Source organism: Eleutherodactylus coqui, chromosome 2, assembly GCF_035609145.1.
Source record: "Eleutherodactylus coqui strain aEleCoq1 chromosome 2, aEleCoq1.hap1, whole genome shotgun sequence".
Taxonomy (NCBI): Eukaryota; Metazoa; Chordata; class Amphibia; order Anura; family Eleutherodactylidae; genus Eleutherodactylus; species Eleutherodactylus coqui.
In genome coordinates this window covers 160,261,307-160,392,719 of record NC_089838.1, presented here as the reverse complement: position 1 = coordinate 160,392,719, position 131,413 = coordinate 160,261,307, and the positions used below count along the sequence as shown (strand labels likewise).

Below are 131,413 nucleotides of genomic sequence, written 5' to 3'. Positions count from 1 at the left end.
TTAAAATAAACAGGGTAATACAGATAAAGCTGCATGAACCGGTCACTAGCCAATATCTATAAATGTACAAATTTGAACTACATTAGGGTGTATAGGGAGTATTGTGATCACATTGTGAGGGAGAGTGTAGAAAAGGGATTAATGGGGAGTAGTTAGATTGGGAGATGTGATAGGCCTCCCTAAAGAGAACACAACCCAACAAGTTTGCAAGATTGGCAGATGAGGGGGATGGCATTACAGAGCCAGCACCGCTGCAGCACGACACGCCCTCTGAACGCCAGGGGGATGACTGCTCCAGTGAGATGGGGACAGGGAGCGTAGGGCAGGCTAGACAGGTCCTGGTGGTGGGGGACTCAATTATTAGGGGGACAGATAGGGCAATCTGCCATAAAGACTGGGATCGTCGAACGGTGTGTTGTCTTCCTGGAGCTCGAGTTCGACAAATCGCGGATCGGATTGACAGATTACTGGGAGGAGCTGGTGAGGATCCAGCGGTCATGGTGCATGTTGGCACCAATGAACAAATTAGAGGTCAAAAATGATTTCAGGGACCTAGGGTCCAAGCTTAGGGCGCGGACCTCCAGGGTAGTTTTCTCAGAAATACTACCTGCACCTAAAGCCACACTAGAAAAGCAGCAGGATCTTAGGGAGGTAAACAAGTGGCTCCGGAGTTGGTGTAAGAAGGAGGGATTTGGGTTCCTGGAGAACTGTGCTGACTTTGCTGTCAGCTACAGGCTCTACCGTAGGGACGGGCTGCATCTTAATGGGGAGGGTGCAGCTGTGCTGGGGGAGAAGATGGCTAGAAGGCTGGAGGAGTGTTTAAACTAGGGACTGGGGGGAGGGCAAAATGAGAAATAGTGGGGTAGCCAGTGTAGATAGCGACCTGGGTCAAAGAAATGGGAATGGGGGTCGAGCAGGGAGGGGGGTTAGTACAGTTAGAAATGTGAGGTCAGCCATTAGTACGAATAGCATCAAAACGAATTTAAAAAACAAAAATAACGATATCAATTGTATGACCACAAGTGCATGAAGTCTGATTGGTAAAGTGGGTGGGCTGGCAGCAAGAGTGACTGATGAGAGTTATGATATAGTTGGAATAATGGAAACATGGCTTGATGATAAGTGTGATTGGACGGCGAATTTACATAGGTACAATCTCTTCAGAAGAGACTGAAGGAACCAGAAAGGGGGAGGGGTATGTCTGTACGTCAAATCGAACTTAAATCCGAGACTACGTCAGGACATAGGGGTAGGAGAAGAACAGGTGGAATCTCTGTGGGTAGAAATACAGGGAAGAAAAAATAACAAAATCCTGATAGGGGTCTTCTATAGACCACCGAAAGCAACAGAAGAAACTGAAAATTTACTATTAAGGCAGATAGAAGAGGTGTCAAACCGCAATGAAGTAATTATAATGGGGGACTTTAATTATCCAGACATAATATGGGAAAATGAGACCTGCAAATCTTACAGGGGTGATAAGTTCTTGAGAGTAATTAAAGATAATTATCTGAACCAACTGGTGCAGGAACCAACAAGAGGGAGGGCCATTCTGGACCTAGTACTAACTAACAAGCCGGACCAAATAAAGGGGGTACAGGTTGAGGGGCACTTGGGGAACAGTGACCACAATATAATCAACTTCCAGCTGTCATTCAATAAGAAGCCTTATCAGGGAGCGACAAACAAACTAAACTTTAGTAAAGCAAAATTTGAGCAGCTTAGAACTACTATCGGTAACATTAAATGGGACAACATCCTCAAAAACGCCAGTACGGAGGACAAATGGGAAAAGTTCAAAAGGATCCTAATCACTTCATGTGAACAGTTCATTCCCTTTAAAAATAAAAGAATCTCAACTAAAAGGAAACCAATGTGGCTCGACAAGACGGTAAGAGGGGCAATAAACGAAAAAAAGAAAGAGTTCAAACTACTAAAGCAACAAGGCAGCAAAGAAGCGCTAAAATCGTACAGGGAAAAAAACAAAATATGCAAAGATACGATCAAAATTGCCAAGGAGGAGGCGGAAAGACTGATCGCCAAAGAGAGCAAAAACAACCCAAAACTATTTTTCAACTATATTAACAGCAAAAGGATTTGCAGGGAGAGCACTGGCCCTTTAACAAATAATGCAGGGAAAATCATTGAAGATGATGGAGGGAAGGCAAATCTATTAAATAGCTTCTTTTCAAGCGTATTCACAAACGAAAAGGAAATGCCACACGAGATACAGGGGAATAAAATAAACCCCTCGCAAAATATGTCATACCTAACGCAGGAGGAAGTGCGGAACAGGTTAAAGAAGATTAAAATCGATATATCGCCAGGCCCAGATGGAATACACCCAAGGATACTAAGGGAACTAAGTGATGAGTTAGCTAGGCCGCTACACCTAATATTTCTAGACACTATCAAGACCGGTACCATTGGATTGGCGCATTGCCAATGTGGTTCCAATTTATAAAAAGGGGACCAAAAGTGAGCCTGGCAACTACAGGCCGGTAAGTCTCACTTCAGTAATGGGAAAAATTTTCGAGGGGATTATGAGAGACGCCATCAATGAGCACCTCAAGGAGAACAAGGGAATAACTCCTCACCAGCATAAATTCATGAAGGGTCGCTCATGTCAGACAAATCTGATCAGTTTCTACAATGAAGGAAGCTCTAAGCTGGACCTGGGAGAGTCTATTGATCTCGTATATCTGGACGTCTCTAAAGCGTTTGACACCGTGCCACATAATAGGCTAATATAAAAAATGAGACAGCTTGGATTGGGTGAAAACGTGTGTAATTGGGTTAAAAATTGGCTCAATGATAGAAAGCAGAGGGTGGTAATAAATGACTCATACATACTCCGATTGGGCCACAGTCACTAGTGGGGTGCCACAAGGTTCAGTATTGGGCCCCATTCTGTTCAATATATTTATCAACGACCTGATAGAGGGGCTGCACAGCAAAATTTCAATATTTGCAGATGACACAAAATTATACAATATAATTAATTCAATGGAGGACAATGTGCGGCTACAAACTGACCTAGATAAGCTGGGGGCTTGGGCAGAAAAATGGCAAATGAAGTTCAATGTTGATAAATGTAAGGTTATGCACATGGGCAGCAAGAATGGATGTTACCAATATTCGCTTAATGGGGTACCGTTAGGGAAAAGTGATTTGGAAAAAGACATGGGCGGTACTAGTGGACTATAGACTAAACTGGAGTAACCAATACCAATCAGCTGCTGCAAAGGCAAATAAAGTTTTGGGATGCATTAAAAGAGGTATAGGGGCGAAGGACGAGAACATTATCCTTCCATTATATAAGGCACTTGTCAGGCCTCACATGGAATACTGCATACAGTTCTGGTCACCAGTGCTCAGGAAAGATGTTACGGTATTGGAGGGGGTTCAAAGAAGGGCAACTAAACTAATACATGGAATGACTGAACTGGAATACCCAGAGAGGCTATCCAAATTGGGACTATTTACTCTAGAAAAAAGAAGGTTAAGAGGCGACCAAATAACCATGTATAAGTACACGAGGGGACAATACAAGGATCTCTCCCAGGATCTGTTTATACCCAGGACTGCAACGGTAACAAGAGGGCATCCGCTATGTTTAGAGGAAAGCAGGTTTCATCACCAACATAGAAAGGGATTCTTTACTGTTAGAGCAGCTAGACTGTGGAACTCTCTGCCTGAGGACGTAGTGATGGCAAAATCCTTAGAGAAGTTTAAAAGGGGACTTGGTGTCTTTCTGGAGAGGAAGGATATTATAGGCTATAAATCTAAGATTATTTGTTAATCTGGGTATACAGGCAGGTAGGAACTATTAGGGGTTGATCCAGGGAACAGTCTGATTGCCATTAGGGAGTCGGGAAGGAATTTTTTCCCCAAAAGGGCTAATTGGCTTCTGCTCTTGGGGTTTTTTGCCTTCCTCTGGATCAACAAAACAGGAGGCTAGACAGGCTGGACTAGATGGACATTGTCTTCATTCAGCCTTACGAACTATGTTACTATGTTACACCTATAGCTGTGGGTATCGGGGATTAGAAACCAAAAAATATGGCAGCTTACCACCACTTGAGGATTCAGGCTTGTGAATGATCCAGATGGAGCACAGAAAAAAGCGAACGGTGATCTCAGGTAACAATCACAATGAGAAGTCGTCTCCAGCTCCAAGATGTAAAAGTCCAACTTTTATTAATTCATGTTAAAAAAGAAGAAATTGGGTGCACATTCCAGGTAAAGCAACAGCAAATGCATTTCAAGCATTCACAGCATACAAGATATATGAGGAAATGCCTAAGATATCTGCACCTGTGGAGTTGAGAAAACATGTAATGGACCAGAAATCTTGGCCAGATTTTACAAATCACATATGATCAGCAATTGTCAATAAATGTACATGGTGTTATTTTTAAAATTGAGTCTCAAAGGTAAAAGAGTGCCCATTTCCATTACTCAGAAAGTTTCCTGTGCCAATAACTTTCTCTGCCATGAACCGGACAACTAACCTCCTCAATACCGATTACATTTAGGGTCATTCAATGGCAATTGGACCAGTTTTAAAAATCGTATATATACATATATGTTTGAAATGAGGTTCTGTAAGAGTTTAGCTCCAGATATCATATACCTGGAGCACCACAGCCCGTTGCGTGGAGGTCCCACCAACCACATTGCCTCAACAGCAAAGATTTTGCAAAGTTTGACATCTGACCATTGCAGAATCATGGTAGCTGTAATGCTGAAATTCAACATATGAGCTCAACTTGTGCCTGTGAGCACGAAAAATGTACTATCAACACTCGCACAACAATATGTGACTCAATTTAACCTCAAAGTGGCTTCAAAATTACGTTATGTAATGCGCAGGCCAAATTTTGACACTGTACAACTCAAAAACAAAACCAGTTGGGTAGGTTCTGCTTTCCCAGTCCATTAACCACCTGCATGACAATATATGGCTGCAGAATCAGAACAAAGGCTGACATATTTGTGGAGATATTAACACACAAACATGGTGCGAAACTCTTCTAATTTCAAAGCCCAATATCTCAATGCGGGACCGCTTCAAATTTATTTCTTGTTATACCACTGAAAAGAGCATAATTTTTCCTACAAGAATCATCTTTTTCAATTTTGGTGTTTTTTGGTATAAAGAAGATCCCTTTGAACATGGTGCAATTTCTTTAGCAGAATCAACATCAATTACAGCATTTTACAGCTGGCCGAAAATCGCAACCATCTGAAGCATTGGATTCCAATGCATCAGTTCAGATAGGCGATTCCGGTGTGTAAAAACGGCTGTTTTGTGCCAGACAAAAAAGATAGGTCTGGACTAGAGATGAGTGAGCATACTCGCTAAGGACAATTGCTCGATTGAGCATTGTCCTTAGCGAGTATCTCCCCGCTCGGCAGAGAAGGTTCGGGTGCCGATGCGGGTGACAGGTGAGTTGCGGCAGTGAGCAGGAGGGAGCGAGGGGGAGAGAGGGAGAGAGAGATTTCCCCTCCGCCCCCCGCCTGCCGCCGGCAGCTGAATCTTTGCTTCCGACCGGGTAGGTACTCGCTAAGGGCAATGCTCGATTGAGCAATTGCCCTTAGCGAGTATGCTCGCTCATCTCTTGTCTGGACCTATCTTCCGGCTGGAAAATGCCACCCGGTCCCACAGATTCCTATGAAAGCTGCCGGAAAAGGGAGGTGGGAGGGAGTTTAGCAGCGGTTCTGATGGCTGTCTGCAAAGGGAAGGGGTGGGACAGGGAGAGAGATTAAAACACTAGCTCCCGCCCCCTTCCTTTGCAGGCAGCCGGCAAGGGCCGGAGAGGGGGCAGACCTAAACTCTCTCCCGGTTGGCCGTCTGAATGGGTGTTAAAACAGGAGATGCAGCTGTGACTTGGTCATGGCTGCCTCTCGCTCATGCGATTTTTGGCCGCGCTGCGGCCGGCCAAGAATCACTGCGTTCGTGTGAAGGAGCCCTAATAGTTGAACCTATATATTGCAAATTACACTCAATACAATGAATAATATAAACCATGTAAGTGGTAGAACAATTAATGAATGACAGCATGTTTAATGTTTTTTAGCAACATATGATGGATATGTTTTAGTATTGACCATTAATTTAGCCATCACAGTTTGTTCATTGTCAGAGTCGCTCAGATTCTTACTCCTTCACCACCATACATGCTAATACAGAGACAGTCATTACTCAAGAGTGAGGATCTGTGTGCTGCATTACCTTTCATTTGAAAAAAACTGCTGTAGATTTCTTCTGACCATGGTACATAGGTGACCTATATGTATACTGCCTTTTACTGGGCAACTATAAGTAATATATCTACTTTGACTCTTATGTACAATTAAATAGGGCTTCAACTTTGATATAAGTGAAGTTTAAACTCTATATAAATGCTACAAATCTTTTACATAGTTTGAGAGACATTTACTTAGACCAGGCATTATATGCATTAAATATATAAAGTGGCATGTATGTCCAGTGTGTGTGCCAGACTGTGAAATCTATGCCAGCTATGAGCTGGCATAGATTTACACTATAATTTACGTTGGTTCCTGATGTAAATTCTAGTACATACAATGGGCCACTGAGTGCATGCCCCCTTTTTATGGAGCCCCACCCTATTTTAGAAAAGTGGCGTGTGGGGTACACGAAGGCTAAAAAGTCACAATGGTATGTACATTTCTTGCTCTGTGTCTCCTTTGGCTGTCATCTCCTTTGGCTGTCATCATATTGGGACATCCTTGCGTACATCCAGAGGCTGAAAAACCTTACCACCCCACCCTGCTCACAGTTTAGGACTTGTTATAACTGTATTAGGCCTAGGCAGATCTCTGTGAATTAACAACTAATTTTCCGCCTGTACAATCTATCAATGTAGAATGTTCACAAAACATAACAGCATAAGTATGTAGCAAGCGCAGTAAGGAGCTGTTCACATTACAATTTTTATATATATTTTGTGTATGCGTATATGTAAGGCCGCCTGCACACGGACAGATTTGCATTGCGGAATTCACAGTGGCCTCCAGATTCTGCAGCAAATTCCGCACATAGCATGCTATGGTAAAGCGCAATTTCCTCTACACTAGTATAAATCGACTATGATTTTCTGCTCGTGGAGGAGAAATCGCAGCATTGAGTGATTCTGTGCGGCCTCCATACAGACAGCTTCCATTGAAGTCCATGGAAGCCATCTGCCTCGCGACCCTTCCACAATCATCATTCGGAATCTGCATCATCGCCTAGCGACGGTGTGGCATAATCTGTACTGCGCATGTTCACCAGCCGGCACATCCACAGCACAGATTAGAAGACAATGGACAGGTACACTGGGGTCACCGGCACACGGCGGGTCGGATTCTGCAGCAGGATCCTGCATGCGGAATCTGACCAAGCCATGTACAGGCGGTCTTAGATGTACATGAGAAACGATACAATTATATTCAATTTTCAGCATACGTAAACTTTTTTGTGTGCAATTTAAACGTATAACCATGCATTTGTGTCCATATTTATGTTTAAACATATGCTTTTTTACTGTACAGTCTTTCTTTTAATAAAGTTTCGTAGCTAAACACTTTTTTCTTCTTTTTAGGCATTTGAGAAAAAAAACATATGTTAAACATATGGAAATGTACAGCTTTATCTACATTGCCTATAATTTAAAATATACATTGAGCATACATTTTTTGTGTGACAGAAAAGTGTCCCAAAAAATATATATAAACAAATCTGAGTGGAGCCAAACGTAGTGAAAAGTGTGCGCTTTTGAAATGTGTTTGACCAATTATAGTCTATGAGTACATCAGGTAATAAGTTTTAATGTTTTGTTTTTTTTAATTATTAAAATATACACACTTGACGGATGGCTGAAATGTGATGTTAACAGCCCATTATCTGCATAGAAATAAGATTCCTCTTTAAATATAGCCTGTCACCACTCCTAACATGTCTGATTTGGTCAATATTTGTATTTTGAATAAGATAATAATTTTAGAAATATTTTCTTAACACTCTACATTGTGCTGTTCCTCTCTTATTTCTCCTAAATATTTATGAATACTGGGTGCTACCATTCCCCTTGTCAATAGGGTGTGTTCCTACATAACCTGGCATTGTCAGCACTGACTAGAGTAGTGGTGGCGAACTTATGGGTCTCAGGGGGCACTATCACTACTGGGGCTGATATAGGGGATACTATTAGCAATAGTGTCCCCTATATCAGCCCCAGTAGTAATAGCATTACCACTTGAGCCGCTGTGGGGGGGTCACTATTACCACTAAGGCCGCTGTGGGATGTCACTATTGCTACTGGGGCCACGGTGGGATGTCACTATAACTACTGGGGCCCATGTAGGATGTCACTATTACTGCTGGGGCCTTGTGTGATGTCACTATTACCACTATGGCCACTGTGAGATGTCACTACTACTGCTGGGGCTGCTGTGGGATATCACTATTACTACTGGGGCCGCTGTGAGATGTCACGATTACTACTGGGGCCGCTGTGGGGTATCACTATTACTGCTGGGGCTGCTGTGGGGGTCACTGTTACTACTGGGACCACTATGGGGTGTCACTATTACTACTGGGGCCGCTGTGGGGGGCACTATTACTACACGGGCCGCTGTGGGGGTCACTATTACCACTAGGGCCACTGTGAGATGTCACTATTACTACTGGGGCCGCTGTGGGATGTCACTATTATTACTGCGGCCACTGTGAGATGTCACTACTACTACTGGGGCTGCTGTGGGATATCACTATTATTGCTGGGGTCGCTCTGGGGGTCTCTATTACTGCTGGCGTATGTTTACTTGTGGCAGAAATGCTGCAGAATGTCCTCAACAGAAATTCCCGTGGCAAATTCTGCAGCATTTCCGTATCCAAAAAGCACTCAAACTCTGCACCCTATCTATTTTGAAACAGCCATGTTCTTTTTAGAATGACGGAGGTAAAATCATACGTCATGATAAGCCCCACCCCCTGACGTGTTGGCACTTTGACAAGGGGAATGATAACACCCAGCTGTCAATGTTTTCCGAAACGTCTAGTAGGCAAAGCACAAGTCAGAATTCTAAGAAAAGATACCCCATAATTGTTATGTCATGAAGAATAACAAGCGCTTACTAAAATGGACGCATGGAGAGCAGACAGTTCCTTTATAAAGCTTCATGCATACTTTGTACACGCAGGCAGAACATCATGTTTTATCCTCCATGTTACTGTACATTTCGAGGACACAATTATCTCAAATGGCTTAAAGTGGTTTAATAATACATTAAGACAACTGGCTGTTCTAGAAAAGGGTCTAATTTCTGGAAACTAATTTAACAATTTATAGAACCTTCCTGATATGATCACAGTGGTGTCGTTTACACAGAAATGGACCGAGAAATGCAGAAGAGCTAGCTTACAAATACCTTCCCATTGCAATTATTTATTAGGGTATCCTTCAGACCCCCCAATGAATTCACTGGGTTACAAAAAATGATTTTTATTTTTTCCAGACAAAAGTTTTGTGTTTCTTACAGAGTTTTAGGTACCGATTCTAAATTTGTGCTCAGATTTTGACGGTCAAGAACAGATTTACAGACAATAATCTTAACAGAGGAATAAAGAAGTCTACATATGATTGCAATTAAATGTTTTATAAATGTACTTGCAAACAGTAAACACTAGTTATAAGCATGACATAAGATCAGAGATGCTGGTACTCTTCAGCGACAAACTGTAAGTGAGATCCGCTCCAACCCGAATAATAAGTTAGCCTCTTTTAATATACGTTGAAGTAAGTAATGGATATAGAACTAAGTTAATGTGCACAGCATTAAGTAACCATAGAGTGAAACTCAACTAGTGGCAGCACCGCTGTATGGGTCTAAATGGTTGCCACCATTTTAAGCCATCTTACCAAATTTGATAGGCACAAGTTACTGCACACCGATGGTAGCCCACTTACGAAGTTTCATCTGACTGGATAATGTGAGTGTACAATTAGAAACAGAACTTGCACTGAAAACATTAGAGAGGTGTGCTAGAAGGCCTGTGCTCCTGCATCATAAAGTTGAGCACCAAGCTGTTTATAACCGAATATGAAGAAAAAAACAAAAAAGATCCAGCGCTCCAAAGCAGACCTTTTTAGCCTAATCAATGAAAGGCTCCTTACATATCAAAACATTTGGATACTTTTATTGAAAATATGTCCGACGCATTTCGTCGCATAACAGCGACTTTTTCAAGTGACATATAGAACAATTACCGACCTTATATACTATCATAAACCAGGTCTTACCTATGTGACAACTGTTGCTTATTCCATGATCAATAGCCCGGGCGGCCGTAACATAACTTCCGGTGCACGGGGGAACCTGTGGGGGACTTCCGGTTCATGTATAATACTTCCGGATTCAATCCCCACATTAGATTCCTAACAGTGTGACGTATCACTGTGTTGGTCATGTGACAACGCTAGTCACATGATCTCCCAGCGTCTTGATGTCATTCCGCCCGACGCAGGTCCTTCAACCCTTTACATGGAGGGTGCGTTACCATGGTAATGTAACGCTCTCCTCCAGGACCAAGCGGATATAGCATTATATGTCACACTTTTATGTGGCATATCTGTCAGGACAGTGTCCGGGATATGGGGGTGCCTGAGATATCCTGCAACCCCTGTCCCTGCCTACTTCCCTACCTGGGCTAACCCCCAGGGCGACAACTGGGTGGCGGTCCCTACCCTCACTAGGGAAGCGGGACACGGGAAGACAAACAGACACTGAAGACAAAGACGGTAGAGTGGTCAGACAATCCGGGTCGGCAACAGGAGGGTACGCAGTACAGAGGGGTCAGGCAAAAACGTAGTCAAGGTCCAAAAGCAGAGGTCAGGAAAGCTGGGGTCACAAAGAGCAGTCAGAATAAACGCGGGTGCAGCTGGAGAACCAAACTTACACTGGCAAGGGCTGGAAGGAAAACACACACTTTTAAATGCTGTCAGAGCTCCCGCCCCAGCAGCTGATTGGGGCGGGGAGCCTGACAGCAGCAGGGTAATCAAGGAGGTGCTGGGGACACGCCCCAGCCTTGCAGAACAGACCGTTACCAGGGAAGCCAGCTAGGTAGTCACGTAACTAGACAAGCACCTGCTGCCTCCCTAGCAACCCGGCGGTGACCAGTCTTACAGCGGCCCGGGGAGATTACTAGAACCGGGGCTCCCCTACGCCGCACTCCTGTAAGCTGGGTGGCATGACCGGTGGTGCGGGCACGGCGGCCGCGAGAATTGCTGGTTCTGACAGTACCCCCCCCTTCTACGGGGGGACACCGGACCCCCATGGCCAGGAGCGGGCTTGAGCGGGAAAGCCCTGTGGAATGATCGGACTAGGCGTGGCGCATGAACATCCCTGGCAGGGACCCACGTCCTATCCTCAGGGCCAAATCCTCTCCAGTGGACCAGGTATTGCAGCCCACTTCTAACCCGTCGGGCATCAACAAGCCTTTCTACTTCATACTCCAGTTCCCCCTGTACCAAGGAAGGAGGGGGCGGGTTCTGGGTGGGTAGAACTGGAGTCACGTACTTTTTAAGCAAGCTTTTATGAAAAACCTTGTGGACCTTCCAGGAGTCCGGAAGTGACAACTTATATGACACTGGGTTGATAACCTGCGACACAGTAAATGGGCCAATGAACCGAGGAGCAAGTTTCAGGGAGGGAACCTTAAGTCTCAGATTCTTGGATGACAATAAAACTTGCTCCCCGACCACAAAAGGTGCCGAGATAGTACATCTTTTCTTGGAGTATTTACGTAGTTTCTCTTGGGAACCCTGAAGGTTCTTACAAACCTGGGCCCAAACTGTGCACAGTTCCTCAGAGGATATGTCAGCGGCCGGATTGTTCGAGACAAAAAGGAGTAGAAAGCGAGAACCGGGGGTGGAACCCATAGTTACAAAATAAGGTGACAATTGGGACAACGAGTTAACATGGTTGTTAATAGCAAATTCGGCGAGAGGTAGGTAGTTGGCCCACTGAAACTGGTTATCAGAGACAAAAAGTCGCAGGTACTGGATAAGTTCTTGATTCATCCATTCCGTTTGTCCGTTACTCTCGGGATGGAAGGCGGAGGAAAAAGACAAATTAACATTTAGATTTTTACAAAAGGCTCGCCAGAAGCGAGCGACGAACTGTACCCCTCTATCAGACACAATATCCTCGGGGATCCCATGTAGCCGAACAATCTCCTTGATGAACATTTCAGACAGAAGTTTGGCGTTAGGCAACTTGCAAAGCAGAACGAAATGTGACATTTTAGAGAAGCAGTTAACTATGACCCAAATGACTGTATTCCCCAGCGAGGATGGCAGATCAGTAATAAAATCCATTGACAAATGGGACCATGGCCTAGACGGAATGGGCAAGGGAAGAAGAGGACCCTCAGGACGTTTCCTGAGATTCTTCCCCCTTGCGCAAACCGGGTACGCGGACACAAATAACCGTACATCCTTGGCCATATGCGGCCACCAATAGAGTCTGGATACTAACTCTAGAGTACCCCTGATACCGGGGTGTCCAGCTAGGACTGAAGCATGTGTCTCCTCTAACACATTCAATCTCAGTGACAACAAAAAATTTGCCTTCCAGAAGGGCTTCAGGGGCGGATTGTTGAGCGGCGTGTATGAGAGGTGAAAGGTCGGAGGAGACAGCAGCGAGCACCACCACAGGGGAGAGAATACTCTCAGGCTCAGACTCGGAAGGTTCCGGGGAACCAAAACTCCTAGACAGGGCGTCTGCCTTGACATTCTTAGAGCCAGGTCTATAGGTAACAACAAAATTGAACCGAGAGAAAAACAAGGCCCAGCGGGCTTGCCGAGCATTTAACCTCTTAGCAGAATCTAAATAGGTGAGGTTTTTATGGTCTGTGAGTACCGTGATCTGGTGACGAGCTCCTTCCAAAAAATGCCTCCACTCCTCGAAAGCCCACTTAATAGCCAGCAATTCCCGGTTGCCTATGTCGTAGTTCCGTTCGGTGGAAGAGAACTTTCTAGAAAAATAGGCACACGGTCTAAGGTTAGTGAGTGTGGAGGGACCTTGGGACAGTACCGCTCCCACACCAAACTCTGAGGCATCTACCTCCACAACAAACGGGCAGGACAGATCCGGCTGTACTAGGACGGGCGCTGAAGAGAACGCCGCCTTTAGGGTATCGAAGGCCCTAAGAGCATCAGAAGACCAGGTACTCACATCTGCTCCCTTTCTGGTGAGGTCCGTTAGAGGTTTAGCCACCACAGAGAAGTCTTTAATGAATTTGCGATAGTAATTGGCGAAGCCGAGGAAGCGTTGAAGAGCTTTCAAGGTACCTGGCCGGGCCCACTCCGTGATGGCTTTCACCTTGCCAGGATCCATCTGGAAGTCGCATGGCGTGATGATATACCCTAGGAATGATATCTTTTGTACCCCAAAAACGCATTTCTCGAGCTTAGCAAACAGCTTATTCCGAGTCGAGCTAGCACGGTCTGAACATGAGTACGGTGACTTGGCAAGTCAGAGGAAAAAATCAGAATGTCGTCTAGATATACAACAACGAACACCCCCATGATATCCTGAAACACAGAATTCATGTATCCCTGAAAAATGGCGGGGGAGTTACACAATCCAAAAGGCATTACTAGGTATTCAAAATGACCGAGAGGCGTATTGAAGGCGCTTTTCCACTCATCCCCCTCCCGAATGCGAATGAGGTTGTACGCTCCCCTGAGGTCAAGTTTAGAAAACCATTGGGCACCAGCGACCTGGTTGAGGAGGTCAGGAATGAGTGGAAGAGCATACTGGTTTCTGACTGTGATTTTATTTAGCTCTCTATAATCTATGCAGGGCCGGAGACCCCCATCCTTTTTCTCGACAAAGAAAAACCTGGCACCCACCGGGGATTCTGAGGGCCGTATGTGCCCCTTGGCAGAGCTGTCCTGGATATAGTCCCTCATGGATTCTCTCTCTGGAACCGTAACATTATAAATGCGGCCCTTGGGAAGTTTGCCCCCAGGAATCAAATCAATTTTACAGTCCCATTCTCTATGAGGGGGCAGGGCTTCAGATAATTGCTTGGAGAACACGTCCGAGAACTCGGAGAGGTAATCTGGTAGGGGAACCCCCTCGCAGGTGGAGATACCCACCTCCACCGGACATAGGTGGTTGGCACAGCGGGGACCCCACTTTACCAGTTCCAACGTGTCCCAATTTACTACCGGATTGTGCTCCCGAAGCCAGGGGAGACCTAGGATGACGTCCACAGACAAATCTCGCATCACCAGAAATGTGCAGGTTTCAACGTGTAGGGCTCCTATAGTAAACCTTACCTCAGGGGTAACCAGATTAACTACCCCTGCCTGCAATGGAGTGGAGTCTACTCCTGAAACAAAAATCGGAGTCTCTAAGCGTATCAAAACGCTGGACAGTTGAGCAACGAAATTAAAATTAACAAAATTTGCAGCAGCCCCAGAATCAACGAAGGCTTGCCCAGTACGGTGGAAAGAATGGAATTCTAGGGTGCAGGGCAATAACATCTTGGACAACACAGGGAGTACCTTGGCTTCTAGACAGTCCTCCCGACAACTGCCTAGGAGCGGATGTTTTTCCTGCCGTGGCTTCTTGGCACAGGTTGCAATGTGGTGACCCGGCTCCCCACAGTAGAAGCAGAGATTCTTCTTCAGGCGATATTCCCGTCGTTGCTTGGGGTTCATGGCTCCCAGCTCCATGGCCTCGGTGGTGGGAGGTGAAAAAGTCGGGTCAGTAGAAGAAGTGGGCGTGGGGAGTGGAGTGGTCCGAGCGGCGTGTCTGGCCCTCAAACGTCGGTCGGCCTGAATAGCCAGCGACATGGCTTGCTCCAGGGTTCTTGGCTCTGGGTGGGCCACAAGTAGGTCCTTAAGACCCTCAGACAGACCGGTCAAAAATAGGTCTTTTAGGGCGGCATCATTCCACCCGGATTCCGTACAATGTTGGCGGAATTGGGAACAGTAGTCCTCTGCCAACTTGCAACCCTGGCGCAGGGCCAGAAGCTTGGAGACTGCGTAGCCGGCCCAGTCGGGTTCATCATAAATGTGACCCAAAGCGGAAAAAAAGGCGTCAAGGGATAGTCGGGCGGGAGAGCCAGCTGGTAACGAGAAAGCCCAATTTTGGGGCTCTCCCCTCAGGCGGGTAATTACAATTCCCACTTTCTGGTATTCAGTACCAGAGGAGTGGGGGCAGAGATCAAAGTAGAGCTTGCAGCTCTCTCTAAATGCAAAAAACTGACCTCTCTCTCCGGAGAAGCAATCCGGAAGCGTGGCTCGAGGTTCTGACATTGTTCCTGGAGCGGAAGGGGGCTGCATGGGACCCGCAGCTGCCGCTTGTTCCTGTAGCTGCATGAGGGCGGTTAGGTCCTGGACAAGGTTTGTAAGGACCTGGACCTGGTTTGCTAAAGGCGCCACGGTCTCCATCGAGGGGTTCAAAGTTGCCGGGCGGATGCAAGGGTCTGACCTTCGTTGGGCCAGTGTTACTGTCAGGACAGTGTTCGGGATATGGGGGTCCCTGAGATATCCCGCAACCCCTGTCCCTGCCTACTTGCCCCCCTGGGCTAACCCCCAGGGCGACAACTGGGTGGTGGTCCCTACCCTCACTAGGGAAGCGGGACACGGGAAGACAAACAGACACTGAAGACAAACAAACGGTAGAGTGGTCAGACAATCCGGGTCGGCAACAGGAGGGTACGCAGTACAGAGGGGTCAGGCAAAAACGTAGTCAAGGTCCAAAAGCAGAGGTCAGGAAAGCCGGGGTCACAAAGAGCAGTCAGAATAAACGCGGGTGCAGCTGGAGAACCAAACTTACACTGGCTAGGGCTGGAAGGAAAACACACACTTTTAAATGCTGTCAGAGCTCCCACCCCAGCAACTGATTGGGGCGGGGAGCCTGACAGCAGCAAGGCAATCAAGGAGATGCTGGGGACACGCCCCCAGCCTTGCAGAACAGACCATTACCAGGGAAGCCAGCTAGGTAGTCAAGTGACTAGAGAAGCACCTGCTGCCTCCCTAGCAACCCGGCGGTGACCAGTCTTACAGCAGCCCGGGGAGATTACTAGAACCGGGGCTCCCCTACGCCGCACTCCGGTAAGCTTGGTGGCATGAGCGGTGGTGCGGGCACGGCGGCTGCAAGAATTGCTGGTTCTGACAATATCAATATATAAATCCTGCAATAAGTTAACAAAATTGTCCAACATTATTACAAGTGTTCATCTATAGAAATCTTTAAAAGGATTACATTACTATCACAATATTCTTCTAAAACGTATATACCACTCCAAAATTCATTATTATATCCTCTACCTCTGCTACATACTATACAACTTATTATTAATTATTGATTATTATTTATTGATTTTATATTTTTAATGAAGTTGTATAGTATGTAGCAGAGGTAGAGGATATAATAATGAATTTTGTAGTGGTATATACGTTTTAGAAGAATATTGTGATAGTAATGTAATCATCCTTTTAAAGATTTCTATAGATGAATACTTGTAATAATGTTGGACAATTTTGTTAACTTATTGCATGATTTATATATTGATATGCCACATAAAAGTGTGACATATAATGCTATATCCGCTCGGTCCTGGAGGAGAGCGTTACATTACCATGGTAACACACCCTCCATGTAAAGGGTTGAAGGACCTGCGTTGGGCGGAATGACGTCAAGACGCTGGGAGATCATGTGACTAGCGTTGTCACATGACCAACACAGCGATACGTTACACTGTTAGGAATCTAATGTGGGGATTGAATCCGGAAGTATTATACATGAACTTATGTTTATACATAAACTTATATTATACATGAGTTATGTTACGGCCGCCCGGGCTATTGATCATGGAATAAGCAACAGTTGTCACATAGGTAAGACCTGGTTTATGATAGTATATAAGGTCGGTAATTGTTCTATATGTCACTTGAAAAAGTCGCTGTTATGCGACGAAACGTGTCAGACATATTTTCAATAAAAGTATCCAAATGTTTTGATATGTAAGGAGCCTTTTATTGATTAGGCTAAAAAGGTCTGCTTTGGAGCGCTGGATCTTTTTTGTTTTTTTCTTCATATTCGTTTATACATAGTCGCATCCCCACCCAGGGGTGTGACAGATCCTTGCTTGCTCTCTGCACCATTTCCTTATTTCCGGACTGGAGAGAGGAGCCTCAGAAAACTTGGATTAAGCCTTCCAGGAATAACTGCATTATATATACAACGCCTACCAGGACGTGCAGGTGTTAGGTGGGGGGTCTCAGACGAGGTCCACCCACCTACGCCGGGTAAGTCCTGTTTCTTCATTTATTGCAGCATTATTGTATTGTAGTGGGTGGAGCGCCGTCTTACATCAGTTTCTATTTTCAAGCTGTTTATAACATCATTAAATTATTTGATAATATATAAAGAGCAACTGCTAGCGCTGGGAACCTTAGGGAATGGTTCCTCAGAGGTTTCAAAGAGAGGAAAAGGTCCTCCAAGAAGTATTAGCCAGTTTATAGACGAGAGAGCCCTCTAGGCTAGCTATGACGTGGCAAGTAGACCAGATTCTGAGAAATCAGTTAATATTGGACTGCGTAGCATCCCACAAGGTCGTGTTACAAGGAATACTGGCCAACCCTTCGCTAACCTTCCACCAAGTGCTAATAGAAGCTGTTGCCCAGAGCCAAGATTGGAGTTACGGCCCTAATGTCATTAGATGCAAGACTACTAAAGGCCACAGTGGGACCAAGAAATATGATTTGAGAACTCCAAAACACACTGAGCTCCATCACAGAAGAATTGGCCCAAGTGAAAGCACAAATGGGGAACCCCTGATTAAATGGCTGCGATATGAAGAACTCTAATACATATCTATGCCACTATCTGCAGTACCAAGTCGCAAACAGTAAAGGCAGACGCAGTGATGGGAGACAGTTGCAATGTTGGGGCCACTTCACCAGGGATTACTGGAGTGAAGTTGAACATGTCCCAGAACAGTTTGGAGAGTGCCCGAGATCCAGTGCTCTGAACAACCAACAGCTGATCCTAATGATGCAAGTCCAATGATGCAAGTAGACCTTGAAGGGATAGCAGTTAAGTGCTTGTTGGATATGGACTCACAAGTTACCATAATATCAGAAGCCTTTTTCAAGTAGCAGCTCTAGGCAATGGTCTGATTTGAACAGGAGACCACCATTAAACTCACTGCAGCAAACCAATTGCCAGTTTCCATATCAGGAGTTGCCTGGATGAATGTGCAAGTGAGTGGTAAAGATATTGGACAGAAGGCAGTCGTAACTGTATGAAAACTTGATAGAAATGATGTTTCTGTAATACTAGGTATGAACATTCTCTGAGAGCTGGACCAGCTTATATTGTCAGAAAAAATCAGGCTACTGGGAACTACAACTCTTAATAGGATAACTTGCAACAAACAATGGCCCTATCAGAGATGAATCAAATGTTGAAGTGGAGAATGCTAAAATCCAGTTGAGAGTCACTTCTGCCACTCCTATGGGTAATGTAAATGACGGGGCAAAGAAAATCAAGCCCCTCGAGCCCAAACCATGTCCCATGCCTCCAGTAGCACAGCCCAGTGTGTATGGGGGAAGTGCTGAACCCCCAAAGGCATCATTGGGAAGAAGTAATGCAGAATGGAGCAGAATCTAGAATGATGATTTGGAACTGGTACAAGTGATCGGCTGGGTAACCCAGGAGAAGAAACCAGGAAAAGCAGAAAGGGTTTGCTTAAGTCAGGAGATGCTATTGGTACTCAGCCAGTGGAACCAGCTGCATAACTAGAATGATGTCCTATACCAGAAAGTACATCTTCCTACGGACACAACTTGTGCTTCCTGGACAAGTGCCGAAGAAAATTGCTTGAGAGGCCAATGAGAGGACAGCACATGCGGGAGCAACAGAAATTTTCTAGTGGATGGCCACGGTTAGAACAAATTGTTTAAGAAGGATTTGTAAGCAGCCAGAAGTGTGATAGGACTGGAGACCTAGCATAACAGGCGCTCATGCAAATTGTAAAGGCAGTAATGAGGAAAAAGCGGCCAAGGAGAAGGCATCACGGTTGGCGAGAATTGAAGTGCAGCAGAATAGTGCCAGAGGCTTCTGTGAGTCCCAGAGATGCAGAAGCAGGAACCCAACTATCAGATTGTCCCCTGAAACTGAAGAAATGCCTACACCTGCGCAACTGCAGGGAAACAGTCAGACCCTGCAAAATTCTGTTGGGCCTAATATAAAGATTCCACCACAACACTGTGCTGCTAAAAAATTTATATGTCCAATACTAAATGTAAATATGTTGATATATAACCTGTTGTTTAAGACAGTTTTTGCAAAAAAAAAAAAAGGCAAGTTTAAAGTGGATGGGCATGTAAGGGGCCACCCAGAAGGGCTTAACACAGTGAACTCACAATCCCAGAGTCAGCCCCAAAGCATGGTGGATAGCGGAGAAAGCCATAAAAGAATCACTGCTGAAGTCTGTGAGTGAGTGAGCAGTCACGTGCACAATGAACAGCATGTGACCGCCTCCCGCTTCTTACAGGTTTTGTACAGCGGGCGCTTTGGCTTCAGCACTGGATAAGGAGCACCTGGGACAGTATTCAATTTTTATTGCTTTTAAGCCCTGTGAAGGTTTTTTTTTTAAGTCCCAAAAGACCCCATTAATCTATCTGATGAAAAGGCCTCTGTGCTCTGAAATCCTGAAGTATAATTTTTCTGATTAGCCAAAAACTGTATTACCTCTATAATTCTATTGGCTTTTTTCAAATACAAAAGTATATACCAATACAAAAAAACACAGCTATATGCATTAATTCAAATGAATGACAAGGACACGGTAGTAGTATACGGCCTCCTTCACATGTGGTGTAAAAGCTGCGGAATTTAAAGGACAAGCCATGTAGAAGGGACTTAAGAAATCTCCGTCACATAGTGCGGAAATTTTCCTTAATGAATCGGCAGCATTCTAAATCTGCAGCATGTCTATTTATGTTGCTGAATTCAATCCTTGAAATACATGGGTTAAATCCCGCAGCATTTCTGCAATTAAAAAACACAAATTTACAGCGTAATTGCTGTGGGTTTTCCACTGCAGAAAGTCCAAAGTGATTACACACATGTAAAATAAGCCCTGCCCTGTATTTTGGCTGTTTTTGGGGAGGCTTGAAAATAAGCCCTAGCTAGACTACATTAAAAAAGAAGAATAAATCACCCAACAGCTGCGGTCCAGGTCCCTTGCACTGGTCTCCGAGGTTCCGTAGCTCCGCCGCACGTCCTGCACTCCTCGGCCACCGACAGAACATCACTTGCTGGTTGTGGGATACATAAATCCTGCCTCCAGGAAATGATGGTTCTGATTGGTTCAGTGATCGCTGCTCTCAGCCTATTAGAGCCTTCGCAGAGGTTCAGGGAGCGCTGCATTGATTGGCTGAGGGCAGCGCTCACTGAACCGATCAGAGCTATCGTTTCCTGGAGGCAGGATTCATGAACCCCACGACCAGCAAGTGAAGTTCTGTTGGGGGCCTCAGAGTGCTGGACAAGCAGCGAAGCTACAGAACTTCGGTGACCACCAGGAGGGGCCCGGACCGCGCTGGCTAGGTAAGTCAAATAAGCCATTCCCCAAAAATAAGACCTAGTGCCTCTTTGGGGGCAAAAATTAATATAAGACAGGGTCTTATTATTTTCAGGGAAACACTATTTATCTATAGATGTATTTTAATTTATTGCACACTACATTTCTAACAGAAAATATGCTCAATGCTTCTAAATGTGTAGTAATTTATAAGGAAAGCAAACTGTTTAAGTTTTCAAAGATGCGTGCAATACAACTAAATTGATCTCAATCATAAATACAACAAATTTCATGACTAGTTGGAAAAGCCCAATTTACACAATGTACTAGGTCTCAGTTGAAATCTAATAATATGAGCTTTATAAAATAATTTTGTACACTACTGGGTAAACTGGAATAAATTAGCATACAGCTAAATCTGTAGCCCAAAACATAGATTGCTATATACATATACAAACAAGAGTGATTGAAGCGATACAGTGGCATGTGTCACCATAAGGTCTCATTGTAATACAGTGTATACCACTTGGTACACATTTTTTTACTGGACACCATTATATACAATAGTTTACTATACTATGCTATTCCATAGTTTTTTTTAGGAATCTGACATTTACCAGCCAATCAGAGGACAAAAGGACACTCTTTTGTAAGCTAAAGTAACCCTATGGACACATTTAGCTTGTACATCGGGAGCATTTCCAGCATACACACTAAACGTACATCACAAATGTGATGTGAACATAGCTTAGCTATACAGGGTCGAAACTATGCTAGGGTCTGAGGAGAGGGGCACCATGCTGGTCACTAACTGACTAAATAGCCTATAATCATCTCTCATGGATCCACACATTTCCAGTGATGGCAACTCCAAGTCTTCCCTATGATGTTATGTTTACAGGTTTCAGCAGCCTGTGGCATCCCATATACAGGCTGACTGCACCATGCAAATACAGAGCTGCATCGTGGGACAAGTGGGGAACCAGGAGAGGTGAGTATAAGCTTACTTATTACATTTTATAATAGGGAACAATTTTTGTTTTATATTATTTCAAACAACCCCTTTAAGTGTCCAAATGTAACCCCTTCCCATATAAATCATATTCTTTGTACAATAAATAGGACTTCAGGAGAGGAGGCAGTAGAACTTTCTTCACAGATGACAGGTTTTGTAATCTCTCCAACCCAAAAACTTTACGTAGTTTAAGTCGGCACAAATGCTTCAGTGAACGGGGGTTTCCTAAGAACAAATAGTATTTATAAGCAGGGAAATCAATTGAACTAAAAGATATTAAGCTATACAACAAATGGTTAAGCTAAACAATGAAGCATGGAAGCATGGAGTCATGCTGCAATCATCTCCATGACAAGAAACCACTGGGCATAATTTGCTATAGTGTAATATACCATGAGAATTGCCCCCTATTAGAGCATTTCATAGACCATTATATATCACACAACCTGTCTGATATATAATGTTCATCACACTGTTAGTTATTTAACACAATTTATAAACATAACATATAGTTGCATTACTTATCTGTGTGATTGTTGAGTTTGTAAAAATGGCACATTCTCTAATTTGAGGAATCTATTATATTTACTAACCCAGCCATGTAGCTAGATACACACCAGTCCTAAGCACGGATAAATGGAGAGGGGGGGAGAAAGCAATGGCAAACTATTCCACTATTTCTGCCAAAGTACTTTATGGATCACAGCCGGACAAGGATAGGAAAGCATGGAGAACGATGATCCATAAAGTGACCAAAAGTCGGCCTCGACTGAACGGATAATCACCGCCACATTATATTTACCACCAGCTAGAAATAATAAGTACATGCAGTGTCAGCTATAATAAAGTATTTTGTTATATACTTACTCTTCTAATTTAAAATATTTGTCTTCACAGAGGCAGAGCTGAAGAAGTATTATCAGCTCTCTGAGGGATCAGGTTACAGCTGCAGCCCATAGAAGTTTATGGAAAGGAAGGCAGGGGGAGGAGGGGACAACTGCAGAGAAAGTGATAGAGAGACAAAAACACTTCAGCTTCTAGTAAAGGCCCATTTACATGCAAAGATAATCTTTCAAACGATTGAAAGATTGAAAGTTTTAGCAATCTATTTGCATAAAGTTTTAGCGGTCACTGATGACCATTAACACTTTATCATTTTCATGTGCATGTAAAAGGGTCTCCAGTAGCTGTTTGCAGAGCCTAGCATATAATTAATCATATGCCCAGCTGTGCACACAGCTGCATTGTTCTCGTCCTGGGCGCCTGGAGAACACAATGTCAACTGCCAGCTCCCCATTGAGATAACAGCCTGTGGTCTACTGACAGATAAAGGTGTTTGCTTTATCTCCAGTAGCTAAAAGATGGATTTTAAGTTCACCTTAAAATCATAGTTCAAATGAAAAGTGCCCGATGACCGCGTTTACGTGTAATGATTATCGCTCAAATTCGGCTGTTTCAATTAATTTTGAGCGATGGTTGCTGTGTGTAAATGGGCCTTAAGTTTCCTGTCACATGAGTGCTGAGTAGCAACATTACTCATAACAGCTGTATAATGTCCTCCATGCTGCTGCTTTTGTGTGTGAAAGAGTGAAATAAAGCGGAACTCAGGGAAAACTGAGAATTATAATGTATTAGAATGCAATAGCAGCGCTCTGTTTCGGAGTTTTTAATAAGAGGGAACTGATCATTTTGCAGGTTTTCAAAACCACATCAAAGAAAGAAAATAAAGTAATGGGCTTCTGGGACAGTAACTATGCGATTAGGCCATTAATTTACATGGAGAAGATGGGAATGGCGTAATTTCTTTTTATGATCTATAGGAAGCACTATATATATGTGTCATACCTGACTAATCTATAAATATAAAGAAGGTGTCTCAAAAGTGAGGAAACACCCATATAAAATGAAAATGGTTTGCGGATGGTAATCCAATTTCAGATATGAGCTGTGGGGAAAGGAGGAAACCTGTTAAACCATGTCACCAACACAGTGGTCATGTTTTTTCAAGTAAGAAGGTAGGTGCGACATATCAAACTGGTAGAGAATTTCACCAAAAAACAACAGTGTGCTTTATGTTACCATAACGTTAGTCCTTCTCATGTTAAAACTGTGATTTTTCTTCTGTACTGTGCTGGTATGCCATCTTTGCAATGGATCATGGGGGCTGTAGTCTTTCTGCGTCTCACTCACAGTGACCACATCAGACTATTGACTGACAGTTGAATCCATTCTTGCCGCGCATGCACTGCCGAAAGGTATCTTTAATACATTGAAGATTGGGACCCTGCTTTTGGCTATGAGCAGCTCTGCGTGTGTGCGGTTGAACAACGGTGGCGCTTTTGGGTCAATTGTTTCCTCGAGTGATTACCGGTCCCGCGCATGCACAGTTCAACTGTGGGGACGCTGGGAGGCCATGATGGAGACGGACCTGCAGTCACAATGCCCGGATACTGCCCAAATGTTATACAACCGGTAGGCGTCATTACATGTGTATGTGTGTTTTTCCAGCTGTATTGCATTTTTTTATTAATTGGTAGTGGGTGGTGTATATGTTATATATAAGTTGTGTATGTTCTCTGTGTGACCAGCTTGAACAAGACCTATTGTGGGTTGAAACGTTGCTGCTGGCACTGCGACCATGGGTTAATAAATGTTTTTTTCATTTTTATTTACTTGCGCTTTATCTGGTGCTGCCTTTTTTCACATTACCTCCTTGGGTGCTGTTGGTTGAAATCTTCTACAGTGACACATGTGCCGTGTTCACCGGAAATGAGAGTGATCTCAACATGTTCTGCTTGGGATAACCAAGCCATCATTGACATTGGCTGTACAGAATAAAAATCACTGTCCTAACATGAGAACAAATAAAGTTTTGGTAACATGACGCACACCATAAGCACACATGTTTTCTGTTGAAATTCTCCACCAGTTTGATGTGTCACACACTTACCTTCAAATTAGAAAAAAAACTGACTTTGATGCCCATAGCAACCAATCCCAACACAGCTTTCATGTATTCTGCTCTTGAAAATGAAAGCTCCATTTTGATTGGCTGTTATGGTCAACAAGTCAGCTTTTCTTTTAGACAGTTTCATAAATGTGCCCCATAGTACATGTGTCACAGGAAGTACGAGCCGCAAGTCTAGGGTAAAAGTAATAAAAAACATTTTCATTTTCTCTCACAAAAAATTTGTTTGCGTTCTCCTGCGATGTTGCCATTTTTCTATAAACTGATTCTGCCGCAGGTCTCCTTTAATATAGTATGTTTTTCCGCGATCACGAGCGGGGACCTTTTGTTTACCACCGCAGTACTCCCGCAGCGTAAATCCGCAGGGGTATCCCGCTCCGTCCGTGGGCATGAGCCCTTATTCATACATTTTTTATTTTGTTTTTATTAATACTTTGGCAATCATCATGTATTATTAAGTGTTCTTACTAAGTGCTGCTCTTAATGTTATATTAGTGGTATTTTATAGTTTAGCAGTAACTCAGTCGTGTAATCATTTTTCTCTATAAATGTATCATTAACTATTATAATTGATTCTGCTTATATTAAACCTTAGGTATTAAGTAATTTATCAAGCATTTACCTATTAGTGCCATTCTCTGTTAATGATTTTTTCCACTTGGCGGCTACTTCCCTATTAGAGACTTTATTTCTTTATTAGCAGCTCATTTATTTTTTTGTTTACACGTTAATTTATCTGCTACATGTGCAATTATTTAATTAACATTATACGCTCAGGTTTGTTTATTTCTTCATCAATCTTTGACATTTTTTATTTATGAATCTTTTGTATATATGATGCATTCACTGAATACCAACTTCTTTTATGCATCTACTTAAATTAATTGGGCTGCAAGCAAAGTTTTCTTCCTAATTTTTAAACCTTTTGTTTCTACATTTATTATAATGTCTGTATAATGTACTGTGATTTATAATTATACCTTGTGATGTCACATGCTACTCAACACACGGCTTTTAAATGTCCTTTGTATCTTGTATGTTCTGTTAATGGCTGGATGAAGGTGCCAGTATGGCACTGAAATACGCTGCCTCAATAAAAGATTCCCCTGCTGCCTCGGGTCTTTCTCCTGTACAGTGCACCAATTATCCCCCTTTCTTTATTTGATTTGCAAAGAGAAGGTACTGTTTGATGCCTCCATTGTTGTTACAACTCTTGCAACTACAAGAGCATGCCTCGGTATCCCTTTCATTATTGCTGCCAATACAGAAGAATGAGGCCACAACAGAAAAAAACCAAAGAATTGACGTGCTGCAGCTGTCAATTCCACGCCACATCGCCAGTTCCGTCCAGCTTTGCCGCGACGGATTGGCCGCCCCGTGTGGACGAGATTTTTGCAAAATCTCGTCTGCATGGCTGGCTAATCCCGGGATTAGGAGCCGAGGCGGATTTGCTGCACCGAAATTTTGCACAGAATTTTGCCGACAAATCCGTCCCATGTGAACCCAGCCTGACAGTTCGATTGCTGCTCAGCTGCAAGGGGAGATGATATAATCAGTGGACTGGTCTGGTAAGGAGCAACCTGTTTAACAGTATCCATGCGTGGAGAGGGGGAGGGAAACTTATAGCTGCTAATGATGTTTTACACTGCATAAAGGCCCTTTTACACTGGGCGATTATCATTCAGAGTTGTTCAGATTCCCATGCTCCCGAGGGTATTTGAACGATAGTCGTCCCATGTAGATGCATTCAAAGACTGAACTATTGGATGAGTTTCTGCATGCTGAAACCGGAACGACTAGCTGTTCAGTGTAAACAGTAGTCGTTTACTTTTGAACGACTGCCAGTTTACAGTTAATGGAGGCGGGCAGGGGGAATAAACGCCGTCCGCCCCACCTCTATGCTGGCTGCGCTCTGAGCGATGCCAGCGATACTCACTCCTGTGTAACAGTACAGGAGCGAGCTTCACTGGGCAAGCTGTCTGGCATAATTTGCCTGACCACTCATGCCATGTAAGTGGGCCGTAAAAGGGCTATGAGCACCCTGTCATGAGGAGACTGAGACATATTAGTGTCCCAATCATCCTGCTATGGTGGGAGTGGGAGAGCTGTACTTACCTCCCCACTGCATGCACTTTGTGATGCAACCACTGCTCAGTGTGAAGAAGCTGGAATGAAGGGCTCTGCTTTTAACCTACGGTCTGCCACAGCCAACCCACTCTTTTGGCTGCCTGAAAAAAAGCATGGTAGTCCTCTCTGTGCCTCCTCTGGACTCTGGATACTGGCTGTGGAGATGCCCCCTCTCCTCCAAAGATCTCCGGAGCAGCTTTCAAGCTCCAAACTCGCTTGTTCTACAGCTTTATGTCGGGAGCTCCACAGGTCACCATTGCCAGGACACATACTCCCGCATGTTTTTTTTAGATTTTTTTTTTGCTGTGTTTCAGAAATGCACCAAAAATGCCAAGTGTAAACTCATCAAAGCAGTGTCGTCGTTGACTTATTCAGTTAGGATGCATGCTGTGCAGATATTTGCTCCATTTTTGTCTTGTTCTATCCGTCTGCTTTGTGGCCTGCATGCATGTAGTTTTGTTTGTTTTTAATCTGATGTCGCATATCTGAACTTCGTCCTATATCTGATCCACTCGTCCATTGGTACTTTGTTTGTTCTACCCGGCCGTTGGTGGGCAGATACTCCAGCCTTGTCCGGTTCTCCAGTTCCTCTCTGACTTTGGACTTTACTTTGCTCATGCAGTGAGGTTGTCCCTTTTGTGAGAGCTGCTCCGCTTTGAAGCGGGTCCAGTTCAAGGTGTTCCACTCAGATCTGTACCCCTTTGTTTGGTTCGCTCCGGTATCTAGCCACCATTAGTCTCATGTACAAACTCCTGTCCAGACTGCTCTAATACCTTGCTCATCATAATTTCGTCAGCAGTCTCAGACAGACATGACAATTATAGTTTGGATAATAAAGCCTCTTTCTTGGATCTTAGAAGCACCAAGACAATCTCCTCTCAACATTCCTTCAAGTACCTGGAATGTTGCACCATCTCCAAGTGTTCCTTTACTCTCTGTGCTGATGCTTTTAACCCGTTAATGATCAGACATTTTCCGTTTTTCATTACCATTTTTTGTTCCCATTTTTCCATTTTTGTGTTCCAAAAGCTATAACTTTTTTATTTTTCCATCAACAATGGCGTTTGAAGACTAAGTTTTTACAAGGTGAGTTGCATTCTCTAATAGTATAATTTAATATACTATGTCATGTATTGAAAACCTTTTAGAAAGTTCTAAGTGGAGTAAAATGGAAAAAGTGTAATTGTGTCTTCATTTTGGGGAGGTGTTGCTTTCATACAGTTCACGGTGCATTAAAAATGACATGTTATCTTTATTCTGCAGGTCAATATGATAACGGCAATGCCAAATTTATATAGTTTTTTATTAAGTTTTACTATTTTTAAAGAATATAAAACTTTTTTAAAAATTGCCTTTGTCACCACATTATGATCCCCATAACTTTATGTTTCCATCAGTTGGACTGTGTGAAGGCTTTTTTGCGGCATGAGCTGTAATTTTTATTGATACTATACCCATTGTCAAAAAAACATCAAGCACCTAGAAGGCGTTCCAAACGTCTTTTTCTAAACAGAGGCGGAGCAGAAGTATTACAGATAATTGCTATATACATAAATCAAACATACATGAACATGCGAGCTGAGTGATTGTGCGTGCTGTATTCTAAGTGTACTGTATCTAAAGTGTGTGATTTGAGATTACTGACTTTGGATTCAGGGACTCTGGAAGAGTAACTTTTATTTAATCACTGCTTATTTATTTGTTTTGCATATATTACCTTTATCTAATTTATTTGCACCATCTCTATTAAGAATGTGCTCCCTGATTGACAATGCCATCCAGTGGACATGTTCTGCCATGTATGTAGTCCTTGAACAGCCATTCAGAGTCAATTTACACCATGCAAAGGAGTTTGCTGCTCAGTGAGCAGGCAATCGCTGGAGCAGATATGGGGGTGGATAGTAGCATTGGACTGCAGGATGATCAGGCAGCTAGCTGGGAGACAGTTAGAAGGAGGGGTAGAGGGAAAAGATCTAGGGAGGCTAGTCTTCAACTGGCACACCCTAACAAGTTTGCAAAGTTGGCAGATGAGAGGGATGCCATTACAGAATTAGCCCTGCTGCAGCACGACATGCCCTCTTTTTGATCACTATTTATTCCATTTTTTTATTTAAAGGTAAGGTGATAAAAAAATACGGCATTGTGTATATTTATAATGGTGTTCACCATACATAATAAATAATGCAGTATTTTGGACTTTTATGGATGAAGCAATTTCAGGTATGTTTTTCTTATTATTTAGATTTTTTAGATATGAAAGCTGGGTATAGGGTTTTAATCATTTTTTCTACGGTAATATTTTCTTTTTGTATTAGGCATATTTGAACTTTTTTTTTAGTCCACATAGGGAACCTTATGGTCGGAGCGCAACATAAGCATTACTATATTATTGTATATTGTACTTTTACTGGACAGTCAATTAAGCCATGCCTTAGGCAGGTCTTAATAGCCTGAAATCCATGATACGCCTGATATTAATGACAACCCTGTGATCACATCACTGGGGGCGGGGCAAAATAGATACTGGAGGAGCCCCCGTCCGACTTGCTACTTAGATTACACACTGCTGACCTCGACATTTAAGCAGTTAAATTGAAGCTAGCTTTGACAGCAGCTTTGTGACGACTGTCAGCAACAGCTGACAGCCATTTTTAAAAGGAATCTGTCAGCTAGAACATACTGTCCTATCAGTATGCACAGTCATCAACAGATACAGTACATGTCAATCACTGATAGGACTGCCCACTGGGCCACTAAGCCCAGAATGAGCAGAGGTTTAAATGAATAAAATACAAGTTATACTGAATCTTTCTGGATAAATCTATATATCAATCTGCTCAGCTGCTCCTGATCTATAACAGGCTGTCTGCAGTTTGGACAGCATGTTCAAGCTGACAGATTCTCTAAAAGTAGACCTGCAGAACATCTGTCCCGCAGGCACATGTGGCTGGGCAGAAGATTTCTTGAGGCCAGCGGACTGTGACATGAACACAGCCATGTCACACTCCACAGCACTGTCATGCCACACTAGCGGCACCACTACCGCTGCCCTAAACTTTACTAGATGCTAGCGGTAAAGTTTAGGGCAGCAGTAGCGGCACTGCTGGCGTGATCTGACTGTACAAGCAGTGCTTTACTAAGGGACCTTCAGTGAATGACAGTCATGTGACCAGACTCGTTGCGCAGCGTGCAGCTGGTCATGTGACTATTATTATATTCAGAGAAGGCCCCGAGGCGCAGGCTCTTTATAGTAAGTACATCTTTATAGTGTCTTTATAGTAAGTATAAGTAGCTTCCTACAGCTATTTACTATAGCATTCAGAGAATGCCCCAGGAGTGGCGGTATGCAGAATATCTATAGTTATTATATATAAACATTCTGCACACCGCCACTCCCGGGGTCTTCTCTGAATTGAATGCTGCACAATGATAAAAGTTGTTCCAGAGGCCTAACTTTACTGCTGTAGTAAGATACTTATACTTATTATATAAGCATATATAAGTAGCCAGAGGCATAACTTGAAGCTCATGGGCCCCAATGCAAAACCTGTAACAGGACCCCCAACTATAATGCTTTATTGATTGTACTGGGCTCCCGGGCTCCCTATATGGAGAAGAGAGGCATTATGGGCCCCCTAAGGCTCCTGGGCCCAGGTGCAACTGCATCCCCTGCATCCCCTATAGTTACACCAGTGTAAGTAGCTTACTACAGCTACTTACTACATCAGTGAGGTTAGGCCTCCAGAACCTCCTTTATCATTGAACAGCATTCAATTCAGAGACGGCCCTGGGACCGGAGGTGCGCAGACTTTTTATACTTATTATATATAAAGATTCAGCGCACTGCCACTCTTGGGGCCTTCACTGAATTAAAGAAGTGTAATACGTCCTATTAACTACATGTAAGCGGTAAGAAAACTTACAATATCAGTTTAAAAACATGTACCCTTATGAAAGCAGTTTGCAAAGTAGTTTAATGATTGAACTACGGCCTAATGCACACAGGCGTATTTGCACTGCAGGATCCGAGACTCTGTATCCAGCAGCAAATACAGCCCATAGGACATGCATTGAAAAATGCATTTCCATTCCCACAAGCTGAAATCAACTGTGATATTCCGCTTGCGGGGTGGAAGTCGTAGCATGTCCTATTTCAGTGCGAGCACTGCACAGGTTTGCACGGCCGCATCATCGCTGACACGCTGGCTCTGCACTGCACATGTGTGGCTGTGCGCCAGCTGGCACATCCACAGGGCAGAGTGAAGACACTGGACAGTTAAGCTGGAGGTCACTGCAGGAGAACAGGGTTGCATCCCGCTGCGGGGATCTCGCAGTCGGAATCCGACCCGGCCGTCTACATTTTGCCTATAGAGTAGATGGGTTTTTAGCTGCTTACTTACGAAGTGAACCACTAAAAACCTATCTGTGGCCCCAAGAGGTTTACCAATTTTAATTTTGCCCTTACCTATAGCCAAGCTGTGCAGGCCTGTTTTAAAGGATTAAGAAGACAAGCACAATTTATATCAACTAATTTGTAGCCTGTGGTACTTTAAAAACATTGATAAACAATAACATATATAATAAGGACTCATTCACACAGGCATATGCATAAAAGGCTGTGTGGTTCACTCAGCGTTTAACCACCCTCAGAGCTGGTGGTGAGCCGCCTATCAACACATATGGCAGTGATAGTGCATTGCATATAACAGGATATCTCCTGAACGCTGTCATGCCCAGTGTGACTTGTTTCCTTTTTTTCTTTTTCCTTTCCCGCTCTGTCTTACAGCGGCGTTGCATATTTTATTGCGTATGGACACCGTTGAATAGGCTACCCATAACAGGGTTTTTTGTGCGTGATACGCGGTGAAGAGAACATGCTGCGATCTTTTTTACTCGCATGTCCACACACAATATATACAATTTAATGTTAGTGCATCAATGAAAATCAGTGTACTTTCATGGACTCCATTCACCACGTACTATGTGGGTGTACACTGCATGCGCAGAAAAATCGTGTCCGTGTGAATGAGCCCTAAAGCTGCATTCAGACGAACGTATATCGGCTCGGTTTTCACGCCAAGCCGATATACGTTGTCCTCGTGTGCAGGGGGGGGGGGAAGATGGAAGAGCCAGGAGCAGGAACTCAGCTCCCGCCCCCTCTCTACCTCCTCTCCGCCCCTCTGCACTATTTGCAATGGGGAGAGGCGGGCCGGGGGCAGGGCTAATTCGTGGAATTTAGCCCCGCCCTGCCTCCTTTCATTGCAAATAGTGCAGAGGGGCGGAGAGGAGGTAGAGAGGGGGCGGGAGCTCAGTTCCTGCTCCTGGCTCTTTCATCCTCCCCCCTCTGCACACGAGGTCAATGTATATCGGCTCGGAAAACCGAGCCGATATACGTTCGTCTGAATGCAGCCTAAAGGTGATAAAAGTTCATTTACCAATAATCTCCTGGATCTCTGCCCATTCCTTTTGTACTTCAAGAATAGATTTCAGTTTTATACAAATTGGAACATAATCCATGTAATCCACTAACACCCGAATAACTCTTCCAACCAAATGCTTCATCCACGGCACTGTGATGAAATCACAAAACTAAAAGAAAGAAAACCAGGAAAAGTCAGCAATAATTATTACAATTACTGTTCTTATTTATGTAAGAGAAACATATTAAATTCCTTTAAAATCTAACTGTTTTCCCTGTTAACAAACTTGTGCATTTTAGTAAAGGATATTATAGGGATTCTCCAGGACTTAAAGGAAACCTGTCATCCTTTATGAGCACTATAGACTAAATTTTGCTGCTAATCGGGCAGGTCCCAAAGAGTCCGGGGATGTACTTTATATACTCATTCAACTCCCTGTTCCTGCGCTGTCATCCATGGAAGTCATTGTGCGGACAGTGCATCAGACTCATCTTTGCACCATAACTTAGTCTACGGTGCTTATAGGTGAGGACAGTTTCCCTTCAATATCAGATTGGTGGGGTTCGACTCCTGTTACCCTGCTGATCGGTGGTTTGAAGAGACCAAAGTGCTTGGGTGAGCACTGCGTCCTCTATTTCGGGCTGTGATGTCACTTTATTTCATTGGTCACATGGTCTTTCTGCAACTAAGTCCCATTCAAGTAAATTGGACTGAGCTACAGTACCAGGCTACACACTGTATAGTACTGGGTCTTGTATACAAGAAATTGCAGCTGTCCCCCAAGTGCTGTGGCCTCTTCCAGCTAATCAGCTGCAAGGGAGTTGGAACTTCCCTGATCTTTCAGTCCTGGAATAACCATCTAAACAATAGTGATTAATTAACATTTAAAAGTTTACAAGCCAATCCTAACAGGTTACATCTATCACTATCATGGTAGATTAAAAATAACAGATGCGAACACAAGGAATTTTGAAGGAATTTTTGAGTGACTACATCAAATCATTTTATTTTAATTAGATTTGTCATGGGCTAATGCACGCTCCATAGCTAGAGTAAAATACGACAGTAAAAAATTAGGAACAGATAGATGCTTCAATATGTCCCTTGAAACAGACAATTTTCCTATATGTCCGTTAGATTGCTACAGTTTCTCCCCGGGTCCCCGGCACTGGTCATCTTCTTCTCTTCTGGCCGGGGAGTGAATAATCCCTGCCTCCTGGAAGCGCTGGCTGTGATTGGCTCATCAAGCGCTGGCTGTGATTGGCTAAGCGTCAGCCAATCAGTGCCAACGATTCCAGGAGGCAGGGATTTTTCAATTCCTGGCCAGAAGATGATGAAGAGAAACAGCGCAGGGACTCGGGGAGAAGATGTGGCCGTCTGACAGCGCTTCTAAGGTGATGTACTGTATATTGTTTTGCTTAATTTTTTCCCTGCAGCCAAGACTTAGATTATAGCTTTGACAGTAGGATTTCCTACTGTCAAAGTTGCATCGCACGGCACGAAAACCGCGTTTTCGTGAGATGTGATACAACAGTGATGATGGCTCCATAGGTAAACATGGGCTACAAAATCTCACGAGTCGCGTGCATATCACCAGAGCCGCAAGGTTTTTGTGTAATTTTGTTGCATGCTACAAAACATTGCATGTGTGAAGTAATCCCATAGGAAAACATGGGCTTCACATACATGCGATTTGTAGCATTGTAGCAACACAACTTTGTCGCCCGTGTGTACGAAGCCTAAGGGCTACTTCACACTAGCATATGTGCAGTTGCGCACACCTCTGCCCTGTGTTTTTGTACAAGGAATTATACTTTTTTGTGCACATAATGATGTATTTTACTGCACTTTTTCTGCACACAGGGCATGATCATTTGTGTGCGGCAAACAAGATACAGCGCTTGAAATGGCTAATGAGTTACACGTGTTTTTTTTTGCAGCATATTATGCATCTCCTTGTGTACTGCGCATGCATTTTCGCACCCCACATTGACCCCTAGCACATTTCCAGCAGTGAATCAATCGTGGTTTGTTACAAGACTGAGGCTGTCCTAGGAGTTATCCTCCCCTACCCATTGACATAGCCAATCTGAATGTAGACTTCTTAGTGGGTTTACAACTAAAAGCTGACCATTACTCATTTTACAGCTCAACCTTCTCTTTTTGCTGTGTAGCTATTATGATGCTCTTAAATTATAAAATCACAAAACTAGTAGGAACAAAAAACTGAAAATGTCATCAAAAATTGCTACAATTGCTGTTCTAATTTAAATAATAGAAGGATGGTAGACACAAATCTGTTAGATTTTACAAATTACCTTGCAATATATTCTGTGCATTCCATGTTAATCCTAGCTGATGTTGTCCCAGAAATATACATTGTATTGCTCACCATTATTTATTTACCTTTTACTTGGACTGGCATAACTGCAGACATATCCTCACCAGCAAACAGTACCAATGCGGATGGCATCATATTAGTGTCAAATTGCACAATAAGATGTTTTCGGCAAATGCTTGCAATTTCACTATTTCTGTTTCACTTAAGCCCCCTGCACACGGGCGGAAATTCTGCAGCAGGATTTCTCGCAGAATTTCCGCCTGTGGAAGCTGCCATAGGATTGCATTAAAAAACGCAATCCAATCTCGATGTCTACCTTCACCAACCAATATAGACCACCCCCACAAGAATGGCGGAGAAAAACCCAGGTCTTCCACTACTGGTCCTCTATTTTACCCAGACAGGAATGACTCAGATGGAGGCAATGTGTAAATTCTGCCCCACACACCCAGGCATTCTCTTCCACTTCTATAACATGCTGAATAAATCACTACAAGACTCTAAACTCCCCTTCATGTTACAGTGGGAATCTGATCTACACTCACCCCTATCAATAGAAAGATGGCACCACTGCTGTGAGAGCATAAGTAAGAACAGCTGGCAAGTCTCCCTGACAGAGACATCCTTGAAGGTTCTGCACAAAGCATACCTAGTACCAGAAAGAATAAACTCAATCTACCCGGAGACACCCAGCCAGTGCTTCCAGGGATGTAATGAGGTAGGCTCACGGCTCCACATGTGGTGAAAATGCCCAGTGGCGCAAGCCTTCTGGAAAAGCGTCTCCCACCTTATAGCCACAGTGAGCGGCACCTTCTTTAGACCCAATCCTTTTGTGCTACTGCTGGGAGACAAGCCAGCTGGAATGCGGAACGCCCCCTTTAAGCTTCTACAATATATCACAATGGCAGTACAAATCCTTATAGCGCAACAGTGGCGCAAACGACACTTCCTTACGAACGGCTAGAAAACCGCATCAACAAAACCCTCTTAAACGAGAGGCTCATCGCCATACGTCAGGACATGGTCGAGCAATTTGAAAAGGTGTGGAAACCATGGTTAACATACATTAACCCTTTCCAATCCAATTATTTTGAATAATTGGGTGCAACACACATCATGCAACCAAAGATTTCACTATTGCATCCTAATTCAAGTGAATGCGGTTGCACTGCGACTGACCATCAGATTTGACTTTCCTGTTCCAATACGAATCATTTAAATGTAGAGAGCAATAGTGTGATCTTTGGATGTGAGATGTGTTTCACGGCCAAAGTAACCATATAGCCATAGCCTAAAAGTTATCATTTTTGAGTTGAATGTGGCTTGCGAGCATCACTCAAAGTGGAACATGAATCATAAGGTAGAAAAGGTAGGAGACCTCTGTTTTATTGCCTGATGTTGATTATGCTTGGTTGTGCTAAAAGTTCACTGAGGAAAGCAAACTGTACTACCACGTTTTGTTTACAGACTGTATCCATTTCAGATATTTTACTGTAAATGGATATTACATTTCAATGGAATTTAAAAATCTGGGTTGACCTCCACTAGAGTTATTGATACTAGAGTGCACAAATGAAGGGCCATAACGAAGAACAGCATATCTTCTTACACTAAAATCCATGTGCTAAAAATATCCATGAAAAGCCAGCAGAAGTACTGCAATTGTCAAATAGTTATGTAGTATTAGTGCATGTAGTATGTATGCAACCGTTGCAAGAAAAAGTAAGTGAACCCTTTGAATTACCTTAATTTTTGCCTCAATGCAAATTATTTATTATTAATATAAAGTGGTCTGTTTATGATCTAAATCACAATTGTAGACAAATACAATCTAACTAATAACACACAAATGTGTTCAATGAAAAACATGAAAGGAACAACTGTTTGAGTAAACATCGACAGTGCAGGGAGAAAAGCAAAATGAACCCTTGAATTAGATAACCTGTAAATCCTCCTTCAGCGACAATCACCTCCACTAAATGCTTCATGTAGCTGCAAATAAGATTTGCACAATGTTACAGAGGAATTGTGTACCATACCTTCCTGCAAATGTTCATCAATATTTCTGGGATGTTTTTTTTTTTTACAGCCATCTTCTTCAGGTCTAGCCACAGCATTCTAATAGGGTTAAGGTCAAAACTATGATTTGGCCATTTCAAAATACAAATCTTTTTAAACCATTCTATAGTTGATCTACTTGTGTACTTTGGGTCATTCTGCTGTTGCATCCCCTAATGCTTTTTTACCCTTGTTGTGGCCAAAAAAAAATTACGGTCATGGACTGCTGCCTTTATATTCTCGGGTAAAATGTTTTGATATACCTTAGAATTCATTACATGAACACCTCCTTGTTCAGTGTTTTTCTAATAGAGGACACAGGGGCAATGGTTTGGGGAGTTTGTGGAGTCTTCTGTGAGTCTTTTTCTGTTACCCTTGGGTTCTTACTCACCTCTTTCAGAATTGCGTGTTGCGTTCTTTCAATGATCTTAATAGGACAACCAGTCCTAGGGAGAGTAGCAGCAATCTTGAATTTTCTGTATTTATAGATAATTTGTCCAACCATGAATGGATGTAAAATCACAGAGGTGAGAGAAAAAAAACATACAAAGACATAACTCACAGAAAAAGAAGCCAAATACGCACCACCTGATAAACTGCAGGGCAGGCTCCATCACCATATACCCTAGTAGCATGTAGAAAGCCAGATTGCAAAGTGGTGGAGCAAAATATTCATGTGCAGACTAATGTGCAGTCACTCAACTCAACCCAGATTAGGGGAGGGGTGACTGCAGACAACATAGTGTATACTTGTGAACTGATACCAAGGATGCCAGCCACTGATAAGTGCGCCACACCATACAGGAATACAACCCCTACTGGCAAAGCAGTAGATTGCCTTGTATCACCACAGTGAGCCACACTGACAGAACATCCCGCAGCATCTATAGCACACTTCATGCAAAAAAACACTGATAACTGTGGGTGTTACTTTGCATTTTGGTCAAAACACGTAAACTGACAGGCCACGGCAAGGCCATCAAGCGTATATCAGAACCTATGCTATCTCACTAATAGCTAAATAAAATCACAGAGATGAGAGAAAATGAATGTAGGTACACCCAGGTCTATAGCAATGCTTTTGTGCCTTTTTCAGCCTCATTTGTCTCTATACCGCATCTTCTAAAACCTTCTGAAAGTTGTTTGCATCAGAGCATTGATCACACCAACCAATTTTTCTTGAGAACAGATTTGTCAGTAATCAGGCTTTATATGCCTTCATTTAATGGACAAAGCACCTATGAAATCCACACTTCCAATTTCATCTCTTTCATTAAAATACTTTTGCCAATTAGCTCTTAGAGAAGTCATTAACACAGAAGTTCACTTACTTTTTCTCCCAGCACTGTGGACGTTTACTCAATGTGCTCAATTAAAGATATGTACAGTACAATTGTTTGTGTGTTAGAAGTTTAATTAGATTGAGTTTGTCTATAATTGTGATTTAAACAAGCGTCAGGCCACATTTTATTGGTAATAAAAGCCAAAATTCAGATAATTTCAAAGAATTCACTTACCTTTTCTTGCAACTGATTGTAGTACAGCCAGAGATGCTATGTCTAATGTGCATATTTTAGGTCTTTTTCCCTACCTACTGGTTTCTGTAAATGTAAACTTTCTCTCTCCATTCTTTCTGAGTACATGGACTCTTTCTAGTATGATGTCAGAGCTGTGATATCTGCTCTGAGCTGATCAGATGCCTCCTCTTCTTCTTCTGCTCCCCCTCAATTCCTCATGTGGTTTTACTGAAACATCAAGTGAGAAGCTGCAGCTACATTTCCCTCTTCCCTCTCTTCTTTAGATTTGATATAATGAGAGGTACAATTTAAGAACAAAACTTTATCTTTATCTTCTAAAGAGAAATAGTTTATAAAGACAAGCACATACAGTAAATTAGAACATTACATTAAAACGACACTACAGGACTGGACAAACAAAGACGGCAGCACCAGCTTCTCTGATTACCTGATGCCTCTGTGTATTAAGGTCCATTTAAACGGGACGAATGTCGGGCAAACGATGCTCGACACTCGTTCACGTGTGTCCTGTCTCCCGTGCTATTGGACGGGAGCTAGTGTCGTTGGCTCGCTCACAAAGCGGCCAGCATAGGGTCAGGGAGGTTGCAAGAGATTTCTCTCCTCGCGCTCCCCTACCCCTCTCCATTGACTTAACATAGCGGCTGTTCAGTACTGAACAGCTGCTATTTGCACTGAGCAATCAACTTATCATCCATTGTTTATGCAGCATAAACGATGGACTATGAGCCGAACACTGATCGTTCAGTATAAATAGCAGACGATCAGTACTGAACGACCGCTATGGTATGTCAATGGAAAGGGGCAGGGAAGCGTGAGAAATCTCCTGCAGCCTCCCCGCTGTGAGCCAGCTATACTAGCTGCTGTGCAGCAGCAAGAGATCGAGTATGTGCAGGGACAAGTGTCGGGCATCACTTGCCCGACATTTGTCGAATCTAAATGGGCCTTTAGTATGCATTGTTATTCTTACACACTACACCTGCTTTAATTGACCAGTGCTACCCAGGTGAGCAGCACTGGCCAGTAGGAGTAACATGAATTGTCTTAGATTACCAATGCATACCATACTAATGCACAATGTCAGAGAAGCCATTCAGCCATATTTGTTTGTCCGGGCCCAGAGTTTAAATATCAATAATTTCACCAAATAAAAGTACTCACAAAGGTGTCTGTCATGACACATGATGTCCAACCAGGCAGCAGTTCTTCAGAGGTTGTCCATACAAATGATCCTCCATACATGTTCCCATGCATACAGTCAAAGCACCTTTCAACTTCATATCCATTATTTAACAACATCCGTAGCATGATTTCATCATTGAGGGCATATTGTATTGCACTTGGAAAATGCGTGTCGTTCACAAGCATGAAGTAGCAGTTGACATTCGCATTATGAACCAGGAGAAGTCTAACAATCTCATGGCTACCAGATCGTGCAGCCACTAAGAGACAGTTCAGTGGGTCTAAATTTGGATTAGCACCAGTTTTTAATAGTGTCTCTGTACATGAAACATCTTTATTGGATACTGCAAAAAACAATGCAGTCATTCTTTTATCATCATAATTTTCAGATAAATGTTCAGCTAACAGGTCGTTGACATCAAAGCCATTCTCAAGGAGTAGTTCGAGGCACTGCACACTTTGACCATCCACTGCAGAATGGATAGGACTTAATCCACTTCTTTTTATTGCATGTCGTGATGTTACAGGAACAAGATACTTTAGTGCACTAAAAGGAAACATAAAATAGAAATAATCATACTTTCCATATTATTTTGTAAGTTAGTGTATCACTGCCATTCTCAGAAGCACAAAGGATGGTCTATAATGCTTCCACAAATGTTATTGGTGCATGGACTAGTAACCCTTTGTGCAGTATTGATGGCTTCTAATGAGTAGCTGCACTTATTTACAGTATATCTGCAGGAATTTCGCTTTAATGGAAATCTGTCACCAAATGCAATGGGTTATGACTAGAGATGAGCGAACCTACTCGTTTCGAGTAATTACTCGATCGAGCACCGCGATTTTCGAGTACTTCACTACTCGGGTGAAAAGATTCGGGGGGTGCCGGGGGGCGGGGGGAGGCGTGGCGGAGCGGGGGGTAGCAGCGGGTAACAGCCCCCCGAATCTTTTCGCCCGAGTACGGAAGTACTCGAAAATCGCGGTGCTCGGGCGAAAAAGGGGCGTGGCCGAGTAGGTTCGCTCATCTCTAGTTATGACAGGGTACCTATTAGATACTTTTTCTATTTCACATCATGGGGTGTGCTATTTCAAAGTGTGCATTGTATGCATGTATGCAACTGGAGGCACCTCTTGGCCTTATTGACAAAGAGGTACCCTGTGATTGCAGACACTATATTTTAGTGACAAAACCAGACTCTTTAGCAAAATAGCAGAAAATACATTTATTGTGCTCAATGCTAACCTGACAAGTGTCACAGAAATGCTCCTCAATACAAGAAAAAAGTATTGACCAGGATCTATTGTTCAGGCTGCTGTTTCAAAGTACGCATTGTATGCAAAAAATGCACTTTTTGTCAGATCGACTGAGATACACCACAATGTTGCAGCTGAAAGCAGGCAAGGAGGTATGATTGCAACCATGTGGTATCTCTTGCCCAATAAGATAGAAAGATGCCTTCAACCAAGCAAATGGATAGATATTAGAGATGAGCGAGCACCAAAATGCTCGGGTGCTCGTTACTCGGGAAGAAATTATCGCGATGCTCGAGGATTCGTTTCGAGTAACGAACCCCATTGAAGTCAATGGGCGACCCGAGCATTTTTGTATATCGCCGATGCTCGCTAAGGTTTCCATTTGTGAAAATCGGGGCAATTCAAAAAAGTGATGGGAATGACACAGCAACGGATAGGGCAGGCGAGGGGCTACATGTTGGGCTGCATCTCAAGTTCCCAGGTCCCACTATTAAGCCACAATAGCGGCAAGAGTGGGCCCCCCCCAACAACTTTTACTTCTGAAAAGCCCTCATTAGCAATGCATACCTTAGCTAAGCACCACACTACCTCCAACAAAGCACAATCACTGCCTGCATGACACTCCGCTGCCACTTCTCCTGGGTTACATGCTGCCCAACCCCCCCCCCCCCCCCCCCCCGCACGACCCAGTGTCCACAGCACACACCAAACTGTCCCTGCGCAGCCTTCAGCTGCCCTCATGCCACGCCACACTCATGTCTATTTATAAGTGCATCTGCCATGAGGAGGAACCGCAGGCACACACTGCAGAGGGTTGGCACGGCTAGGCAGCGACCCTCTTTAAAAGGGGCAGGGCAATAGCCCACAATGCTGTACAGAAGCAATGAGAAATATAATCCTGTGCCACCGCCATCAAGAGCTGCACACGTGGGCATAGCAATGGGGAACCTATGTGACACACACTATTCATTCTGTCAAGGTGTCTGCATGCCCCAGTCAGACCGCGTTTTTTTATAAATAGTCACAGGCAGGTACAACTCCGCAATGGGAATTCCGTGTGGACCCACGGCATGGGTGGCTCCCTGGAACCCACAGGCGGTACATAAATATATCCCATTGCAGTGCCCAACACAGCTGATGTAACGTCAGCTTTTATGCAGGTGGGCAAAAAATTAATTGGATTACACTGTAGGCGAGGGCCCCCAAAAATTGGTGTACCAACAGTACTAATGTACGTCAGAAAAATTGCCCATGCCCAACCAAGAGGGCAGGTGAAACCCATTTATCGCTTTGGTTAATGTGGCTTAATTTGTAACTAGGCCTGGAGGCAGCCCAGTTAAAATAAAAATTGGTTCAGGTGAAAGTTTCAACGCTTTAATGAGCATTGAAACGTATAAAAATTGTTTACAAAAATTATATGACTGAGCCTTGTGGGCCTAAGAAAAATTGCCCGTTCGGCGTGATTACGTCAGGTTTCAGGAGGAGGAGCAGGAGGATGAATATTATACACAGATTGATGAAGCTAAAAGGTCCACGTTTTTGATGGTGATAGAGAACAATGCTTCCATCCGCGGGTGCAGCCTACGTATTGCTTAGGTATCGCTGCTGTCCGCTGGTGAAGAGAAGTTTGGGGAAATCCAGGCTTTGTTCATCTTGATGAGTGTAAGCCTGTCGGCACTGTCGGTTGACAGGCGGGTACGCTTATCTGTGATGATTCCCCCAGCCGCACTAAACACCCTCTCTGACAAGACGCTAGCCGCAGGACAAGCAAGCACCTCCAGGGCATACAGAGCGAGTTCAGGCCACGTGTCCAGCTTCGACACCCAGTAGTTGTAGGGGGCAGAGGCGTCACGGAGGACGGTCGTGCGATCAGCTACGTACTCCCTCACAATCCTTTTACAGTGCTCCCGCTGACTCAGCCTTGACTGGGGAGCGGTGACACAGTCTTGCTGGGGAGCCAGAAAGCTGTCAAAGGCCTTAGAGAGTGTTCCCCATGCTGTGCTGTACATGCTGCCTGATCTCTGCGCCTCCCCTGCTACCTGGCCCTCGGAACTGCGCCTTCGACCACTAGCGCTGTCGGATGGGAATTTTACCATCAGTTTGTCCGCTAGGGTCCTGTGGTATAGCATCACTCTCGAACCCCTTTCTTCTTCGGGTATGAGAGTGGAAAGGTTCTCCTTATACCGTGGGTCGAGCAGTGTGTACACCCAGTAATCCGTAGTGGCCAGAATGTGTGTAACGCGAGGGTCACGAGAAAGGCATCCTAACATGAAGTCAGCCATGTGTGCCAGGGTACCTGTACGCAACACATGGCTGTCCTCACTAGGAAGATCACTTTCAGGATCCTCCTCCTCCTCCTCAGGCCATACACGCTGAAAGGATGACAGGCAAGCAGCATGGGTACCCTCAGCAGTGGGCCAAGCTGTCTCTTCCCCCTCCTCCTCATCCTCCTCATGCTCCTCCTCCTCCTCCTCAACGCGCTGAGATATAGACAGGAGGGTGCTCTGACTATCCAGCGACATACTGTCTTCCCCCGCCTCTGTTTCCGAGCGCAAAGCGTCTGCCTTTATGCTTTGCAGGGAACTTCTCAAGAGGCATAGCAGAGGAATGGTGACGCTAATGATTGCAGCATCGCCGCTCACCATCTGGGTAGACTCCTCAAACTTTCCAAGGACCTGGCAGATGTCTGCCAACCAGGCCCACTCTTCTGTAAAGAATTGAGGAGGCTGACTCCCACTTCGCCGCCCATGTTGGAGTTGGTATTCCACTATAGCTCTACGCTGCTCATAGAGCCTGGCCAACATGTGGAGCATAGAGTTCCACCGTGTGGGCACGTCGCACAGCAGTCGGTGCACTGGCAGATGAAACCAATGTTGCAGGGTGGCAGCGTCCGTGTGGGACTTGCGGAAATGTGCGCAGAGCCGGCGCACCTTTCCGAGCAGGTCTGACAAGCGTGGGTAGCTTTTCAGAAAGCGCTGAACCAACAAATTAAAGACGTGGGCTAGGCATGGCACGTGCGTGAGGCTGCCGAGCTGCAGAGCCGCCACCAGGTTACGGCCGTTGTCACACACGACCATGCCCGGTTGGAGGCTCAGCGGTGCAAGCCAGCGGTCGGTCTGCTCTGTCAGACCCTGCAGCAGTTCGTGGGCCGTGTGCCTCTTATCTCCTAAGCTGAGTAGTTTCAGCACGGCCTGCTGACGCTTGCCCACCGCTGTGCTGCCACGACGCGCGACACCGACTGCTGTTGATGTGCTGCTGCTGACACATCTTGATTGCGAGACAGAGGTTGTGGAGGAGGAGGAGGGTGGTTTAGTGGAAGAAGCATACACCGCCGCAGATACCACCACCGAGCTGGGGCCCGCAATTCTGGGGGTGGGTAGGACGTGAGCGGTTCCAGGCTCTGACTCTGTCCCAGCCTCCACTAAATTCACCCAATGTGCCGTCAGGGAGATATAGTGGCCCTGCCCGCCTGTGCTTGTCCACGTGTCTGTTGTTAAGTGGACCTTGGCAGTAACCGCGTTGGTGAGGGCGCGTACAATGTTGCGGGAGACGTGGTCGTACAGGGCTAGGACGGCACATCGGGAAAAGTAGTGGCGACTGGGAACTGAGTAGCGCGGGGCCGCCGCCATCATACTTTTGCAAGCCTCCGTTTCCACAACCCTATACGGCAGCATCTCCAGGCTGATAAACTTGGCTATGTGCACGTTTAACGCTTGAGCGTGCGGGTGCGTGGCGGCGTACTTGCGCTTGCGCTCCAACACTTCCGCTAGCGACGGCTGGACGGTGCGCTGACAGACATTGGTGGATGGGGCCGAGGACAGCGGAGGTGAGGGTGTGGCTACAGGCCAGGAGACGGTAGTGCCTGTGTCCTGAGAGGGGGGGTTGGATCTCAGTGGCAGGTTGGGGCACAGGGGGAGAGGCAGCGGTGCAAACCGGAGGCGGTGAACGGCCTTCGTCCCACCTTGTGGGGTGCTTGGCCATCATATGTCTGCGCATGCTGGTGGTGGTGGCTCCCCGGCTGATCTTGGCGCGACAAAGGTTGCACACCACAGTGCGTCGGTCGTCTGCACTCTCAGTGAAAAACTGCCAGACCTTTGAGCACCTCGGCCTCTGCAGGGTGGCATGGCGCGAGGGGGCGCTTTGGGAAACAGTTGGTGGATTATTCGGTCTGGCCCTGCCTCTACCCCTGGACACCGCACTGCCTCTTGCAACCTGCCCTGCTGCTGCCCTTGCCTCCCCCTCTGAAGACCTGTCCTCAGTAGGCGTAGCAAACCAGGTGGGGTCAGTCACCTCAACGTCCTGCTGCTCTTCCTCCGAATCCTCTGTGCGCTCCTCCCTCGGACTTACTGCCCTTACTACTACCTCACTGATAGACAACTGTGTCTCATCGTCATCGTCCTCCTCACCCACTGAAAGGTCTTGAGACAGTTGCCGGAAGTCCCCAGCCTCGTCCCCCGGACCCCGGGAACTTTCCAAAGGTTGGGCATCAGTCACGACAAACTCCTCCAGTGGGAGAGGATTCGGAACCCTTGCTGCCCATTCTGGGCAGGGGCCCGGGAACAGTTCCTTGGAGTCTGCCTGCTCCTCAGAATGTGTCATTGTAATGGAGTGAGGAGGCTGGGAGGAAGGAGGAGCAGCAGCCAGAGGATTCAGAGTTGCAGCAGTGGACGGCGCAGAACTCTGGGTGTTCGATAGATTGCTGGATGCACTTTCTGCCATCCACGACAGGACCTGCTCACACTGCTCACTTTCTAATAAAGGTCTACCGCGTGGACCCATTAATTGTGAGATGAATGTGGGGACGCCAGAAACGTGCCTCTCTCCTAATCCCGCAGCAGTCGGCTGCGATACACCTGGATCAGGAGCTCGGCCTGTGCCCACACCCTGACTTGGGCCTCCGCGTCCTCACCCGTGTCCACGTCCTCTAGGCCTACCCCTACCCCTCAGCATGGTGTATTACCAGTAGTGCAGAAACAGAACGCTGTAATTAAATGTGCCGCTTATTGGCCTGTGGTTGGAGGCTGACTTCGCTTACGGAACGCCAGGAAATAATTTTGCGCAAGCCTGCTGTAACACTTAGCTGGCTGCGTATGAATTAGGAGGACAACTACACCCAGCACAGACCCAGTACACTGAGGACAGTCACAGGCAGCCCAAATAGATTTTTTTTCCCAAATGTTTTTGGAAAGGCCCACTGCCTATATTCAATAAATATATGTCTTCTGTCCCTGCCTCACCACTACTGGCCCTGGAGTATGTAAAATAACTGCAGACTGTTGCACTGTGGACAGGAATACAGCGGTGATGTAACAGCCAACACAGAGCCAGGAAATAATTTTGCGCAAGCCTGCTGTAACACTTAGCTGGCTGCGTATGAATTAGGAGGACAACTACACCCAGCACAGACCCAGTACTCTGAGGACAGTCACAGGCAGCCCAAATAGATTTTTTTTCCCAAATGTTTTTGGAAAGGCCCACTGCCTATATTCAATAAATATATGTCTTCTGTCCCTGCCTCACCACCACTACTGGCCCTGGAGTATGTATAATTACTGCAGGGTGCAATGCTCTGCACGGCCGATATACAAAAAAAAAAAAAAGTGCAACACTGCAAAAAGCAGCCTCCACACTACTGCACACGGTTAGATGTGGCCCTAAGAAGGACCGTTGGGGTTCTTGAAGCCTAAAATACTCCTAACACTCTCCCTATAGCAGCTCCGGCACCAACAGCACTTTCCCTCCTCTATGTCAGAATAAATCTGTGCCGAGCCGCGGGAGGGGCCGATTTTTATACTCGGGTGACACCTGATCTCGCCAGCCACTCACTGCAGGGGGGTGGTATAGGGCTTGAACGTCGCAGGGAGGAGTTGTAATGCCTTCCCTGTCTTTCTATTGGCCAGAAAAGCGCGCTAATGTCTCAGAGATGAAAGTGAAAGTAACTCGAACATTGCGTGGTACTCGTCACGAGCATCTCGAACACGCTAATACTCGAACGAGTATCAAGCTCGGACGAGTACGTTCGCTCATCTCTAATAGATATATAATCCTAATGATGTAATTATGCTTAAAGGGGTTGTCCCGCGAAAGCAAGTGGGGGTATACACCTCTGTATGGCCATATTAATGCACTTTGTAATATACATCGTGCATTAAATATGAGCCAAACAGAAGTTATTCACTTACCTGCTCCGTTGCTAGCGTCCTCGTTTCCATGGTGCCGTCTAATTTCAGCGTCTAATCTCCCGATTAGACGCGCTTGCGCAGTCCGGTCTTCTCCCTTCTGAATGGGGCCGCTCGCGCCGGAGAGCTGCTCCTCGTAGCTCCGCCCCGTCACGTGTGCCGATTCCAGCCAATCAGGAGGCTGGAATCGGCAATGGAACGCACAGAGCCCACGGTGCACCATGGGAGAAGACCTGCGGTCCACCGTGGGTGAAGATCCCGGCGGCCATCTTCACAAGGTAAGTAAGAAGTCACCGGAGCGCAGGGATTCGGGTAAGTACTATCCGTTTTTTTTTTTTAAACCCCTGCATCGGGTTTGTCTCGCGCCGAACGGGGGGGGGGGGAGGGGGGGGGGGCTATTGAAAAAAAAAAAAACCCGTTTCGGCGCGGGACAACCCCTTTAACTTTTCACATCTAGGAAGGCTTACCTCCAATTCTAATATAAGAAAACGATGGAATAAAGAACAAAAACTAAGTTTAATAGAAATCTGAGTAATCCATATACAAGATATACTGTATGCTTCTTAAATATGAGTAAAATATAGTAAGTGCCATCTGTTGCCATTTTAGTTTAATATAGGCAATGTATTTTATCATACGCAGGTTCAATTTAATATTTACTTTTTTAGTGCCTTGTTAAAATGTATTTTTTCAGAAAAGTTTAGGTTTTCTGGTTTCTCGCTGTTCACATGAAAGACTATACTATGTATTCTAACAGGGTTGATCTAGTCATGAATATTCATGAGCAAACACTGATTGAGAAACACAGATGAAATTCGGGGGGAATCATAACAGATTATTAAATTTCTGTATGTTATAATTCTAAAATCATTTGTTCAAATACTGAAAAAAAACTTCAAGTACAGATGAAAAACGGTAAAAGAACACTATATTGGTAAAAACAATTTCCTGACATCACTTATCATTTTTTCCTCAACTAATATCAGACTATGCCCCCTTTTTCTAGTGTATAGGTTCCTGAAAAAAAAACTTCCCTCCTGAACTTTATTTACACCTTTAACATATATAAAGGTTTCCATCATGTCCCCTCTCTCACTTTTCTTCTCCAGACTATACAAATTAAAGGAGATGTCCCGCGCCGAAACGGGTTTTTTTTTTTTTAAACCCCCCCCCCCCGTTCGGCGCGAGACAACCCCGATGCAGGGGTTAAAAAAACCACCCGCACAGCGCTTACCTGAATCCCGGCGGTCCGGTGACTTCAATACTTACCGCTGAAGATGGCCGCCGGGATCCTCCGTCTTCGTGGACCGCAGCTCTTCTGTGCGGTCCACTGCCGATTCCAGCCTCCTGATTGGCTGGAATCGGCACGTGACGGGGCGGAGCTACACGGAGCCGCTCTCTGGCACGAGCGGCTCCATAGAAGACTGCTGAAGACCCGGACTGCGCAAGCGCGGCTAATTTGGCCATCGGAGGCCAAAAATTAGTCGGCTCCATGGGAACGAGGACGCTAGCAACGGAGCAGGTAAGTAAAAAACTTTTTATAACTTCTGTATGGCTCATAATTAATGCACAATGTACATTACAAAGTGCATTATTATGGCCATACAGAAGTGTATAGACCCACTTGCTGCCTCGGGACAACCCCTTTAAGTTCTTTACATCTTTCCTGATACATTTTCTTCTTGAGACCTTCCACCATTTTTGTAGTCCGTATTTTTTCAATGTCTTTCTGAAGGTGAGGTCTCCAGAACTGAACACCGTATTCTAGATGTTGTCTCACCAGACCTCTAGATAGCGAGATCACAAGCTCCCTCTTTCTACTGGTTATACTTCTAGCTATGCAGTCTATATGGATTTTTTTTTAGTTTATCAACTTAGTTTCCTGAAATACTCACAGATAATGTCCTCCATAGGCTGCTTTGTGTATAGGAAGATAACCCTCTTTATCTGGCATATTTCCACTAGCGCCATATTCCAAAAGAAGAGCAATGCAATCTGGATTTCCTCCAGCCGCTGCATCAGAGAGAACTGTGGAGCCATCATCTGCTTCTACATTGATATCTCCACCTAGAAGATTATTTTTTAGATGACTAAGTGATTAAAAAAGTGAAAAAAGTAAATTGGATGGAAACTAACAGGAAGGAAACAATATTTTTTAAAACTTTTTTTAAAGAATGGTAATTACTAACCTACTAAATTATACTATGACTACATGAAAATTCTGGCAAGTCTCCTATGTTATTCTCTATCCTATGCTGCCCTCATATAGGGCAGCAGAGAAGACTGGACAGATCCGCTTTAAAAAAAATATCTCTAGACATCTGAACCGCCCCCTGAACTCTTGGTCAATACCTGTAAAAGAGTGCATGGGGTTTGTTGAATAGCATATTTTGCTCACTGATATAGAGGGACCATATGGCCTGCTTTACAAGAAAGGAATCTACAAGCCATCAGTATGATCTCCCTCAGTTAAGCAGCCAAGGGTAGTCGTTCTTATTAAGCAAACTCTTTCACAAAACCAGAAGTGTCAGGAGTAATATTTCAGAATATTGCAAGAACAAACCAAATCAGTCAAGGATTTTTCCACAGTTTTCATTATAACCTGTTATGCTTTCATGTACCTTTATGTATTAGTTGTTCCAATACATCACATTGCCCAAATTCAGCAGCTACTCCTAATGGCGTTACACCGAAACCATCTCTAAGGCTGACATTACCACCATTTTTCAGGAGTAGAGCGATAATATCTTTGCTCCCCTGTTTTGCAGCTTCATGCATGGCTGACCATCTCTTCACACAGGGCTGGTTAATGGTACAGTTGTAACTGATCAACAGGGACACAATGTCATAATGTCCTGTCCGTACAGCTGAAATGGAGAATAATTACACAACAGATTGTGATGTAAACAAGTGATGTGAAACTGAGGCAAAAAACCTTTAACAGTTAAAAGATTTGATAAATCCCCAGATTAATGGAGATTCAGAAAAAGTAAGTATATTAAACCATACCGATAAGAAGAGGAGATTCTCCCCTACGATTCTTGGTGTTCGGCCAGACTCCTTTCTCTAGCAGTGCTTTTACATTTTCACCTAGTCCAGACTTTGCAGCAAGAGTCAGTGGGGTGTCCCCGTCATTTGTCTTCTGTTCACATTGTGTTTTATGTATAGCTGTATAAATGTAATAAATAATATTAAATAGATAATAGATATACAAGTAATTGTGTATAACCCCGCGCCAAAAGTATATGCTAAGTAGCTGCAACCATAAGTAGGCCAGTACCCCAGCCTACCAGGATATATAAAATACAAAAGCAATAATGTGCAAATGGTGCACTAAACAAAAAAGAACAACAATATGCTAATGTAGAAAGCACTCATCAAGCAAAGGTGAGTGGAGGATGGGAGTAGAAGGCAATAACCAGCAGTTTAAGAAAAAAGCACAGAGCACATGTGTGAGACGGAGCCACTCCAGCAGGCAGCGGCTGCATACACAGCAACTGTTGGCTGGGGGTGATGTTACCTAACCTCACTACTGAAGCTAAAGAAAGACCCCAAAACTCTGACGCATATCGAGACCTAAACACTGGTCTCTTCCTCAAGGAAGAAGAGACCAGTGTTTAGGTCTTGATACGCATTAGAATATTTTGGGCTTTTTTGAGCTTCAGTAATGAGGCTAGGTGACGTAGCCCCCAGCCCACATTTTCTGTGTAGGCAGCCACTACCGGCCGGAGTGGCTGCGTCTCACATGTGTGTTCTGTGCTTTTTTCTTAAACTGCTGGTCATTGCTTTCTACTCCTGTCCTCCACTTGCCTTTGCTCAGTCAGTGCTTTCTACATTGGCATATTACTGTTTTTTTTTGGCATACCTTTCAAGTTTAGCACACCGTTTACACATTATTGCTTTTGTAATTTAGATAATAGGTATAGAATTAGGCCATTAAAAGGCTGGGTCAACATTCTACTTTATATCTGTCTCAAGGCTAGTCGAGAAGAATGCACAATTTATTTATTTAAATAAAAGCCCCCATGCACATTAGTGTTCAGTTTTTCAAACCCACTGATTTCGGTGAGGTCAGACGATTGTCTAATGCATATGGGGATCACTCAGCTTTCTCCTGACAGATGATGTCGGTGGAAAGAGGGATCGGAGACGAATTTAAACACTCAATCCTTTTGTTCCCCAAGAAATATGTTACAGCCAGAGCTGTCTAGCTCTGGCTTACTCCCTTTAATATTTGAATGCTCAGTCAAACCAAAGTTCATGTGTATGAAGCAGTCAGGCCGACAGTTGACAATGTATGCGCACCTTGAAGCAACCCTCCAGTTTTGGGACAAAATTCTGTTTCCAGACAAATGAAGCAGGGGGTATATTACCTGCATTTCTTCTTCTCTACTGCCCCTCTATCTGCTGGTTTCGAGCCCTGTGATTGGCCATCCAGATAGCTGTAGAAATTTTCTAACCAACTAATGCATACTTTGCACTGCTCTTTGCTTGCCCAGTGCTGATCACATGAGCAGGTCTGGCCAATCAAGGAGCAGGTATAGTGCATTAGTAGTCTAATTTTACCAATGCATTGTGAAGATCAGGCATTCTGAAGACTGCATTGGTTGTCTTGGATGTCCGAAAACAGGACCTGGAACCGGCGGAACAGAGGGATGGCAGAGAAGTGGAACTGCAGGTAATATTCCCCCCTGTTCCCCTCTGGTCCCAAGACAGAATTTTGTCCCGAAACCAGAGGGTCATTTTAAGAGTCTATATTCCCACAACAATAGGAGGCTCAGCATACTAAAAACAAACTATTCAGACTTATTAAGAGATGTGTGATGGACATCTCAATGCCATATGCCAATTAAACAATTTTAATGTCTGAGCTACATGAATGATCCCTAGTGCCAAAATCATGTTATTATAATCATGAGAAGTAGCATACTGTTCCAAATCCGAGCATGATTATGGATGTACCAAGATATATAACTGGTGAATAGACTATAAGTGTGATAGGACATGTAAATAAAGCTGCTCTTTGGGGTCTGCTTCTGACCTGTTATAAATGTAGTAAATAGCACATTAGACATCAGGACAATGCGGATTATTGTGTATTTTATAGAAACTTACCATCAAGGATGATTTCTGTTATCTGACGGACTGGCTGGGCAACTGCTTCGTGTATTGGAAACCAACCTTTTTCATCAGCTTCATCAAGTGCATACTTATATTGCATATACTTCTGCAGTTCAGTTATTTCCCCTAAGAAGGATACGTTTTAACTTTTTCTCTGCCAAATATAATTTTAATACTGTAACAAGACCATACAAACATTTGTGCAACTTACCTTGTTTTATGGCAAACACAATTTTTCTGTTTATATCACTCGGTGGTACAAATCTGCAAAATATTTCAGTATACATTAAATCTTTATTTATTTTACCATGGAGCTTTATCATCTGTAACAATCAAACTTTTAAAATATTTCCAAAATATTTCACTGCATTCAAATGGTTTTAATACTAGATGTAACAGATATCATAAAAGGGTTGTTCTATCACAGAAAAATTGCCAAGATAAACCACCAATCACTGGCGTAATTATAGGGGCCCAGGAGCCTCAAGGGGCGCATAAGGCCTCCCTTCTCCATATAGGGAGCCCAGTACTATGAATAAAGCATTATAGTTGGGGGCCCTGTTACAGGTTTTACATTGGGGCCCAGTAGCTTTAAGTTACACCTCTGCGTTAAGGGATTAGGAGAAGTTGGGGGTCCCAAGATAAACTTTTGCACCTGGGCCCATGAGCCTTTAGTTACACTCCTGCCACCAATGTCTGATTAGTGGAGTTCTGGCTGCTGTGACCACTGCTGATCATGACAGTAATGTGATGCTAATAAAGTGAATACTAGGGGTTCAGTTTAGATATTAGGGAATGTGTGATATTTTTGGCAGTACAATACCCCAAAGTTATAAACACCAGTCAGAAATAAAACATTAAAAAGTATTTCAGATTTATAATTTTATTTTGCCAAAATAGATTTGACTTCATCCGTATTTTTCTCTGGCATGCAAGAAAAAAAAATTAGGCCAGAGTCTTTTATTTTAGAATTGCAATGACTACCATTCAAGAAGTTGGACCAGAATAGGGCATGCTGCAATTTTTCTACAATCTATGTAAAAAATGCATGTCTGAATGTCTGACTGTAAAGAATCAATGTGCTGTCTGTTTACAGTCAGTTGCAAATACAGGCAGCACATGGATGAGAAAATCACTCATCTGAATAACCTCTTAATGTACTTCAGTGGTATTTTGTACATAGGCAAGGGTCTTTATGTGAAGTCCACAGAAAAAGATATTGAAGCATGCTCCAGCAGAAGCCACATTTACACCAGATTTTCCCATAGAAGCACCAAGATTTTGTATTTGTGCATCATATTGCAAGCGGAGCTGCAAAACAGTTCTTTTCTAATGCAAACTGGTAATGGATTGAAAAACATGAGGACAAACTGCATGAAAACTGCAGATTGTCCTCATTTTGTGACCTCAAGTCCTCAAATTGTCCTGAAGTGTAGACTGAGCCTTGCAGTGCTGGCAGAGTTCTAACTTAAAGCTTCTGGGCCCCAGTGCAAAATCTGTAACAGGGCCCCTAACTATAGAGAGACCTTATGGGCCTCCTAGGGCTCCTGGGCTACGTTTCGAAGCATACTAGATTCTTGATCACAACTTTCTGGACGTGACGATACTACTCTTTAAAAACACGTATGGTCCAATCACCTACATCATTGTTTTCTGATGTGTGAATATAGGTCGGAAGCTGATAATATGTAGCAGTTCTCTAGTTTGACTCATAGAGACGGGCTTTTGGGCGTGGAACCCCCTCCATGATGTCCATATTCCCTAATATAGCACATGGAACGTGGTTGATTAAACCCCTTCAATTAGCAGAGAAATTCACCTGTAAAGACCTGTAAATTATTATCTATTATCCACTTTTCCGCACCATGTTCTACTATATGCAATACATTAAAAGAATGATCCACAAAACAATAATCCACTAATCCATAACAACCTCTAATATAACTGGATTTAAGCGTGTTTGTTTGTACAACAATAAGCTTAAACCAGGATGTTCTTCTTCTAATTTTATCTTGACAAAACAATTCCAGTCATTTGGCACGTACAAACCGGCTTCTAAACCTGAGACAATTCTGTGTAAACCATTTGGTCATCAGACATTATTGGTCTATGACAAAGAATTCCTACCAGGCCTGCATTTTTTACTGAGCTCTAGAAGCTTAAGTGCTTGACTATGTCTGAAGTGCTGGTACAAAGGCTTGTTCTAGTAGGTTAAAGGGAGAGTTCTCATCATCATAGGAAGTAGAAGAGCTGATCACAGCAACCAATCAATTACAGAAGACTTGTGAATGAGCAAATCTTGGTTATCAGTACCACAACAAGGTATTAGGACTCCAGCAAACACTAATATAGAGCTGCTCCCATCACTCTAGACCTCATTGGATGAGCAAGAAGACCCCATGCTCTAGTATGTGATCTGGCGTTATATAACCCTTAAGGACAAGGCAGCTGGGGGCTTGTTTTATAAGATGTTACAAAGCAGTTGTACATTACAAGCTGATACTGTAGCTGCTAGTGATGTGTGAAGCTCACCATACCATAAATGTATACTAAAGTGCATTAAAGCACTAATCTCTTTGCAGCATAGATAGGCCTACAAGTAACATTTCAATTATTTTCAAGCATATTGTCAATGTTCGAATTGAATGGTGATTTTCTCTAAAGCTGCCCATACACACTCAACAACAGCTGTTTTCCCCCAGCTGCCCCATACACAGCCAAACAGCTCTGGGAAATAAAAGGACCGGCGTTGCAAGTCATCATCTGTTGGAGGATATTGAGCTGCCCACATACATATCACAAAGTTGTCTGACCCTGCTATTATCAGCAGGTTTGGACAATTAAAGTCTACTGTGTAGGGGACCCTAATTGAATTAACACACAATTAATTTTAGTATTTTCTGGTGCTTTATATTGTGGTATGCTGCTGCTGTGTATATGGGGCCAAACTGCTAGCACTTTGTATAGGAGTGAGGCCGCTTTCACACGGCCAAGAATATTGCGCAAGATTTGTGTGTTGCGAGGTGCTCCAATTTTGCATGAATATCAACCCTTTTCCTTTGCATGGGGTCATATACAGGAGTGATTTCTTCCCGCATTGTGGTATGGGACAAATACGCAACATGTCCTATCTTTGGGCGTTCTCTCGGAACGCCTTGCCCATTCTTTCAATGGGGCATGAAAAAAACATTGCACAGAGTGCGAGTTGCACGCAAGTGCGACGTGAGGTGTCCCAATTCCTGAAGAATCGCTACTTCCCTTAAGTGATGGGAAGTGTTCCTAACAAAAAAACGCCTCGCATCCACGGGAATATCGCATGTGCACAAGCCCGATATTGGGCCGAATTTTTATGGCCCGATATCGCACTTGCCCATGTGAAATTAGCCTTACTGGTGTTTTACTGCATGGCACTAAATTCATACACAATTACACAAATATTTGTACACATTTTAGTCTCTTTTGTATCTACTGTGCAAGAATTTTAAACCCTGGAAAAGGACCAGAGAAAATACATGCAATTGACACCTCTATTACAATGCAGAAGTATCCTGCAACGTGAGACACTCTAATGCACTCTTTTTCAGTCACCATTGGGGATGGATGTCACCCAATAAAGATTAGAGGACCATATTAGGATGCGTCCTTCACAAAAAGATGAAAGGAGGATGATCGTTCCATCAAGGTAAGTGGTTTACGGAACACCTCCAATGGTGACGTACATTCGGGCTCCTATTGTGTCTCATCAACAAGGATCAAAATTATTAGAGGTGAAATGACAAGAGGCCACCAGGCCTATGTCTTCTTAGTACACAAACCCTCTTAAATAAGAGATAAAATCTGGTTCTTGACCAGGTAACTGCCCTATCTGGATAATAGCAGCGGGCTAAAGATGCTGAAACAGTAGGACACCAGCAGCAGCCTATGATAGGTCCTTGTCCGTGATGAAAAAAGAACTGTATATAGTTTCGTTTAGAAAGGACAAACCACAAGCAAAGCTTCTGCTGATGCCCCCCGAGAAAAAATACACAAGTGGCTGATAGATTATCAACCACAGGTTATCAATCAATGAAGAATCAAATTCTGCTAGAAATAACCAGAGAACCACCATTAAGGTACTGATGCGTTCTCATGCAGAATATAGCTTCAATAACCATTCAGGACGAGATTCAGAAAAACCTTCTGAGAGAATTATTAATGCAGAAATGGTTCGTACTGGTTCAACGCGTTTCTGTCATACACAGACTCATCAGGAACCGTAATCTATGATGGTGTCATCAGACACGACATTGTCCTTGGTAGTTATAACATTTCTCTAATCTATGATACAAAGGTGCCATACACTGAAAATAATGCTGTTATCAGGCAATGAATATGAAACCCTGAACTTCCCTAAGTAGTTAAGTCCTCCTAGATGAGAAAAGGAGGAATTCGCTCCTCTAGATAAACCTAACCAGATTAAAACGGGACACTAAAATAGAAGGTAACGCGTCCCAAATAACCCAAAAATTGATTAAACCCCTAAAAAAGGGGAGTTTTGGGATAGAAATGACAAACTGGGAACAATATCCACAGAAAACCAGCAACCCCACGATATGTGGAGAAAGCTTCTAACAAAAAGGTAAACCCTAATCCGGTAGGAGACAGAGCAAAAAGTTGGAAGAAAAGAGTGAGAACAGCAGCTCCTGTCTTGATGGTAGACAGGAGGGAAATGATGACTGCACAGGAGTTGTGTGTCTTAAATGAGGAAAGGAGGCTAACGCCCCACTTGGGGGCACGTCCCTGTAAGCCAATGAGTGACCATCCATAATAAAAAAAAAAAAAAAAAAGGAAAACCACCCCCTTGCAATGTTGTGGACAGGGCGGGGGCCTGCTGACGTGAGAGGGTTAACTGTTAACCTTCATATTAATGGAGGCCACTGTTCTCATGTGTATTACTAATTGAAATGCTATGTTCTGCTTAGCCACACTTATTAATAATCATCCATATGCTTACTAACATCATCTACTGCTGCTGTGCATCTTCTATCGTATAGTCATAAGCACCGAATAACGAACGAGCATATCTCTCCGGTCTCCATGACTACGGACTGCTGTTTGTTTACCTACTAGCCACAAGCACATGTGCCATCCTGCGGCTTAACCCCTCCCTCTCACGTCAGCAGGCCCCCGCCCTGTCCACAACATTGCAAGGGGGTGGTTTTCCTTTTTTTTTTTTTTTATTATGGATGGTCACTCATTGGCTTACAGGGACGTGCCCCCAAGTGGGGCGTTAGCCTCCTTTCCTCATTTAAGACACACAACTCCTGTGCAGTCATCATTTCCCTCCTGTCTACCATCAAGACAGGAGCTGCTGTTCTCACTCTTTTCTTCCAACTTTTTGCTCTGTCTCCTACCGGATTAGGGTTTACCTTTTTGTTAGAAGCTTTCTCCACATATCGTGGGGTTGCTGGTTTTCTGTGGATATTGTTCCCAGTTTGTCATTTCTATCCCAAAACTCCCCTTTTTTAGGGGTTTAATCAATTTTTGGGTTATTTGGGACGCGTTATCTTCTATTTTAGTGTCCCGTTTTAATCTGGTTAGGTTTATCTAGAGGAGCGAATTCCTCCTTTTCTCATCTAGGAGGAGTTAACTACTTAGGGAAGTTCAGGGTTTCATATTCATTGCCTGATAACAGCATTATTTTCAGTGTATGGCACCTTTGTATCATAGATTAGAGAAACGTTATAACTACCAAGGACAATTTCGTGTTTGATGACACCATCATAGATTACGGTTCCTGATGAGTCTGTGTATGACAGAAACGCGTTGAACCAGTACGAACCATTTCTGCATTAATAATTCTCTCAGAAGGTTTTTCTGAATCTCGTCCTGAATGGTTATTGAAGCTATATTCTGCATGAGAACGCATCAGTACCTTAATGGTGGTTCTCTGGTTATTTCTAGCAGAATTTGATTCTTCATTGATTGATAACCTGTGGTTGATAATCTATCAGCCACTTGTGTATTTTTTCTCGGGGGGCATCAGCAGAAGCTTTGCTTGTGGTTTGTCCATTCTAAACGAAACTATATACAGTTCTTTTTTCATCACGGACAAGGACCTATCATAGGCTGCTGCTGGTGTCCTACTGTTTCAGCATCTTTAGCCCGGTGCTATTATCCAGATAGGGCAGTTACCTGGTCAAGAACCAGATTTTATCTCTTATTTAAGAGGGTTTGTGTACTAAGAAGACATAGGCCTGGTGGCCTCTTGTCATTTCACCTCTAATAATTTTGATCCTTGTTGATGAGACACAATAGGAGCCCGAATGTACGTCACCATTGGAGGTGTTCCGTAAACCACTTACCTTGATGGAACGATCATCCTCCTTTCATCTTTTTGTGAAGGACGCATCCTAATATGGTCCTCTAATCTTTATTGGGTGACATCCATCCCCAATGGTGACTGAAAAAGAGTGCATTAGAGTGTCTCACGTTGCAGGATACTTCTGCATTGTAATAGAGGTGTCAATTGCATGTATTTTCTCTGGTCCTTTTCCAGGGTTTAAAATTCTTGCTCTGTGTTTGTTAGTTCCAGTTTGTCTGTTTTTTTTTTGTTTTTGTTTTTGTTTTTTTTTGTGAGGCCCAATCATTTTATATTTATTAATTAATAAAAGTTATATTTTAAGGGATATACCCAGTGAATATTTTGAGAAAGCCTTTCTTCTATATCCCTCTGCCTCTGTGAATTATACTTTTGTATCTACTGCTTTCAGAGGTTGGAGTTGGTTAGCATACTGTGTCCTAATCTACCAGCAACCCTTTTGATTCTCTGGACCTCACAGCTATGGCAGGCACCTTACACACAGAAATAGTCCAACAGGGAATCGGTGACCTTGGTAGCTGCATTATACATCAGCAGAAGTGACTGTGCCTCCTGCTCAAGGCATCTCTTTGTGCTGCTGATGTTGAATATGGCATCCACAAGTCTCCAGCTCGCTGTAGTACTGCTGGTTATAAATACTTTGCAGTGCAGGGAGGAATTGAACTTTTTTCTCAACATTATTACGTACAATGCTCTGAAACATTATTCACTCTCCCTAACACCTATTGCAGATTTATCTCACTGAATGGCCTCTGAAACAAAATATAATATTGAAAAATATTGCACAATAAAGACTTTATCCAACATCCATATCACACGTAAAAAAGGTACTGTCCTCTTAAACTTACATGTACCTAACATTTCAGATGACTTTTACAGAATAAGCTGTCATGCATGTGTATGTAAGGAATAAAACTATTTTTGAGCCTCATACGACTTGAATCTTTCCCCTTTTTCTGACTCTACAGCATGCAAGGCTGATTCTCATTTCTTTCATAACTACTAGGAGGGGCCTGGCTGTTGTGCTGTGTTCTAGAGCTTGTGCAGAGAACTGACAGAACTGCAAATTCTGCACTGCACTGTAACACACACAGAGACATTATCATGTAAGACAGTGTACAGCAAGACTCAGCAGTGTACATGTGAGTAAATAGCAGCACATAATTTACCATTAGCTCCAGTATGCAAGTCTATGTGTGTCTCTCCCTCTTTCTTTCAATCCCTACCCTTTGCTTTCATAGACGTCAAAGAGCAGAATAGCTTAGCCCCTCCTCCACTTCTTGTTCTGCCATCAGCCTGTCCTTGTTAAGTTACTTGACAGCAGGCAGTGGCCAGCAAGTTAGGTGAAAGGGAAATCCTTAGCGGACAGCACTCTAGAATAATTTTTCAGCATAAAAAACAGCCATTTAGGTACCTATATACTCAAGTATTAGCTGACCCAAGAATAAGCCGAGTCAATAAGTTTTACCACAAAAAACTGGTAAAACTTATTGACTCCAGAATAAGCCTAGCTATACTCGAGTATATACTAGGTAAAAAAAATGCAATACTCACCTCCCAGCCGCGTCTGTGTTCCCGACACAATGGTCTCCCCGGTGGTGCAGCAGGCTGCTTGAGAATTCTCCCCACTGTCATCTCCCTGCACGGCTTTGAATTCCCCCGCCATCAGTGCTGTGTAAGTAAGCGCTGTGATTGGATCAAGCGCCAGCCAATCACAGCCGGCGCTCGATAAACCAATCACAGCGCTTACCTACACAGCGCTGATGGCTGGGGAATTTAAAGCTGATCAGGGAGATGACAGTGGGGAGAATTCTCAAGCAGCCTGCCGCGCCGCCGGGGAGACCATTGCGCCAGGGACACAGACGTAGGCTGGGAGATGAGTATTACGGGTTTTTTGTTGTTGTTTTTTTACCTCACTCGAGTATAAGCCAAGGGGGGCTTTTTCAGCATAAAAAAATGTGCTGAAAAACTAGGCTTATACTTGAGTATATAGGGTAAATAAATGGTAGTTTTGCTAGTTATCCCACTGACTATCATATAAAAGTTAGTGGCCATTTAATCACTACTTGTCTTTCTGTATCAGCAACAATATTTAGTAAAAATATATGATTCAATTTCAGTCTTTTACGTACCCATTTAAGCTCACTAGACACTAAACTTTTAGACAGCGTTACAACCAGAGTGAATGAAAGAAAATAATCTTGGAACTTAAAGTCTATGGACAGTTTTGCAAAGATTGTCTTTTCATTTGTCCAATACATACAAAAGGAAAAAATGAAGAAACTCTGCAAATAGTCCTCTTCACTATATCCTGCTATTTTCTGTCAACAGTTCCTATGCAGACCTATGTGTCTCAATGGTAACCGACAACAAAATAAATCTAGTTCAGTTTCATCCTCTCTTCCATCTTTCCACTACTTGTTCATGACATATATTTAAGTAGATTAGCAAGCAGTAGGGAACAGATAGAGGGAGTATGACTGACTGCAGGATCGGACTATGCAAGATTCGTTTGGTACCATGGAGATGTATAGATCTGCATAGCAGCTACTGACATAAAAAGGTGGACACATATGGTGAACAATTTATCAAATGACACAGCTATCCAGAGAGCTTTACCATATTTCTATGTAATTCTTTATGCTGGATCATTATATATTAAATACGTGTAATACAAAGCAGTGCCATTGAAATCAGTAGCCTTTTCATTGGAGATATGAGCTATACAGCATATCTCTAAAACCTATGTAAATCGTCTTTGCATCCTTCATGAGGAAATTGCTAGCTCATCTTTCCTAATGTCAACTATTTGCTATGGTCCAATATTCTGCTAGAACATCTCATGTATTGCTCTGAGTCTTCTCCATTTCTACAAGAGCACTTTTTCTTTCTTACGCCTACTCATTGAAGTGAATCTGATAGTGAAATGTACATGCCAGCCTTTAATCCTACAGCTCAGATTCAGGGACAGATCTCTAATTGACCTCTAGCAAGTTTATGCCAGCCAACTTATCACTTTAAGTTATACTAAAATAGAGCTTCACCTTCTCATATTCTTCACCAAACATGAATCCATCATTCGTTTCCACAAGTTACAGTACAGAGAAGCTGCTTATATTTTTTTGACCCAGCAAGAATTCTACTTGCAAGTTTTTGTCATACTAATTTCTTTATATCATTATAACATGAAACTTTCCAGCTAGTTACTTTGCTATGAAAATAGGGCTACCAAGTCATCTGCAGCTTCGCAGCCAGGGTGCCATCTGTAACAGGTAGTGGGACATGGGTGACGTTCTTCTATTAGCATGGTCCACATGGCTATGACTTCAACTCTGCTGTTTGCCTTTTACCTGTTGCTGCAAAAGGTCCCTGTAACATTGTCTGTTGGAAAAAAACCTCACTGGGGCCTTCCTCTCCACTCTGATGTAACATCTCTATGGTGTATGGACTGATTGGGTGACAGGGAGGTGTGTCTCCTATTTGGCCAATCAGCCATGGTGTAAATATATTTAACCCGGTCACACCCATTCCTGGGTGTGGGTCATTCTGTAGTCCAGCTGGTTGTGTGAGGATGTGTGCTGTGCTGCTCTCTGTCTGGGTCCAGTCTGGTATGTGAATCTAGCTCTGTGTTGTGTCAGATGGGTGTAGTCTACATGTTGGTGTTTGAGGCGAAACTCAGAGCCTAGTCCAGTGCTTCACTGGTTACAGATTGGAATTTTTGTTTGTGTTGTTGGTTCCCCTCCATACCATAGGTATGCAGACGCCTGATTCCCCTCCGTTCGTAGGTGTGTGGACCCCTGAATCAAACTCCGTTTGTAGGTGTGTGGCCTGAAATGCCCTCCTATGTCCGTAGGGGTGCGGACGCCTGAAACCCCCTCCTCCATCCGTAGTGGTGTGGGGGAAGCATGCAACACCTGTATATTGAGTACCTATGGGGTTTATCTTACATCTCTTTAAAGAACTAGACAGATGTAAGATAAACCCCATAGGTACTCAATATACAGATGTCCTCTTTCCTACTTTCAATCTAGGGTCAGAATAGGACCTTAGGAACGACATGCAGTGCCATTCTTGTCATTACGATCCCCCTGCTTGTAGACAGGGTCCTCTCCCTCATAAGTTGCTAGGGATAACTTTCCCTTTTATGTTTCTTGGTGTGGTCCTTTTTGGACCATTATGTCTTCATGTGAACACCTTTTTTAGTTTGTTTGTGTGGGCAAGGCGGATAAGTCCTGCAAGAATGTAAAGGTGCCCTTCTGTTTACTGGAACAACTCAAAACCTTTATCATTTCAGTGATTAAAAGGGTTTTCCGGACAATTTTTAATGCTGACCTAACTTCAGGATAGGTCATCAGCAGAGACGTAACTTGAAGTTTCTGGGCCGCAATGCAAAACCTGTAATAGGGCCCCCAACTGTAATGCTTTATTCATAGTACTGGGCTCCCTATATGCAGAGGAGAGGCCTTCTGGGCCCCCTGAGGCTCCTGGGCCCGGGTGCAGCCGCATCCCCTGCATCCTCTATAGTTACGCCCCTGGTCATCAGTAGTTGATTGGCTGGGGTCCATCACTCAGCACCCTGGTCGATCAGCTGTTTGGGCTCCCCTTATTAGTGCCACAGCACAGTGTATGAAGAGGAAGCAGATCATTCCAACCTCTGTATAATGATTTGTGCTGGAAATTGCAGATGCAGTTCTCACAGATTTTAATTATTATAATTATTGGTATACATTGGTGTTAAGCAGTGAGCTTTTATTCAGAACACAGAGCTGCATCAAAGCTTGTGTCTTAGATATACTACTAACATGAAAAGTGTTTTCAAAGTATAGGTATTCTGCTTGTAAAAAGGAATCTACTTTCTTACCCATCTTGACGAACAGAAGGTGCTACAGCTTGCAAGGATTCTTGAATACCCAGCTGGATTTCATAACTGTCTAACTGGTCTTCACTGGTTTCCTCCATAGCTTAAAGCAATTGGTTTTTGAAAAGAGAATCATGATAAATGCATTTTCTGAGGATTGTTTAATATAACAACAAATTCAATACTTGTTTTGCGACATCACAATAGGACTTAAAGGGGTTGCCCAGTTTACAAATCCCATTTTCATATCATGAATTCTAAATTAACAAAGAAGCGGGTCCTCTGGTAAGAATTCTATTCTCTTGGCCAAAGTGGAGAGCTCTGGACAACATTTGGCATTAGACATTGATTTGAATGGGCAATTAGTTTTCCTTGTGATGGCACTGCAAGAGAAATGAACACAGAATATAGCTGATCAATGGGGTCACAGTAGGGGAACACTTTGTGATCTACTCATTGTCAATGGAATCTTTTAGCAAGTAAGGATTATCTAGTGTGAAGAACCCCTCTAACGATGGTGGCAGTCACTGCATAGAATAAATGGTGGCAACAGTCAATACAATATTTGCTATTTGTAAGTCTCCTTATGAGTGACATATAAACAGTGTATTCAATCCTTCAATTTATCCCCTCCATCCTCAGACTTTTATTGAGTCTCAGTTCACAAATTGCATCGTGACATAGACATTTTAGGGTGCATTTACACGGGCGATTTTCCTGCATGATTTCTGTGCATTGCGAGATGAACAGAAATCGCACAAGAAAGGAACCCATTGTTACTAATAGGGACATTTACATGTGTGATTTTCCTCTTGCAGCACTGAGAAAATAAGCAATGCGAAGCATTTAAACTACTAAAACAAAAAGGCGGCGAAGAAGCGCTGATATCATACAGGGAAAAAAACTAAATATGCAAAGAAAAGATCAAAATTGCCAAGGAAGAGGCAGAAAGACTGATCGCCAAAGAGAGCAAAAACAACCCGAAACTATTCTTCAACTATATTAACAGTAAAAGCATTTGCAATGAGAGCACTGGCCCTTTAAAAAATAATGCAGGAGAATCCATTGAAGATGATGGAGGGAAAGGCAAATCTATTAAATAGTTTATTTTCAAGCGTATTCACAAATGAAAAGGAAATGCCACATGAGATGCAGGGGAATAAAATGAACCCCTGGCAAAATATCTCATACCTAACGCAGGAGGAAGTGCGGAACCGGTTAAAGAAGATTAAAATTGATAAATCACCAGGGCAAGTTGGAATACACCCAAGGGTTCTAAGGGAACTAAGTGATGTGATAGCTAGGCCGTTATTTGTAATATGTATGGACACTATCAAGACCGTGGTTGTACCACTGGATTGGCGCATTGCCAATGTAGTTCCAATATACAAAAAGGCGACCAAAAGTGAGCCTGGTAACTACAGGCCGGTAAATCTCACTTCAGTAACTGGAAAACTATTCGAGGGGTTTCTGAGAGACACCATCGTACAATACCTCAATGAGAACAACGGAATAACTCCACACCAGCAGGGGTTCATGAGGGGGCGATTATGTCAGACCAATATGATCAGCTTCTACGATGAAATAAGTTCTAGGCTGGACGTGGGAGAGTCTATTGATCTCGTATATCTGGACTTCTCTAAAGCATTTGACACCGTGACGCATAATAGGTTGATATTAGAGATGAGCGAACGTACTCGTCCGAGCTTGATGCTCGGGCGAATATTAGGGTGTTCGGAATGCTCGTTACTCTTAACGAGCACCACGCGGTGTTCGGGTTACTTTCACTTTCATCTCTGAGACGTTAGCGCGCTTTTCTGGCCAATTGAAAGACAGGGAAGGCATTACAACTTCCCCCTGTTACGTTCAAGCCCTATACCACCCCCCTGCTGTGAGTGGCTGGCGAGATCAGATGTCACCCGAGTATAAAAATCGGCCCCTCCCGCGGCTCGCCTCAGATGCGTTGTGAGTTAGCTGAGGGAAAGTGCTGTTGTGTTGGAGCTGCTGTAGGGAGAGTGTGTAGGCTTCAAGAACCCCAACGGTCCTTCTTAGGGCCACATCTATCCGTGTGCAGTAGTGTGGAGGCTGCTGTTAGCAGTGTTGCACAATTTATTTTTTTTTTCAAAATCGGCTGTGCAGAGCATTGCGCCCTGCAGCAATACTACAGGGACAGAAGTGGTGGTTAGGCAGGGAGAGTGTTAGGAGTGAGTGTAGGCTTCAAGAACCCCAACGGTCCTTCTTAGGGCCACATTTAACCGTGTGCAGTACTGTGCAGGCTGCTGTTAGCAGTGTTGCATTTTTTTTTTCAAAATCGGCTGTGCAGAGCATTGCGCCCTGCAGTAATACTACAGGGACAGAATTGTGTAGGCAGGGCCAGAAGACATATATTATTGATTGAATATAGTCAGTGGGCCTTTTCTTTAAAAAAAAAAGGGAAACATTCTATTTGGCCTGCCTCTGACAGTCCTCAGCGTTCTGGGTACGTGTGTGGTGGGTGGAGAACGTAAATAAATCATAGGCAGCCAGCTACGTTTAACAGCAGGCTTGCGCCAATTTATTTCCTGCCTGGGAAAAATCACCGCTCTGCTGCACTTCATATAACACTGCAGTTCTGTGGAACACAGTTCTTATCTGATTGAATATAGTCAGTGGGCCTTCCCTTTAAAAAAAAAAGGGAAACATTCTATTTGGCCTGCCTCTGACAGTCCTCAGCGTTCTGGGTACGTGTGTGGTGGGTGGAGAACGTAAAGAAATCATACGCAGTCAGCTACGTTTAACAGCAGGCTTGCGCCAATTTATTTCCTGCCTGGGAAAAATCACCGCTCTGCTGCACTTCATATAACACTGCAGTTCTGTGGAACACAGTTCTTATCTGATTGAATATAGTCAGTGGGCATTCCCTTTAAAAAAAAAAGGGAAACATTCTATTTGGCCTGCCTCTGACAGTCCTCAGCGTTCTGGGTACGTGTGTGGTGGGTGGAGAACGTAAAGAAATCATACGCAGCCAGCTACGTTTAACAGCAGGCTTGCGCCAATTTATTTCCTGCCTGGGAAAAATCACCGCTCTGCTGCACTTCATATAACACTGCAGTTCTGTGGAACACAGTTCTTATCTTATCTGATTGAATATAGTCAGTGGGCCTTCCCTTTAAAAAAAAAGGGAAACATTCTATTTGGCCTGCCTCTGACAGTCCTCAGCGTTCTGGGTACGTGTGTGGTGGGTGGAGAACGTAAAGAAATCATACGCAGCCAGCTATGTTTAACAGCAGGCTTGCGCCAATTTATTTCCTGCCTGGGAAAAATCACCGCTCTGCTGCACTTCATATAACACTGCAGTTCTGTGGAACACAGTTCTTATCTGATTGAATATAGTCAGTGGGCCTTCCCTTTAAAAAAAAAAGGGAAACATTCTATTTGGCCTGCCTCTGACAGTCCTCAGCGTTCTGGGTACGTGTGTGGTGGGTGGAGAACATAAAGAAATCATACGCAGCCAGCTACGTTTAACAGCAGGCTTGCGCCAATTTATTTCCTGCCTGGGAAAAATCACCGCTCTGCTGCACTTCATATAACACTGCAGTTCTGTGGAACACAGTTCTTATCTGATTGAATATAGTCAGTGGGCCTTCCCTTTAAAAAAAAAAGGGAAACATTCTATTTGGCCCGCCTCTGACAGTCCTCAGCGTTCTGGGTACGTGTGTGGTGGGTGGAGAACGTAAAGAAATCATACGCAGCCAGCTACGCTTAACAGCAGGCTTGCGCCAATTTATTTCCTGCCTGGGAAAAATCACCGCTCTGCTGCACTTCATATAACACTGCAGTTCTGTGGAACACAGTTCTTATCTTATCTGATTGAATATAGTCAGTGGGCCTTCCCTTTAAAAAAAAAAGGGAAACATTTTATTTGGCCTGCCTCTGACAGTCCTCAGCGTTCTGGGTACGTGTGTGGTGGGTGGAGAACGTAAAGAAATCATACGCAGCCAGCTACGTTTAACAGCAGGCTTGCGCCAATTTATTTCCTGCCTGGGAAAAATCACCGCTCTGCTGCACTTCATATAACACTGCAGTTCTGTGGAACACAGTTCTAATCTTATCTGATTGAATATAGTCAGTGGGCCTTCCCTTTAAAAAAACAAAGGGAAACATTCTATTTGGCCTGCAGGCTTGCGCCAATTTATTTCCTGCCTGGGAAAAATCACCGCTCTGCTGCACTTCATATAACACTGCAGTTCTGTGGAACACAGTTCTTATCTGATTGAATATAGTCAGTGGGCCTTCCCTTTAAAAAAAAAAAGGGAAACATTCTATTTGGCCTGCCTCTGACAGTCCTCAGCGTTCTGGGTACATGTGTGGTGGGTGGAGAATGTAAAGAAATCATACGCAGCCAGCTACGTTTAACAGCAGGCTTGCGCCAATTTATTTCCTGCCTGGGAAAAATCACCGCTCTGCTGCACTTCATATAACACTGCAGTTCTGTGGAACACAGTTCTTATCTTATCTGATTGAATATAGTCAGTGGGCCTTCCCTTTAAAAAAAAAAGGGAAACATTCTATTTGGCCTGCAGGCTTGCGCCAATTTATTTCCTGCCTGGGAAAACTCACCGCTCTTCTGCACTTCATATAACACTGCAGTTCTGTGGAACACAGTTCTTATCTTATCTGATTGAATATAGTCAGTGGGCCTTCCCTTTAAAAAAAAAAGGGAAACATTCTATTTGGCCTGCAGGCTTTCGCCAATTTATTTCCTGCCTGGGAAAGATCACCGCTCTGCTGCACTTCATATAACACTGCAGTTCTGTGAAACACAGTTCTTATCTGATTGAATATAGTCAGTGGGCCTTCCCTTTAAAAAAAAAGGAAAACATTCTATTTGGCCTGCAGGCTTGCGCCAATTTATTTCCTGCCTGGGAAAAATCACCGCTCTGCTGCACTTCATATAACACTGCAGTTCTGTGGAACACAGTTCTTATCTGATTGAATATAGTCAGTGGGCCTTCCCTTTAAAAAAAAAAGGGAAACATTCTATTTGGCCTGCCTCTGACAGTCCTCAGCGTTCTGGGTACGTGTGTGGTGGGTGGAGAACGTAAAGAAATCATACGCAGCCAGCTACGTTTAACAGCAGGCTTGCGCCAATTTATTTCCTGCCTGGGAAAAATCACCGCTCTGCTGCACTTCATATAACACTGCAGTTCTGTGGAACACAGTTCTTATCTGATTGAATATAGTCAGTGGGCCTTCCCTTTAAAAAAAAAGGGAAACATTCTATTTGGTCTGCCTCTGACAGTCCTCAGCGTTCTGGGTACATGTGTGGTGGGTGGAGAACGTAAAGAAATCATACGCAGCCAGCTACGTTTAACAGCAGGCTTGCGCCAATTTATTTCCTGCCTGGGAAAAATCACCGCTCTGCTGCACTTCATATAACACTGCAGTTCTGTGGAACACAGTTCTTATCTGATTGAATATAGTCAGTGGGCCTTCCCTTTAAAAAAAAAAGGGAAACATTCTATTTGGCCTGCCTCTGACAGTCCTCAGCGTTCTGGGTACGTGTGTGGTGGGTGGAGAACGTAAAGAAATCATACGCAGTCAGCTACGTTTAACAGCAGGCTTGCGCCAATTTATTTCCTGCCTGGGAAAAATCACCGCTCTGCTGCACTTCATATAACACTGCAGTTCTGTGGAACACAGTTCTTATCTGATTGAATATAGTCAGTGGGCCTTCCCTTTAAAAAAAAAAGGGAAACATTCTATTTGGCCTGCCTCTGACAGTCCTCAGCGTTCTGGGTACGTGTGTGGTGGGTGGAGAACATAAAGAAATCATACGCAGCCAGCTACGTTTAACAGCAGGCTTGCGCCAATTTATTTCCTGCCTGGGAAAAATCACCGCTCTGCTGCACTTCATATAACACTGCAGTTCTGTGGAACACAGTTCTTATCTGATTGAATATAGTCAGTGGGCCTTCCCTTTAAAAAAAAAAGGGAAACATTTTATTTGGCCTGCCTCTGACAGTCCTCAGCGTTCTGGGTACGTGTGTGGTGGGTGGAGAACGTAAAGAAATCATACGCAGCCAGCTACGTTTAACAGCAGGCTTGCGCCAATTTATTTCCTGCCTGGGAAAAATCACCGCTCTGCTGCACTTCATATAACACTGCAGTTCTGTGGAACACAGTTCTAATCTTATCTGATTGAATATAGTCAGTGGGCCTTCCCTTTAAAAAAACAAAGGGAAACATTCTATTTGGCCTGCAGGCTTGCGCCAATTTATTTCCTGCCTGGGAAAAATCACCGCTCTGCTGCACTTCATATAACACTGCAGTTCTGTGGAACACAGTTCTTATCTGATTGAATATAGTCAGTGGGCCTTCCCTTTAACAAAAAAAGGGAAACATTCTATTTGGCCTGCCTCTGACAGTCCTCAGCGTTCTGGGTACATGTGTGGTGGGTGGAGAATGTAAAGAAATCATACGCAGCCAGCTACGTTTAACAGCAGGCTTGCGCCAATTTATTTCCTGCCTGGGAAAAATCACCGCTCTGCTGCACTTCATATAACACTGCAGTTCTGTGGAACACAGTTCTTATCTGATTGAATATAGTCAGTGGGCCTTCCCTTTAAAAAAAAAAGGGAAACATTCTATTTGGCCTGCCTCTGACAGTCCTCAGCGTTCTGGGTACGTGTGTGGTGGGTGGAGAACATAAAGAAATCATACGCAGCCAGCTACGTTTAACAGCAGGCTTGCGCCAATTTATTTCCTGCCTGGGAAAAATCACCGCTCTGCTGCACTTCATATAACACTGCAGTTCTGTGGAACACAGTTCTTATCTGATTGAATATAGTCAGTGGGCCTTCCCTTTAACAAAAAAAGGGAAACATTCTATTTGGCCTGCCTCTGACAGTCCTCAGCGTTCTGGGTACATGTGTGGTGGGTGGAGAATGTAAAGAAATCATACGCAGCCAGCTACGTTTAACAGCAGGCTTGCGCCAATTTATTTCCTGCCTGGGAAAAATCACCGCTCTGCTGCACTTCATATAACACTGCAGTTCTGTGGAACACAGTTCTTATCTGATTGAATATAGTCAGTGGGCCTTCCCTTTAAAAAAAAAAGGGAAACATTCTATTTGGCCTGCCTCTGACAGTCCTCAGCGTTCTGGGTACGTGTGTGGTGGGTGGAGAACGTAAAGAAATCATACGCAGCCAGCTACGTTTAACAGCAGGCTTGCGCCAATTTATTTCCTGCCTGGGAAAAATCACCGCTCTGCTGCACTTCATATAACACTGCAGTTCTGTGGAACACAGTTCTTATCTGATTGAATATAGTCAGTGGGCCTTCCCTTTAAAAAAAAAAGGGAAACATTCTATTTGGCCCGCCTCTGACAGTCCTCAGCGTTCTGGGTACGTGTGTGGTGGGTGGAGAACGTAAAGAAATCATACGCAGCCAGCTACGTTTAACAGCAGGCTTGCGCCAATTTATTTCCTGCCTGGGAAAAATCACCGCTCTGCTGCACTTCATATAACACTGCAGTTCTGTGGAACACAGTTCTTATCTTATCTGATTGAATATAGTCAGTGGGCCTTCCCTTTAAAAAAAAAAGGGAAACATTTTATTTGGCCTGCCTCTGACAGTCCTCAGCGTTCTGGGTACGTGTGTGGTGGGTGGAGAACGTAAAGAAATCATACGCAGCCAGCTACGTTTAACAGCAGGCTTGCGCCAATTTATTTCCTGCCTGGGAAAAATCACCGCTCTGCTGCACTTCATATAACACTGCAGTTCTGTGGAACACAGTTCTAATCTTATCTGATTGAATATAGTCAGTGGGCCTTCCCTTTAAAAAAACAAAGGGAAACATTCTATTTGGCCTGCAGGCTTGCGCCAATTTATTTCCTGCCTGGGAAAAATCACCGCTCTGCTGCACTTCATATAACACTGCAGTTCTGTGGAACACAGTTCTTATCTGATTGAATATAGTCAGTGGGCCTTCCCTTTAACAAAAAAAGGGAAACATTCTATTTGGCCTGCCTCTGACAGTCCTCAGCGTTCTGGGTACATGTGTGGTGGGTGGAGAATGTAAAGAAATCATACGCAGCCAGCTACGTTTAACAGCAGGCTTGCGCCAATTTATTTCCTGCCTGGGAAAAATCACCGCTCTGCTGCACTTCATATAACACTGCAGTTCTGTGGAACACAGTTCTTATCTTATCTGATTGAATATAGTCAGTGGGCCTTCCCTTTAAAAAAAAAAGGGAAACATTCTATTTGGCCTGCAGGCTTGCGCCAATTTATTTCCTGCCTGGGAAAACTCACCGCTCTTCTGCACTTCATATAACACTGCAGTTCTGTGGAACACAGTTCTTATCTTATCTGATTGAATATAGTCAGTGGGCCTTCCCTTTAAAAAAAAAAAGGGAAACATTCTATTTGGCCTGCAGGCTTTCGCCAATTTATTTCCTGCCTGGGAAAGATCACCGCTCTGCTGCACTTCATATAACATTGCAGTTCTGTGAAACACAGTTCTTATCTGATTGAATATAGTCAGTGGGCCTTCCCTTTAAAAAAAAAAGGGAAACATTCTATTTGGCCTGCCTCTGACAGTCCTCAGCGTTCTGGGTACGTGTGTGGTGGGTGGAGAACGTAAAGAAATCATACGCAGCCAGCTACGTTTAACAGCAGGCTTGCGCCAATTTATTTCCTGCCTGGGAAAAATCACCGCTCTGCTGCACTTCATATAACACTGCAGTTCTGTGGAACACAGTTCTTATCTTATTTGATTGAATATAGTCAGTGGGCCTTCCCTTTAAAAAAAAAAGGGAAACATCCTATTTGGCCTGCAGGCTTGCGCCAATTTATTTCCTGCCTGGGAAAAATCACCGCTCTGCTGCACTTCATATAACATTGCAGTTCTGTGGAACACAGTTCTTATCTGATTGAATATAGTCAGTGGGCCTTCCCTTTAAAAAAAAAAAGGGAAACATTCTATTTGGCCTGCCTCTGACAGTCCTCAGCGTTCTGGGTACGTGTGTGGTGGGTGGAGAACGTAAAGAAATCATACGCAGCCAGCTACGTTTAACAGCAGGCTTGCGCCAATCTATTTCCTGCCTGGGAAAAATCACCGCTCTGCTGCACTTCATATAACATTGCAGTTCTGTGGAACACAGTTCTTATCTGATTGATTATAGTCAGTGGGCCTTCCCTTTAAAAAAACAAAGGGAAACATTCTATTTGGCCTGCAGGCTTGCGCCAATTTATTTCCTGCCTGGGAAAAATCACCGCTCTGCTGCACTTCATATAACACTGCAGTTCTGTGGAACACAGTTCTTATCTGATTGAATATAGTCAGTGGGCCTTCCCTTTAACAAAAAAAGGGAAACATTCTATTTGGCCTGCCTCTGACAGTCCTCAGCGTTCTGAGTACGTGTGTGGTGGGTGGAGAACGTAAAGAAATCATACGCAGCCAGCTACGTTTAACAGCAGGCTTGCGCCAATTTATTTCCTGCCTGGGAAAAATCACCGCTCTGCTGCACTTCATATAACACTGCAGTTCTGTGGAACACAGTTCTTATCTTATCTGATTGAATATAGTCAGTGGGCCTTCCCTTTAAAAAAAAAGGAAAACATTCTATTTGGCCTGCAGGCTTGCGCCAATTTATTTCCTGCCTGGGAAAAATCACCGCTCTGCTGCACTTCATATAACACTGCAGTTCTGTGGAACACAGTTCTTATCTGATTGAATATAGTCAGTGGGCCTTCCCTTTAAAAAAAAAAAGGGAAACATTCTATTTGGCCTGCCTCTGACAGTCCTCAGCGTTCTGGGTACATGTGTGGTGGGTGGAGAATGTAAAGAAATCATACGCAGCCAGCTACGTTTAACAGCAGGCTTGCGCCAATTTATTTCCTGCCTGGGAAAAATCACCGCTCTGCTGCACTTCATATAACACTGCAGTTCTGTGGAACACAGTTCTTATCTTATCTGATTGAATATAGTCAGTGGGCCTTCCCTTTAAAAAAAAAAGGGAAACATTCTATTTGGCCTGCAGGCTTGCGCCAATTTATTTCCTGCCTGGGAAAACTCACCGCTCTTCTGCACTTCATATAACACTGCAGTTCTGTGGAACACAGTTCTTATCTTATCTGATTGAATATAGTCAGTGGGCCTTCCCTTTAAAAAAAAAAGGGAAACATTCTATTTGGCCTGCAGGCTTTCGCCAATTTATTTCCTGCCTGGGAAAGATCACCGCTCTGCTGCACTTCATATAACACTGCAGTTCTGTGAAACACAGTTCTTATCTGATTGAATATAGTCAGTGGGCCTTCCCTTTAAAAAAAAAGGAAAACATGCTATTTGGCCTGCAGGCTTGCGCCAATTTATTTCCTGCCTGGGAAAAATCACCGCTCTGCTGCACTTCATATAACACTGCAGTTCTGTGGAACACAGTTCTTATCTGATTGAATATAGTCAGTGGGCCTTCCCTTTAAAAAAAAAAGGGAAACATTCTATTTGGCCTGCCTCTGACAGTCCTCAGCGTTCTGGGTACGTGTGTGGTGGGTGGAGAACGTAAAGAAATCATACGCAGCCAGCTACGTTTAACAGCAGGCTTGCGCCAATTTATTTCCTGCCTGGGAAAAATCACCGCTCTGCTGCACTTCATATAACACTGCAGTTCTGTGGAACACAGTTCTTATCTGATTGAATATAGTCAGTGGGCCTTCCCTTTAAAAAAAAAAGGGAAACATTCTATTTGGTCTGCCTCTGACAGTCCTCAGCGTTCTGGGTACATGTGTGGTGGGTGGAGAACGTAAAGAAATCATACGCAGCCAGCTACGTTTAACAGCAGGCTTGCGCCAATTTATTTCCTGCCTGGGAAAAATCACCGCTCTGCTGCACTTCATATAACACTGCAGTTCTGTGGAACACAGTTCTTATCTGATTGAATATAGTCAGTGGGCCTTCCCTTTAAAAAAAAAAGGGAAACATTCTATTTGGCCTGCCTCTGACAGTCCTCAGCGTTCTGGGTACGTGTGTGGTGGGTGGAGAACGTAAAGAAATCATACGCAGTCAGCTACGTTTAACAGCAGGCTTGCGCCAATTTATTTCCTGCCTGGGAAAAATCACCGCTCTGCTGCACTTCATATAACACTGCAGTTCTGTGGAACACAGTTCTTATCTGATTGAATATAGTCAGTGGGCCTTCCCTTTAAAAAAAAAAGGGAAACATTCTATTTGGCCTGCCTCTGACAGTCCTCAGCGTTCTGGGTACGTGTGTGGTGGGTGGAGAACATAAAGAAATCATACGCAGCCAGCTACGTTTAACAGCAGGCTTGCGCCAATTTATTTCCTGCCTGGGAAAAATCACCGCTCTGCTGCACTTCATATAACACTGCAGTTCTGTGGAACACAGTTCTTATCTGATTGAATATAGTCAGTGGGCCTTCCCTTTAAAAAAAAAAGGGAAACATTCTATTTGGCCCGCCTCTGACAGTCCTCAGCGTTCTGGGTACGTGTGTGGTGGGTGGAGAACGTAAAGAAATCATACGCAGCCAGCTACGTTTAACAGCAGGCTTGCGCCAATTTATTTCCTGCCTGGGAAAAATCACCGCTCTGCTGCACTTCATATAACACTGCAGTTCTGTGGAACACAGTTCTTATCTTATCTGATTGAATATAGTCAGTGGGCCTTCCCTTTAAAAAAAAAAGGGAAACATTTTATTTGGCCTGCCTCTGACAGTCCTCAGCGTTCTGGGTACGTGTGTGGTGGGTGGAGAACGTAAAGAAATCATACGCAGCCAGCTACGTTTAACAGCAGGCTTGCGCCAATTTATTTCCTGCCTGGGAAAAATCACCGCTCTGCTGCACTTCATATAACACTGCAGTTCTGTGGAACACAGTTCTAATCTTATCTGATTGAATATAGTCAGTGGGCCTTCCCTTTAAAAAAACAAAGGGAAACATTCTATTTGGCCTGCAGGCTTGCGCCAATTTATTTCCTGCCTGGGAAAAATCACCGCTCTGCTGCACTTCATATAACACTGCAGTTCTGTGGAACACAGTTCTTATCTGATTGAATATAGTCAGTGGGCCTTCCCTTTAACAAAAAAAGGGAAACATTCTATTTGGCCTGCCTCTGACAGTCCTCAGCGTTCTGGGTACATGTGTGGTGGGTGGAGAATGTAAAGAAATCATACGCAGCCAGCTACGTTTAACAGCAGGCTTGCGCCAATTTATTTCCTGCCTGGGAAAAATCACCGCTCTGCTGCACTTCATATAACACTGCAGTTCTGTGGAACACAGTTCTTATCTGATTGAATATAGTCAGTGGGCCTTCCCTTTAAAAAAAAAAGGGAAACATTCTATTTGGCCTGCCTCTGACAGTCCTCAGCGTTCTGGGTACGTGTGTGGTGGGTGGAGAACATAAAGAAATCATACGCAGCCAGCTACGTTTAACAGCAGGCTTGCGCCAATTTATTTCCTGCCTGGGAAAAATCACCGCTCTGCTGCACTTCATATAACACTGCAGTTCTGTGGAACACAGTTCTTATCTGATTGAATATAGTCAGTGGGCCTTCCCTTTAACAAAAAAAGGGAAACATTCTATTTGGCCTGCCTCTGACAGTCCTCAGCGTTCTGGGTACATGTGTGGTGGGTGGAGAATGTAAAGAAATCATACGCAGCCAGCTACGTTTAACAGCAGGCTTGCGCCAATTTATTTCCTGCCTGGGAAAAATCACCGCTCTGCTGCACTTCATATAACACTGCAGTTCTGTGGAACACAGTTCTTATCTGATTGAATATAGTCAGTGGGCCTTCCCTTTAAAAAAAAAAGGGAAACATTCTATTTGGCCTGCCTCTGACAGTCCTCAGCGTTCTGGGTACGTGTGTGGTGGGTGGAGAACGTAAAGAAATCATACGCAGCCAGCTACGTTTAACAGCAGGCTTGCGCCAATTTATTTCCTGCCTGGGAAAAATCACCGCTCTGCTGCACTTCATATAACACTGCAGTTCTGTGGAACACAGTTCTTATCTGATTGAATATAGTCAGTGGGCCTTCCCTTTAAAAAAAAAAGGGAAACATTCTATTTGGCCCGCCTCTGACAGTCCTCAGCGTTCTGGGTACGTGTGTGGTGGGTGGAGAACGTAAAGAAATCATACGCAGCCAGCTACGTTTAACAGCAGGCTTGCGCCAATTTATTTCCTGCCTGGGAAAAATCACCGCTCTGCTGCACTTCATATAACACTGCAGTTCTGTGGAACACAGTTCTTATCTTATCTGATTGAATATAGTCAGTGGGCCTTCCCTTTAAAAAAAAAAAGGGAAACATTTTATTTGGCCTGCCTCTGACAGTCCTCAGCGTTCTGGGTACGTGTGTGGTGGGTGGAGAACGTAAAGAAATCATACGCAGCCAGCTACGTTTAACAGCAGGCTTGCGCCAATTTATTTCCTGCCTGGGAAAAATCACCGCTCTGCTGCACTTCATATAACACTGCAGTTCTGTGGAACACAGTTCTAATCTTATCTGATTGAATATAGTCAGTGGGCCTTCCCTTTAAAAAAACAAAGGGAAACATTCTATTTGGCCTGCAGGCTTGCGCCAATTTATTTCCTGCCTGGGAAAAATCACCGCTCTGCTGCACTTCATATAACACTGCAGTTCTGTGGAACACAGTTCTTATCTGATTGAATATAGTCAGTGGGCCTTCCCTTTAACAAAAAAAGGGAAACATTCTATTTGGCCTGCCTCTGACAGTCCTCAGCGTTCTGGGTACATGTGTGGTGGGTGGAGAATGTAAAGAAATCATACGCAGCCAGCTACGTTTAACAGCAGGCTTGCGCCAATTTATTTCCTGCCTGGGAAAAATCACCGCTCTGCTGCACTTCATATAACACTGCAGTTCTGTGGAACACAGTTCTTATCTTATCTGATTGAATATAGTCAGTGGTCCTTCCCTTTAAAAAAAAAAGGGAAACATTCTATTTGGCCTGCAGGCTTGCGCCAATTTATTTCCTGCCTGGGAAAACTCACCGCTCTTCTGCACTTCATATAACACTGCAGTTCTGTGGAACACAGTTCTTATCTTATCTGATTGAATATAGTCAGTGGGCCTTCCCTTTAAAAAAAAAAAGGGAAACATTCTATTTGGCCTGCAGGCTTTCGCCAATTTATTTCCTGCCTGGGAAAGATCACCGCTCTGCTGCACTTCATATAACATTGCAGTTCTGTGAAACACAGTTCTTATCTGATTGAATATAGTCAGTGGGCCTTCCCTTTAAAAAAAAAAGGGAAACATTCTATTTGGCCTGCCTCTGACAGTCCTCAGCGTTCTGGGTACGTGTGTGGTGGGTGGAGAACGTAAAGAAATCATACGCAGCCAGCTACGTTTAACAGCAGGCTTGCGCCAATTTATTTCCTGCCTGGGAAAAATCACCGCTCTGCTGCACTTCATATAACACTGCAGTTCTGTGGAACACAGTTCTTATCTTATTTGATTGAATATAGTCAGTGGGCCTTCCCTTTAAAAAAAAAAGGGAAACATCCTATTTGGCCTGCAGGCTTGCGCCAATTTATTTCCTGCCTGGGAAAAATCACCGCTCTGCTGCACTTCATATAACATTGCAGTTCTGTGGAACACAGTTCTTATCTGATTGAATATAGTCAGTGGGCCTTCCCTTTAAAAAAAAAAAGGGAAACATTCTATTTGGCCTGCCTCTGACAGTCCTCAGCGTTCTGGGTACGTGTGTGGTGGGTGGAGAACGTAAAGAAATCATACGCAGCCAGCTACGTTTAACAGCAGGCTTGCGCCAATCTATTTCCTGCCTGGGAAAAATCACCGCTCTGCTGCACTTCATATAACATTGCAGTTCTGTGGAACACAGTTCTTATCTGATTGAATATAGTCAGTGGGCCTTCCCTTTAAAAAAAAAAAGGGAAACATTCTATTTGGCCTGCCTCTGACAGTCCTCAGCGTTCTGGGTACGTGTGTGGTGGGTGGAGAACGTAAAGAAATCATACGCAGCCAGCTACGTTTAACAGCAGGCTTGCGCCAATCTATTTCTAGCCTGGGAAAAATCACCGCTCTGCTTCACTTCATATAACACTGCAGTTCTGTGGAACACATTTCTAATCTTATCTGATTGAATATAGTCAGTGGGCCTTCCCTTTAAAAAAAAAAAGGGAAACATTCTATTTGGCCTGCAGGCTTGCGCCAATTTATTTCCTGCCTGGGAAATCACTGGTAATACAGCATGCTGAGGGGTAGGGGTAGGCCTAGAGGACGTGGACGTGGCCGAGGACGCGTAGGCCCAAGTGAGGGTGTGGGCACAGGCCGAGCTCCTGATCAAGGTGTATCGCAGCCGACTGCTGCACGATTAGGAGAGAGGCACGTTTCTGGCGTCCCCACATTCATCGCCCAATTAATGGGTCCACGCGGGAGACCTTTATTAGAAAATGAGCAGTGTGAGCAGGTCCTGTCGTGGATGGCAGAAAGTGCTTCGAGCAAGCTATCATCCACCCACAGTTCTGCGCCGTCCAGTGCTGCAAATCCGAATCCTCTGGCTGCTGCTCCTCCTTCCTCCCAGCCTCCTCACTCCACTACAATGACACATGCTCAGGAGCGGGAAGACTCCCAGGAACTGTTCTCGGGCCCCTGCTCAGATTGGGCAGCAGTGGTTCCTCTCCCACCAGAGGAGTTTATCGTCACTGATGCCCAACCATTGGAAAGTTCCCGGGGTCCGGGGGATGAGGCTGGGGACTTCCGCCAACTGTCTCAAGACCTTTCAGTGGGTGAGGAGGACGATGACGATGAGACACAGTTGTCTTGCAGTGAGGTAGTAGTAAGGGCAGTAAGTGCGAGGGAGGAGCGCACAGAGGATTCGGAGGAAGAGCAGCAGGACGATGAGGTGACTGACCCCACCTGGTGTGCAACGCCTACTCAGGACAGGTCTTCAGAGGGGGAGGCAAGGGCAGCAGCAGGGCAGGTTGCAAGAGGCAGTGCGGTGGCCAGGGGTAGAGGCAGGGCCAGACCGAATAATCCACCAACTGCTTCCCAAAGCGCACCCTCGCGCCATGCCACCCTGCAGAGGCCGAGGTGCTCTAAGGTCTGGCAGTTTTTCACAGAGACGCCTAACGACCGACGAACAGTGGTGTGCAACCTTTGTCTCGCCAAGATCAGCCGGGGAGCCACCACCAACAGCCTCACCACCACCAGCATGCGCAGACATATGATGGCCAAGCACCCCACTAGGTGGGACGAAGGCCGTTCACCGCCTCCGGTTTGCACCGCTGCCTCTCCCCCTGTGCCCCAACCTACCACTGAGATCCAACCCCCCTCTCAGGACACAGGCACTACCGTCTCCTGGCCTGCACCCACACCCTCACCTCCGGTGTCCTCGGCCCCATCCAGCAATGTGTCGCACCGCACCGTCCAGCCGTCGCTAGCGCAAGTCTTTGAGCGGAAGCGCAAGTACGCCGCCACGCACCCGCACGCTCAAGCCTTAACCGTCCACATAGCCAAATTTATCAGCCTGGAGATGCTGCCGTATAGGGTTGTGGAAACGGAGTCCTTCAAAAGTATGATGGCAGCGGCGGCCCCGCGCTACTCAGTTCCCAGTCGCCACTACTTTTCCCGATGTGCCATCCCAGCCCTGCACGACCACGTCTCCCGCAACATTGTACGTGCCCTCACCAATGCGGTTAGTGGCAAGGTCCACTTAACAACGGACACGTGGACAAGCACAGGCGGGCAGGGCCACTACATCTCCCTGACGGCACATTGGGTGAATTTAGTGGAGGCTGGGACAGAGTCAGAGCCTGGGACCGCTCACGTCCTACCCACCCCCAGAATTGCGGGCCCCAGCTCGGTGGTGGTATGTTCGGCGGTGTATGCTTCCTCCACTAAAGCACCCTCCTCCTCCTCCTCTTCCTCCTCAACCTCTGTCTCGCAATCTAGATGTGTCAGCAGCAGCAGGACGTCGCCAGCAGTCGGTGTCGCGCGACGTGGTAGCACAGCGGTGGGCAAGCGTCAGCAGGCCGTGCTGAAACTACTCAGCTTAGGAGATAAGAGGCACACGGCCCACGAACTGCTGCGGGGACTAACAGAGCAGACCGACCGTTGGCTTGCGCCGCTGAGCCTCCAACCGGGCATGGTCGTGTGTGACAACGGCCATAACCTGGTGGCGGCTCTGCAGCTCGGCAGCCTCACGCACGTGCCATGCCTGGCCCACGTCTTTAATTTGGTGGTTCAGCGCTTTCTGAAAAGCTACCCACGCTTGTCAGACCTGCTCGTAAAGGTGCGCCAGCTCTGCGCACATTTCCGCAAGTCCCACACGGACGCTGCCACCCTGCGGACACTGCAACATCGGTTTAATCTGCCAGTGCACCGACTGCTGTGCGACGTGCCCACACGGTGGAACTCTACGCTCCACATGTTGGCCAGGCTCTATGAGCAGCGTAGAGCTATAGTAGAATACCAACTCCAACATGGGCGGCGCAGTGGGAGTCAGCCTCCTCAATTATTTTCAGAAGAGTGGGCCTGGTTGGCAGACATCTGCCAGGTCCTTGGAAAGTTTGAGGAGTCTACCCAGGTGGTGAGCGGCGATGCTGCAATCATTAGCGTCACCATTCCTCTGCTATGCCTCTTGAGAAGTTCCCTGCAAAGCATAAAGGCAAATGCTTTGCGCTCGGAAACGGAGGCGGGGGAAGACAGTATGTCGCTGGATAGTCAGAGCACCCTCCTGTCTATATCTCAGCGCGTTGAGGAGGAGGAGCATGAGGAGGATGAGGAGGAGGGGGAAGAGACAGCTTGGCCCACTGCTGACGGTACCCATGCTGCTTGCCTGTCATCCTTTCAGCGTGTATGGCCTGAGGAGGAGGAGGCGGAGGAGGAGGAGGAGGATCCTGAAAGTGATCTTCCTAGTGAAGACAGCCATGTGTTGCGTACAGGTACCCTGGCACACATGGCTGACTTCATGTTAGGATGCCTTTCTCGTGACCCTCGTGTTGCACGCATTCTGGCCACTACGGATTACTGGGTGTACACACTGCTCGATCCACGGTATAAGGAAAACCTTTCCACTCTCATTCCCGAAGAGGAAAGGGGTTCGAGAGTGTTGCTATACCACAGGACCCTGGCGGACAAGCTGATGGTAAAATTCCCCTCCGACAGCGCTAGTGGCAGAAGGCGCAGTTCCGAGGGCCAGGTAGCAGGGGAGGTGCGGAGATCGAGCAGCATGTTCAGCACAGGCAGTGCAACACTCTTTAAGGCCCTGGACAGCTTTATGGCTCCCCACCAAGACTGTGTCACCGCTCCCCAGTCAAGGCTGAGTCGGCGGGAGCACTGATGGTGAGGGAGTACATAGCCGATCGCACGACCGTCCTCCGTGACGCCTCTGCCCCCCACAACTAGTGGGTGTCGAAGCTGGACACGTGGCCTGAACTCGCGCTGTATGCCCTGGAGGTGCTTGCTTGTCCTGCGGCTAGCGTCTTGTCAGAGAGGGTGTTTAGTGCGGCTGAGGGAATCATCACAGATAAGCGTACACGCCTGTCAACCGACAGTGCCGACAGGCTTACACTCATAAAGATGAACAAAGCCTGGATTTCCCCAGACTTCTCTTCTCCACCAGCGGACAGCAGCGATACCTAAGCAATACGTAGGCTGCACCCGCGGATGGAAGCATCATTCTGTATCACCATCCAAAATGGTGACATTTCTGCTTCATCAATCTGTGTATAATATTCCTCCTCCTCCTCCTGCTCCTCCTCCTGAAACCTCACGTAATCACGCCGAACGGGCAATTTTTCTTTGGGCCACAAGGCTCACTCATATAATTTTTCCAAACAATTTTTATACTTTTCAATGCTCTTACAAGCGATGAAACTTTAACTTGAACCAATTTTTCGTTAAACTGGGCTGCCTCCAGGCCTAGTTACCACTTAAGCCACATTAACCAAAGCGATTAATGGGTTTCACCTGCCATCTTGGTTGGGCATGGCCAATTTTTTCTGAGGTACATTAGTACTGTTGCTACACCAATTTTTTTGGGCCCTCACCTACAGTGTAATCATTGTAATTTCTATGTTCTTCGCCTGCACCCATGGTACAGAAAGGTGTGTGGGGTTGGCCTACACTTTTGCTACATAAATGTAACTGGGGCCTTGTCTATACTGCAGCTACTGAAATGTGAAAGAGACTGTTATCTCCCTAAACTGCTGCAATGGGAATTGTTACTGGGGCTTGTCTTGAGTGCTACTATTACTGAAATGGAACTAAGACTGCGCTCCCCCTATACTGCTGCTAGTGATATGTTAGTGGGGCCTGTCCCTAATACTACCGCTGAAATGTTAATAATTCGGGGCTCTGCCTATACCGCAGCTAATGGTATGTCACTGGGGTGTGGAAACAGAGGCTTCACAAAGACATGATGGCGGCGAGGCCATTTCCCACCAACGCTGTTACTGTTAAGGTGCATATAGCCACGGACACGTGGAGAGGACACATAGTGCCTCCAAAACATCCCCCTCCTCCTCCAACAATGAAAACATTCTTGGCAAATACCTTTGCATTGGTCCGTCTGGTGGCAGTCCAAGAATTTCACCTTTAACGACACTACAAGAGAGCACCACTACCATCCCCCCGCCACGGCCCACTTAATCATGGCCACATTCCGAAAACCAACTACATAAAACCGCGCTACTAGGTCCGCAGTCACCACCACATTACCACCAACGAGGTTACTGTTAAGGTACATATTACCAGTCTGACTGGGGCATGCAGTGTGGGCCAAAGCCCACCTGTATTGTATCTGACGTTAGCTCTGCTGAGTAGGGCACTGCAATGGGATATATTTATGTACCACCGGTGGGTTCCAGGGAGCCACCCATGCTGTAGGTGCACACGGAGTTTAACCTACATCTGTCCACTTCTAAAGAACCCCAGTCTGACTGGGGCATGCAGTGTGGGCCGAAGCCCACCTGTATTGTATCTGACATTAGCTCTGCTGAGTAGGGCACTGCAATGGGATATATTTATGTACCACCGGTGGGTTCCAGGGAGCCACCCATGCTGTAGGTGCACACGGAGTTTAACCTACATCTGTCCACTTCTAAAGAACCCCAGTCTGACTGGGGCATGCAGTGTGGGCCGAAGCCCACCTGCATTAAGCACGACATTACTACCTCAGCTGTGTTGGGCAATGCAATGGGATATATTTATGTACCGCCGGTGGCTTCCTGGCACCCACCCATGCTGTGGGTCCACAGGGAGTTGTAAAGGCATCTGTGTCCACTTCTAAAGAACCCCGGTCTGACTGGGGCATGCAGTGTGGGCCGAAGCCCACCTGCATTAAACATGACATTACTACCTCAGCTGTGATGGGCACTGCAATGGGATATTTTTATGTACCGCCGGTGGATTCCTGGCACCCACCCATGCTGTCGGTCCACAGGGAGTTGTAAATGCATCTGTTTCCACTTCTAAAGAACCCCAGTCTGACTGGGGCATGCAGTGTGGGCCGAAGCCCACCTGCATTAAGCACGACATTACCTCAGCTGTGATGGGCAATGCAATGGGATATTTTTATGTACCGCCGGTGGGTTCCTGGCACCTTCCCATGCTGTCGGTCCACACGGAGTTGTAACTGCATGTGTCCACTTCTAAAGAACCCCAGTCTGACTGGGGCATGCAGTGTGGGCCGAAGCCCACCTGCATTTCATCTGACGTTAGCTCTGCTGTCCAGGGCACTGCAATGGGATACATTTATGTACCGCCGGTGGGTTCCAGGGAGCCACCCATGCTGTGGGTGCACACGGAGTTCCCATTGCGGAGTTGTACCTGCCTGTGACTATTTATAAAAAAACGCGGTCTGACTGGGGCGTGCAGACACCTTGACAGAATAAATAGTGTGTAGCACATAGGTTCCCCATTGCTATGCCCACGTGTGCAGCTCCAGATGGAGGTGGCACAGGATTGGATTTCTCATTGCTTCTGTACAGCATTGTGGACTATCGGCCCGCCCCTTTTATGGGGGGGTCGCTGCCTAGCCATGCCAACCCTCTGCAGTGTGTGCCTGTTTTTCCTGTGGCAGACGCACTTATAAATAGACATGAGGGTGGCGTGGCATGAGGGCAGCTGAAGGCTGGGCAGGGACAGTTTGTGTGCGATGTGGACACTGGGTCGTGGGGGGGGGGGTTTGGGCAGCATGTAACACAGGAGAAGTGGCAGCGGAGTGTCATGCAGGCAGTGATTGTGCTTTGTTGGAGGTAGTGTGGTGCTTAGCTAAGGTATGCCATGCTAATGAGGGCTTTTCAGAAGTAAAAGTTGTTGGGAGGGGGGGCACCCACTCTTGCCGCTATTGTGGCTTAATAGTGGGACCTGTGAACTTGAGATGCAGCCCAACATGTAGCCCCTCGCCTGCCCTATCCGTTGCTGTGTCATTCCCATCACTTTCTTGAATTGCCCAGATTTTCACACATGAAAACCTTAGCGAGCATCGGCGAAATACAAAAATGCTCGGGTCGCCCATTGACTTCAATGGGGTTCGTTATTCGAAACGAACCCTCGAGCATCGCGAAAAGTTCGTCCCGAGTAACGAGCACCCGAGCATTTTGGTGCTCGCTCATCTCTAGTTGATATACAAAATGAGGCAGCTCGGATTGGGTAAAAATGTGTGTACATGGGTAAAGAACTGGCTCAGAGATACAAAACAAAGGGTAGTAATAAACAATTCATACTCAGATTGGGCCACCATTGCTAGTGGGGTGCCACAGGGTTCAGTATGAGGCCCCATTCTGTTCAATATGTTTATCAACGACCTGATAGAGTAAAATATCAATATTTGCAGATGACACAAAATTATATAAGATAATTAATGCATCTGAGAACAATGTACGGCTGCAAATGGACCTAGATAGGCTGGGGTCTTGGGCAGAAAAATGGCAAATGAAGTTCAATGTTGACAAATGTAAGGTTATGCACATGGCCAGGAGAAACGTATGTCACCAATATACAGTAAATGGGGTACAGCTTGGGAAAAGTGATATGGAAAAAGACCTGGGGGTACTAGTGGACTGTAAATTTAACTGGAGCAACCAATGCCAGTCAGCTGCTGCAAAAGCAAATAAAGTCTTGGGGTGCATTAAAAAAGGTATAGGGGTGAGGGACGAGAACATTATTCTTCCGCTATATAAGTCACTTGTTAGACTCCACATGGAATACTGCGTACAGTTCTGGACATCGGTGCTTAGGAAAGATGTTGCAGTACTTGAGGGGGTTCAAAGAAGGGCAAGTAAACTAATACATGGTGTGAAGGGACTAGAAATAACCATGTATAAATACATTAGGGGACAATACAAGGATCTCTCCCATGCTCTGTTTATACCCAGGACTGCGACGGTAACAAGAGGGCATCCATAACGTCTAGAAGAAAGCAGGTTTCATCACCAACATAGAAAAGGGTGCTTTACTGTAAGAGCAGTGAGACTGTGGTGATGGCAAAATCCATAGCGGAATTTAAGAGGGGACTAGATGTCTTTCTAGAGCGGAAGGATATTACAGAATATAGATTTTAGGGGAGCAGCGGGTTGTTGACCCGGGCCTTAGGCCTCCCTCACACAGGGCGCTTGCAAAACGCTGCCTTTTCAGCTGTGTTTTCAGCTGCCTTTTTAGCCCAGCTGAAGAGTCTGCCCATTCATTTCAATGGGAGACTCAGCTGAAAACGCCCAAGAATAGAACATGCAGCGCTTTCAAAACGCAGCGTTTTTCAAAGCAGCGTTTTCAGCCCTGTGTGAGCAGCCCCATTGAAATGAATGGGAGCCTTGTACAGCGTTTAGCACAGGGCTGAAAACGCTGCTGAAAGCGCCCTGTGTGAGGGAGGCCTTACAGACAGGTAGGAACTATTAACAGGCTGAACTAGATGGACATTGTCTTCATTCGGCCTAGCATACTATGTTACTATGTTAAGAGAAAATTGCATCATGTTCTATTTTGGGGCAATTCCGACTCACCCAAAGTGTATACTTTACAATCTCGGTACTGCAGTTTCACCCTTCTTGCGTCCCTATCTGTCACCTGCTGCCCTCCACACCTCTGCAGACCCTACTCCTTCAATTTTTGGCACAGCAATTAATTTCTTTTTGTCAGCCAGGAAACAGCCAATCCTGAAAGTCCTTCTGCGCATGCCCAGTACAAATTGTGGCATCTCTGCCCATCACTATGGCAATCCACTTTCCTGCACATACACAGTGTACATATCTACACACTGACATGCCAAAAGTCATAGGACAAGAGCTAATATTGTGTAGAACCTTCTCTAACCCAGCAAAGAAGTCCGTAGTATTTGTAAGTGCAAGATCTTGGGTGCAAATGTACCTCTCTGCAACATCCCAAAAATACTCGATTGGGCTCATGTTCGGTGACCATGCAGGCCACACCATTTGTAGAAACTCTGCAGAGTGTTCATCAAATCACAACTTGGGCCAGATAGTATGGTACATTATCTTGCAGAAAATTTCCATCATTCTGGGGGTACATGAAGTCCATGAAGGGCTGCAAAAGGTCATTAAGCAGTGAAATGCAGCAGGAACCGTTCAATCATGTTTAGGCAGACCAGTGGACCAAAGCCATGTGAGCACAACCTACACCAGTGTAGAACCACCAATAGCCTGCACAGTGCCTTGTTGATGACTGCAGTCCATGGCTTCATGGGATCTGTGCAACAAACGAACACTACATTCACTACCATAACACTTGGTACCATGACTCATTGGACCATGCCACATGTTGCCAGTCTTCTAGGATCCAGTTAGCAATCTCAAGGGAACAGGTAAGGCCATGTTTCTAGTGTGGTGGTGTTAACAGGGGCACTCTGGTGGGTCTTCTGCTCCCGTATCCACTGGAAATTAAAGAATACTGCATTGACCTGGGGAGCTCCCTGCATTGAATGTGGATGTGATATGATCCAGAGTTGCAGGTCTGTTTACATGAACAATTCTAGCCAGACAGCACCAGTCACAATCATAAAGCACTCGTGGGCAGTCACTACACTGTCAACTGTGGATAATAATGCCTTCTATGATGTTATCCCAGTACACACATGACAGTGTGGATCGAGGAATGTTCAATGCTGCACAACTTTGAAAGTGGTATATTGATCTGGCACCCACTATCATGCCTCGTTTGAACTTCGATAATTTATATCGCCTTGCCATAAGCACATTGGCCACTGTTCAACCTCACTCACAAGGCATGACACCGCTTTAAAATAAATCTACATGCTGCTATCCCATGACTTTTGGCATATGTGTCAGAGAATGTATCATGATTAAATGTATAGTAACTACATCTTCTTTCTACAATCATTTTCTATGCTTTATATGTATGTATAATATATACATCAGGAAAACGCTCTGCATAAGACAGATCACGAGTGCTATGAGACATAAAAGCTATTTTCAGACTATTAAAGATGGAATAGGAAACAAGCAGCTTAGAATGAGACTCTGCCTAGAGACTGATGACAAGCTCTTCAAGAGGAAGAAAGCAAACTGTATATGTTTATAATTTACTTCCTTGTTTGTTTGCTATTATAAAAGTCTGTTGCAATATAAAGTAAAGGGGATCTATGTGATTTAACCTGAAAATCAAATGTGGCATCTTATAGTTCTGTGAAATAATTAATTATTATTTTATCTCATTTGAAACACCCAAAATATAGCCGAAGCATAGATTTCGCTAACAATTTTGGTGCCGTAACTCAGATCCGACCAGACTTTCATTCCATACTCTAGAGAAGAATCCAGTGACTTTCTCTCCTCCAGGAAGGACAGACAGACTTACAAAATTATCTGTCCTCCCCTGAGGTTATGATTGCCCCTCTTCGCTGGTCAAGGAGGGCATCACTGTGGTACCTTGAGATTCGTGTCATAGAACCAGGGAGAGGTATTTTGGGTGTGGCTGAATAGCTGTTGTGTGAAAGAGATATGAAAGATATAAGAAACTTCTGTCTTTTATCTCCAAATGATGAACTAGTGTGATTTGTGTGTAGGTTCTGTAATATTATCATGAGAGGAACACAACCCATTGATATTTGAGAAATATTATTATACTGGCAAACAGACTACACAGTCCTTTAATGGTTGTTTATTGCCCAGGAGAAATAGTATTCCCCATAAATGATGGATATTGTTCTGACTGTTAAAATATGAGATTGGAACTTCAGATTGCACTGCTGATAACTCTAGCATTGCTGGTTGTGGTTTTGGTGATCTGGGAACTTTAAGACTTATTGCCAGTCTGAGAAAAATGGCACCCAACTGCTCATTTCCTTGAATAAGTACACTGTTAAGGGTACAGTGTGTAATACTGCCAAGAGAGTAGTATTGAGAAATGTGTCGGCACTAAATAAATAAATATATAGACTTTTACAAATTGCGACCAGACAGGACTTGAACCTGTGTCAAAGATTGTGGGATAAGGGACACGCTGAGGTCCAGCTTAGCTCCCGACCCCTCCCCGATAGCTCCACTGAGCACCATATGCAACCTATTGGGAATCACAACAGACCCGAGTATTAGGAGCGCATGGCACAGACTCGCAGACACTAAGATAGGAGACGTACAGACTCTGAACAGTCAGGGACCGAAGGAGACAGGCCAAATCTTGACCGCGGACCTTCAAATATCCTTCTTACATAAAGCACATATATCCAAAACAATTGAAGAGTTTTCCAAGAAATTTAGATCCACCAGACCCTCCACACCCTTCGAAAAATTCTTTTCTGAGGGTGCTTCCAAACACAAACAAGTAGCCAACATTCAGAGAAAATTCATTAGCCTCCCTCAGACTATAAACCTGCGTTACCTCGTGGGAAAGAGAGTTAAATATCACCATATCCATAGAGGACACAAAACTTATCCTGAAAATGGCCTTCGGCCTGTCACCGTGCGTGCTACTACAAGAATGCCACTATAAAGCCCTCGTCAGATGGTATAGAACCCCTCAGTGGCTGTTCTCACATCAGCTAGCCACACATGATAGATGTTGGTGATGCAAAGCCGAAGTCGGTTCGTATCGGCACATCTGGTGGGACTGCCCGATCATCACCCCGTTTTGGAGAGAGATTGAGAACTCCATAAAAAGCATTAAACCAAACTTCGCGCTGTCACCGGAGATACTTTTTCTGTGGAAACCCGCTCCCCACTTCCACCCTCTGAAAGACAAATTGATTGCCCTTTTCATAGACGCAGCAAAAGCACTCATTCCGGCACTATGGTTACAAAAACTACCCCCTACTGCAGCCCAATGGAAAGATAAGGTCGACCAGATTTACAATTTGGAGGAACTCACCAGCTGGAAAAGGAATACCCACGAGAAATTCATAAAGGATTGGGAGTTGTGGAAGCGCATGATCTAGATCTAGGAACTAACTCACCAAAAGAGGAGGGGATTCCCTCCCCCGGGTATCCCGGGAGGAGTCACCCCTACCCTCATTCTGTAGTGAGCGCTTTTATCCCAGTTGAGGGCTTCCCAACCTAGCTCACTGAGGAGGAGCACCCCGGACGTTGAGGGAAGACCTGAGAGAGAATGGCCCATGTGAAACTCACATCAAAAACAGGCGGGGGAGGTCGACCCCGACGTCGCACGGATGATGGGATCGGTGTCTGTGAGGAATCTTCTCTGAGAGGTAAACAATAAGGGGCCACCACCATTCCCCCCCCCCAGACCCTTGCCCCCCCCCTCTGACCCTACCCTTCTAACCCATGTTATGTCCTGAACTTGTAAAGTGTAGCCGCATTTTAGGCTAGCTTAATTTTGAGAGACTCAGGAACCCTTGCGGTTAGTTGCCTAAAATAAGTAAAGTAACGTAATTATATTTTGATATGTCTATTTGTCTTGAAGTGTACTATTCATGACCCGCAACTGACCTGGGTCCATTTAATGTTAAAGGGGTTGTCCCGCGGCAGCAAGTGGGTCTATACTTTTCTGTATGGCCATATTAATGCACTTTGTAATGTACATTGTGCATTAATTATGAGCCATACAGAAGTTATCAAAAGTTTTATACTTACCTGCTCCGTTGCTGGCGTCCTCGTCTCCATGGTGCCGACTAATTTTCGGCCTCCGATGGCCAAATTAGCCGCGCTTGCGCAGTCCGGGTCTTCTGCTTTCTTCAATGGAGCCTCTCGTGCAGGATACCGGCTCCGTGTAGCTCCGCCCTGTCACGTGCCGATTCCAGCCAATCAGGAGGCTGGAATCGGCAATGGACCGCACAGAAGAGCTGCGGTCCACGGAGGAAGAAAATCCCGGCGGCCATCTTCACCGGTAAGTATAGAAGTCACCGGAGCGCGGGGATTCAGGTAAGCGCTGTGCTGTTTTTTTTTAAAGTCCCGGCATCGGGGTTGTCTCACGCCGAACGGGGGGGGGGGGGTTGAAAAAAAAAAAAAACCGTTTTGGCGCGGGACAACCCCTTTAATGTTATTGTTATGGAAAAACCCTTGAATAAAGATTTACATATTAACAAAAAAAAGGTTGTGGGATAAGTCTATGGTTAGTTACAATGGGGGAACTTACAAAGAATTGGCAGCAAGGGCAGTGCCCAGAAGACTGCAAAAAGCAGCTGGTTGAGGGGAGGAAAAAAAGAAAAGACATAATGTGTGGTTTTCTTTGATTGGAAGAATGAGTCGTTGATAAAGGTAGTTTAAGATCAAAGGAAGGCAAGAATGCAGTGAAAGGGTGTCAGTGTGTTGAAAAGAGCTGGAATGACTTCCAGAGGATGTTTTGACAGCTGTACAAGTGAAAATCAGGCATGTATTATGTTGCTGCCAGCATCAAATGACCGATAGTGGATAAACACATTAAACCGCGGTGAGTAAGACCTTTCTTACCTGTGTGTCTTGTTTACTATCTGCCGTTTGGCTGATTCCAGTTTTTGAATATGAATGAATAAATTTTTTTGCTGTCTGTGTAGTGTGAATTTACAATTTCTAAGGATGGGGGAGCTTTCATAGAGTCTTGACTAGAAGTAATTAATAGGGATGAGCGAACGTGTCCGTTACGGACACATCCGCACCCGGACACCGGCTTTGGCGAACACTGCAGTGTTCGCGCGTAAGTGTCCGGGTGCCGCCGGGGGGCGGGGAGATGCGCGGCGGCGCGGGCGGCAGTAGCGGGGAACAGGGGGGAGCCCTCTCTCTCTCCCTCTCCCCCCCGCTCCCCGCCGCACCCCCCCGCGCTGCCACGGCGGCCCCCGAACTTTTTCGCCCGAACACTGAAGTGTTCGCAAAGTTCGGTGTTCGGGCGAAAAAGGGGCGGAGCCGACCGTGTTCGCTCATCTCTAGTAATTAATGATTTCTTATTTCCTTCTTCTTACTTCTCCTCAAAGATAAGGGAGGGTCTGTCAGCTTAAAAGAAATTTACACAATAGATCAGAAGGATTGTAGCACGTTATATACGTGATTTTAGAAAGTGAACATTATATAGGTGGCTTTATATGAAGGCTAGATATCAGATTGTGAAAAAAAGAACAAAATAGTGCAGTGAAGTGTCACAGTAAGTGTATGCTGAAGGTTACAAGGAAGTTGAATTATAAGGATATTTATGTACAGTAATTTGAAATTGTTCAAAATATGTGAATTGAAGATGTGTAAGATTGAAGTACCCATGTATCTGTTATATGTGTCTTGCACTACCTGATGAACCTGACATATTAGATCCAAGTAGTGTTGATTCAAGAATTAGATAATCACATTTGAAAGATTGGCTCTAACAGATAACCAGACTCTAAGGGGTGGAGCTAGATGATGTAAGGAAAGGGAGGGAAGAATAGCATGCAATGGGTTTGCCCGTCTTTGATACAGACGAGTCCAGTAAAATAAAAAGTGTGTGATATGCAGAACGCAAGTACATGGACCAAACAAAATATTGTGTTCTACTTATTTGAATACTATTGAAATATGATGCTAAAATGAGATAAATTTGTTCATTGTTAATGATCTTGACTAGAGATGAGCGAGCACCAAAATGCTCGGGTGCTCGTTACTCGAGACGAACTTTTCGCGATGCTCGAGGGTTCGTTTCGAGTAACGAACCCCATTGAAGTCAATGGGCGACCCGAGCATTTTTGTATTTCGCCGATGCTCGCTAAGGTTTTCATGTGTGAAAATCTGGGCAATTCAAGAAAGTGATGGGAACGACACAGCAACGGATAGGGCAGGCGAGGGGCTACATGTTGGGCTGCATCTCAAGTTCACAGGTCCCACTATTAAGCCACAATACCGGCAAGAGTGAGGCCCCCCCCTCCCAACAACTTTTACTTCTGAAAAGCCCTCATTAGCATGGCATAACTTAGCTAAGCACCACACTACCTCCAACAAAGCACAATCACTGCCTGCATGACACTCCGCTGCCACTTCTCCTGGGTTACATGCTGCCCCCCCCCCCCCCGCACGACAGTGTCCACAGCGTACACCAAATTGTCCCTGCCCAGCCTTCAGCTGCCCTCATGCCACGCCACCCTCATGTCTATTTATAAGTGTGTCTGCCAGAGGAAAAGCAGGCAAACACTGCAGAGGGTTGGCATGGCTAGGCAGCGACCCCCCCATAAAAGGGGCGGGGCGATAGTCCACAATGCTGTACAGAAGCAATGAGAAATCCAATCCTGTGCCACCTCCATCTGGAGCTGCACACGTGGGCATAGCAATGGGGAACCTATGTGCCACACACTATTCATTCTGTCAAGGTGTCTGCATGCCCCAGTCAGACCGCGGTTTTTTATAAATAGTCACAGCCAGGTCCAACTCCGCAATGGGAATTCCGTGTGCACCCACAGCATGGGTGGCTCCCTGGAACCCACTGGCGGTACATAAAAATATCCCATTGCATTGCCCATCACAGCTGAGGTAATGTCGTGGTTAATGCAGGTGGGCTTCGGCCCACACTGCATGCCCCAGTCAGACTGGGGTTCTTTACAAGTGGACAGATGTAGTAACAACTCCCTGTGGACCCACAGCATGGGTGGGTGCCAGGAAGCCACCGGCGGTACATAAATATATCCCATTGCAGTGCCCTACTCAGCAGAGCTAACGTCAGATACAATACAGGTGGGCTTCGGCCCACACTGCATGCCCCAGTGAGACTGGGGTTCTTTACAAGTGGACAGATGTAGTAACAACTCCCTGTGGACCCACAGCATGGGTGGGTGCCAGGAAGCCACCGGCGGTACATAAATATATCCCATTGCAGTGCCCTACTCAGCAGAGCTAACGTCAGATACAATACAGGTGGGCTTCGGCCCACACTGAATGCCCCAGTCAGACTGGGGTTCTTTACAAGTGGACAGATGTAGGTTCAACTCCGTGTGCACCTACAGCATGGGTGGCTCCCTGGAACCCACCGGTGGTACATAAATAAATCCCATTGCATTGCCCATCACAGCTGAGGTAATGTCGTGGTTAATGCAGGTGGGCTTCGGCCCAAACTGCATGCCCCAGTCAGACTGGGGTTCTTTACAAGTGGACAGATGTAGTAACAACTCCCTGTGGACCCACAGCATGGGTGGGTGCCAGGAAGCCACCGGCGGTACATAAATAAATCCCATTGCATTGCCCATCACAGCTGAGGTAATGTCGTGGTTAATGCAGGTGGGCTTCGGCCCATACTGCATGCCCCAGTCAGACTGGGGTTCTTTACAAGTGGACAGATGTAGTAACAACTCCCTGTGGACCCACAGCATGGGTGGGTGCCAGGAAGCCACCGGCGGTACATAAATAAGTCCAATTGCATTGCCCATCACAGCTGAGGTAATGTCGTGGTTAATGCAGGTGGGCTTCGGCCCACACTGCATGCCCCAGTCAGACTGGGGTTCTTTACAAGTGGACAGATGCAGTTACAACTCCGTGTGGACCCACAGCATGGGTGGCTCCCTGGAACCCACGGCGGTACATAAATATATCCCATTGCAGTGCCCTACTCAGCAGAGCTAACGTCAGATACAATACAGGTGGGCTTTGGCCCACACTGCATGCCCCAGTCAGACTGGTAATATGTACCTTAACAGTAACCTCGTTGGTGGTAATGTGGTGGTGACTGCGGACCTGGTAGCGCGGTTTTATGTAGTTGGTTTTCGGAATGTGGCCAGGATTAAGTGGGCCGTGGCGGGGGGATGGTGGTGGTGCTCTCTTGTTGTGTCGTTAAAGGTGAAATTCTTGGACTGCCACCAGACGAACCAATGCAAAGGTATTTGCCAAGAATGTTTTCATTGTTGGAGGAGGAGGGGGATGTTTTGGAGGCACTATGTGTCCTCTTCACGTGTTCGTGGTTATATGCACCTTAACAGTAACAGCGTTGGTGGGAAATGGCCTCGCCACCATCATGTCTTTGTGAAGCCTCTGTTTCCACACCCCAGTGACATACCATTAGCAGCGGTATAGGCAGAGCCCAGAATTATTAACATTTCAGCGGTAGCATTAGGGGCAGGCCCCACTAACATATCACTAGCAGCAATATAGGGGGAGCGCAGTCTTAGTTCCATTTCAGTAATAGTAGCACTCAGGCAAGACAGGCCCCAGTAACATTTCCATTGCAGCAGTTTAGGGAGATAACAGTCTCTTTCATATTTCAGTAGCTGCAGTATAGACAAGGCCCCAGTTACATTTATGTAGCTAAAGTGTAGGCCAACCCCACACACCTTTCTGTACCATGAGTGCAGGCGAAGAACATAGAAATTACTATGATTACACTGTAGGTGAGGGCCCAAAAAAATTGGTGTACCAACAGTACTAATGTACCTCAGAAAAAATTGGCCATGCCCAACCAAGATGGCAGGTGAAACCCATTAATCGCTTTGGTTATTGTGGCTTAAGTGGTAACTAGGCCTGGAGGCAGCCCAGTTTAACGAAAAATTGGTTCAAGTTAAAGTTTCAACGCTTTTAAGAGCATTGAAACGTATAAAAATTGTTTAGAAAAATTATATGAGTGAGCCTTGTGGCCCTAAGAAAAATTGCCCGTTCGGCGTGATTACGTGAGGTTTCAGGAGGAGGAGCAGGAGGAGGAGGAGGAATATTATACACAGATTGATGAAGCAGAAATGTCCCCGTTTTGGATGGTGATAGAGAACGATGCTTCCATCCGTGGGTGCAGCCTACGTATTGCTTAGGTATCGCTGCTGTCCGCTGGTGAAGAAGAGAAGTCTGGGGAAATCCAGGCTTTGTTCATCTTGATGAGTGTAAGCCTGTCGGCACTGTCGGTTGACAGGCGTGTACGCTTATCTGTGATGATTCCCCCAGCCACACTAAACACCCTCTCTGACAAGACGCTAGCCGCAGGACAAGCAAGCACCTCCAGGGCATACAGCGCGAGTTCAGGCCACGTGTCCAGGTTCGACACCCAGTAGTTGTAGGTGGCAGAGGCGTCACGGAGGACGGTCGTGCGATCGGCTACGTATTCCCTCACTATCCTTTTACAGTGCTCCCACCGACTCAGCCTTGACTGGGGAGCGGGGACACAGTCTTGGTGGGGAGCCATAAAGCTGTCCAGGGCCTTAAAGAGTGTTGCACTGCCTGTGCTGTACATGCTGCTCGATCTCCGCACCTCCCCTGCTACCTGGCCCTCGGAACTGCGCCTTCTGCCACTAGCGCTGTCGGATGGGAATTTTACCATCAGCTTGTCTGCCAGGGTCCTGTGGTATAGCAACACTCTCGAACCCCTTTCCTCTTCGGGAATGAGAGTGGAAAGGTTCTCCTTATACCGTGGGTCGAGCAGTGTGTACACCCAGTAATCCGTAGTGGCCAGAATGCGTGCAACGCGAGGGTCACGAGAAAGGCATCCTAACATGAAGTCAGCCATGTGTGCCAGGGTACCTGTACGCAACACTTCCAGGATCCTCCTCCTCCTCCTCCTCAGGCCATACACGCTGAAAGGATGACAGGCAAGCAGCATGGGTACCGTCAGCAGTGGGCCAAGCTGTCTCTTCCCCCTCCTCCTCATCCTCCTCATGCTCCTCCTCCTCCTCAACGCGCTGAGATATAGACAGGAGGGTGCTCTGACTATCCAGCGACATACTGTCTTCCCCCGCCTCCATTTCCGAGCGCAAAGCATCTGCCTTTATGCTTTGCAGGGAACTTCTCAAGAGGCATAGCAGAGGAATGGTGACGCTAATGATTGCAGCATCGCCGCTCACCACCTGGGTAGACTCCTCAAACTTTCCAAGGACCTGGCAGATGTCTGCCAACCAGGCCCACTCTTCTGAAAAGAATTGAGGAGGCTGACTCCCACTGCGCCGCCCATGTTGGAGTTGGTATTCCACTATAGCTCTACGCTTCTCATAGAGCCTGGCCAACATGTGGAGCGTAGAGTTCCACCGTGTGGGCACGTCGCACAGCAGTCGGTGCACTGGCAGATTAAAGCGATGTTGTAGGGTGCGCAGGGTGGCAGCGTCCGTGTGGGACTTGCGGAAATGTGCGCAGAGCCGGCGCACCTTTACGAGCAGGTCTGACAAGCGTGGGTAGCTTTTCAGAAAGCGCTGAACCACCAAATTAAAGACGTGGGCCAGGCATGGCACGTGCGTGAGGCTGCCGAGCTGCAGAGCCGCCACCAGGTTATGCCCGTTGTCACACACGACCATGCCCGGTTGGAGGCTCAGCGGCGCAAGCCACCGGTCGGTCTGCTCTGTTAGACCCCGCAGCAGTTCGTGGGCCGTGTGCCTCTTATCTCCTAAGCTGAGTAGTTTCAGCACGGCCTGCTGACGCTTGCCCACCGCTGTGCTGCCACGCCGCGCGACAGCGACTGCTGGCGACGTCCTGCTGCTGCTGACACATCTAGATTGCGAGACAGAGGTTGCGGAGGAGGAGGAGGAGGGTGATTTAGTGGAGAAAGCATACACCGCCGAAGATACCACCACCGAGCTGGGGCCCGCAATTCTGGGGGTGGGTAGGACGTGAGCGGTCCCAGGCTCTGACTCTGTCCCAGCCTCCACTAAATTCACCCAATGTGCCGTCAGGGAGATGTAGTGGCCCTGCCCGCCTGTGCTTGTCCACGTGTCCGTTGTTAAGTGGACCTTGGCAGTAACCGCGTTGGTGAGGGCGCGTACAATGTTGCGGGAGACGTGGTCGTGCAGGGCTGGGATGGCACATCGGGAAAAGTAGTGGCGACTGGGAACCGAGTAGCGCGGGGCCGCCGCCGCTATCATACTTTTGAAGGACTCCGTTTCCACAACCCTATACGGCAGCATCTCAAGGCTGATAAATTTGGCTATGTGGACGGTTAACGCTTGAGCGTGCGGGTGCGTGGCGGCGTACTTGCGCTTGCGCTCAAACACTTGCGCTAGCGACGGCTGGAAGGTGCGGTGCGAGACATTGGTGGATAGGGCCGAGGACAGCGGAGGTGAGGATGTGGGTGCAGGCCAGGAGACGGTAGTGCCTGTGTCCTGAAAGGGGGGTTGGATCTCAGTGGCAGGTTGGGGCACAGGGGGAGAGGCAGCGGTGCAAACCGGAGGCGGTGAACGGCCTTCGTCCCACCTTGTGGGGTGCTTGGCCATCATATGTCTGCGCATGCTGGTGGTGGTGAGGCTGTTGGTGGTGGCTCCCCAGCTGATCTTGGCGCGACAAAGGTTGCACACCACTGTTCGTCGGTCGTCAGGCGTCTCTGTGAAAAACTGCCAGACCTTAGAGCACCTTGGCCTCTGCAGGGTGGCATGGCGCGAGGGTGCGCTTTGGGAAACAGTTGGTGGATTATTCGGTCTGGCCCTGCCTCTACCCCTGGACACCGCACTGCCTCTTGCAACCTGCCCTGCTGCTGCCCTTGCCTCCCCCTCTGAAGACCTGTCCTGAGTAGGCGTTGCAAACCAGGTGGGGTCAGTCACCTCATCGTCCTGCTGCTCTTCCTCAGAATCCTCTGTGCGCTCCTCCCTCGGACTTACTGCCCTTACTACTACCTCACCGATAGACAACTGTGTCTCATCGTCATCGTCCTCCTCACCCACTGAAATGTCTTGAGACAGTTGCCGGAAGTCCCCAGCCTCATCCCCCGGACCCCGGGAACTTTCCAATGGTTGGGCATCAGTGACGATAAACTCCTCTGGTGGGAGAGGAACCACTGCTGCCCAATCTGAGCAGGGGCCCGAGAACAGTTCCTGGGAGTCTTCCCGCTCCTGAGCATGTGTCATTGTAGTGGAGTGAGGAGGCTGGGAGGAAAGAGGAGCAGCAGCCAGAGGATTCGGATTTGCAGCAGTGGACGGCGCAGAACTGTGGGTGGATGATAGCTTAGCTCGAAGCACTTTCTGCCATCCACGACAGGACCTGCTCACACTGCTCATTTTCTTATAAAGGTCTCCCGCGTGGACCCATTAATTGTGCGATGAATGTGGGGACGCCAGAAACGTGCCTCTCTCCTAATCGCGCAGCAGTCGGCTGCGATACACCTGGATCAGGAGTTCGGCCTGTGCCCACACCCTCACTTGGGCCTACGCGTCTTCGGCCGCGTCCACGTCCTCTAGGCCTACCCCTACCCCTCAGCATGCTGTATTACCAGTGATTTGATTTCCCAGCCAGGAAATAAATTGGCGCAAGCCTGTTGTTACACTTAGCTGGCTGCGTATGATTTTTTTTACGTTCTCCACCCAGCACACACGTACCCAGAACGCTGAGGACTGTCAGAGGCAGGCCAAATAGAATTTTTGCCCTTTTTTTTTAAAGGAAAGGCCCACTGACTATATTCAATCAATTAATAAATGTGTTGTGTGGCCCTGCTGTGTGTCACAGAACTGCAGTGTTGCACTGTTATTAACTGCAGCAGAGCGGTGATTTCCCAGCCAGGAAATAAATTGGCGCAAGCCTGCAGGCGAAATAAAATTTTTGCCCTTTTTTTTTAAAGGAAAGGCCCACTGACTATATTCAATCAATTAATAAATGTGTTGTGTGACCCTGCTGTGTGTCACAGAACTGCAGTCTTGCACTGTTATAACTGCAGCAGAGCGGTGATTTCCCAGCCAGGAAATAAATTGGCGCAAGCCTGCAGGCCAAATAGAATTTTTGCCCTTTTTTTTTTAAGGAAAGGCCCACTGACTATATTCAATCAATTAATAAATGTGTTGTGTGGCCCTGCAGTGTGTCACAGAACTGCAGTGTTGCACTGTTATTAACTGCAGCAGAGGGGTGATTTCCCAGCCAGGAAATAAATTGGCGCAAGCCTGCTGTAACACTTAGCTGGCTGCGTATTTATTTTGAGAACTACAACCCGCAGCAGACACGGACCCAGAACACTCAGCAGAGTGACAGGCAGGCCAAATAGATTTTTTCCAAATATTTTTTTCTAAAGGACCACTGCGTATATTCAATCTATAATATGTCTTCTGGCCCTGCCTACACAATTCTGTCCCTGATGTGTGTGTCACAGAACTGCAGTGTTGCACTGTTATTAACTGCAGCAGAGCGGTGATTTCCCAGCCAGGAAATAAATTGGCGCAAGCCTGCTGTTAAACTTAGCTGGCTGCGTATGATTTTTTTTTACGTTCTCCACCCAGCACACACGTACCCAGAACGCTGAGGACTGTCAGAGGCAGGCCAAATAGAATTGTTGCCCTTTTTTTTTTAAAGGAAAGGCCCACTGACTATATTCAATCAATTAATAAATGTGTTGTGTGGCCCTGCTGTGTGTCACAGAACTGCAGTGTTGCACTGTTATTAACTGCAGCAGAGCGGTGATTTCCCAGCCAGGAAATAAATTGGCGCAAGCCTGCAGGCCAAATAGAATTTTTGCCCTTTTTTTTTTAAAGGAAAGGCCCACTGACTATATTCAATCAATAAAATATGTCTTCTGGCCCTGCCTACACAATTCTGTCCCTGGAGTATTACTGCAGGGCGCAATGCTCTGCACGACCGATTTGGAAAAGAAAAAAAAATGTGCAACACTGCTAACAGCAGCCTCCACAGTACTGCACACGGTTAGCTGTGGCCCTAAGAAGGACCGTTGGGGTTCTTGAAGCCTACACTAACTCCTAACACTCTCCCTGCCTAACCACCACTTCTGTCCCTGTAGTATTACTGCAGGGCGCAATGCTCTGCACGGCCGATTTGGAAAAAAAAAAAAAAGTGCACCACTGCAAAAGGCAGCCTCCACAGTACTGCACACGGTTAGATGTGGCCCTAAGAAGGACCGTTGGGGTTCTTGAAGCCTAATATAACTCCTAACACTCTCCCTACAGCAGCTCCAACACGATACCACTGTCCCTGATCTCTGTCACAACGCATCTGAGGCGAGCCGCGGGAGGGGCCGACTTTTATACTCGGGTGACACCTGATCTCCCCAGCCACTCACAACAGGGGGGTGGTATAGGGCTGGAACATCACGGGGGGGAGTTGTAATGCCTTCCCTGTCTTTCAATTGGCCAGAAAAGCGCGCTAACGTCTCAGAGAGGAAAGTGAAAGTAACCCGAACATCGCGTGGTGCTCGTTACGAGTAACGAGCATCCCGAACACCCTAATATTCGCTCGAGCATCAAGCTCGGACAAGTACGTTCGCTCATCTCTAATCTTGACGTTTTTACCCTTTTATTTCTTTCCTTTCTATTTTTCCCGTTCCCCCTACCCCCGTCTTCCAAGCACCACCTAGCCTATCACAACACCTTCCTTTCCCCCTTCACCTTTACCTCCCCCTCTGTTCTATTAAAATTGACGATCTAATTAATTAATCTTAATTCATGATACTCTGTTCTCCAGTATTGAACTTTTCCCCCTGCGTGGGGTCTGTGAGGCAGAGTGTTGCCAACTTTAAATTCAATTTCAATAAAACTCTTTGAAACATAAAATGAAATAAATTATGTACTAGACAAACCTGATGTGTGGATTGCAAATAGAATCAAATTAAGAACAAAAATGTACTTAAAGGGTATCACATTTCCAATGTGGGTAGATCTATGGTGTCAGAGACCTGCCCAGTGAACTTATTAGGGCAGATATATTTACAGTGATACAAGCAGTAATTAAATATACCCCAAACAGTATTATGGGTATTAGGCCTTTAATGAACCACCAGTAAACCACCATTTATGCAATTCTTATGGTAATAGATTATAAATTCTTTCCCCTATCTGCAACAAGTTTTTGCGCAGGTACCAGAGGTGGGCCCCTTACTGTCATGGTCCATCATTCAGGCATAAATTAGAAAACTTTCAGCTGCCAGACTCACTAGCATCCCCACAAGACAATCTAAATAGTTCTAAATACAGCTTCATTCCTTCTGCTGAATTTGGAAAGGGGGGGAAGGAGGAAGATTGGAGAAGGGCAAATGTTGTCCCTATTTTTAAAAAAGGGTAGAATCTGGGCCCATGAAACTACAGGCATGTGAGCCTGACTTCTATACCGGGAAAGACACAAAGCTAGGAGCAATGGCTAACACTGGAGAAGAGAGACAGAGAATTCAAAAAGATCTGGACAAACTTGAACAGTGGGCGGCGACTAACAGAATGGTATATAACAAGGAGAAATGCAAGGTCCTACATTTGGTCAATAATAATGGAAAAAGCACATAACAAATGGGAGGAATTGAGCTAAGCAGCAGCACATGTGAAAAAGGTGGGTATAATAATAGATCACAGACTGAACATGAGTCAACAGTGTGATGCAGCAGCAAAAAAAGGCAAACACAATTCTGGGATCTATTATGAGAAGCATAGAGTCTAGATCACGTGAGGTAATTATCTCCTCTTCTCTGCCTTAGTCAGACCTCATCTGGAATATTGTGTCCAGTTCTGGGCATCCCAATTTGAAAAAAACATAGACAAACTGGAACAAGTTCAGATAAAAGTTACCAGGATGGTGAGTGATCTGCAAACCATGCCCTATGAGGAACTGGAAAAAGATCTGGGAATGTTTAGCTTGCGAAAAAGAAGGCAGAGAAGAGATTTAATAGCTGTCTACAAATATCTGAAGGGCTGTCACGGTGCAGAGGGATTAGCCCTATTCTGATTTGCACAAGGAAAACTAGAAGCAATTGGATGAAACTGAAAGGGAGAAGATACAGATTAGATATTAGAAAAACTTTCTGACAGTGAGGGTGATCAATGAGTGGAACAGGTTGCCACGGGATGTGGTGAGTTCTCCTTCAATGGAAGTGTTCAAACAGAGGCTGGAAGACATCTCTCTGGGATGATTTATTGGATCCTGCACTGTGCAGGGGGGTTGGATCCAGTGACCCTGGAGGTCCCTTCCAACTCTACCATTCTATGATTCTATTACAGAAAAGCTGATATCCAATGAATTGGAGAAGCAACAACTTCCTGACATGGTACTATGTACAATGAAGTATAAGAAAGTGAGACATGTTTAAACATGTAAAACAGTACTGTTATTTCTTGTATATCACTGGCCACATCATTGCAAAATCTGTTGTATATTAGAAAGTGAAATCTTAGCTTTAAAGGTGCTCATCAGCCCAAAAAATAGTAGTCAATGCACTCTGAAATATACACAAAGTGTGGATTTGATTCCTAAGTGTAGATCTCAGGCAATAACATTGGAAATCATGATTCGCTGAGGGATAAATTCACTATATAGAGTACAGTACAAAGTGTGAGTATATGCTGTGTTGATTTCATAAGCTTTATTTGCTAGTCCCAGAGAACACCTTAAATACACCTGTAACAGGATTAGTTGGTCATTCATCTATAGCTAACAGTTTGCTTATTTCCTTTTGTAAGATAAATGTTTTAAGTCAACAGATAAAACTTTTCTCACCTTTTCCAGTCCTCATTAGAACATGACTAAACAGAGGCCTTTACTTGTGACAAGAGCAGAAGCCTGCAGAACACGGGTCATACATGTTTCTAAAATTAAAAATGAAGTGCTGCGTTATATATAGCTATGACCTAGAGAAGCAGCAAATCAAGTACATGAACTCTCAGAGAAAAGAACGACATACGAATTACAGCAAACTTTTTGGAACATGTGAGGGTCGGTAAAGAGACAAAGTAAAACATTGTTTCCACTTTCAGATTAACCCCTATGCCTTTTAATGGCCACCAATAATGTACCTCATATGATGAATACACCTTTTGACAGCAGGGCATCAGAATACCAACATAGTGGTAGAAGAGGGGGTTCAGCTGTCTGATAACAGTGGGCTCCAGCTAAAAAAGCTGGCAGTAGAGAAACCTCCAATCACAGTCGCTTAACCCTCTACATGCCACGGTCAATGCGATAGAGCCCCTTCCCGTTGTCAGTCTTTCATATGGCACAATCTGTCACTCATCCACCCCTCATGATGTGATTGCATGTTGGTTCTGATTGGTTGCTATAGCACCTGGGGGCTTGAAAATGGCCTCTGGGTCTGCAACATGCAGTGGCCTATGAGGCTCCGCCAGAAGCTAAATGCAATGAATTTCAAGCCCCTTTCTGAGGCCAAAAAAATAAAAAAAATAGTAAAAAAAGGGGTTAAAAAAACATTAAAAAGTTAAAATAAAGTTAAAACTTTACCTTTCTTCCCTTTGTAAAAAAAAGAATATATCACAAATTTAGTATTACTGTATTCTTAATGACCCACATATAAGAGTTAGTACATTATTTAACATGCACAGTAATAGCTGTGAAAAAAATATATTAAAAAAATGGTGAACGTAGCTAATTTTACAAAAAAGGGAATAAAAAGTGATCAAAAAATCATATTGATCACCAAATAGTACAATTCAAAAGTACAATGGATAATGGCGATCACGTAAAAGTTAAAAAAAAAGTTGAAGCTTCATGTTCCCTCACCAATGTGTTCAGTGAGAGGAGATGAAACTTCTTACTGGAGGCCTCCGCATTCGAACCCTAATGCAATACTCCTCCACGGACCTTCCCCGGCTTCTGCACATGCGCCCGCTGGCAAAATGCCGAACACATATGCAAGAGTTGGGGAGCCCAGGAAATTTAAAATCTCCTTGCTCCCGGCTATGAAAGGTCATTGAGAGCCTGGAGCAGTGACCCGTGGCCTCGTTTAACAGTCCCCGGTCACATGATAAAAAGGTAGCGGTCTACCTTAGACCAGTCTCAAATGACTAGATAAAAAATTGTGGATTCTGCATGCATTTGATCCGTGGTAATCAAATGCACTGGATTGCACAATTCCGCTGACATTAGTGGGTCGGGAATTACGTAATCCACTCGCAGAAAACAGAACGCAGCATTTTCTATGTTACCGCGGATATCCGATATATAGAGCCCATTGTACTCTATAGTCGTGGATATATCTGCAGCCCATACGCAACTACATTGTGTATGGGCTGCGGCTAAGCGACGGTGCAGGTAATATAAACCAAAAAAGGTGTACTGCACATGACCTCCTGTGTGAGAACACAGTTATGCGCAGTATGTTACACGGCTGTACGCAAGGCTATGGCCAAGCTCACAGCTAGGATTCGTTGCGGAGCTTCACAAGTGGATTCCACATTCGGCCGTGTGAGCCCAGCATTATTCAGACCGCTACCTGTAATATGTCATTTACAAGAAGCCCCGGGAATCCTCACCTTCCTGCAGTTCAAGGAGCAGCTTGTTGAGCGCCTTCTGTTTGAGACCGTTGCACCTCAGCAAGCTTACAAAGCCTCACAAATTGCCACTTTTTACACCCCATACCTGTTGCTGAGGTCAAGAAATGCCTCCCAAAAAAGCATGAGAGGAGGAGGAATACCCGTTGTACAAATTGGACAGTATGTTTGCACATATTTGAGATATTACAATTGAAAAGGAGAAAAAATTTTTCCAAAATTTTCCCAATTTTGGTACTTTTAAAAAGTATTCACAAATTCTATTGGTCTAGTTTTACCACCTAAATGAAGTACAATATGTGGCAAAAAAAACACTGTCAGAATCACTTGAATATGCAAAACCTTTACGGAGTTATTCTATGTTAAAGTCACACATGTCAGATTTCCAAAATTTGGCCTGATCATTAAGGCGCAAACAGGCTTGGTCACTAAGGGGTAAAGTAATAAAGGATTATTTAAAATAAAAAGTGATTTCAAGAGTACAGACCCTCACAGCTCCTAGACACGTGGGTGGGAGATTAAAAGCACTGCACTATTTTTAGGAGTAGATTACAATTAATCCAAGTAACCCCTGCAAGCTTCTTCAAATGAGGGCAAAAATAAACGCATTAATAACCAGATATTCACTGAAAACATTTCCTATTCAATTATATACATTTAGTCACTGCTCATTGAAATGTTTAGTAAATAATTGTGTATAAATAACTAAGATGTAAATGTTTTACTGTCCAGCCCTTCAGCCATGACTCTGGGCACAGCTGCCAAACTCGGCATTCAGCTGGACACTGTGATATCAAAGCCACCCCCCTGCTCCTGTCTATATTTCTAGGTTAAATGACAACTTCACATTATGTAATAATGTGAAAAATCATGGGACACGTTTTCTACAGCACCTGAAAAGACCCTGTAAGACCATATTTACTCTGCTTGAATGCTTTACGTTTAGTGGGATCAATTGAAACAGTCCTGCTGCACATTTGGACAGACGTATGCAACTATATGGCTATCTGTAAATATCCTATTCGGCATTACCAGGAGCGCTGCAACTCGTCTTCATACTACAATTTTCCCACCAGTCAACTACTGCGTTAGCCTAGTGAGCACTTGATAGTTTCACAGAAATTTTTCATGGATTGCCATAAAAACTAAAATAAAAAGTGGTATATAGTCTTCCTTTTTAATCAATTAAAGAGATTGCACCAGGATTATAAGTTACCCCCACAGGGGGGATAAATTGCTGATCGGTGCGGGTCTCACCGTTGAGACCACTGCCGATCATGAGAACGGGGGTCCTGAGTTCCCCACTGCCTGTCACTGCGGGGTCGCTTCTCCCCCAGCAGTGACATCAGAACAAATGGCGAGCTGGCTGAGCATGCGCAGTCGGCACAACATTAATTTCAATGAGGCTGATAGAAATACCTGAGTGCTTGTCGCTTGCTATCTCTAGCAGTCCCATTGAAAGTGAAGTGAGTGGCAGCACACTTGTACAACCGTCGGTCCAAACTGAGGAGAACAGGGGACACGGTGAGACGCCAACCCATCAGCAAGTTACCCCATATCCTGTAGATAGGGCTTGCCTTTTGTAGAATGACTTGTAGATTTAAATTCCATAAGGATTGTACATGATGTTTTGAATAAACGTCATGATTTTTTTTTAGAGAGGAATAGAAAAAAACAGCAATTTCTCTATTTTTTTTGGGGGGGTGGGTTTTTTTTTTACGGCATTCACTGTGCAGTATAAAGTAATATGTTAACTTTCTCCTAATTAGGATAATAGCAATACCAAATGTATATGGGGGTTTATTTAGACAGAGTTTGCACACGTCAATCTAAGTAAACCGTGCACCCATGCATGAGCAACAACTAGAGGTGCAAGCTTCTTAATACATTTGTCTCATCTGGAGGCAGTCTTGTGTGCGAGATAACAACCTACACCAGCCCAAGCTAAAGTAGCTTTTTGCTATAATCTATTCCAGTTAATGGCGTAGATTATTATAAGCGTGATGCGCTATATATGGCCATGCTCACTAAAAACCAGGCCCACCCACTTTTTGAAAAAGTGATAGGTGCTGCTTAATTGAACAAAAAGTGGCAGTTTTGTACCACCCTCTAGAATTGTGCTTTTTTTAAATCCCAGAATTCTGACATCCAGGTCATAATAGGCACCATGACACTTAATTTTTTTACAAAACAATTCTTTTTTTGTTCTTGCTTCTTAAAATCCATAACATTTTTTTTTTGTTTCAACAGAGCAGGTGTCAGCAATATAGGATAGCTCACACTCTGCTACAATGAGCGGCTTTGGAGAAGACACTGATCCTGATCACTTAACTTCTACATACAATGGTAGAGTTGGAAGGGACCTCCAGAATCATCTGGTCCAGTGTAGGATTCACTATGTCATCCCAGACAGATATTTGTTCAGCCTTTGTTTGAACACTTTCATTGAAGGAGAACTCACCGCCTCCCGTGGTAACCCGTTCCACTCATTGATCACCCTCACTGTCAGAAAGTTTTTTCTAATATCTAATCTGTGTCCTCCCTTTCAGTTTCATCCCATTGCTTCTAGTCCTTCCTTGTGCAAATGAGAATAGGGCTGATCCCTCTGCAACTGTGACAGCCCCTCAGATATTTGTAGACAGTTATTAAGTCTCCTCTCAGCCTTCTTTCTTGCAAGCTAAACATTCCCAGATCCTTTAACCTCTCATCATAGGACATGATTTGCAGACCACCACTATCTTGGTAACTCTTCTTTGAACTTGCTCCAATTTGTCTATGTCTTTTTTAAAGTGGGGTACCCAGAACTGGTCACAGTATTCCAGATGTGGTCTGACAAAGGAAGAGTCAAGGGGGATAATTACCTCCCGTGATCTAGAATCTATCCTTGACAAAGTACGCTGCATCGGACGAAACGTTGCAAGCTCTGTAACGGATGGAGTCTTAACAAATAAAGATGAAATTTGGATTTTAATTCAACTGATGACTTTCTGAAAGATCCCAATGTGGTGCTGCTTACATACTTCATTTCATTTACTTTTACCTGAGAGAGATTCCCAACAAATGTCTGGATAGTTAAAATCTCCCATAATCACTATGCCATGCTTTTTTGAGTGCTTGGCCATCTGATATAGAAAGAGTTTATCAATATCTTCTGTTCTTAGACTTTCCTTCAGAAGTTTTTGTCTTTGTACTTTCTTTCCACTTCTAATAACGAGGTTCTCAAATGTATTAATTAGCTGTATAATTTTACCCGGCCTTTCGCTTCCCTTCCCATATTCTAGTTTAAAGCTCTCCTAATAAGTGAAGCAGTCCATCCTTTAGGTAATTCACTCCATGGTCTAGAAATCCAAATCTTTGCTAACTGCACGATCGACATAGCCAGTTGTTCACCTCTAGAATCCTGTTCCATTTTCTTATTCCATGGCCACCTGTGCTTCTAGGTCCTTCACATTCTTTCCAAGGTCTTCAAAGTCTCTGTAGATAGTTGCAAAGTCCTTTTTTGCAGTGTCATTTGTCCCTACATGTATTAGTAGGGATGAATGGTGTTCTGTAGGACTGAAGAGTTTTTACAGCCTATCAGACACATATTTGATTTGTCCACCTGGAAGACAGCACACCTCTCGTGAAGTGTCAGGTCTGCAGACAGCGCCCTCTGTTCCTCTCAATAGGGAATCACCCACGACCACCACTTTCCTTTTCTTCTTCACAACAGCACTTTTTCTTCATTCAAGAGGACTCTGTGGGTAGAGTCATTTCTTGCTGTACCTCTTTCTCCTCTGCTTCGTTCTTTGTGGGTAGAGTCATTTTTTGCGTACCTCTTTCTCCTCTGCTCTGTTCTTTGTGGGTAGAGTCATTTCTTGCTATACCTCTTCTCTGTTCCTTGTAGGTAGAGTCATTTCTTGCTGTACCTCTTTCTCCTCTGCTCTATTCTTTGTGGGTAGTCGTTTCTTGCTGTACCTCTTCCTCCTTTGCTCTGTTCTTTGTGGGTAGAGTAATTTCTTGCTGTACCTCTTTCTCCTCTGCTCTATTCTTTGTGGGTAGAGTCATTTCTTGCTGTACCTCTTTCTCCTTTGCTCTGTTCTTTGTGGGTAGGGTCATTTCTTGCTGTACCTTTTTCTCCTTCTGCTCAGTAACCAGTACCAGGCCCCCTGCGTGAGAACCTGGTACTGATTCTTGAGCAGTAAGGGTACTGGCTGACTCCTGATTCTCCTGCTTCTTTGGGTCACAGGCTTCCATTACTCTGCTTCTGCAGGTACACTGGACATTTCATTTCCTTCAACATTTTGAAGACTTTCTTTTGCTCTGTCAAGGAAATCCTCACCTTCCTTAACAAGTTTCAATGTAGCTATTCTCTCCGGAAGACTTTGCACCTTTTCCTCCAGTAGAGACACAAGCTTGCATTTCTGGCAGGTGAAGTTTGGCTTTTCCTCTGGTAGGTCTGTAAACAAATAGCATATTTTGCAGCTCACCATATGGCGCCTCTCCTTTTCTATGTTGTCAGTTGATGTCCACTTACAAACTTCTAAAAGTCAAGAATTGTAGTGAAGATATAAAACCTATAAGATACTACTAAGTGTACAACTTCGGCTAATCCCAGCAATCTTCCCGCCTACAGTGACTCTTCGTTCTTCCCAGAATGCACAGGTAATATGCAAATGATCTTCCTGCAGCTCCAATATCTGGTCTGATGTGGTCAATAGAAACAACAGCATGTAGGGCAGGGGTGTTAAACTAATTTTGACTGAGAGCCACATCAGGCTTAGCCCTTATTCACATTAGTGTTTCTACGCGGTTATTTAGTCCTGTTTATACATTTGCCGAAAAACACGAACATCTGAAGCATTGGTTTCCAATGTATTTGTTCAGATGACCAATTTTTAGCCATGTAAAAACATTGCTACGGAAAAAATAGGACATACGCAACCGAAAACACCAACCAAATTTTTACGCTCCCGGAAAAGATATGTCTTGTCGTATCTTTCAACTGATCTACATTGGGGCTCCCATTGACGCCTATGGGAGCTGCAAGAAAGGGAGGGTGAGGGAGTTGAGCAGCGTCCAACGCTGGAAAAAGCTTACAAATGCCTCTATTTAGCGAGGGATTTCCGGATTGCGCCGTATCTTTTGGCTAATATGTCGCACCCAGCCACGTGAATGGATGAGAAAACGCTAATTAAGCTCAGGGCTTGATCACTTCTTTTCTTCATTCACGCTATTTTCCGCAGCGATGCAGCCAGTGTAAAAAGACGCATACACTTATGTGAAAGAAGCCTTATGGTTGCTTTCAAAGGGCTGAGTGTAATTGTAAGACTGTACAGTAAGGGCTTGTTCACGCAAGCATACTTGTGCAGCATATAACGTGCAATACGCCGTAAATAGAACCCATTGATTTCAATGTGTTCATTCACATGAGCGTATTTTTTCACACCATGTGCAATCGCGTGAAAGAATACGCAGCATGACCTATTTTCATGCATATTATGCACTGCAATAGGCCATTGAATTGAATGAGTCGGCACAAATACACAGCAAATCTGCGTATTCACTGCATATTCGTGCGTCATTTCAATGGGCCCGTCTGTGTTCTTTTTTGCATGTGCAAATACGCAGTGTATTTGTGAACTCAAAAATATGGGAGTGGCCAAAAACATGGATGTCAGCGTGACCGAAATATGCTTACACCCATGTGAACAAGCCCTAATAGTGTCCCCCATAGTTGCCCCAGTAGTAATAGTGACTCTCACAGTGATCCTAGTAATAATAGTGACCCCATAGTGGTGCCAGTAGTAATAGGGTCCCCCATAGTGTCGCAAGTAGTAATAGTGACCCCCATAGTGGCCCCAGTGGTAAGTCCCTTATATTGGTGGCCCCAGTAGTAAAAGTGCCCTTCATGGTAGATCCAATAGTAATAGTGTCTCCTATATTAGCCCCAGTAGTAATTAGCAACCCCATAGTACTTGCAGTAGTAACAGCATATACACGAATGGTGCTGATAAAAATCGTGGCATGCTTTAACTTTTCACATTCCTTGGAACACATTGCCCATTGATTTCAATGGGACCTATAATGTATTACACAGCTTTCACGTGGCGTGCGATATGCATGCGAGTGCGATGTGTGGTTTCCCAATGAAATCAAAGGGAAACACTCCTTATCCTCTATCGTGTGTGAAACTTGCGTGAGAGGATTGGAATTTCACTAATGTGGTGCGTTTTTGCCTGAAAAACGCCTTGCATTTGCGGGTAAATCGCACATTGGCGAGTGTGAGACTGAGTCGAGTTTCTTGGCCCGATATCGCGCTTGTAAGTATGTATTTACGCTAAACATGATGTATTTGTCAATAAAACTTTAAAACCTTCTGAAATGCTTAATTGTACTTCAGTAACCATAGAAACATCTGACTTAGGGCTCCTGCACACGAGTTTTTCTTGCGCGTTTTTTTCACGGTGATTGTCAATGAGACTTTCTAATTTAAAAAACGCATCGCAAGTTTGTGCTTTGTGTGCGATGCGTTTTTCACATTAGGCTGGGTTCACACTGGGTGGATTCCGGGCAGAAATATTGCGGTTTGGCTGCAGCAAAAAACCGCGAGATTTCTGCCGGAATCCGCTGCTTTAAAACCCGTAGCACTTAGCCGCGGGTTTTGAAGCGGCCTGTCTGCACGCTCTTCCGCTGCGGCCGGTGCTCCCATAAAGGAGAGCGGGGCCACAGTGGAAGAAGAAAAAAAATGAACATGCTGCGGCCCGTGTGGACGAGATTTCTGAGAAAAACGCAAGCGGGCAGGAGCCTTAAGGTAACTAGAAATCCCGATTTAGGTGGGACAGTGGGTCGCTATTTTAGTGATTTCCGGCTGGAGTACCGCAGCTCCCTGACGGTAATTATTTTGCAGCGCTGCGGGCCGGATGCACACACTGACGGCAGTGTGTGTATCCGGGATCTTCCTCCCCTCCCCTCTCCTCTTTGGTTCCACAAGAGAGGAGAGGGGAGCAGGCGCTGCTGCGGGCGCACACACTGACACCAGCAGCATAGGCGCTGTGAAGAGGCAAGTGTATGGGTCTTAGGGGGACTGCTAAAACTATGAGGCTAATATGGAGGGGTCACTATTATTGCTGGGGCTACAGTGGGGAGTCACTATTATTGCTGGGGCTACTGTGGGGGGGGGGTCACTATTATTGCTGGAGCTACTGTGGGGGGTCACTATTATTACTGGGGCTACTGTGGGGGGTCACTATTATTACTGGGGCTACTGTGAGGGGTCACTATTACTACTGCGGCTACTGTGGGGGTCACTATTATTGCTGGGGCTACTGTAGGGGGTTCACTATTATTGCTGGGGCTACAGTGGGGAGTCACTATTATTGCTGGGGCTACTGTGGGGGGGGGTCACTATTATTGCTGGAGCTACTGTGGGGGGTCACTATTATTACTGGGGCTACTGTGGGGGGTCACTATTATTACTGGGGCTACTGTGAGGGGTCACTATTACTACTGCGGCTACTGTGGGGGTCACTATTATTGCTGGGGCTACTGTAGGGGGTTCACTATTATTGCTGGGGCTACTTGGGGGTCACTATTATTGCTGGGGCTACTGTGAGGGGTCACTATTACTACTGGGGCTACTGTGGGGGGTCACTATTATTACTGGGGCTACTGTGAGGGGTCACTATTACTACTGGGGCTACTGTGGGGGTCACTATTATTGCTAGAGCTACTGTAGGGGGTTCACTATTATTGCTGGGGCTACTTGGGGGTCACTATTATTGCTGGGGCTACTGTTGGGGGGTCACTATTATTACTAGGGCTACTGTGGAGGGTCACTATTACTACTGGGGCTACTGTCGGGGGTCACTATTATTGCTGGGGTTAATGTGGGGAGGTCACTATTTTTGATGACTGGGGCTACCGTGGGTGTCACTATTATTGCTGAGTCTGGTATAGGGGAGCGATAGTACTATTGAGGCCACTGTGGGGGTTATAATTACTGGGGCTGATATAGAGGAGCAATAATACTACTGGGGTACTGTGGGGGGTCACTATTACTATTGAGGCCACTCTGCACATGGCGGCATACCTCAAGCTGACTTAGGGGATGTTTACACATGGCAGAAATGCTGCGGAGTGTCCACAGCAAATTCTGCATCTATAGAAACAGTCCCGATCTGTACCATCGCTGTAGATTTTGACTAGAAATCAGCTGCGTATCCAGAGTGATTTCATGCTGTGCGGCGCTCCTCCTCCGAAAGGCTTCCCATTATCAGCTCTCCTGGCTCCCAGTTTCCTGCAGCCCGGTCAGGTGTGGCTCTGCTGGTCAGGTGAAGCCACTACAGGCCGCTGGGAACTGGAAGCCGGGGAGCGCCGACAGCGAGAAGCCTACAGAGGAAGCGAGGGGGAGCGCCGCATAGTATGCAATCAGCTGCGGATATGTGGCTGATTTCCAGTCAAAATCTACTCCAATAATACAGATTATAGGTTTTTTAGATGCAGAAATGCTACAGAATTTGCTCCATCTTTTTTTGAATCGCCCCTGTCCTTTTATTTACGATGGTGGTAAAACCAAATGTGATAAGCCCCGCCCCTGGCCACACCCCTTTGTCCTGCTTTGACCCTGGGAAAATCTGGTCACCTTAAAAAGCACTGAAGCAGCCAACTCTGAAAACCCAAATTTGTGTCAGTCTCAAATCTATTGGCCAGGCCTGTCTGTGCCACACGTACCATCTGCACACCAGCCGCGCAGATGAAGACTGGTTCATATGGGAAATGAACTCTCTGCGTTTATCTCTATACACCACTACTGCCTCAGGTACACCTAGCCAGAGAGAACCACAGCCGGACATGACTACAGCTCGGCTAGAACCAGCCGCGAGCTAGAGAACGCTACGGAATGACGTAATGCGGAACTACGTGATCTATTATTCAGGGATCGCTTGGTCGAGTCTAGCGGTGTCAAGCTCTGCTCCTGTTACCCAGGGTGCACTGCGAAGCAGCCATGGCCGGCGTTCTGAAAAAGGTGAGACTGAGGAGGTCACTGGGACAGCCTGTCAGCAAGGACAGGTCTGTGAGAGGAGAGCGGGCATGAGCCGCACTACAGCGCGGGTGTGACTACATACAGCAGCTGTCACCTGTGCTCTGTATGTCGGATCCCGGCACTCGGCTCTCCCAGAGTCCTGAAACCTGTCTATTCCTACAGCGGCAGCCGCAAAGGCTGAGTGATGTAAAGGGGCCATCCATATGTGTCGCCAAGGGGGCTTGCTTATTTCTAGAAGATGAGCATTGCCCCCAGACACAACGGATGTTGGATACAACATGCCCCATTGTTCCTTCCTGCCACAATAGACCTTGGAAGGGTCAGAGCGGTCAGGACCAGACATGGGAGAAGAGCATCACTCATTAATGCCAATTATTATTTCTAGAAATCTATTATCCTAACCCCGATGATGATGCTGTCCGGCCCGCCGCACTGACAATTGGCTGATCAGCAGGGTCAGCAATAGTAAAAGGCCTGAAATACCCCTTTAAATGTTGCCCAGTTTGTCTTCTGCAGCTTCTACACATGGCTGTCTATAGACGCTGCAGTCCGTCTCCGTAAGAGATGCGTCAGTTGGCTGGAGCGGCGTTGTTTTCAGCCCTTCCATCCTATCAGATAACTTATGGCCACAACACAATTTGCGGTCATCGCACCACAAAAAGCAGATTTTTATGTCGCAAGACTTTTCTGCACCTCGCCGTCACATGACAGATGTCGCTGCGTAGCCAAAGTGATGTGGAAACAAGACTGGAATACACTGTTGCTGTGCTACTGCCCCTTGCATGGTGGCTCATTGAGAGCTGATTGCCCAGGGGCCACATAATCCTGGAGCTTGCCATCTGTAGCAGTCCGGTGGCTTGCTGGCTGTGGTCGGCTCCTGCCCTTTCAGTCTGGGCTAGTTTATACATGACTGCTGTACATGGCAGCCTGTCATCTACAGGCAGCAACAGCATTATACAACTAACTGCTACTTGGAAGGAAGGGTATTCCAGCAGTGAGGCCGGCTTCACACCTCCGGATTTCAGTTGCGGAATTCACGATTGTCACCTGCTTGGACTATCCGCGGTATTCTGCGCCTATTGAAAAAAAATATATAAAATTTGCACGTCCGCTCAGATGAGCAGATAGCGATTGTGATTTCCAGAAGCAGATTTAAAATCGCAGCATGTTCTATTTTTGTGCAAAATGCACACAGACGCTTCCATTGAAATGAATGGAAGCCATCCAACCCGCAGCCCACACGCAACTGACATTGTGGATAGGCCGCGGGTACCCGCATCATTGGCTAGCAGCGGCGCGGGGAGGACAAATATTTAAAAAAAAAAAATCCGTACAGCCCATGACCGACAGCAAGCGTCTGCGCTCCTCCACAATACAGAAGGAGAAGAGACAGAATCCACTGTGGGCTCTTGCATACAGAACCCGACTCGTTCGTGTGCAGCCGGCCTAAAGGAAGGTATTCCAGCAGTTAGGCCGGTCTCCTATAACTGGATTTGAATTATGGATTCCGCAATCGTGTGATCCACAGTAATACGCTGTTCAAGCAAATGCATTAAATTCCACAATTCCACTAACATCACCATGTCAGAATTGCGTAATGCGCTTGCAGAAAATGGAATGCAGCATGTTCTATTTTAGTGCGGATATCTGTGACATAAAGCCCATTGTATTCTAGGGTTGTGCATATACCCACAGCCCATACGCAATTACATTGGCTGCAGGTACCCGCGTTATTGCTAAGCGACGGCGCAGGAAATATAAAACAAAAGGGTACCGCTCATGACCGTCTGTGTGAGTACGCGGTCATACGCAATACAATTATGCAGCGTCACGGCCGGGCTCACAGCTGGGATCTATGCTCTACACAGGCCTGGTCCTTACAGTCAGGGACACAGTGGCCAGGTAGTATTAACCCCTTAGTGACAGAGTTTTTTTTGCTTTTTTCCATCTTCGTTTTTTCCTCTTCCCTTTTTTAAAAAAAAATCGTAACTCCTTTATTTATCCATCGACGTCGCTGTATGAGGGCTTGTTTTTTGCAGGATGAGTTGTATTTTTCAATGGTGCTATTTATTGTACCATATAATGTACTGAAAAACGTTTAAGAAATTCTAAGCAGAGAGAAATGGGGGAAAAAACCCCTATTTCCCACCATCTTTCGGTGCGTCCTGTTTCTATGGCGCGCAAATTGCAACAAAAATGACCCAAAAACCTTATTCTATGGGTCAGTACGATGACTACGATACCAAACTTATATATCTTTTTTTTGCTGTACTACGTGTTTTTTTTTTTTTTTAAATTATTTTCCGTGTCCATTTTCTGCGCACAATAACTTTTATTTTTCCGTCGACATAGTTATGTGAGGGCTCATTTTGTGCAGTACGTCCTGTCGTTTCCGTTGGTACCATTTTCATATACAATTGACTTTTTGATCGCTTTTTATTACATTTTTTTTCTCAGAGATAGGGTGAAGTCACACGAACGTATATCGGCTCGGTTTTTACGCCGAGCCGATATACGTTGTCCTCGTGTGCAGGGGGGGGAGGATGGAACAGCCGGGAGCAGAAACTGAGCTCCCGACCCCCTCTCCGCCTCCTCTCCGCCCCTCTGCACTATTTGTAATGGGAAGAGGCGGGGTGGGGGCGGGACTAAGTTCCGAGAATTAGCCCCGCCCCCGTCCCACCTCTCCCCATTGCAAATAGTGCAGAGGGGCGGAGAGGAGGCAGAGAGGGGAGCGGGAGCTCAGTTCCTGCACTTGGCTCTTCCATCCTCCCCCCCCCCCCCTGCACACGAGGACAACGTATATCGGCTCGGCGTGAAAACTGAGCCGATATACGTTCGTGTGACTTCACCCATAGGGTGACCAAAAAAGTGTATTTCGGGCGTTCTTTATTTTTTTTTACGGACCACGTTCACCTTGCGGGGTAAGCAATACATTACTTTGCTAGATCGGACTTTTATGGACGCTGCGATGCCAAACACTTATTTTTGGTTTATTATTTAGATTTTTATTTTTTTTTGCAAATATGGCAAAAGGGTTTTTTTTTTACTTTTATTTTTTTTTTTTAATAATTACTAAAACTTTATTGATCTTACTTTTACACTTTCTTTTAGTCCTCCTAGAGGACCACAACCAGCAATGCTTTGATCGCTCCTGCAGTATGACGTAATGCTGTAGCATTACGTCATACTGCTTTTTGATAGGCAGTCTGCTAAGGCAGCCCTGGGGCCTTTCAGAAGGCCCCGGCTGCCATGACACTTGCACGGCTCTCCCGATCTGACCGCAGGGGGGCTGTACGGGACCCCCGAACATCGTTCGGGAGACTTAAATGCCGCTGTCAGAATTGACAGCGGCATTTAGAGGGTTAATAGCCGCGAACGTCCGATTGCGGCTATTGCCCACGGGTGTTAGCTGTAATAAACAGCTGACGCCTGCGCTGTATGGAGGGAGTTAGCGGCGCTATCTCCCTCCATACATGTCCTGCAACGGCAGGACGTAAAAGCACTATTGGGCCATCACTAAGGGGTTAAGTTGTCACCTTTCCTGGGAGTCTGCAGTGATCTCTGTCAGCTATTACTGCCGTTCTTTCCTGAAACTTGTGCTTTTCTATTTCAGACTACTGGCTTGGTTGGGTTGGCTGTTGCCCAAAATCCACATGAAGTAAGTTTCAGTTGAAAGCATTGCTTGAAATATATTAGGAAGCTGTAAAAATAATATCTGGTTGAAGGTAAGGATATGCGGTCCGGTTAGGATGCATTTTTGATGCTATCAAAATCGCCATGTGGTTTTTGTCACCAAGTTGCGGTTTATGATGTGTTTTTAAGCAGACGCTTACAAGAGCTCATTGTAGGCACTTCTATCTAGTATAATGTGTGGAAGAGCCGGACATCAGTTACACTTGGATTATATGCTTTCTGCAAAAAACCTTACAGAAGGCACGGCATATATATGGGCCTGCGGTAGCCCTATATGCAAAGTGTTCATGAGTAGGGATGAGCGAGTATACTCGCTAAGGCACTACTCGCTCGAGTAATCTGCCTTAGCCGAGTATCTCCCCGCTCGTCCCGAAAGATTCGGGAGCCACCGCAGCTGACAGGTGAGTTGTGGCGGGGAGCAGGGGGGAGAGAGGGAGAGAGAGATCTCCCCTCCATTCCTCCCTGCTCTCCCCGCAGCTCCCCGCCCCGCGGCGGCACGTGAATCTTTCGGGACAAGCGGGGAGATACTCGGCTAAGGCACATTACTCGAGCGAGTAGTGCATTAGCGAGTATACTCGCTCATCCCTAATCATGAGCCACTACAAACCCGCAGCCCAACGCTTAAGGGCCCATTTACAGGGGAAGAGCTGTTAGTCAATCCATGCCCAACGGTGCGTCCCAGTGAAGCTCGCTCCTGTGCTGTTACACAGGAACGAGTATCGTTGGCATCGCTCAGAGCGCGGCCAGCAGGGAGGTTGAAGCAGCCCGGGAACCTCCATTCCCGGGAACCTCCCCCAGCCCGCCTCCATTCACTGTAAGCAGACAGTTGTTCAGTGTCTGCATGCATTTACACAGGACGACCATCATTAAAAACCCTGCAGGTATAATCATCCCGTGTAAAAGAGCCTTAAGCCTCATATGACAGCATCAGTACATCAGCCAAGCTCTATCTGTGCTGCACATCAAATTACCATAGGAAACCATGGAAAATGGTCTTTCTGTGGCTGTATCACACTCATGCTGACTGGACCGTATGTTCTCACCCTAAGGGCTTATTCAGACAGGCGTATATCAGCCGGGTTTTCACGCCCGGCCGGTATATGCTGTCCTTCTCTGCAAGGGGAGGAGGTGGGCCAGGCCAGGTGCAGTGCACTGAGCTCCTGCCCCCTCTCCACTGCTTCCATGGGATGGGGCTGGGCGGGCAGAACTTAGTGTCCCCCCCCCGACGCAGATGTCCAATTGCAAGCAGTGGTGGGGAGAGGGGCGGGAGCTCAGTGCACTGCTCCCGGCCCGCCTCCTCCCCTTGCAGAGAGGGACAGCATATATTGGCCGGGCGGGAAAACCTGGCCGATATATGCCTGTCCGAATAAGCCCTAAATCTCAAAATGTTACATTCTTTGCATATTGTTTTTGCCCTTATGTCTTCTAATTGAATACATGTGTAACTGTGTGCTGACTTGTATTTTTTCTATTGACAGCACTTAAGAATATTATATACCAAAATTCTTGGTACACTGCAGGCCATTCCAAAAGATGCCGCATACCGGAAATACACCGAGCAAATCGTAAATGACAGACTTAATCTAGTGAAGACTGTAAGTAGTTCCAGCAGTTAGTTGTTGGTATAGTAGACGACTTCTCCCTTCTTCGGATGTTTTCCCATGTCAATGACTACTGGAAGGGCCCATTCACACGCCCAATCTGTGTGCTGTCTGTGGCTTTCATTATAGCCATTGACACTATTAGACAAGTCTTTTCACTTGGACCAATGCCCCGTGTAGGGAAACAAATGTCCACATATCTTATTCTTGTCCACCATCATGGCCAAGAGTAGTGAATGGGGTCTGTGAAAAAGGACAGCTCATGGAGGTCTAGTCACTAACTTTCTTTGTTTTTGCGCCTGATAAACTGGCATACGGCGTGTGAATACAGTCTGTGTTACACACTAACATTCACTTTTCACTCTTGATTTGAACCAATTATCTCACATAGAGATTTATCTAGGCTTTTGGTTTCATTTTAGTATGGCTTGCTTTCCCCTCTTGTGTGACATTGGCCCAATCGGAGATGTGCCAGAACAGTGATTAGGGCTTACTCTTGAACCTCAGGCTGTAGCTACATGTACCACCTTGTAGACTAGGCTGCTGTAAAATGCAGCCATTTATTGTACAGTCAGGCCACCTTCTACATGGTGGAAGCGCCCCATCGTTTACAGTACAAGCCATGGGGAGGGGAATTATAGAAATGGCCTTCACATGGTGCAGATACTTTTCTGCCACAAATCCACAGCGGTTTAAAAACAAAACAAAAAAACCCACTGCACATTCTGATTATAAAGCACGCCTACTTATGCTGTGAAATGCAGCCCGTCAATACAAGGATTGAATACTGCAGTTGTTCTGCAAGTAAGAAAGCAGCTAAATCGGCACCTTTTAGGTCGGCTTTGTAACATAGTTTGTTAGGCTGAATGAAGACAATGTCCATCTAGTCCAGCCTGTTTATCCTCCTGTGTTGATCCCGAGGAAGGCAAAAAACCCCAAGAGCAGAAGCCAATTAGCCCTTCTGGGGAAAAAATTCCTTCCTGACTCCCTAATGGCAATCAGACTAATCCCTGGATCAACCCCTCCACGGAATTCTTCCAGAAAGAGTATTCCAGTTGCGGAATGCCTGCCGTGATTCCGCCATGTCAGAAGGCGGCCTTTCCATTCCTAAACTAGGAGTGTTTGTTATAGAAGCATGAACCCATAATCTCAATGCTCTGGGCAGCACAAATGGTAAATGTGTTGCTAGCTTTGAGATGGCACTACATATGATATGGGATATGTAAGAACTGGTAGCAGCCTGACTGTTTTATGTATTGCTGTGCCAGTAGAGAAGAATGGCTTTCCTTATTAGGGTGAATTCAGGCATTTCTGGAAAATCCAGCTGCAAACTTTGCCTGTGCATTTTGCTGCAATCTTAATATGCAAAAACTCAATTTACGTTCAAGGGCACATCTGTGTGTTTGGGTATCAGAAGTAGTAGAGTTATTATGGTATCACTCACCAGGACAGAACCTTTATCTGTAGTGAGCCCCCTGTATGACCTTGTGACTGTATCCACTGGAGATAGGGTCTGGATTAAAACGCCATATGGCAATGAAAGAGTGCAGGAAAAATTGACAAATCAGAAATAAGCAGCGCCTAGTTCGTAAATATGGCATTTAGCAGGAATGCTATTGTTCTTTAATGTGTTAGTCAGAAAACCAAGGTGCTACATCTGCCTCACTATGTTATGACTAGTGCAGGCCTGAAGGGGTAGGTACACAACATCTTGCCTTCAGGCTCTGCATTATGCATAACACAGTGTACAAGTTCTGCCTGGAGCCCCATTCACATGCAACGATTATCACTCAAATTATGTATTTTGAGCGATAAACGTTGCGTGAAAATGTTACTACCGTTGTTTACTTGTCGTCCGAACTATGATTTTTAGTTGACCTTAAAATTCATCGTTCGTCCGGAGAGCTGTTAGCAGGGACTGCACTCTGTGTTTCTCCACGGGAGGACTGAACAAAAGAGCTGTATGCAGTGAACAGACCACCTGCTGTTCTCTGCATACAGCACACAGAGGCTCATTTACATGCAAATGAAGCTAATAAGCTACTAATGGGCATTAGTATCCATTAGCAGCTTATGCAAAATGATCGCTCAAACTGTCATCATCCAATCCATGGAACGACTTTTGAGCGATCATCTTTGCGTGTAAATGGGTTTTACTTCTATCCTGGTGAGATTTCAGGCAGCTATTCCTCTGCAGTAGAAAATCCCCCACAATATATGTCAACCTGTATATCTCTATCACTCGTCTGTTTGTTTATTTGCAGTGAAATTTCAAGGTAAATGGTTCTAACACAGTTCTGGTGCTAACAGGTTATTTTACCAGCAGCACCAGGACCAGTATTGACCTCTGTTAAGCCTCGGGGTAGCACTACATTGTCCCTATTGTCACCAGCGGTACGCCCCATGATTTCACATCAAGAGCCAGGAACGCTGCAGTCATCATATGGCATCACAAGGGCCTCGTGGCAGTATCATTAGCCCAGGAGGTGGCAGTTCCTATAGAAGCAGTTCCTGGGCTCTGGGTGGCGATATCATGTCAGAACCACAAATGCACTTTCATTCTTGTGTGTTACTGTTTGCAAACTTTTTGATTTTTGTTTTATCGAATGTAGGAAAGCAGTGTTGATAAATTGGAGCAGGTCATCAACTGTGGCCAAATAGAAGAAGTCATTGTACAGGTAAACTGAATTCACATTCTTTTCTTAACTTGGTATTAACAATCCTGTTAGTGAAGAAACTAAATGCAATCACAATGGCTTTGGTGGTACACAACACATCTGTAGGCCACTGCACCTGACTTCACTGCTCCGCTACAGCAGTTGTCTGGTTTGGATGACCCCCTTACAATTAAAATTGGTCCTAGCATGCAGGAGCTGATTATGGAGCAGCCCCTCTGTTATCGTAGGTCTGGCTTTATTCACATCCATAACACCCCCTCCTCTTTTTAAGTACACAGGATCATGGTGACACAAATGAAAACATTTATAGTGTACAAATGGTGCTCAACAGGTTAAACCTTTGATGTCACATCATAAAATGCTTCCATAAAACCATTAGTAGACACAGCGGAAACTTGTTTATTGTATCAGTAATCAAAATGATTTTGAATACAGTGCAGTATTACCTGGTACACATCTATCGGTGCACTTTCTGTGCCGTCAGTTAGGCTACAATTCACAGAAAAGTCCTGCAATCAAAGAAGGAGCCACCCGGATGAGCAGTGAAAGCAGGACAATGTGTCGTGTGCCTCCAAAAAAAAAAGGCACATGAGCTTCAGAGCTGCCAGTGAGATAACTAAAAAAAAAAAAAGTTGGTAACTAAGGCCTCATGTCCATGGGTAAAATAAAATTTAAAATTTGCAGCGGGTCACCCGCACACTTGATCCGCGCTCCATAGGGATGCATTGGACACCCGCAGGTAGTTAAATACCCGCGGATGTGCTTTTCTCCTGAAGTGCGGATTGCGTGTGCGGGAAAACTCTTTGCAGCATGCTCCATTTTAGTGTGGGTCTCCCGCGGCTTCTATTGAAGCCTATGGAAGTCGTCTGGATCCGCGGCACACCTGCAGCTGAATTCCTGCTCCCCGCCGCTGGAGCGCGAGAGAGCAGGAGTTAAAAAAAGAGTGCACAGCGCATGCGTGCGGCACACTGCTGACGTGCCGAGCACATCCGCCGGGCCATAGTAAGAAGATCCGGCCGCGATGGAGGGCAGATCCGTAGCGTCCCGACAGGTGAGTAATTCTTATTTTTAGGCCTCATGTCCGCGGGAAAGGAGGGACCCGCTGCGGGATTCTACATAAAGAATCCGTGGCGGGCCTGATTTTTTTATTTTTATTTTTTTCCCGTGGACATGAGGCCTAAGGCTACCTTTACACGGAGGAGCGGGAGTTCGAGCTGTGAATCCCACCCTCATATCGCGCTCCCCACCATTCCCAGAGCATGCTAGGCGTTTTCATGTCTCAGCGGGGGATAGCAGAGTTTTTTCCATTGTTTTCAAAGGGAGACCTTGCATCGCATGCACATACTGTAGTACGTGGTGCGATGCTGACGCCCGCCCCATTGAAAAAATGGTCGCTGCGAAGCGAGAGCACAAACAAGATAGAACATGCTGCGATTTGTTTCCTGCATCGCGGTGCCCCTTTAATAGCAGGGCTTCTGGAGAGTGCTGCTCCTCTCTTACACGCCTATGACGACACTTTTCTATCCAGTGTAAAAGACTGACAGGTGGAGACCAAAGAAGTCTCAAGTATCTGCCCATATAATGCTGTGTAGGTTCCATCCTGGTCTTTGTCTCCATCTAGTTTTTTGCATGGAGGACTGAAACCAGCATGGAACCAGTGCTAGATTCATTAAACAGTGTGAAACTTGCCTTACTTTTGTTTTTTAATCCATAACAGGCAGAAAATGAATTGCATCTGGCAAGAAAAATGGTGGAGTGGAAGCCTTGGGAGCCTCTTATTGAAGAGCCTCCTACAAATCAATGGAAATGGCCAATCTAATGTGAACTGTACATAGTTGTGTATACATTGGGTGTATGTGATATCTTCTGAATACAGAATACTTTATTCTTGTTGTTTAGTACCTGGTTTTTTTTCTCTGTTACATTAAAGACACGGGCTATTGTATCTATTGCTGAAAAATATATCTAGGAGCTATTATTTTAGGATTGGAGTATCTGTACTTCCATATTAATGTGCTGGACATTCATGTTATCATTTAACCCAATAGTAGACCATGTTTTATAGTCTGAGAAGAGAAATCTATTGTTTGCTGTAAGCAGTCTCTTCAGGCTGTTGGGAGGCAGATTGTACTGTTGCAGTGGAATCTATTGTATATCCAGTTCTGCAGACCTCGGCAAACCTTTATATACACATAGTGAAGTATAAACTGTCAGTTTAGCAATCGCCTAATGGCTAAACAATTGCCTTTCTAAAATGTTAGCTCATCGGGCCAATTTATCTGTCATGCCATAGGCAAGACATTCTCCAAGGAAAGTCCAAGTGGTTTAATTTGTGGTAGGTTACTAACCATACAAGACACACCTCTTACTAAGGGTGCATTCACACGAACGTATATCGGCTCGGTTTTCACGCCGAGCCAATATACGTCGTCCTCATCTGCAGGGGGGGGGGGGGGGAATGGAAGAGCCAGGAGCAGGATCGGAGCTCCCGCCCCCTCTCTGCCTCCTCTCCACCCCTCTGCACTATTTGCAATGAAAGGAGGCAAGATGGGGGCGGGGCTAAGTTCTGCGAATTAGCCCCGCCCCGTCCCGCCTTTCCCCATTGCAAATAGTGGAGAGGAGGCAGAGAGGGGGCGGGAGCTCCGATATACGTTCGTGTGAATGCACCCTCCGTATGAGCATATTTTTGTCCGTGTATTGTCCATTTGGGCTATTCAAAAGGACGTTTGTTTTGATTTTTTGTATGTTCTATGTTCATCTATTGATGAGAATAGGGCATGAATGGAGATGCTTGATTATTGGATAAAATATGGCCATTTACGTATGAATACAGCCTTAGGGCTTATTCAGATGACCGTATATTGGCCGCGTATTCACGCTGGCCGATATACGGCGTTCCTCTCTGCAGGGGGAGGAGGCTGGAAGAGCTGGGAGCAGTGCACTGAGCTCCTTCCCCCTCTCCGCCTCCTCTCCACCCCTCTGCACTATTTGCAATGAGGGGAGGTGGGACAAAGGCAGAGCTGATTCCTGGCACTTAGCCCCGCCCTCGTCCCACCTCCTCATTGCAAATAGTGCGGAGAGGAGGCAGAGAGGGTGGGAGCTCAGTGCCCTGCTCCCGGCTTTTCCAGTCTCCTCCCCCTGCAGAAAGGGACACCGTATATCGGCCGATGTGAATACCCGGCCGATATACGGTTGTCTGATTTACATGTTTTACATGCATTCAATAGCAAAAAGTATGTGGAAACCCCTCCTAATTATTGAGTTCATGTGTTCAGCCACACCCATTGCAAGACATGCATGAAATCAAGCACACAGTCATGTAAGGTACATAGAAAAATATTGGTGGTAACATAGATTATACTGAAATGTTTGACTGATAAGGCCCTTTTACACTCAACGATTATCACTCAAAGGCCATCTTTTGAGCGATAATTGTGTGTAAATGTGCCCTGACGAACAATGATTTTCAGTTCGGTATAAAATCCATCGTTTGGCTGACGAGCTGATAAGATGGACCGCACGCTGTGCTTTACCCAGGGAGAGTTGATAACAGCTTATAACATTGTGTCAGCTGTCAGCCCCGCTGGCAGAACAAAGGGAATGTATTCGGAGAACTGACCACCCGGGGCTTACACTCCACTAATTCTGAATATAGCTCCATGCGGCTCACCTGCTACTAATTGCTACTAAATAGTCATTACTACTAAGTAGTAGTTTATGTAAAATGATTGCTCAAAAGCCATCTTTTGAGCAATCATCTTTGTGTGTAAAAGGCCCTTAACTCTTTCACAGTCAAAGATGTATGTAAAACCTCAAATTACCATGGCTCAAATATTAGAACTTAGAATTATATTACCTGTCTTAAAGCCAATGAGGGGTACATGTCACTGTGAAGAGGGTGTATGAAGTAGACTTGAGAGCTACGCCTGCTCTTAATGCACAGTGGGCGCCAGCTGTGAGAAACAGCTGTCACCTACCTACAACGATTGTGATTGGCGCTAACATCTATCAGTCTTTTATCCACAAGCCCACCATGTATTTCAGCCTGTTAAGCCCAGTCTGCGCAACAAAGATAAGGGTATAATACACTGCAATACAACAGTGTTAGTTTCTAGTCGAGCTAGGAAAAAAAAGAAAAAGGTAATTAACCCCCCCCCCCCTTCACCCTCCTCTGCCCAAGTTTTGCTTTTCAGAAGAAATCTAAGTAATAAGTTTACGGACACAGCAATCAGTTATGTACCAACTATCAAAATATTGCATTTATTCAGCAAGGTATGTACGCTATTTAAAAAAAAAAAAATATATATATATATATATATATATATGTGTGTGTATATATATGTATGTATGTATATTAGAGATGAGCGAACGTACTCGGATAAGCACTACTCGTCCGAGTAATGTGCCTTATCCGAGTACCGCTGTACTCGTCTTGAAAGATTCGGGACGCGCTGCGGAGCGGGGAGCTGCAGGGGAGAGCGGGGAGGAACGGAGGGGAGATCTTTCTCTCCTTCTCTTCCGCCCGCTCTGCCCCGCTCCCCGCTGCGACTCACCTGTCAGCAGCGGAGCGCCCCGAATCTTTCAAGACGAGTACAGCGGTACTCGGATAAGGCACATTACTCGGACGAGTAGTGCTTATCCGAGTACGTTCGCTCATCTCTAGTGTGTGTGTGTGTGTGTGTATATATACTTTTTTTTTTAGAATCGTGGGTTTATTGGTCACACAGGACTCCCAAAGGACTTCAATAATAAGTTATCAGACTTCTATGTACAATTAAAATATAAAGCTTATGCAGCAAAGAGCAAGCCCTCGCACAGCCCCATAAGAGCATTACAAGTTATGAGTCTCAATATGGCAGATGTTTATAAACGTAGTATAACATAAAGTACATTTGGTATAGATATAATTGTACTGAAGTGCAGAATAAAGTGAACATATCATTTTTACTGCAGTGTAAACAGCCTAAAAACAAAACTATAGCACAATTGTATTTTCCCCCAGTCGTCTCCACGACAGCACCAATGAGATTGCCTCCTCCTGGTAGGACAGGAACATACTGAGAGGTTAAAAGCTCCCCCCCTTCCCCACTTTCCTCAGTGTCTTCCTGTCCTGCCAGGAGGCAGGATCGCTGAGAGGAGCTGGTGGAGAAGCCAGCGAAAGTATACAGGCGGATCGGAAGGCAGTGGCTCACCCTGTCATCCCTTCGCAGCCAGACGACTCCCGGGACGCCACATGGGGTGGTAACCCCCGGGCCAGGTTCCTCCCGCGGCGGCCCATGGGGGGTTCAAAGCGGGAGCCTCAGTCCCCCTCGTCCTCCGGCAGAAATTACAGCGCGGCGCTCCAGGAAGCCCTTTGACGGCAGGGGGCGGGGCGCCGCATCTCGCGTCCAGCGCGATGACGTCATCGCGTCTGCATTAGGAGCGGAGGGGGCGGGGCTTAGCGCAGGAGCGCGAAAATTCAAATAGGAACCTGAGAGAAGCCAGAACACCAGCACTACAGGTCGCAGGGTGTCTGCAGCACTGGTATAAAGATGAGTGCTCCAGCCCCAGAGACAGCTGAAACCTCAGCCTCAGCGGCCGTAAGTAGCCAGTGCGGCAAAAATACAATGCAAATATCCAGTATGCTGTATATGGAAAAATTGCATGTTTACCCGCAAAAATGCTTTGTTTGTCAGGGGGATAAAAAAGACATCCCCCCCAGAACAAAACTGCGAAAGTGCGTGGAATGCGGGACGAGACTGCCAGCCACGTACCAGAGGCCTCTATGCAAGGCATGCGTGGCTAGGCTAGTCAGAGAGGAATCGGGGGGATTCCTGGATGACGTTAGGAAGCTGGTGAAGGAGGAGGTTCGATCAGCTCTAACGTCACTGCCGGCACCGCCAGCGAAACGCCAAAGAAAGGCGTATGTTCCCGAGGAGCCTTCTGATTCCGAGAATTCCATCGGATCAGAGCAAGAGGAACAGGCGGCCGAAGAGTCCTCAGAGGAGGAGGACTACAGGAAATATTTGTTCCATCAAGACGAGTTGACGGAACTAATTAAATCAGTCAGGGCTACGTTAAAAATAGAACAGCCCAGAGAGCCGCGGACCCGACAGGATGAGATATTCAGTGGACTTGGGGAGAGGCGTAAACATACCTTCCCGGTCCACAAAAACATCTCTAAAATAATTCAGAGAGAGTGGAGTAAACCAGACGCAGGTTCCTTCTCCGCTCGAGGCGTAAAAAGGAGATACCCCCTGGAGGAGGAAGCTTGCGCAAGCTGGGACGAAATACCTAAGGTAGACGTCCCGGTGGCCAAGGTAGCCAAGAGGACGACTCTTCCCTTTGAGGATGCCGCACAGCTAAAAGACCCCATGGATCGCAAGGCAGAGGGACTCCTAAAGAAATCATGGGAGGCAGCGGCAAACATCCTTAGGCCAGGGATCGCAGCCACTTGCGTGGCGCGGACCCTGGGGGTATGGTTAGAGCAGCTGGAACTACACCTGACCAACAAAACACCGAGGGATCAGATCCTTAACTCCCTTCCCATCTTGCGCATGGCAACTAACTTCCTAGCGGACGCCGCGGCCGAGACCGTCAAACTCTCAGCAAAAGCCACAGCCCGCTCTAACTCAGCCAGAAGGGTGTTATGGCTGAGATCATGGTCAGGCGACCTGGCCTCGAAAAACAAATTGTGTGCCCTCCCATTCTACGGCCAATTTCTATTCGGACCGGACCTAGATAAAATTCTAGAAAAGGCGGCCGACAGGAAAAAAGGGTTCCCCGAGGAAAAACCACAGAGAGTGAAGACCTTTCCCCGGGCCCCAATGCAGCAGCCCGAGGCCTACCGAGGCAAGGGCAAGACAGGCCGCTGGAGTTACCCCAAGGGGGGCAGAGGAAGGAATATCCTCTTCAACCCCCACCAGGGGGAGCCGAAGCAAAGACCCTGACGCCATCCCCGTAGGGGCAAGGCTGGGGAGCTTTGTGGATCAATGGGCCGCAATCTGCGGGGGCCTATGGATCCCAAAGATCCTACAGTACGGATACCAGATAGAGCTGGTGTCCATCCCCAGAAGGAAATTTATTACCACGCGAGCCCCAAACAAACAGCTACATTTACTAGGGCAAAGCGTGCGCGACTTGCAACGGTTAAACGCAATATCTCCCGTACCGCGAAACGAGGAAACCCAGGGCTATTATTCCAGGCTCTTTCTAGTAAAAAAACCCGGCGGGAAACACCGGACGATAATAAACCTGAAAGACCTGAACACCTGCGTCCGATACAGGAGATTCAAAATGGAAACCATCTCCTCGACAAAGTTGATCCCCAGAGGAGCCTACATGGCATCCATCGATCTAAAGGACGCTTATTTTCACATCCCGATCCACAAAGATTCACAGAAATACCTGCGGTTCGCAGTGGACATGGGCAGAAGAATAGAACACCACCAGTTCAGATGCCTGCCCTTCGGGATATCCTCAGCTCCCAGAATCTTTACCAAGATTATGGCGGAGGTAGCCGCCCACTTGAGAGAAAAATCGATCCTAGTAGTACCGTACCTGGACGATATTCTATTAATAGCAGAGTCCAAAAAACTCCTAACCAAACACCTGGAGACAGTGCTACAACTTCTCCAATCATTGGGATGGATTATAAACTGGGAAAAATCCAGCCTAGATCCCGGCAAGCAGAAGACGTTTCTGGGAATAACTCTCGACTCAGAATCGCAATGCTCCTACCTACCCGAGGAGAGAATACAAAAAATCCGCAGAATAGTCAAAACCTTCCTACGAAGACGATTCTGCACAATTTGGGAGGCAATGTCTCTCCTGGGGAGCTTGACATCATGCATCCCAGGAGTAGCATGGGCCCAGGCCCACACCAGAGCCCTGCAGGCCGTAGTCCTATCCTCGTGGGACAAAAGGCAGTCCTCGTTAGGGGCAAGGATGTACATCCCAAACAGGGCAAAAACATCCCTGCGTTGGTGGACATCCCCAGAGAACCTGCGGAGAGGGGTTCACTGGCTACAAAACCCAGCCATCCACATCACAACAGACGCAAGCGCCTGTGGATGGGGAGCGCATGTGGGGAACCAATTCTTTCAGGGTCCCTGGCCTCAGAGGATAAAAGAACAGTCCTCAAATTTCAGAGAACTACAGGCAGTTTGGCAGGTTCTACAGCAGTTGGGCAACTCGCTACAGAACCAACACATAAAAATACTGTCAGACAATGTCACCGCGGTCGCTCACATACGACACCAAGGGGGCACAAGATCTCCCCCACTGCAAAGCATCGCACAGAAAATCTTTCACTGGGCGGAGGGCCGGATCCTCTCGATCACGGCAACCCACTTAAAGGGGACACTAAACGAAAAAGCAGACTTCCTCAGCAGGAAGCAGATAGACCCAGGAGAGTGGTCCCTCTCCCCAGAGGCATTCAGAATCTTAACCAACCAGTGGGGGACCCCACAGTTGGACCTCTTCGCAACCAGGGAGAACACAAAAGTAGGCAACTTTTTCTCCCTCCGGCCAGGAGATCGTCCGATAGCGGTAGACGCCCTAGGCCAGGACTGGGGACAAGGACTGGCCTACGCCTTTCCTCCCATACCACTAATCCCCAGGGTTTTACAGCACTTCAGAACCCAGGGATGCACGCTAATCCTAGTGACCCCCTTCTGGCCGAAAAGAAGCTGGTTCGGTCTTCTGACAACACTGAGCGTCCAGGACCCAGTCACCTTCCCTACCTGGACGGATCTTCTATCGCAGGGGCCACTGAACCACCCCGGCCTAGACAAACTCCATTTAACGGCATGGCTCTTGAGGAATCCTCGCTAAGAAAGAAAGGATTCTCAGAGAAAGTAGTAGAAACCCTAATGTCCAGTAGGAAAAAGACGACCCACCTGATCTACCAGAAGGTCTGGAGAAAGTTTTCCTCATGGAGACAGGGAAGGGATCGCGGGGATTCTATCCCCGACACTCCGCTAATCTTAGAATTCCTGCAGGAGGGCTTAGAGATGGGCCTCTCCCCGAGCACCCTAAAAGTCCAAGTTTCAGCCCTTAGCGCTATCTGCGACACAAAATTCGCAGACGATAGATGGGTCCACAGGTTCCTAACAGCAGCAGCTAGATTACGCCCTAGGCCCATAAACCTGTTCCCAGACTGGAACCTTAATTGGGTTCTAGGGGCCATGACAGCGGTACCATTCGAACCGATCGAGGCGCTACCTATAAGACTGCTTACAATCAAGACCATCTTCCTAGTAGCCATTACATCCGCAAGACGGGTTAGCGAACTACAGGCCTTGTCCATCCGCCACCCGTTTATGAAAATCGCAGACACCAAACTAATATTTAAAACAGACCCGGCATTTATGCCGAAAGTAGTGTCAGATTTTCATAGGTCCCAGGATATAATAATCCCCTCATTCTTCAGCAACCCAAAAAACGAGGAGGAAAGAACCCTAAGCTGCCTGGACGTTAGGAGAGCAGTCCTAACCTACATAGATACAACGAGCCACTGGAGGCGGGACGACAACCTGTTCGTCCAGTTCAGTGGCCCAAATAAGGGTAGCAAAGCAGCGAAAAGGTCCATAGCCAGGTGGATCCGCCTGGCCATCATAGAATCCTATAAGGCCCTCGGGAAGGAGATCCCGTTAGCTCTTAAAGCCCATTCCACAAGGGCAGTAGCGTCCTCATGGGCCGAACACAGTTCAGCCTCGGTCGAGCAAATTTGCAAGGCCGCAGTCTGGAAAAAACCCCACACGTTCACTAAACACTATAGGGTAAAAGTGCAGCAGGACGAGGACATGGCCTTCGGCCGCAAAGTCCTCTCGGCAGCGATCCCACCCTAATAAACTTTAGTTGGTACGTCTCATTGGTGCTGTCGTGGAGACGACTGGGGGAAA

The 131,413-nt window shown here is 45.5% G+C and overlaps 2 protein-coding genes across 2 annotated transcripts; one reads left to right on the top strand and one right to left on the bottom strand.

Moving 5' to 3' along the window:
• Nucleotides 1-21,687: 21,687 nt before the first annotated feature.
• ASB15 (ankyrin repeat and SOCS box containing 15) lies at nt 21,688-102,784 on the bottom strand. Its single transcript, XM_066589890.1, has 10 exons — nt 102,746-102,784; nt 63,049-63,148; nt 52,038-52,090; nt 51,821-51,952; nt 49,715-49,873; nt 49,327-49,572; nt 48,601-48,772; nt 39,249-39,816; nt 32,169-32,322; nt 21,688-21,863 (listed from the first exon to the last, which is right to left on the bottom strand). The coding sequence occupies exons 1-10, from the start codon at nt 102,759-102,761 to the stop codon at nt 21,688-21,690; spliced, it is 1,776 nt and encodes a 591-aa protein (XP_066445987.1). The 5' UTR covers nt 102,762-102,784.
• Nucleotides 102,785-113,418: 10,634 nt separating this feature from the next.
• On the top strand, nt 113,419-123,419 carry NDUFA5 (NADH:ubiquinone oxidoreductase subunit A5). The gene is made up of 5 exons (XM_066591852.1): nt 113,419-113,539; nt 117,171-117,215; nt 118,729-118,845; nt 121,464-121,529; nt 123,247-123,419. Exons 1-5 carry the CDS (start codon nt 113,519-113,521, stop codon nt 123,346-123,348), a joined length of 351 nt encoding a protein of 116 aa, XP_066447949.1. The 5' UTR covers nt 113,419-113,518; the 3' UTR covers nt 123,349-123,419.
• The last annotated feature ends 7,994 nt before the right edge of the window (nt 123,420-131,413 follow it).

Bases quoted from the DNA above. Each gene is read 5' to 3' on its own strand.
- NDUFA5 (XM_066591852.1), top strand. From the start codon at position 113,519: ATGGCCGGCGTTCTGAAAAAG. The intron at 113,540-117,170 runs GTGAGACTGAGG...TTTCTATTTCAG, and splicing joins TGGCCGGCGTTCTGAAAAAG to ACTACTGGCTTGGTTGGGTT. The intron at 117,216-118,728 runs GTAAGTTTCAGT...TTCTATTGACAG, and splicing joins TTGCCCAAAATCCACATGAA to CACTTAAGAATATTATATAC.
- ASB15 (XM_066589890.1), bottom strand. The intron at 51,953-52,037 runs GTAAGTTGCACA...TATCCTTCTTAG, and splicing joins TGTGTTTGCCATAAAACAAG to GGGAAATAACTGAACTGCAG. The intron at 39,817-48,600 runs GTGAGTATTTCA...GTTTCCTTTTAG, and splicing joins GCCTATGGAGGACATTATCT to TGCACTAAAGTATCTTGTTC.